A 122,335-nucleotide genomic window follows, 5' to 3' on the forward strand; every position below is an offset into this window, starting at 1 on the left:
TCTGTATTAACCTACGTAATAGTAAAGTGACACAAGGAAGGAGGGGCTATTGAGTTTCAGTCCAGTTCTTGATAGAGGCCTTGCCCTTGAAGAGGTGCTGCCAGTCAGACCATTGGTCTATTGGCAATGCTGGGTTAATTGACTCATAGTGTGGCAGCTTCCCATGTTCTTCAGGAGCTTTCTATCTAAGTAAGATCAATTTTTGCAAGGCACGTTCTACAGAGGTGTAAGGACTTCTTTAGCAAAAGAGAAAAGCATGGTTGCAGGGCCTTCAGCAGATTCTTTTAAGGAAATACAAGTTTGAACCCTTTCAGTGAAACAAAGTCCATATCCAAAAACTGAAGGAAATGTAGACAATACTTACAGTGGCTTTAATACTTGCCGAACCTCAGTACTTCCATGAGTTTGGCTTTTGTATTAAAAAAGGTCACTGCTTTTGTTTGGAGGAGTTGTTTTTTCAACTGTACTGACATTAGCTCCTCTGAGCTTCAAAAGCTCCATTTAACCTTAAACAGAAGAGGGGCTGCTGGAACAATGAAAACCTTGTTAGCTGAGTTCAGCAATGTGAGATCTTCAGGAAGGATTAACTTTGTCAAATGGCATCACATCAGAATGTGAAGGCAGGGCTTCCCAGGGATTCAAGAAGCTGCTCCTGGCAGGCCACAATACCAGCATCCTTTGTACTTTGTGTATTGGTGTTTTCTGTGTTAATCCCCCCTCCCAACTTTCTTTTTTCATAGCACCATTCTGCTTATCGTTATTTTTGGACTTGGTTAGGACACCTACTGGAGCTTTAATTTGGTCTTTCCTAAAGCCCATGCTGTTTGGGAGGATTTTGTATACACCAGACACTCCAGAAACAGAAGCAATCATGGAAAAGGTAATTCCATGCTCAATAAAATCAATAGTTCTCAGTGATTAGAAAACATTTGGCACTTGCAGCAGGCACCAATTAGAAGGCTGCTTCTCCAGAGCCTTGGGAAGCCATAGAACTCCTAAGGTTAATCTGCCTTCAGAATGTGTGAGCTGGTTGGAAGAGGCTTTGTACAAACAGCAGCTCACAGCACAGTTGTGCAGCAAGGCTCCCGCTCCCGCAGGTGGCTTTGCACTGGAGGATCTGCCTCTTGCCCAGTGGGGAGTAGCCACTTGGGAAAGAAACCCCAGAAACCAGTGGAAATGCCATTTCTGGACTGGGCTATTCTGGAAACAAGTGTTTCCACGTGTTGTGGGCTGCTTTAACTATTTACCTTTAATATAAACTATATTTAACCAGAATGCTTCAGCCATTTGCATCCTGTTGCACTTGCAGTTTGTCCCACTAGCAAGCAAGGATAATAGGATGCTGCCCAGAAATTACTATTCAGTGAAATAATAATGGTCTCAGACTGGAAACAATCCCAGGTTCTCCAACATATGTGTTCTCAACATTTGTGCGGGCATATTTGCCTTCAAAACAATGGCTGCCCTACTGGCATATGCCATTATGCTGCTATATCTGTTAGTATATCTTGCCCCAATATCCATATTCTGGCGCAGCAAGTAAAGACTGGATGTTAATGACTAAGATTGAAATTTCGTACTGAGAACTCTACTCCATGTATTCACTTATTTGGCTAGATGAACATTCTATTGACTATTTGGTTTGTTTTGATTCTTGAAGTCTAATTCAACATTGAAGCTGATGGCTGATTTAATACAAAAATCCCAGAAGTGGCTGGACAGTTCACCACTGCTTATGAACTCACAGAGCTTGTTAAAGGAGACTATTCCTGTACTGAAGGTATGACATGTTTACTCTCCTGCTTATTAACAGATGTTGTATTTTTGTATTTTCTCTCTGTTTTCATGATAACGGATGTGCGGGTCTGTATTCACAATTATGCAATGTACCCCACAGTGTGGAACACCAGCATATCTGGGTGCTCTCTGGTTAGGGAAATATGACTCCCTGTGCTGGTGACTTGAGCATACAAATGGAGACTGAGGAAAGTACCTGCTTCACACAGAAGGAGGACCATTCCCCAGACTTCTGCTTGCAAAAGCCTTTACTATGCCACTGTTCTATCCATGACAAAGAATCGACTCGCCTTGCTGTCCGCCTTGCGGCCGGCCGTTCTCCCATATGCCACAAATAGGAGGAAGATTGCCTTGAAGTGAGTGAGTGAGTGAATGAAGGAGTGCATGTGTGTGTGTTGTGTGCGCGCACATGGTTGAATGTCAAGGCAGAAGTCTGAGGCACCCGAATGATTGATGCCTCATGTCCTTTCATTTGACCATGTAAATTTCCTGCCCCTGAACCCAAACAATTAGGATTTATAGATCAGCCAACAATAATTTCTTAGTATAATCTTGACAGTGAGACACTAGAGATGTGGAAGTATATTCTGTTAATAGTAAAGCCATCAGCAGTGGTGCCTTCACTGTGGCACCAGTTGCCAGCCAAAGGTTGTTTGGCCCTGTTGCTGTTGGTTTTCTAATTAAGACAAAGACATGGCTTTTTAGAAACTGATTAAATGGCTGAGAGAGCTAGCATTCTGTTCCTTAGTGTTAAGTATATTTTTTCCTCTGGCTGTAGATTCGTTCTGTAAGGCTGTTGTGGGCTATTTATATTTTGTAGTAATTTTATTTTTGAAGTGCAACCACTTTACGGCCTTGTTCTATACTAATTTGAATCCAATTGTTGTGTGAGTGAGAATGAGTTTCAAATAATGTGTTTTCTCCTAAAATGAGGCCACCCTTTCTGTGTCTGTCCCTCAGCAGTAGAACTGCCTGCTCTCCAGGTGTGGACACACAAGGTGCTGGCTATGCTAGAAGGGGCAAGAGGATGGCAATGGTTCTGTAGCAGGGTGCTCAAACTTGGAAAACTGGATGTGGCTTGTTCTAGTCACTTCTGGTGCTCACTCCCTGGCTGCAATGACTTTCTTGCTTTTTGCTGCAAGGCTGCAACCGTCCTCTATCAAGCAATGTTTGTATTAACCTATAGCAGTGAATGAAATTGATGATAGAGTATTTGACATAACTAGATGTAGCACCAGAACTTATTAACTTGTGCAAGGCTCATAGGAAGCCTTAGGGGTGATTTACATTTTACTTTTTCCAACACGGAATTCATCTGGATGTCAGGAAAATGAATTTATCTCATTATGGTGAAGGGTGAGTGTTGTTTACCTCAGGTATGTCTATTTAAAACCTTCATATGAAGCATTCATATTAGAACTGTTAATTAAAGTGGTTTTCAGCTGGATTTGGAATGTGCTTCAGGTGATTCTTGTAACTACTCTGTGGCAAGATTTACCTGGACTCAAACCTGCTTGCCATTTATAGCTCACTACATTTTTTTTCCTTATCCTATATCCACCCTCACATACACACTCTCCTACAGCTCTCTCACTTCATATGAATACCATCCCCCCCCCCAGACCCTCAATATGCTTTTAGATTGACATGTGACTTAACATCAACACGGGTTCAAATAGAAAATTACTTTGAGTTAAGCAATATTACACAGGATACAGGAAGTGGACACAGTGTGTATGTGTGTGGGGCAGGCGGGGGGCTCATGTGAGGAAGGTTTTGCGGTGTCAGAGATACAGCCCTGAGGAATTTTTGTATGATGACAGCCAGTTTGACAAAGCGCAAGACCTTTTCTATGTCCTTGCTATATGATACATATGGCAAAATTATGTTATTCCTGGTGTGGCCCACATGTTAGAGAGCAATTTCACTGAGATCTCAGCCTCCAACCCCAGCTAAACTTCCTCCTCACTCCAGGTTCAGCTCCTGTAGTTTGGCCTCTTAATTTTGTGTCATAACACACACATTATGCTGAAGGCTGGAGAGCTCTTGCCTTCCCTGGGAACCATCCAAGCCTTTTTCTTCCCAGGGGACCTTCTTCTTGCTTTAATAACTGTAGGTCTAGTTTTGAAAAGTGACTGGATACACTTGAGTGTCATGGTTTAAACAAATGTATCCCACTGTTTCACAGAATACATTGCAGAACCCTTTTGTGCAAGTGTTCATCAAAGTCATGGTGCAGCTGGATGCTGGTGATCTTTTACTCCAACTTGATGAGCTGGGTAAGTTGTGATACACATTCATCCCATCCAAAAGTTATTGACGTGTGGCTACATAGTGAAGATTATGTGGATATGTGGGGGGGGTAAAAATTTGTATGCAGATATATGTAAAATATGGACACCTGCAAGACTAGCTTTGGTTTTGTCGTTATTATTACATTGTGCTTATATCCCAGCTTTTTTCCCCTTGTGAGGAACTCATTGCGGCTTACATACCTCCATTCTGCCTTCGCAACAACCCTATGAGGTAGGTTAGGTTGAGAGTGATTGATTGGCCCAAAGGGACCCAGTGAACTTTGTGACCGAGTGGGGTCTAGAACCTGGATCTCTCAGTTCCCCAGTCCAGCGTTCGCATGGCTCTGGCTTCACACTACACCAGGCAATAGACCTGGGAAAGGGCTGAAATGTGTTGCAAATGAAGTAGGGGGGTATCCGTGCTCCGTTTATGCCCCCAGTTCTTACAAACCTACTTTTAAAAGTCCCCCACTCCCACTCCTAGTGCATGGTTCTGTGACTCATACCCATATCACAGAGCTGGTTCTCGGCAGAAACATGAACAAAAGGAACACAATCTCCCCTGCGCCTTAGGTTGTTCGACTTGCAAAGATGTGCAAACCACAGTTGTAGAATGTGGACCTGTGAAGCCAAATGGTAGCCCTTTGAATAGCATTCAATGCTGTTATTGAATGGCAAATCACTCTTTTGGCCTCAGTTTCCTAATTCTGTATAATGGAAATAAAATGGTTATCTTGACAAAGCTTCAGTAAAGACAAAGGAGCAATTTCTTGTCCAAATCATTAATCCAATTCCCATTTTGAAATATTGGCACCTGACACCTCTTACAGGCAAAAACAGTACATTCAGTGGTATTTTTATAAGATGATAATGGAGACACAGATGCAGAAAACCTCTTTTTAGCAGAATTGATAGACATAATTACAAGCTGATATGAGATTCTGTTCAGTAAACACTTAGTGTTTATGTCGGAGTACAGCTCACCGACTCAGTCCACAGTGGAGCTGTGTTTTTAGGAGGGCAATTTGGATTCAGTTCATTCCATGTTCAGACATCTGTTTCTTGGGTGGGAGAGCAAAGCCCAGCCTCAGTGCCAAGATGTAAACAGGGTTTCCCTTCCCATTTAGGGAATAATTAGTGGCTCTGCCCATAAGGACCAATCATTCTGGGGACAAATCAAAATAATCCTGGATTACTTCTGCAGCACTTTTCACTGCACAGTCTTTACAAGGCTTTTGAGGATGTCTGGAAAAGTGTGATGCCTCTGGGACTCCCATCAAAGAACTGCTGCGGAATATGGTTATGCAAACTGTTCTGTCTGGCAGTAGACATTTGAAATACTGCTGTCAAAACCTGGCAGGGAGTACGTGGTCTGAATCTTATTTACGGTTTTTTCTTGCTCTTCACTTTGTTTCGTTGCTTGTCCTTTGCATGCACACTGCAGAAAGCAATGTTCTTGTGTATGTACATGCAGACAAAGGGGTGTGTGATATGCTTATGTGCTGACATAAATAAATCTTGGACTACATCCAGATTTCCATTCAGGCATCAGCTTTCCGGTACTCCTTTCCCTCCTTGCCCCTGAAACTGGGGCTGCAAGGGGGAGAAGGAATTCACTCTGCTGGTATATGCCATTCCTTCAGTGGATGGGAGCAACCAGATGACACTGGATTTTCTTTCCGACAACTTTGTATACCAGCATACCCTGAAACGTGTGCCTTAATTCAAAACAAATTGTGTATGTTTAGGCAAAAAATCTTAGCAAGCCAGGAATGTTGAGAATTGTAGGAGTCTTTTCAGTCTGAGCATGCACAGAATTATACCTTTAGCTGATTGTAGTGTATGCTTTTTAAAATTTTCTTCCACTCTTTTCTTATCTCATCAGTGTATTATTATTAATTACATTTCTATACCACCCATAGGCAGAGCATGTGTACTCAGATGAGCATTGTTCTCTGCCAGCTAATAGACATTAGAAAAATTATTCCATGCCTGCTGAATCTACAAAAAGTGCTTTTGATGGGTTGCTGGAAACTCTGCAGCTGGGATTTGTAAGCTTCTCTTCTGCTTCATACTCAGATAGGCCTGTGTTGCAGGAGGAGCAAGCAAACCCAAGTTGGAAGCAACTGACATCCACATGATTAGAAAAATAACTTTAGGTGCTATCTCTGTCACTTTAAATTAAGATATTCCTGGAATATATATCCATGTAGCAAGGAAACATCTGCCACATGCTGTCTTAATGACTTCTGGCCACTGGAGTATGCTGTTTGCTATAATAATGGAATATTTACTGAAGGTCTGCAAAATAAATAGATCAGCTCCTGGAAGGAAATTTAGTTTGAAAAGTCTTAGGTGCAGGCTCTGCTCCCTGAAGCTACTCTACAGTAATGCAGTAGTTATGCAGACAAGTTCAAAGAGAAAAGACAGATTAATCCTCCACATGGTTAGTTGCTTCTCCGCAGTGTTGCAATTTTACATATCAAAGCCTTGACTTGTCCGTTGTTGCCCCCCAACCTCCTACTCCTTTGCCATTATGCCTGAGTGTGACTAAGGAATGGAAGCCCATCTGGAACCAGGTAGTCATAAGGGTAGTAGCAGCGGCAGCAGCACTGGTCATCATGGCAGGAAACACTAGTCATACCAGCACTACCACTCACAGTACTTTCCAGAGCACCTGCATTAACTGGGTGCTGTACAAAAGTACAAATAAGGAGGTGGTGCTTGACTATGCAATGGCCAGTGACAAGAAGATAGTGTGATCTGCCCCATATCACTCCAGGAAGAGGGCTACAAGCAACTGGATCTGTTTCCTTTCCCATAAGGAACAGTAAAGCACACTCCCCCATAGCTGCTTCCTCTTTGGACAGAGCCTGGGGCAAGGCTAGTCTTCTTGGTGTGGTGCTCTTCCCAGGAGCCACTGAAAACTCTACTTTAAGTGGGTCCCATTAAGTGCTGTAGGACCAAGTAACTGAGGTGCATTTGTGAAAGAGGCCAAACCCGCTCCTGTTTGGAATCTGGGTACCCCAGGAGCAAAGGGCATCTTTGGCCTTCGCACTCACCGGGTTTCCTGATTATACTCTTTTATCTTTTCTCACGTAAAGGGATGGGTGCTCTTCACTCCTGTTGGAGACACTAATAGCCACACCTGGGGACTTCTGGGCCCAATACTATGGACATCTTTTCACACACTCCCCATTACATGACTGATATTATATTCCTTGTCCACGGCTCTTTGTTACTTGTGTAATTGGACAGAGATGGTTGATATCCAAAAATAATGATTTATGTCAATTTACTGTAATAAGAGGTATTGATTAGATCACAAATATGTGCATGCAGGTATGTGTAGTCAGAGAGAGAGAGAAACAGATTGTTCCCTAGGTACAAAAAATTGCATGGCTAAAACCCTCACATAGAAAGCTGTGAGCAGGTCTGTGAGAACAAGGCCATTCACAAATGCTAGATTTTTTTGAGCCTTAGGAGTCTCTCAACAGAATCTACTAAGCATAATTTCTTCTAAGTTTTAGGTTTTCCTGTGATATCTGAAGAAGGATCACATCTTGTATTTCATGGGTTAAGGCGTTCTTGCTTTGTGTTCCCCTCAGATGGCATACGTTTGGAACTGCAGAACAATGCTGACATCATAAATCAACTTAGCACCTTAGCAGAACTAGCCATTAATGTCTCCTCATGTGTGCTGCTTGATCGTATTAAGCCATTCAGGACTGTAGATGAACTGGAAATAGTGGCAAAGGATCTTTTTTTGAAAAATGAGCTTTTGGGAAGTAAGTAATATCAGCTGAACTTGGAGATGGTCACTGAAATGAAACAATTTTCAATCAAAGGTCAAGACATGGCATCGACATTGGTATTATATAGTGATCAGATCTTTGCAAAATTATTTATGTAGAAGAAGAATTAGGGTCTTAAATTCTTGTGTATTAACCTGCTGCATCTTTAGTATATTAGGCAGTGTATAAATGTTACTATTTTTCCATTAGGACTGAGCTCGAAATCCTCTAGTACCAACTTTCTGTTTCAAAAACACACTTACTTCACAGAAGTATTGCACTTATCAATATTACCCTGGTGATAAGCTCTTCTTGTGTCATTTCTTTACACTCTCCATCAATTATCCTGAACAGAATTAGTTTAGCAGTTTTTAATGGTTGACATAAAATTTTGCTGATTTAATTGCAAACTTGATTCCACAGTCTAAGTCACTGTCGCTCCACCACCTGTAGTAGAGGGAAACACATTGTGAAAGTTTTCCATGAGATTATACAATTTTGTAAGAGTCAGATGCTAGATGGTTGGATTTTCTTTCTCTGGTTGTTACTGAAAAAAATGTTTAATCCATAAACAAGCACAGTGTTTGGAAAAATTAAATGGTAGATAGTCTGGCTGAAGCAGCAGGTGGGTGGAGGAGAAAAAATGGATATCCTCCTTGGACCACAGGGAACCTCATGTCATTTGGGAAGCAAAAGTCAAGGATGGAGAGAGCAGGCCGTCCTTGCAGCAGGTAGAATTCTGTTGCAGTCTTCCTATGATGTGCATTTTCATTCTAATGTTTTTAAAGCATAAGCATCAGTCACCAGAGTTGGAAGATTTGGGAAATATAATTGTCTCTCTTTCTCATTTTCTAAAGGTGTCATTTTCAAGCTGCCCACAGATGGGAAGAGGGAGGAGAGAGGGATCCCAGGTGGTCTGTCCCTCCCACCACTAGTCAATTATACCATCCGAATGAGCAGCAAGATTTCCCAAACAACAAAAAGAATTAGAGAAAGAATCTGGACAGTGGGTCCACATAACTCAGCCTCACAGAGCCAAATCTACAGTCGAGCATTTGTCTACCTCCAGGATAGTATTGATAGAGCAATAATTGAATTGCAGACTGGGAAAGGTGCAGAAGAAATTGCTGTACAAATTCAAGCTATACCCTATCCTTGCTACAACAAAGACTTGTAAGTCTCTAACTAAATCATGGTTGCAGTTTCACTGGCTATTTTGGGTTTCACTAATATAATACTTCTGTTTGGATCAAACTGCAGTCATGCCTGATCTGGCAACTGTGGACAAGAGAGACCTCCAAACTGCGGCTTGCAAGTCTGGCTGGAGATCCCATTCAAATTGTATGGTTTAGATGTAATGGAAATTTGAGTGTGGATCCAAATCCATTGCAAAAACAATATTTAAATGCACCCAGTCACTCCACCACTGTATACTTTTCATAATCTATGTTAGGCTTTCCTAGACTGTTCCTGCAAAAGCCTGAAAAAATATACTATTTCTCCTATTCCAAACTCCATAATTCTTTGATTCATTGTGGCTGGACTGTATAGCATCCAGTTGGCTGTGCCTTAAATTTAAGAATAAAGACAGGTTTTACTCTCCATTATGTATCACTTCTTTATAAGATAGTCATTAATAATTGGCATAAGGTTTGATTTCTTTACTTCACTTACATGGTTTAGTTATTGCTATCATGTTCACAATAAATTGTTCAATTCAGGCACAACTGTTTTAAGTAACTCAAGAATATCAATAGCGGTTCTACAGCTAACCCATACTTTGTTGTATTAATTAAGGATTACAAAATAGTTCAGCTTCAGTGAAACTTAGTTCTAAGAAAATATGATTAGGTTTACATTCTTAGCAGCTCAATCATATACGTGCTTATTCAGAAGTAAAACTTAGGGTTGCAATCCTATGTGCATTTACCGGGAAATCAACCTTTTTGAGTATGTTGGGACTTGCCTTGGAGGCAACAAAGGTTACAGAGAGCCTGACTAATTTGTTCTTGTGACAGAAAAGTCCTTATTGATCATTCATTCTTCATCTACTGAAAAGGTCACAGCCCCTTTCCTGATGGTACAAGTAAAATGATATTTACTGTGAAATTATAGCTCATTTGTTTACAAGTGCAGTCATTCTCATCATTTAATGAGTATATGGCAATAGGAAAATATTAATACACTTCCTGTTGCTTTATTACAAGTCTAAAATTCCAAATTCAGTTTTCAGATTCTAAATTTCTTATGGACTTATAGATGAACTTTTGGAAGAATTACCCTTTTTGGCATAAATTATTCCAAACCTTCTTGTGCAGAGAGTTTATTAGGACTATCTCCCCCTGAAAGGGTACAGAGACATGCTGTGTAGGTCAATAGTTCTTGGGCAGAGCTTCGATTTCTTCTGACAATTCAGCTTTTCAAGACTTAATACATGTTTGAAATGCTAACATTGCATGGCATGGGTAGGTTAAACATGCCACCACTTGTGGACAGAGACCATGTACTGGGATGCCATGAACGTGGTGAAGCAGAGTGACTTGTGCACATGCTGTGCTGCAATGCAAGATAAGCTGACAGACACAGGAAGGGTACAGACCCCTGAGCACTGATGTGAGTGCATGCAGAGAAAGGAGGGTGAGGTTTCGATCAGAGAGGACTACCCAAAACATGGTTCAACACAAAGGTGGTAAGAGCTGCAGATTAACAGGTGCAGCTTTCTGCCTTAGCAAAATACCGTTCATGGAAAATATGTGCCAGTTCCTAGAATGTTCCAAGTCTTTTTCATTGCTCATGTTCCAGAGAAAACATGTTTGTCCTGTAGAAAGCCTTTTATTCTGAAAATCGTGACAATTATATTTCCCTAATATAATATTCTTTGCATTTAGCAAAATAATTGCTTTGCTTTTACAGGTTCCTAACTAGTGTGACCTACTCTCTTCCATTTGGACTGATGGCTGCTTGGATACTTTTCATTGCGGCTTTTGTGAAGAAACTCGTTCAAGAAAAGGACCTGAGGCTTTATGAGGTAATCAGAAGTTCTGTGTATTTACCACACCTGGCAGCTGCACCTGCTTATTAGCCTTATGAAATTAGATTGCTGGTGCGTGGGCAAGAGCCAGTCTGCAGTGTTCCCAGGCAGCAATAGCTCCTAGTTGGCTTGTTCGCAGAGGCTGACAGACAAAGCCTTTAAAAACGTGTACCCTGACCTCTTCTCTGAGCAATTCATGAAAGCTAATCCACTGGAAACTGCTACTGGAGAGGACTGGCTGATGCCCCAAGAGTGTGTTCTCCTCTTTGCAGACCTCCTTTCTCAAAATGAGGAATGGACTTTCAGCAAGGCTGCAGCCCTTGGGATGGCATCTCCAAGGATGCGGAGAAGCACACTTCTAGGTGGCTTCCCAGTAGCTGACCTCTAGGGCAGGCAGGCTTTGTAAGTCTCAGTTTGAACACATGTCTTATTGGCAAGTTATACATCCGCACACAACCTTTCTGAAACAACTATTTGGTATAATAGCACAGTATTTATTAGGCACCTCTGCCAAAACATAAGGTGTAGCTCATTACCCCAGCATAATGTACGGGAATAAACTGATAGCAAAGCACTGGAAGGAGCACAGGAATGCCAAAACAAAACAAAAAAGCAAAAAAAAAAAAAAATTAAATTATTAAGATCTCTCACAGTGTGAGGACTTTGTGGTGAATTTTACACAAACAAAAGCAAGTCATTCTTAATTTTTCCCACACAGGCATGTGTGTGTGCCCCTCTTCCCCAGATGTCATCAAACTGGCATTAGGGTCTTATTTTGTAGGCTATTGCTGTGTGTGGCATTCTGCAGAGCACTAACAAAAAGGACCTACTTCAAGAAGCTTAGAACTGACAATGCTTCTGAAACTGGCCTTCAGCACAGCATGAGCAGCTACATCCCCAAACCCTTCCGTAGTCTTAGGATTTTGTGGTCTTATGCTCCAAGCCTATAAGAAAACCACGGATCGCAGATGAAGACTGCAACACAGCAAACTTCACTAATCAAATCAGTGATTGGGAACTGTTTGTTCATATGCATCAAAAGATCGTTAGAAATTATTTGCTCAGTAATTGCTCCTTCTGAGTTGATTCTGTGACTGTGACCTCTTGCATACTCATTTTTGTGATTGTCTTGGTTGTGCTATGAGACATGTGACAGATTAGATTTCCTGTGAAAGTGTGATCAATGAAACATCTGTGCCATACCTTAAATCGGTTTAATTTTCAAGCTGAACCTGCAGCACGGAAGCAAAAGGGCTTTGTAATGCTTTGTCATGATAGCCAATGAACACTTACAGCATCCCCTCCCATAGAACCAATTGTTCTTTTAGCATGCTCTAATATTCTCAGATTAGAGCACACTTACTTTAAAAATGAACTGTTTCCGCTAAAAATGATCTTTTGTAGAGACCTACTGCTAACGCTCAATAATTTGTAAAAGGAATTTCAGCAGTTTCACTAACAATTTAATTTATTTATTTATTTATTCAAAGCTTTTCTAACCTGTCCACCACTGATGTCTCGGGATGGCTTACAATAAAAGAACAAATAAAATTAAGCAAAACAAGCACAGCATCCAGCAACTCAAGATAATAAAATTCTAGTTAAAACCAACTAGACATTAAAATAATGGGAAAATAAAAAGGGTTTTGCCTGACACCGAAAAGAATAAAGCGTAAACCAATTCCACAGGTTAAGGAGAAAAAAGTTTAACACACGCATGTGTGCGCACACGCATGCACGCGCAGGCTCCGACCACCCACTTTCCTTCCAAGGACAGCTGCAGGATGTGAGGACAGTAGCTGGTGTAAAGTGCCATGCTGTTGCACAGCTCTCGAACTGTGGAGCTTTAGAAGCAGTCCTTAAAGTCTATGTAGGGAAGGCGCAGAGCAGAAGGTGCTCCTTCGGAAGGCAACATCAGAAGCCTGTGGAAAGAGGAAATTGTGGGATCAGGAGGGGTGATGGCAGGATACACTTGCCCATAGTCTGAGGGCCCTCGAGTTCTTTTCATGCCATGGGAAGGTGTTCAGCCACAGTAGCGCTCCATGAGGACAGGGCAGCAGATTCTTGGTTTTGTTGAGCTATGACTAAAGGTGGGTGAATTTGCCAGTTTTGTCTTCTCCTGCTTCTTCAAAAAAAAAAAAAAAAAAAAAAACCTCAAATTCTAATCCCAAGTTTAAATCTCAGATTCTGTCCTGAGTACAAACCATTTTGCAAATATTGATACATTCATATAAAGAATGAACTGAAATAAAATTCTCATCCATCTGCCTGTACCCACCAAATTCAATAAGTACAGCCATTCCCAGCACGGAGACCTAGGATGTACCCACTTGCCATCTTGCCACTGAAGATGAGAAATCTGTTGGGAAAAAAAAGACCTGGGCCTGGGTGGATGAATTTCTCAGTTTTGTTTTCTCCCAGATTTTTTGAATGCCAAGTTCATTTTATTCCAAATCTGGAGAGCTTCATGAATTTAGGTGTATTCCTATCAAATCCAAGCTGGAATGAAATTCTCACCCATTTCCTTTTAGCTCAAAACTAGACATGGGGGGCGGGGGGATGGAACAAATATGTAACACTGAATCAGTAACATTCAAGTAGAGAGTATATATCTCAGCTTCAGAAAATCTGTCTCCTGATCTTAGAGAGTTATGAATGTCCACTTCCAGAACAAGGAGATGCCCTAGAAATGCTAAGCTATGTTTTAGGTTGACAGTCTTCATTTGTCTAGTGGGCTGAGCCACTGAGAGACTGCTGTAGTTTCTGGGCAGTTCTACATATTTGGGAGGGGAGTTCCACTCATGCAGCACACTATAATGCCATGTATTTATTGGATTTCTTTTCAGTTAAAGCCTATACACTTGAGACTCCAGATTTCCCATTGTTATATATTAAAGGTTTGGAGGGAGTAAACATGTCTGATATCAGTCAATAGTCTCTCCTGAGAAGACACATGCAAAATTAGGCCTGCGCTAGTTACAACTCAGCAAATCCAGAATAACTAGCTACCTATGTAAACAACCTGTTCAATGTGTGTTTGATCATTCTAGTTTTGCTGACGACCACAGGCAGACACAGCAAGACCCAAGGAAGGGGCAGGGTCATGCATCTGACAGCCCAGAGGGCAGGAAGGGTGGGCTGCGCTTGGCATACCTGGCTGCCACTTGAGTGTGCTTCATGCACATCCTCCTTCAGGGCTGTGAAAATGAACTCAGTTTTGCAAGCTACTCAACTACCCATTTTGTTTTAGAACAGGAAACTGGTCCATCTTAATAAGGCTGCAATACAGAATGAGAACACGGCAGTCTGTGAGATAATATTGCCATGACATTAAGTGGATATCCTTTCAATTTCTCCTCCACAGTATATGAAGATGATGGGTGTCAATTCCAGCAGCCACTTCTTTGCCTGGTTCATTGAGTGTGCCGCCTTTCTTTTAATTCCGATCACATTAATCGTTCTGATCCTCAAAGTTGGGAATGTCCTGCCCAGCACAAGTGTGGTGCTACTATTCCTGTACCTCGCAGACTATAGCTTCTCGGTCATAGCCATGTGCTACCTCATCAGTGTCTTCTTCAACAACACCAACATTGCAGCTCTGGTTGCATGTCTCATCTACATCCTGACCTTTTTCCCATTCATTGTTTTGCTTGTTGTCGAGAGTCACCTCAGCTTCACCATGAAGAGCCTGCTGGTGAGTCTCTCCTTCTGTTAAGGTGCTGGGGAAAGGAACCACTTCAGCTGAACATTTATATCTGGTCAGCCTAATGGCACATTTTGACTTGTTTCACAATCAGAAAATAGCAGGGCCGTTTTATTATATGGCACATATACTGTAGCCCTGCCACACAAGAACACGTGCAACTGGCTTGCTCTAAGGAAGATAATTGGTCCATCTAGCCCAGTATTGACTGTTCTGACTGGCAGAGGCTCTCCAGATTCCTTTTAACTGGGCGTGCCAGGGGCTCAGCCTGGGGGTTTGTGCATGCAGAGCATGTGCTCCATTACTAAGCTATGGCTCCTTCCCATGAAGAGCATCCCTTACCACATAACCCTTGTTCATGGGGCACGCTGTCAAGTGAGGTTTGAAGGAAGCAGCAGCAGCAGGGGCAAGTGAAGAGAGCAGTACACTAACAAACAATGCAAAAGGGTATGAAAAAGTTTATAGTTTTTATTAGAAATTAGGTATTATTTGACGGGTATCGCCAAGCATGGGTTGGTGGAGGGATGGAAAAACGTTCTGGCATCAACCTGCAAAGGCAAAGCACATATTGAACATGCAGATGGCCCATAATAAAAGGGTGACGATGTAACAAGGGATTGTGAGATGGGAATTTTGCTGCAAATGCACCTGAAATATTTGCCAGAACTGGCTGGTGGAATGAGAAGAAAGGAGAGCCAGGGCAAGCTACTGATTGTCTGTTGGACATTTCATGGGTCATTCTGCAAACAACCCACACTACGTTATTCACAGGATGCCTCAGTATGATTAGCAAAGCTGCCTATTGTCTTGAGTTTCTTGGAAAAAGCAGGGAGGGGGAGAATACAAAATAGCCCTCTAATTCCCTTTCTATTCTTTCAGGAATTATTTCTTCTTATTTTCCCCTTTACCCTTGTTTAGTTAAATTATGTTGATGCTTAGCTGAATTGTGCTGTACAATTTCAGTTCTATACTATATATTTCTTTGAAATCTGCATAGTTTATACATGCTAACATGGATTATTTGTATGCAGATATTTCAATAGGTTTTTGTTTTCCTGCTTCTTTTTCCCAGAGCCTGTTGTCTCCAACTGCGTTCAGCTATGCAAGCCAATATATTGCCCGCTATGAAGAACAAGGCGTTGGTATGTGCTCTTTTCATGGAACAGATCTCTGACTAACCTGATGCAATCTGTTCTATTATCTAATACAATAATTGTCCTTTGTCTTCTTTTTCATAGGCCTCCAGTGGGATAATATGTATATGTCACCCATGTCAGGAGACAACACTAATTTCGGTTGGATGTGTTGGCTAATGCTGATAGATTCTTTTGTTTATTTCATTCTTGGCTGGTACATTAGGAATGTTTTTCCAGGTAAGCAGAACAGGCTATTAATGCAAGAAATTAATCTATCTAGCCATCTATCTCTGGTGCCACATTCTTTGGCTACTAAACTTTGTTAGAAAGGACAGATTAGGAAGGGATGCCAATGCTGTGGTCATCACTGAAAGGCACCAAAACCATCCCCTCCATGACACTCCCTTTCTCTGTAAATTTGTAAGTAGTTGATGCAGCACATGCGCCTGTTGGTGAGTGTCTGAGTGCTCCCATTCGGTGACCATGGGGCTGTGGAGAGGAGGCTGCTGTACTGGAAGGTGCTACACCAGGGACTAGATCATGTGGGGAGTATTTACAAACGTTATTGGCAGGAAGGGGTTCATTCACCACAGGGAATTCATCTTTGCTGGTAACCTGGTAGGGACCATCGCACATGCTCCATTCTTAGGCCAAAGTTTCCATTTCCAAGTTAGGATGACCAATACACCACACATTTGCCTGGCAAATTTCCATAGGTGCCATTTCACATGCATGCAGAAATGTGTCTGTTAGAGTTTATACCATTATTTTGATGCCACAGTGGAATCCATCTGGTTAGGAAAAAACACACTGGAGTTGTGCCAGGTAGTGCTGCAGGGTTCCTTTTTATTCCCTATGCTATTTAACATCTACATGAAACCTCTGGGGGAGGCTATCCAGAGGTCATCCTGTGGTGCCGGTTGAAGTCCAGGTCCTATTCAAAGTGCTACCATGACCATTCAAAGCCCTAAGTGACTGGGGACCAGGTTATCTGTAGGATCACCTCCTCCCTTATATGCCTACACAGACTCTGAGGTCATCTTTGGAAGCCCTTCTTCAGGAGCCCCTTCCAAAGGAAGTGAGGCAGGTGAATTCCAGAAGGAAGGCCTTTTTGGTTGTGGCACCCCAGTTTTGGAATGAGCATCCTGAAGGGGTGTACCTGGTGCATACTTTGTATTCTTTTTGGCACCAGATGAAAACCTTTTTATTTTTCCCAGCATTTTAAACTTGGTTTTTATATATCCCATTTTATTCTGTACCCTTCTATGCTTCTGTGCTGAATAATGCAATTGCAATTATGGTTTTGTTCTTTTAAACTGATGTGTGTGTATGTATGCCTTTTTGACTTTTGCTTAATTCTAACTTGTGTTAACCACCCAGAGAGCATCTGCTATTGGACATGTAAAAATTAATAAAATAAATAAGTAAATATGTCAATAGCCTTCAGAAAACTTATCAGGCTTGATCAGAGTTGTGCACTTTGGGAACAAAATTGAAATTACATGCAACTCATTATCACTTTCTTTGAACCCTCAATCATATCGACAGGGGCTGCATTTGCATGTCACACTAAGCTCTCCTGTGAATATGCAAAATAGTGTAGACTGTTCATGGACAATTTGCAGTGTCTTCAGCAGACAGCTGGACTCACCATGGCTTCTTCTCCCTCTCCTTCCCTCCCAGTCTCCCAGCTGCATGCAAGTTAGCCTTCATGCAGACTGTTCTGTTCCATGGATGTTAGCAGCACCACTTTCCCCTTTCCCTAAGAAACATACAAGGAAATTGACCAGGAAAGACCACACATATTGGACTGCCATCAGAGTGCAGCTATGGAAGACAGTTTTTTAAAAATCAAAACAGTCTGCACTGTTTGTGTAATTTTCTAGGACAGAAAAATAATGGCAAAAAGCGTAGTGGACCAGTGAAGGTCATTCCAAAGAGCTGCTTGGGCATCAGCAGATGGGCTGTCACAGTAGCAGCAAGGGCAAGATCTTAAAGAGCTGTATGGGGTTTTGCTACTCTTGCCAATATTTTGCTAGCCAAAGCTGCAACCCCCAGTGAAATTACTTTCCTTGGTTCAGGTGACATGATAACCCCCTATGGACTGAACAAACCCTAGAACAAGCCATGGGTTGTTAGGGTGGCTTGTAGCTGAAAGCCAACCTGCATGACATAGTCTGGGTTTGATGACATAGCAGCTGCTACAGCTAGTTGTCATGTTGTGCGAACATTATTGCGAACTCTAAATTAGGAAAGAGTAACTTTTCAAATGTCCCAGCCTGGTGCCCATGATATCTCTGATGTCTTGTTTTATTACAGGAAAGTATGGTATATCAGCTCCATGGTATTTTCCACTCCTCCCTTCTTATTGGGCAGAGCGCTATGGTTACATCCCAGAGTGGAGTGAGAAGATTAAAGTTTATCTTTTCACCAATTTCTTCATCAGAAAACAGCCAACATTCCCTGAAAAGATGTGTATGTATTTCAGGTTTCTAAGTGTGGAGAATATGTCTTGATATATTCACTGACCTTAAACTATTAGACTTGTACTGAAAGGCAAAATGGATATTTGTCAGAATTCCTAATCTTCAGAGTGAAGTGTAAAGTATAATGGTGAATTGGCAATGCAGTTTATATTTCCCTCAAGATTCTGTAATTGAAGATATTTATGTTTCATATTTCACAAAAACAAGTATGAGGAAATTCATTGGTTAAACTTCATTGTGTACTCACAAGCTCACAAGGTCAGAAAATTGATGAGGAGCAGATTTCCTTACTGATAGGTATGTCTGGATTGTGCTTTCTTCTGACCTGTGGTTATAGCAATAAAACTTACTGCTGCTAATAGAAAGAACATTTTTCACCTTTAGGAACATGCAGTGGATCATTTCCATGCTTCAGTGTGATGCTTGCAGCTACTGAAAGGCCGCCCATTTTGAACCATGTCTTAAGGCAAAAATAATATCTGCTCATTAATTTACTGTTAAAACCAAAGTTGGTGCACTACACTATTTAAATTATATTGCATATATTTAAATAAATAGTATATATAAGTATACTTCTAATTCTGACAGGAAGTTTAGATTGCATTCAAACAGGTGTTTTGATACTGCCATTGATACCACCATTTGATGCAGATGATACTGCCATTTTTTATTGGCAGTATCATCTTCATTAAGCCAGCTGTATTTATTACTGTTTAAATTTCTGCAGTTGCAATCCAGAGGGGATACCCCAGGATTCCAAATTCAGAGCATGCAGGGTGGGGGAGTGCAAGGGTGATCTCTCTCTCCTCCCCGTGGTGGGCTGGAGCTCCCTCAGGGCATGCATATCCTATTGGTCCCAAATTCCTCCATTCTGCATCCCCTGGAAGGCCTTGCACCCCCTCCCTGAGGTCAGTCTTACAGCTTCGGAAAAGCAGATGGTGAAAGGGCAGGGGGGATCCATGTGCTGATGCTCAGTTCTGGAGTCAGTTCTTTTCCTGACCTTGAATCTGAGAGTCCAAAGAAAGCTCGTAAAGCCTTGAAACAGATCCAGGAGAACTTACTGCAAAATAATGACATACAGAAATTAGGGTAACTAAAACATTTCTCTATAACATTGTAAAATACAAGTGCCTCATAAAGCAGTTAAAAGTTCTGCAATATTCGTAGCCAAACAACACATTCAACAAACACATCAAAGCAGCCCATCACATGCAACAAAATGCCTGGGAATGGAATAGTCTTAACCTGATGCTGAAAAGATGGCACGGTTTCCCTATTGACATATCAGACAAATACAGTCCCACAGATCCGAAATCCCTGCTCTACAGGCAACCCAACTCCCATACCTGCATGAGTTCCTATGGGAGTTCCAACTCCCATATCTCACAAATATTTCAAATGTTTTATTTTTTGGAAGCTGTAGATATATTTCATATAGAAGTACCCACAGTCTCAATAGATTTTCCCCCTCTTGTTGTTTTATAGATGTCCAGAGTGCTTTGCCTTTTAACTTTGAACCTGAACCCACTAACTTAAAAGCTGGAGTTTCTCTTCGAGGAATAACAAAAATATATGAATCCAAAGCCGTTGTTCGGAATCTCAACCTGAACTTCTACGAAGGCAACATCACTGCATTGCTGGGTCACAATGGGGCTGGAAAGACAACCACAATGTAGGTTTCCTTTAAAGAGGAGTTGCATAGAACCCTCAGAAATTCAACTTTGTGGCCAGTAAAATAAGTTATAAAGTAGGTGGCATTTTTGATGTTATTGTAAGAACCAAACGTGGTCTTTGAGATCCACTTTTTGTAGCTCTCTTGTACAATGTACCTCCAGCATTCTTTATCTATCTCAGCAGGTCTCCCTCTCCTTCACAAATGAAAGCAGCTTTCTTGTTGTTATCAACAAGAACATTTGAAGGATTTTCCTGCTCCCAGGCCAACAAATGTATAAGTATCCACACTTGTGGATGCTAAAGTTTGTCCTTTCATTGACTTGCTGTTAAACTGTGTCCTACAGTAGCCAGGCCTGTCTTCTGATGCTCCTGGTGGGAGGATGGCCTGTGGCACCAGCTGGTAGCTGCCGTGTGCACTCACTCAGGGACTCAGCAAGTGGCAAGCTGAGCCTACTGAGCTTGGAGGGAGCAGTCTCCACTGGGGTTGCTTGCCACCTTGTCAGCTTCGCGAGTCTGGATGAAGATCCTGTTCTGCACAAAGATCAGGGCGTGATGTTAGAAAGGCAGTTCTGTGGTCAAACAAGTGGAATGCATTTCAGAATCTAAGCTATAGTTCATAAATCAGAAATACTTGTGCCCCCCTTTTATTATTTGGGAATCATGGGGAACATAACTCTGCAACATGTTCATAGTACTTCACAGGGCAGGCAAAACTCTCTGGGACAGAAAGGTTTTATAATCTCACTGGAGCTCAGTTTGGACTAACTCATCAACTCTTGATCAGAGGGAGACAGGGCATGTAAAATTGTATTTAAAGAAGGGGTGCAGGACCGCAGATGTGGGTGCCAAATATAGCCCTCCTGCGATCCCAGTCTAGCTCTCCGGAGTTCCCCAGAAGGCCATGCCTCTTTTCTAGACTGCCATCCCTTATCCTCCACCCATCAATTGTTTGGTGGTTTCGACAGTTTGGTGCAGGTTATTCCTCCCTGCCCTGCCCTGGTTGCTTCAGCAGAGGTTTAGGCCCTGGCAGGGAGAACTCTAAGCTGCAGCACGCTGGCATTTGGCCCCACCCGCGTTGCCTGCAGCCCTGCTCACTGTTGGAGCACTCCTGAGAGCTGCTCTGAAGGAGAACTTAGCCCACAGCCAGCCAAGTTGTGCTTCCTTGCTGTGGAGGAGAAAGGAAACTCTGTGGCCTCCTGAGCAACTGCCTCCCACAGGCGCAGGGCTGGGGTTGAGTGGGAAGGAATGGCTTGCCTAAGGGCACTAGGTGAGCGGGTGGCAGAGCCCGTATTTGAAGCAGGGTAGTCTCAGGCTCAAAACTCTCCCTCGTGGCCATTGTGCCAGGCCTTCTTCCCTGTGCAATAACACGCTGGCACTTTTGTCTAAGCTATTTCTTATGTTCCCCTCCAGATCTATTCTAACTGGTCTGTTTCCTGCTTCATCTGGGACGATATTTGTCTATGGTAAAGATATCAGAATGGATCAGGATACAATCAGGAAGAACATGGGGATTTGCATGCAGCACAACGTGTTATTTAGTTACCTCACCACAAAGGAGCACCTGTTTTTATATGGCTACATCAAAGTGCCTCACTGGAGCAGGCAGGAGTTACGTGAGGAAGTCCAAAGGTATGTCAACATGGCTATAAGCAGAAGAAGAGCCGTGGCATGGAGCAATATTCTTATTCCTGTGTTCCCTATATGTTTTGGTTTCACGTTTGTCTGTAAGGATCATGTGCAGGCTTCAAATAGGGTTGCTGTAGCACCTTCCAGGTGGACAATGAAGCTCTGCTGCTTATTTATGGATGTGAATGCACTGAAAGTGAGCACAGCTAAACTTGTACATTGCCTGGCTTGTTGTTATGCCTAAGGACTGAGGCTGCTTCTGGATGAATGTTTTATCCTGCAATCTCCTGCCTCATTCATGGAATTTTAAAAGGGGTCAAGACAATTGTGTTTTCCATTTGTAACCCTCTTGTGCTTTTCCACCTCTACCTCCATCTGTTTTCTAAGTTGAAAAAAAACCTGTTTCATTTCATTGATATACATTTCCATAGCTGGGATTTTCTCAGTGATTTTCAAAGATTAAAACCTTAAAACACATTCTCAAAACAATGTACATACAGACATTCAAGCAGACAGCACTCACAAAAATACATATATAGCTAATATAGTTTTAAGCAATCAACAATGAAAAGGATCCAGGACTGCATTAAAAACTCATCATATGCATTTTGAATTTACACTTTCTTCTGTCTATTATACATTTGACCTTTTTGTTTCTTAAAAATCTTTTTATTTCTCCACGATTTTACATTTTCTGAAACAAAGAAGTAATAATATTATGTGCTATTTTAATTACAAATGGCAACATTCAGAAGCTGAGAATAGAGTATATGTAATTGCAAGTGACAAAATCAGAATCAAGCAGTGCCCTTTTTGTTTTGTGCTATTTTGTTTTCACAGCATTAATTTTCACAGCTTTTCTTCCTCAAGACTGAGCTGACTACTCTAGTCACAGTGCCACAAAAAGAATGCATAGAGGAAAACTTACTCTTAACTTGCTGGGAGAATTGCTGAATGGGGTATAATTTCTTTAGCCGAAGCAAAATAGTAAACCCCACTGAAATATTGGTAATGACGTCGGGGTTTCATCATATTAATCCAAGACAAATTAATCCCCATTGCCAAGAACAGTAGTTCTTGTGCTGTTTTTCCTCATTGTAAATCTTGCTTGGTCCTCCTGGCCAATTTTCCCAAGACAGCTTTGTGCCACTTTAGAGACATAAATCAGCCTTCACTGTCCGATCAAAACAGGGTTGCAGCTGCTTTGTGTCACGGTTGCAGCAGGAAACAAGCCAGGCATAGACTCAAAGCTCCCATTGGTATTCCACGAAGCAGCTTTGAGCCCTTAACCTTGACTTCTTGGCCAGAACTTCTGAAAACCCTTAAAGGAAAATAAACAAAACCAACTTGAAAAACATGTAAAATCACAGTCCTGGATTATGCCAGTTATGCCAGTAAGAGGTTTTTCATTTGTGCTAATAGTGCTTTGATATGGATAGTATCCTTTCTTTTAGTAAATATGCAGCAGAACATACTTAGCATTTCTTTTTCTGGATGCTGCTTTGAAGGACTTTGAAGCAAACTGGATTATACAACCATCGTCACAAGCTGGCTGGCTCTTTATCAGGAGGGATGAAAAGAAAGCTGTCAATATCTATTGCTCTACTTGGAGGTTCAAAGGTTGTGATTTTGGATGAACCGACCACTGGGGTTGATCCGTGCTCCAGGAGAAGCATTTGGGAGATTATATCAAAAAATAAAAAAGGTAAAATTGGCAAAAAAAGCCCCCAAACCAACCACGAACAGCTCAAAGAGACATGCTACCCTTTACAAGTGATAGTATCAAGTGTAGTAACACTAGTGCTAAAAATCACTTGGGGATCTGAGTGAGTTTGACCCATGGTTTAAGCTCACAAATGGAGTGTGAGGTACCCTTACAATGAAGCTGTCATTCTTGTAGGTGCTAGAGACCACATATGGGGATTTCTGCTGGCCTCCTGCCTCACGGGCACCATGTCTGCCAAAAGAATTGCAGACTGAACTGTGATACATGGAGGTTACAGCATTACTGGCCCTACCAGCTCTCTGAGCCCCTAGGCAGGTGCCAGTGCAGCTCCATCTAGCCTTATAAAGCATCAGCCCAAGACCTGCTCTTCAATCTGAGCAGCTCATATCCCCAAGAAGATACCACACTGCCCCTCACACTTCCTACTATCTCCAGAACCTGCCCGAAGAAAATAAATATGCTGCCTTCTTTATATGTTTTCAGGGAGAACGATAATTCTCTCCACCCATCACTTGGATGAGGCAGAGGTCTTGAGTGACAGGGTGGCATTCTTGGAAAGTGGTGGGCTTCAGTGCTGTGGATCACCATTCTTCCTGAAGGAAACATTTGGTAGTGGATACCACCTAACACTCACTAAGAAAAAGGTTTGGGATTGTTTGAACAGAATGCATGTGGTTTTCATATAGGGCACGAAAATAGTTAACAGTTTTCAAGCCTGAAGTCATACCTGTTTCAGAAGGAGGGTTGAAGGAGGGCATTCAGAAGAAATTTCATCCAATGGCATTACGAGATATTAGGTGGGATACACATCTAATAAATAAATAAATTATTACTAAAATTTGTTCAAGTAGATATAATTAATGGACAAGGTTTAATGATAGGAAATGGTCAAAATGGGAGATGGGGAGCATAGCCATTTTTCCTCCCTGGGCTTTCCATCTTTGATCACCTTTTCCTCCAGAAACGGCCATCGGTTTGTTTAGTGAGGTTCCTATAGCTGGTCATGAAGACTCTAGCCTTCCTAGCTGAACTTGATTTGTCAGGACATGTTTTCTTGAGGTGCATAGTGTCTTCATTGCTGAGTGTCTGTAAGGACTCATTGTATCTGGACAAGGGCTGGAATGGAAAGTACATATGTGCCACTGGGTCAGATTTTTGACCCCGTAGCATATATAACAGAAAAGAGGAATTTATTTTTAATACCCCCAGTAACTCTCAGCATAACTTTAGGTTCCCAACCAATAATGCCAATGTTGGATTCTTCCTCCTTTGGCATAATTAAAATCAGATGTTTTAGTAACTGAAATCTCACACTCAATTGTTGTATTGTGCTGTTTCCCCTCCTCCCCATAGAGCTCAATCTTTAATGAAGCAGAAGACTGTGATACCTCTGCTGTGACAGCCATGATCCAGTCTCATCTACCAGATGCCTGTCTGAAAGAGGATATCGGTGGAGAGCTGGTCTACATGCTTCCCCCATTTAACAGTAAAGTCTCTTCAGCTTATCAGTCTCTGCTGAGAGGCCTGGACAATGGTTTGAGTAATCTCCATATTGGCTGCTATGGAATTTCAGACAGCACCATGGAAGAAGTGAGAATCTAACTATTTTTAACCCTTGGTGGATTTATTGTGCTATTTTACTTGCTGATTTATTGTTTGTTCCTTTACTGCATTTCTACTACTACTACTACCACTATTATCATCATCATTAAAATGTTAAAATCCACCCCTTTTTAATCTCGTTCCTGGGCCATGGCTTCTTGCTAGAGCAGCCATTGATGCATCCCCAAATAAATACAGGCAGTTTCCAAGTTACAAATGCCTGAGTTACAAACAACCTGTACTTACAAATGGCCATAAAGCCTATTATTTAAAAAAATACTGTGGGAAATTGTCATTACCATAAAGAGAAAAGAAAGAGGGGGAGAAGGAGGCCTCCAAAGCATGCCCTCCTGCCCCACCCATCCAGAGAGGGAAATCTCTCCAGCAAAGAAGAGGCACTGGTGTGTTGGGGGAAGGTGGTTGAGAAATTTGTGGTTTTTCCACTTTCAGGGGATCCTGCTCTCTCATTCCCCACAACCTTGCAAGGCCAACTATATGTGATCCAATGTATGTACAAATTTGACTTAAAGACAAATTTCTGTTTTCTCAGGAACAGAACTTGTTTGTAACCTGGGGACTGCATGTAAATAAATATAAAATGGGGATATGAAAGACTAAGAGGACATGGATTTGGCTAAAGTCTGCCTACACTAATATATATGTTGAAATTATTATGGCAGCTTAAAGAAAAATGCAAAACCCCTTCCACACTGAGGAAGAGTGCAACCAGGTGCTCTGCGTGTGTCTGTGTGCTCGGCCGCCCTGCTGGCAGGCAATGGCTCTCCTCTCATGTGGCACTTTGTCTAGGAACTGGACAATCCTTCAGGCCGAGGGTGCCCTCCTTTCCTCAGGCAGCCATTCAGAACTGTCCTCAGTAATGAAGGCCACCGTACATGTTGCATCTGACATATCACCAAAGCACAGTGGAAAGGAACTCCCGGAGAGGTTAGCTGTATTCATCCAGATAAAAGCAGAATGTCAGCAAACTGAAATGAAAGCATTTTTGTTGTCGTTGTGCAGGTGTTTCTCAATTTGACCAAAGGCATGGACAGAGATGGGCAACCTGAGGCAGCGCTGTCCCAGGAGGCGCCAAGCTGCACCCTCGAGAATGATGACCTGTCTGTGAGCTCTGTGAAGTTCACTGAAAGAGATGGTATGAATTTATCGATACTTAGGTCCCTGACAGATCAATGAACAGCTACCTTTTCATCTTGCACGGGCTGAAATTTTCAAAGAAGGAAGTTCCCCCAGTATCTCCTCTAGAGCCCCATCCCTGCCTCTTGGGGTGGGGATGAGGATAAAGGATGAGGATTTCCAGGATAACACAGAGGAAACTTTGCCCGAACTGCTTAGCAGGAATCACGACTGCACCAGTCAAATGACTTCTCTTTTCCGGCCTGCAACAGGGAATTCCAAATCTCTTCAGAAGAAAGGGGATCTGTATTACAGTTTCCCAAGTGAGAGTGTTACTAGGCTTTCAGCATATAAGACCACCTTTGCCTTGTACATGTGCTGGAGTGCAGCTCCCAGCGTGTTTTACGCGAACACCCAAGTATCCAGCTGCCACACCGCGTGCACCCACTAGTCATGCCAGGCGCCTGGTGTCCTGGGCATTTCCGACTGAATTGCCATAACAGAGGGCCTATGAGGCCCATGTTTATCCAGGCATAAATACCATTAATTTCAGTGTGACTTTCCAAGTAAATACACTTTATACGGAGAACATATCTGTCAGTCTTAACAAGAGCATGCAATAAACCCTCTCACTCTGCGCATAATCAACAGTTTTGGGTGAGGCCAAGTTACAACCTTTTGCTTTATTCATAAAACTTGCAATTCATGTTGCGAGCAGTAACCAGCTTGTAGGAGCCAGAAGGCATAAAATAAAAAGATTAATAGTTGATAGTTCATAGCTCTGAAGCTGTAACTTACTTAGGGAAGCTTTCCTGGTACACATGGCTGAAAAACCAGCTTGACTCTTAAGCTTAGATCTCACTAGGGTGGCAAACTTCTGTCTGAGTTATACTTCATCTGTGCAGTTAGGACCTCACATCATTGCATATTCCTGCATTCAAACATGATTCTCTCTGATGTACTAGTTTCCTAATTGTATAATTTTATTCTTTTTATAGAGAGAAATAAATTGTAAGAGCCTCTGTAGTTTGTAAAGGTGAAGCCCAAACGCCTCAGTAACAATTAAAACTAACTTAGAAAATTCCTTATGTAATTAGCAGGTTTCCATGAGTCAGTTCAGACACTCTTAAGTCAACATAGCTATTATTTTTGTGTAGTGTCTTGATTTAATAAATGTTTATTCTACATTTTGATCCCAAAGGGTTCCCAAAATGGCAAACAATATGGATCCACTTGTGAGAAGCAAGTAATGTCTGACCCAGATAAGTGCACTAAAATGCACTATTTCCTAGGGATTAATCATGTGAAAAAGTGGGTTCTCTACTTGGACGTGAATCCTTTCTGAGAAGTGGCCCATACATCTGGTTTTGCCAGATCAGGCAGTACCTTCTCTGCATGGCTGTATCCTTGGAGGTGTTCCATGTGGAACATTTTAGAGCACTGAACCAGCTTAATAAGTAGGTGAAATAATCATGCAGAAGTGGCATATATCGAGCGTCATAATCACGTATCTTTCAGACTGCTCAGAACAGAACTACACTTTCCATGTGGTAGTGTAGATAATCAAATGCACATAGGGAAGTGTCAACTCAAATGAGAAACATTTTTATACTGGCAGATATTATATATATATGGCAGATTTTATATATATATATATATTCATTCATTCATTCATTCATTCATTCATGCATTCATTCACAAGGAGACAATGTTCCCTTCCTTTTTTAGGAGTCCCGTGTGGATCAGATAGACAGCCATATCTTCTATGAGTAGCTGCCATTACTGTTATCTTGTAGTTGCAGCTTGCTTCATACAATTCATAACTTACATAGCACCATACCTTGGTTTTATTTCATTAGAAATGTTGGAAGGATGGCATATTAGTAATATAACTAATAGATGTTCAGCATCTTAGGAAAAACAAAAATGCCTGCAATTTTAAGGAGCCTGTGCAGATTAGAATTCTAAAGTCCACTTGGTCTTTTCTTTTATTTGACCTTTATTTTCCAATGAGCCTTCTTTTCCATTGTGCCTCTGAATATTAGCCCTTCAGTGAGTGGTGGAATTATACAATTCAGAGAATCCTGGGTATTTAGGCTGCTGCAACCTTCAGTACTGTGTGTGAGGGGTCGCAAAAGGACTTGGCAGGGGGCAGGGAGTTTGACTTGGGATTCTTAATCAGGCCAAAGAAAGGGAGCTAAGGCACACCCTTCTCCTCTTTGAGCTCACGTATTCAACCCAGCTCTGGAAGATGTCTCCTTGGTTAACTAGCCTCATGAAGTTCTATTTTCCCACCCAGCTGATGCCAACGTGTTGCTTTCTCCCAAATAACCTTGTGCTTTCTCCCAAATAACCTTGAGCTGCTGTAAGGCCGTTTCCTAAATGCCCTCTGGGCCGGCAATAGGGCCACCTCTGATGTCATGGGAAGGCTGCAACCCTGTTTCTATACTGGTGGCTCAATTGCTTCTTGCTGCATCAGCTCTCCTTCTTCGGGTGCTTTCCTCAGTCTTGTCTCTGGAACCCTTCCCAGACATGAGGACGGTTGAGTGCTGTGTTGGTACAGTTGGGAGTCTGGCTTTGTTTGGGCTTTGATGAGACTCTTGCTTTGTTTTGTGACACAAGAGTCCTTCTTCAATCAGTAATTATTGGTTGTAATTGCGTCCCTTCCCCTATTAATTGTAATTGCTTCCCTTTTCCTTGGCATCCTCCTCCTGAGGATGTCAAGTGTGCAGAAGGCATAGGGCTTCGGCTTTTCTCTGGGTGATGGGGATGATCAGAATCTTTATCCCATTCTTTCAGGGAGCTAAGCCACTCCAGCACATTACAAAGGTAAGCCCCTGCCACTTGTAGCTCACAAGCATGCAGTTAGCCATGGGAGTGAACGAACCAGTGGCAGAAATTATTGCAAAGCCCCCAGGGATGGCTTTCATGCCTGCTGCACTGTCTGACAGAGGTGGGGCATCACACTGCACATTTCACATCTTCCTAACCTGGTGCTTTGCCACAAACCCACCAGGATTAGAAACAGCATTGGGGGAAAGCAGTGGATGGATTTTGTGAGGCAAAACTCTGCTCTGAGTGGTGCTCAACACCCAAGGAGCCCTTTATTTATTTATTTAGAAAATTTATATGCCTCCCCATTCACCGAAGCCTCGGGGCGGCTTACAAATAAATCAATTAAAATACTATAAATTAACAATATAAAACAAGTGAACAGTATAAAATAAGTCGCCCTGGCCAACGAATAAAATAAATAAATACCATTAACAATTAAAATGACGTTTGAATAAAAAGGTCTTCGCCTGGCGCCAAAAAACAAATAACGACGGCACCAGGCGGACCTCTCTGGGGAGCGCATTCCATAGATTGGGCGCCACCACAGAGAAAGCCCTCCTCCGAGTACTTACCCTCCTAATTTTCTTCACGGAGGGTTCCTGGAGAAGGTCCTCTCCCGCTGATCTCAGGGGGCAGGTGGGCATGTATGGACGTAAGCGCTCCTTCAGGTAACCAGGACCCAAGCCGTTTAGGGCTTTATAGGTCATCACCAACACCTTGAATTGGGCAAGGACTTCAATGGGGAGCCAGTGAAGCTGACGGAGGACTGGAGTCATGTGAACATAACGCCCAGTCCCGTCAGCAGCCTGGCAGCTCTATTTTGAACCAATTGAAGTATCCAGACCGTCTTCAAGGGTAGCCCCATGTAGAGTGCGTTACAGAAGTCAAGGCGGGAAGTCACCAATGTGTGTGTCACTGTCACCAGGCAGTCGTACTCCAGGTAGGGGTGCAGCTGATGGATCAGCCAAAGCTGAAAGAAAGCGCTCCTCACCACCGCTGTCACCTGAGCTTCCAGTGAAAGCTCTGGGTCGAGGAGCACTCCCAAGCTGTGGACCTTGTCCCTAAGAGGGAGTGCAACCCCATTCAGGACTAGGTTCAATTCACCCTCACCGAAGCCCGATCTGCCAACCAACAGGACTCCTCCGTCTTGTCTGGATTGAGCTTCAGTTTATTGGCCCTCATCCAGCCCATTACCTTGGCCAGGCACCGGTTCAGCACAGCCACTGCCTCACCTGGATTGGTGGAAAACGAGAGGTAGAGCTGGATATCATCAGCGTACTGATGATTCCACAGCCCACACCTCCTGACTATCTCTCCCAGTGGTTTCATGTAGATGTTAAACAGCAAAGGGGACAAAATGGACCCCTGCGGTACTCCATGGCATAGCTGCCATGGCGCAGAGCCATAGTCCCCCAGCACCACCTTCTGAAAACGGTCATTGAGATAGGAGCGGAACCACTGCAAAGCAGTGCCTCCAACCCCCAATCCCGCTAGCCTATCCAGAAGGATACCATGGTCAATGGTGTCGAAAGCCACTGAGAGGTCCAGAAGAACAAACAGAGACACACTCCCTCTGTCCTTCTACCTGCACAGGTCATCATACAGGGCGACCAAGGCAGATTCAGTACCGTACCCGGGTCTGAAGCCGGACTGAAATGGGTCCAGATAATCAGTTTCATCCAAGAGTGCTTGGAGTTGTCCCACCACCACCCACTCCAACACCTTGCCCAGAAACGGGATGTTGGCCACTGGTCTATAATTAGTGGCCATCTCTGGATCCAGTGACGCTTTCTTCAGGACTGGTCGGACTACCGCCTCCTTTAAAGGGGCAGGTAGCCGACCCTCCCTCAGAGAAGTGTTAACCACTTCCAAGATCCAGATCCCAATCCCGTGCTTGGCGTTATTTATTAACCAAGATGGGCAAGGGTCCAATAGGCAAGTGGTGGGACGTACTCGTCCAAGCACCTTGTCCACATCATCAGGCCGCAATAACTGAAATTCATCCATTAATTTTGGACCAGACGGTGGCATTGGTATCTCCCCAGAGACCTCTGAGTCACTAGTAGAGTCTAGCTCGTGACGAATCTGAGCGATTTTCTCCCTGAAATGCTTGGCAAAGTCATCACAGCAGGCCTTCGAGGGTGGAACCAGATCTTTCTTAGGGCCGGGATGAACCAGGCCTTGCACCACTCAAAAAAGCTCCGCTGGATGGCATTTTGAGGAGGCAATGGAAACGGAAAAGAATTTCTTTTTCGCCACCCTCACCGCCACAGCATAGGCCCGATAATGGGCTCTTAAGTGTGTTTGGTCAGATTCATCCCGTGATCTCCTCCACCTATGCTCTAGCTGTCTCCCAGCCTGCTTCATCGCCCGCAATTCAGGTGTATACCAAGGGGAAGAGTGGGCTCTGCCCGGCAGGAGAGGACACTTAGGAGCGATCGTGTCAACAGCGCTGGTCATCTCCCCGTTCCACAGTTCGACTAGAGCCTCAACAGGAGCACCAGTCTTGTCAGCTGGAAACTCCCCCAGGGCCTTCAGGAATCCATCCGGATCCATCCGGCTCCGGGGGTGGACCCACACAATCGGGTCCGCACCCTTACAGAGGGAAAGGCCGCTCTCGAGCACAAACTTCACCAGGAAGTGATCTGACCATAACAGGGGTGTCAGACATAAATTCCTCACCCTCAGACCACCCTCTTCCTGCCCCGTCGAGAAACCAGGTCCAGAGTTTGTCCACGTTCATGGGTCGGGCCGGTGACATGTTGAGACAGCCCCATGGCCGTCATGGACGCCATGAAGTCCTGAGCCGTCCTGGTCAGACCAGTCTCGGCATGGAGATTGAAGTCCCCCAGGACCAACATCCTGGGGGTCCTCAACACCAGGTCCAAGACGATCTCCATCAGCTCAGGCAGGGAGACTGTTGGGCAGAAGGGTGCACGGTACACCAACAGAATCCCCAATCTGTCTCGGTCGCCCAACACCAAGTAGAGGCACTCCAGCCCTGGCCTTGAAGGGACAGAAAGTCCCGTGAGGGAGATGGAGGCTTGGTAAACCAAAGCGACCCCCCCTCCCCTCCTCTCCAGACGTGGACAGTGCTGAACCAGATACCTGGGCGGGCACATTTGAGAGAGGGCAACATCCCCCCCTCTCCCGCCCAGGTCTCCGTTATGCAAGCCAGGTCGGCCCCCTCATCCACAATCAAGTCATGGATGAGGGAAGATTTATTGTGGACTGACCTGGCATTGAGCAGCAGCACCGTCAGGCCCGAGGGGCGGTTGACAAGACTACCTGGAACCCTCTGGCTGGGGACAGAACCAGAAGGAGGGACAGGTGTCAGCCATCTGTCCCTCCTTCTTCTATGCAGACATGTTAAGCCCCCACCGCTGTAACGTCCATTGCCCATGACCACCCCAATGGTGGCACCCCCGCGCTCCCCAGGAAACTCAAGTGTGGACTTGGCCAGGGACGACTCCATAAAAACAGATTAAAATACAATAAAACTTTAAAACAATCAAAACCTCCCCATTTCCCCCCCCCATACAAAATTAAAAGTCCCCCCACCAACCTAGTCCCCCGCCAGCCCAGCCCCGCACGGCCACGAATGGCCACAAACAGCGGCACCACCCTTTGGCCATTGCCCTTCGGCCACCAGCCAGAGGCCGCCGGCCCCAGGCCGCGTCCGCCGGGTTAAGCCGGCACCTGCCCGCGCGCCCCGCCCCAATCTGGCGTTGCTCTCACCAACACTGGCGGGGGGGGTAGCAGGGAGGGGCACGGAAACCCGCCCGGTGGCAAGATGGCGGCGCCCTCCTCCACGCCGTCGACGGCGGGCCTGGCGTGGCTCTGGCGTCCTCCATGCCCAGGCTGGCCCAGCGGTGGCCGCAGGAGCGGCGTCAGCTGGCCCCCAGCTCGGCGGTGTGCCTCAGGTCTGGCGGCGGCAGCGATGACAGCGCGGTGCGGCAGGTGATCCGAGCCGCGGAGCGCGGTGGGTGTTGGCGGGGGAGGGAGCTCCAAGCCCGCCCAGCCCCAGGCCGCATCCGGCGGCTTAAGCTTGCATAATTCCATGCAAGTGCCAGTAGGGCCATGTGTTCTGCAGGTATCGGGCACTAACTGAATGAATTTGCAGCTCACTGAAATAAAATAAAAAATAAAAACCTTTAATGGACACACTCAGACATGAGCAGGCCAGTGATCTTGTGGGTCCAGCACAGATCTTTCCCAGGAAGGTTATAAGGATGTGACAGCCACCGGCATTCAGGATTTTCAAGGATTTGGGTGTTCATTTGTAAAAACAGGAACATTACCTTTACCACTGCTTGCTTGCATATTCTGGCAGGATAACCTGGGTGAACGTTAGGATCAGGAGGGAACAACACCTGATGTGTCATCATATCTCATTCCCTTTTTGATCAATAGACCAAGCTCTGGTTAAGCCACAGAAGCCAAGAGGCTGTTCTTCCTTGCTGAGGAAGGCCACAGCCTTGTTCCTTAAAAGGTTCCATCACACTCGGCGCAACGTGAAAGGGTTCATTGCCCAGGTTGTGCTTCCTGTGCTCTTTGTGACTGCTGCCATGGGCCTTGACACCTTGAGAACAAAGGTGGCAGAGTATCCGGCACTCCACCTCTCGCCGTCCCTGTATGGTTCCTCTGGCCAGGTGGACTTCTTTGGGTGAGTACTATTTTTATTCTTACTATTAGGATGTGGATCATGTTTGATTTGGATCCTGTGTAACCAAGGAAGTTGGTTATGAGACCAACATGACTGAACCTGGAGAAAAATAACATCCTTGCATGGCAGTACGTGCTAGGAAGAGGATGAGTGGGGAAGGGTGGGGCATAAGTGGGGATTTTTGAATGCAAAACTTTCCAGGCTCAGGAGAGCCTCTGGGAACCACAAACATACTGTGACAGCCTTCGCTAATTGGTGCTCTTCCAGTATAGCCAATGGCCAAGAACGCTGTGAGCTGTGGTCCAAAGCCTCTGAAAACCACTAGGTGGGAAAGGCTGGACCAGCAAAGGGCAGGTGTGTAGCTGCTGACAGCATCCTGTCCCCGTGCAGAGTGCAGCTGCACACTTGCGTGCTGTTGACCCTGCCTCAGCCTGTGCTGACATCCTGCTGTTGAGGACCTGACCTGGGTTCCCCTTTGCTACCGCTCAATGGCAGTGGCCAAGCTGCCGCTGAAGGAACCCGTGGTCTCTCTGGCAACCTCTGTGCCTGTATGGTAGCAGGTTCACTTTACAGATCTATAAGAATTATGTTCTGATTTGCTTTTAGCTGAGATTTTCCCTGTTTACAACCCTGGATGCAGGTACAAGTGGGAACACCATTTCTGGAGCAAAGTTGCACCGGGGGTGCATTTCCATGCTTTTGCCTTTGGGGGAAAACAGTGCATTTGGGCGTACACTTCCAAAAATGTATACTGAAATGTGCACACTTCTTCCATTTGAACAAAAAAGAAAACAGATGGAAAAAGGTGAGGTAACCTCAGTATCAACGTGGAGTCCAGAGAATGTCAACAAGCATAAAGTTTGGTGATTCTCTGATTCCAGTTCACTTGAACAATTTGACAGGGACTGCTAAGAAATTATGTCCAATTCTTTAATATCTGTCAGAGGTATAATACTGTCAATTGCCTGATTGAGCCTTCCTCATCTGGTGTCTCCAGATATGTGTGGACTACAATACCCATCATTCCCCAGCCCGCATTGGACTTGTAATTCATCATATCTGGATGACACATATCTGGAAGGCTGATCAGAGCTTTAAGCCACAAAGTATTACTGGTTTGATTCAGCAGTGCGTGAATGCAGAACATCAAAGTTATTTTAAGTATTTTTCCTACCAACAGCTCCCTTTAGCAAAATTTCAATTGCTACTTTATATTCTTCTGAGTTTCAAAAACAGTTTAGAGTTTTGGCACAAGACTTACTGATATGAAAAGTGATTCTACTCTGCGTGTACCTTCTCCTTCCCCTCTTCCCCCAGCCAGGGAATTTCCCCATCAACACAGCCGTTGTGTTGAATGCCAGGCTGCTTTTTCTGTACAAGCGGGATTGAATTCTAATCAGCAGTTTGGAGAGTTACCTCAGGGCACTGCTGAAGAAAAATATTAGAGCTTCACCCCAAGGCCCTTTGCACATTCTCTGGAGTGTGCACCCCAAGAGAGAAATGTCTACTATAGGAAAAGACGCAGGACAATATGGAAACTGGGTAATGAAATGAAAGCTCATGGTTCTTACTTGAAACTGGCCTTCTGCATAACACTGTGGACTTCACTGAAATTTCTTCTGGATAAACAATTGCATGATTGCTCCTTAAGTGCTTTAGAATCACAGCCTTTAAGTTTCATCGAGCAGAGCAGAGCACTGGCTTCATGTCTCGTTGCCTGAACAGAGGATAACTGTAAGCCTTTTATCCTGTTTTTGTGCTAAAACCAAGTAAAGCTGGTGATTCCTGTGTCAGTGGGGCCACTTAATCCATTGTAGCTTTTATTCTGAGTTTTATAGGAGCTATTCATGGTGCTCTGTGGTAGTGAACCTGTTTGGGGTATAGTTCAGCACAGGAGTCACCAGTCTCCCCTGCTTAAAATGTCACATCTATACCACATTTCACTGCACTGGGACAAAAAGTAATGTTTGATTCTCACTATGAAAATTTTATTTAGTTTATCATCTATTCTTTCTCTCATGAAAGTACAGCTAACTCCTTTTGTGTTGTTGTTTTTAAACCCTAGAAATTATAATGAAACTACCAGTGCTTTGGTTGCTTCATTGCTTTCCTTCCCTGGAGCAGATAACACATGCCTGAATAGAAGTAATTTGTAAGTGGCTTACCCCTCCTCTTTTACATTCCTAATGTGGGAAGAGACATTACCAAATTTCAACAATCATCAGTCACTGAGGACATCTTTCAATCATTTGTTAAGCTACAATGCCCAGGTTGCACACTGAAACAGGTCTCAGCAATAGCTGTTTTGTGAGACAATAGCTGATTATGCCATTTTTGTCTTGCATTTGCTAATTTCCAGGGGGGTAACCATTCATCCTGAGGCTGATGCATTTCCATAAGACTAAATCTGGTGCATTCCATTGTAATGATTTGGAACAAGTTCGAGAATTTATTAAGGCATTTGTCTAAAAGGCACTTACTTGGAAATGTCTCTCCAATTCACTTCCAACTAAGTGTGTTCAACACCTGGGTGCAAGACAGATGCCTTGTATCAAAACTTGGGCTGCAGTACAGTCCCATCCATGGAGCTCTGTGCATTTTCTTCACAAGGAAGTGTGCATGAGATCTCAGCCATGCAGTCTAATTTGATGCATCTGTCCTTACATTTCACAGATTGCTTACCTTATAGAACTACCTATACCTTTCGACTCAGAGGTTAACTCCCACTGAGCTCAATGTGACCTACTCCCAGCAAAGTGTGCATTAGATTTTAGCCTAAGTTACCCAAGCCATGATTACTTGTAGGTGATGAGGATTGGAATGGGGAGGAAATCTGTGTCCACAGCCATTGCAGCACATGTCTCAGTCAAAGTGGTGGAGCTGTATGCGGGAATATGCGGTGCGCTTTCACCTAAAAGCTGGGATAGGTCCATGGCAGTAGTTGCTGATTATCCCTAAACTAACTTAACACTATTCAGTTGCTTGGAGAAGTTTTTGTGTAGACTGTCCCTGTTTAGTCAAGTATCCTAGGACCATCTAATTAATGCTTTACCACTGCAGTACCTGGGGGCATGGAGCTCCCTTCTGTTTTCAAGGTAATTTTGTTATTGTTAATGTTAATTTTTTGAGTTTCTAGCTAAGGAATTTGAAACAAGTTTCATTAGACATTTCTAATCAATAGCACAGTTCAACAACTAAAAAGAGATTGACAGAGCAATAGGCAGAGCCATTAAGAACCAAGTAGGGTGGTGTGAATGTAGCTCCCCTGACGTAAGTGGGATTTGTTAGGAGCTCTTGGGAGAATCAATAAACAAAGGTAGTCTTCTGCCAAGTGCCCTGCCTTCATATTGCTGTGTGTCGTCTGCATACCTGCCTAGAGGAAATGTCAGTGTTAAAACTGCTTACTTTCAGAGCATGCTTCAAGGAGGACGTGCCTGGCGAGTGGGTGCTCAGTGGGAACCAGAGTGCTCAATATTCCGTCTGCAACTGCACAGGCAACAGACAGGTAATGTTAAATTAGAGCTCAGTGAGAGGAGATAAATATGAAACAAACATTAGGGACTTCAGAATATGTTCCATAAGGGAATTAATGGCTTCAGGGGTGGCAAATCTGAACATGGGCTGCATCCTGCTGAATGGTGCTGGCAAGTCAGCTTGGATATATGGGTAAGGAGAATGGCTGCCTTCTATAGGCCACAGATCGTGGCGTGGAAAATAGCCCCAGTCTTTCCGTCCTTTTCATCAGCCATGTAAGGAAATATATATTTACTTGCATCATTTTTGTGTCTGCAGAACCCAAGGAGTCCAGCTGTGCCATATGCATCTCTCCCACAAGCAGATTTGATTATATTCAGTGGGACATATTTCAAAGGAACTGTGCATTGGACTGCAGCCACAGGCTTCAATCCTATTGCACAGCTGAGCTGCTTAAATTCTATTGAAATCAAGAATTGCAACCTTACAGCTTGATCAGTTATTAGTATTTCCAATAGTAATTTGTCTAGAGTAAATATGTATGCGACACAGCCGTTACCAAACAATCCTTATAGAGCAGTAATAGGATGCTGAAGATCTCCTAGGATATTTTCCAGCCTCAGAGGAGCAGATTCCATCATGGCTCTCCCCACAAATTCACCCTGCCCCTTCCACCAACCAGGGAAAGACTTTGATGGCTTCCCTCCAGAGGTCAGTGCTGTAACCTCAGGAAGAGGATGGTGAAGAGGAGAAAAGGGAAAAGAGAAGCCATTGACTCATGGATGCACAAGCCTCTTGCACGAGCAGTGTAGCATGGCTGAATTGGCTTAAAGGCGCACCTAGCAAAAATGGCTTTAAAGGCTTTTAAAAAAACCTCTGCTACAGCTTCTTCCCTACCAGCAATCGCCTCGCAGGGCACTGGATTCTTGGAGGCCTTGGAGATCAGAGGCTTCCCTCTAGCAGGCAGTAATCCTGTAGAGTTGCACCCTTGGTATCATGGGAAGCATCATTGTAAATGGATAGTGTACTCCAGGCTTCTCCAACATGATGCCCTCCAGAAGTTCCACAGCTCCCATTATGGCCAGCCAATGGTCAGGAATTATAAGAATGGTAGTCCAAAACATCTGGCAGGAACCATGTTGAGGAAGGCTAGAATGCTCCTTACCTAGTGTACTCATTGCAGGTAAAATTATGAGCCCCATATTATTAAATTGCATGGCCAGTGAAGATTTCATGAACTGAACTTTGGATCTCTGTGCCTTGGCTAGTCTTCAACCTTAGTAAAAAGAATAATGCATGTAGCTTGACTTCCAAGAGATCTTCTACAGAAGTTATTTGACCCAGGTGCTACTCTTATCCTTAGTAGTGTGCATAGCAGTATAAAACTGACACAGTTCTGGCAGGTGGGGAGTGCAATCATCCTTATTCACATGTTTTCAAACATCTAGGCTATATCCAGATCCTGTGCATGCAAGTGGGCAGCTTTGGGGCAGACATAGTTATGATGATAATTGCATGCCTACAGTTAAGGTCAGTTTGGCCCATGCTAAGCATGACTTTCTACATGTCTTGCTGAGTAAAAGTGCAAATACAAAGGAGGATGTAAAGTCACCTATGTGCTCCAAACCTGTTGCAGTTCCTGTGATTAGGAAGGCAACTTATGTAAACAGAACTTACTCGTGTGGTCCTCATGCTCAGGCTGGCTTATTAAGCCTGCAAGAATGTGGGTAACGAAATACCTTAGGGTACAATCCTATGGCTGGTAGATGCTGTCTGGCTGGGCTGAGGAAAAGCTGGAGACCCCATCACAATCTCATGAAAGCCCTCTGAGCTAGCAGCGGGGCCTCTGTTCTTTGGAGGGGCCTCTCAGTGCCCTCTCGGCTGGTGCAGTTCTCCCTGTGCCAGCTGCAGCTTCAAAGGCGGAAGGCTATCTGCACTGCAGGAGCTGGTAGTGCAGGGGAGAGGGGTGAGCACCGCCCTTCCCTGACCACTCCAGAAGGTTCCTCAACCCTTTCAGCCCTCCTTGTGAGGGAGGGCTGAAATCAGCTGCGTACTTTGCAGGTGGGGAAAGTATGGAGGCAATCCTTGCTTCCATTTTCTTCCTGTGCTTGATGGGATGCCTGTAACCTTCTGAGTTCCGATGGTTACAGGCTGCCCCACTGAATGAGGCCCTTAATGTTAATCACCCGTGTGTAATTGCAGGCACATTAGAAACAGGTGTATGCACATGAGTAAATTTAAAAGTAAATAAATACTCACTGAAAATGTAATGCTATTTTTTCTTCAGTATTCTCTAAATACCTGTTAAGCTGGCAACAAAGTGAATTTTATATCTGTAGGATTTGTCTGCTAAAGCAACTTACATTTTCAAACTTTTTCATTCTAGCTTTGTCCAAAGATTAATTTATCTCCACCCCACAAGAAGACTTTTTCATCCCGGACAATTTATAACCTTACTGAGCATGATGTAGAGACCTACCTGTTAGCCACTGCCAAAGACTTTGTGCAGAAGAGGTACCACTTTTATTCTCTTACCCTCTCTTTCTTGTCTGTTCTTGCCCTCAAGTGTTCAGCCTTCCCCCATGCGATTAGGATTAGGATTGAATACATAGGAGAGCTGGACTCTGCTTGCTGGCTGTGCCTCTGTTTTCTTCTCGTCACTCAGCTCATTGTTCTCCACATGCTGGAGGAGGTGGCAGAGGCCCTCCATGCCAGGCAATCGCGTGGTGTGGTTCTAAACTGCACAGGGAGCCTCAGGGTAGCAGTCCACTGCATGGAGGCAGAGGGTCCCACAGCCCACCTCCCCTCTTCACCCATTTGTATTTAATCACAGGTGTTTTGACCTCTCAAACAGGGCTTATTCTCACTAACCAAGAACTTCTTTAGCATTTAATTCTCATTTTGCGCATCCTTGGTATAATATGACTGCAGTTGTCATGCAAAGGCCAGTGTGGTGTGGTGGTGAGAGCACTGACTGGGCGCCTGGGAGTACCAGGTTCTAGTCCTCACTTGGCTGTGAAGTTCCCTGGGTGAGTTTGGAACAGTCCTTCACCCTCAGCTTAACTCACCTCACAGGGCTGTTGTTGTGAGGATAAACTGGAGATGAGGAGAGCCTTGCCAGCTGCCTGGAGTTCCTTACTAAAGGAACAAAGGCTGGGAATAAATAGTATGTAATACTAGAAATAATCATTCAAGTTAAAAGTGCAGTGTTTTTACATATTTTGGTAGAGCAAACTTCTAAAAATGCACTATTGGAACAAGACTATGTGTGTTCTGTTACGTATGCATAATTTCATGGTTACCATTTAAATTAAATGAGGGCACTGAAAACTACCTGAATGCAGCTATGAAACTAGCACAGACTGTGGTGTCTAATAAAGCTTCCAAGAGTGCTCATGGGAAACAGAAGTGGGTTTTTCTTCTTCTTCTAAATAAACAATTTTTTAGTGTATAACTTCATGGAGAACACCCTGTACCTCCTGTGCTGATTAACATTCAAGAGGCTATAGGTGTTAGACAACACAAACTGATTTTTTCATAAGGCATATGGAGTCTTAGGTGCCCTGTTTTTCTGACTGGGCACATCTGGCATGGTCTTGTCAAACTCCCCATCCCCAGCCCAGCACTGTCACAGAGCAAAACCACCTGACACACTGACATGCTTTGTGTGGCCCAAAGGCACCAGGCCTAATGCTAAAAGATTTTAGGACTCCCAATAGATCTATTTCAAGAAGCAGCAGGCATTTTTCCAAGTGCGTGATAATAAACAGTACAACTGAAAATAAAATCGGGGAAACTGCTTAAAGAGTTCCAATGTTATTGTCTGATTTATGATAGTTACAGATAATAGGAAGGCAAAATCAGAATTTTTCCAGTTCTCTTTCATATATATCGAAGATTATTAACCCTGAACACATGGCAAACTCTCTCACTTTCTGTATTTGTCAAGATTTTTAAAGTTGTGCCAGCTTGGGTGTAGGAATGGCTCTGATACCGACATTTCTACATCACTGTTGTACATTTTATAACTGGGGTGTTAATGCACCTAATTCCGCCTCTTGCCATAGATTGAGTCCATTGTATCAGGTCTAGCATGTGTGTTTAGAGCTGTGTTGTGTTTTATTTTTCTCACCTAGATATGGTGGCTGGAGTTTTGGGCTGCCTTTGACTAGTGACCTCCAATTTGATATACTTCCAGTGCCTGCTAACAGAACAGTAACTAAGGTAATTTCATCACATGGGCAATGCATTTTTGGGATCATGAAAATAAGGATATAAGACATGGAACATATGGCAAAGTGGTTTGTGATATTTAACTTTATATGTGTCTGTAATCCAGTACTGAGGATTAGGCTCAGGATGTTCCTGCCACAGCTGAGCCTGGTTTGCATAATCCCTGCCTGGCCTTGGCTACTTCTGTTGTCCAGATTGAGGTGGTATGGCTTGTTGCAGGGTGAAACTACCTTCAAATAAAATACCCCTGCTGTGGTCTAGGACTTTTAATGCTTCAACAAACCATGTTGCCCCACAACATGTCACGCTGCTGCACAAATCACACAGTGCACGCCCAGCACAAACCCAGCATGCATGGTGACTCACAACAAGCCACTCATTTGAAGCAGGCAGACTGGCTCACAGGCTTGCTGAAGGCCACCTGGTAAGCTAATGGCTTTCCTGGGATTCCAGCTGGGGACGTGCTGATTCACAGCTCAGTAGCATCGCTGCTACACTGTGCCACATGCAAGCCCATCTTTGCTGCAAGTGTGTGTGAAGGCAACACTGTTATTTGTAGAAAACACTGTCCCTTCCCTCCTAGCCTAGGAGATGGTGGCACACTGGGGGCCCAGGCTGTTCCGAGACCTTTGCCTTTTCTGCCGTCACTTTTGCTTGCCCCCCAGAGTGTCCCACTGCTCAGATCTAAGGGGTGAACACAGCAATATAGTCCTAATTCCTTCCAAGGGTAGGGTGGCCTCTTTCAGGCAGAGTGAGGCATTTGCAGAAGATGGTGTGGAGCTGGACTGTAGCAACCTTCCCAGTTATTCCTCCTGAGCACGCCTGTCCCCAGCTGTCCCCATTCTCTTGAGCCAGGGCCATGGTGGGCTGCCTGGCTGTTTCCTGCTCCCAGCATGTCCTAGTGAGTGCCACTGGATGAGGGCCTGCCTGAGTGGCCAGGGAGAGGGCCAGGCCATGCACCCCACTACATGAACACATCCCTTACTCTGCGCATGTGACTCACACTGGAGGCATCACTGCTGCGTCTGTTGCAGAATTTGCTTAGCTTACCAGTAAGTACAGTGGTACCTCGGCTCACAAACTTAATCCGTTCAAAGACTCTGGTCATGACCCAAATTGGCCATGAGCCAAGTCAAATTTCCCCATAAGGTTCAGTGTAAATAAGGTTAATCCATTCTGTAACCATTTTTAACTCATCAAAAATTGAAATAAAGTGACAAATAACAACAAAGATTGTGGCCATCCCCCCCCCCCCCCCCCGAATGACCGCAGTCATCCCCACCTCCCAAATGACCGCAATCACGCCTGTCTTCCCTGCACGAGTGCAATCGCGGCCATAGATGGGCTCAATCGTGGGCACGCTTGGGTGGGGGGGGGGAGACAAGCGCCCCCACAATCATCACCCGATGTGGAGTTTGCAACCTGAGGCAAAATTTTTATGGAATTTTTGTTCATGACCCGATTTGGTCATGAACTGAGGCGTTTGTGAGCGAAGGTACCACTGTACCAGGCTGAGCAGCAATGCGATGTTGGAAGATAGAGCTCTGTGTGTGCTGTGCAGTCTGTTAGGAGCCCCCTAAGCTGGGCTGCTGCCTTCAAATGTGGTGAAGATGCTGGTCCATCACTGCCTGTCCTGTTCATGGAATGGGGCACATGGGGATGACAGACATGTACCACCTTGTCTCTGTTCCAGGCAGCAAAATATCTTGGGTCAGCCCTGGTGTAGATAACCAGCACTTAAATATCAAATATTCAAGGAGCTTGAAATAAACTAATGCATAAGACGTTGTCTTTTTTGATTTAGTGTGGCAGTAAGAATCTACTGAATGGCATTTCCGAAAATATGACAAACTCCTAGCATTACATGTAGCTAAGAAAGCTGTGATTTTGCATGGGACATTGAATTGCAATTCATCTCAATTTCTTCCTTTTGTTTCTATTTTTCTTTTTCCTTTCTCTCGCCTGCTGGTTCTTTCCTTGATGTTAGAACAAGCTGGAATTTATTTAGTCTTTCTTTTTATGCAGAAGCAAGTGACCAGAAACAGCAGCTTCCTTTGTATGAAGTAAAGTAGGCTACCCTTGCAACTACAATTGACTTGTTCTTGCGGAACAGTCTCTTGTATCTGTCATTTTCCCCCTTGTATCAATAAAATTTTTATAACAAATAAAAATCATTGTGTAAAGCTGCACTCTGTAATGTAAGAAGCGTAGGAGGGGAGGAAAGCCTGTCAAGATACTGGAAATTTATTTTAAGAAAGAACAGCCACCACCAAGTGCAGGTCTGTTTTGAAAGCAGCATCATAAAAACCGGTATTTCATGTTTATAGTCTTTTTGTACATTTGAGTGCATTTTTAAGTGGATTCTACTCACTACTCTCAAGCTTATAGCAGCACCAGATTATGGCTGCAACCACACACAGTGGAAACACGTCTCACTGAAAGCAGTGGGATTTACTCTTGAGGAGAACTTTACAGGAGTCTGACTTTTCTGTCTCGGCCCAAGGCAGACAACTTGTGGCCCTCCAAGTGGTTTGAACTCAATTTCAGCCCTAGCCAGCACAGCCATTGGTGAAAAGTCATGGGAACCATAGGCCAAAATATTTGGAGCGTCTGGTCCAGTCCATATTATAGTTTGGATCCAGACTTAGTCGTACTTAGAACAAGCCACTGAAACTAATGGGATTTAAGTTTATTATGACTTAGTTAATTCCCACTGATTTCAGTGGGTTTAATCTAAGTATGATTAAGGCCATATCTAATTCTTGGTTTCCAAAAATGGAGCACTTGGCTCTCTCAGGAGATGGGGAGATAGGAGGGTTGGGCACTGTTTGGTGTAATTTTACTTACTGCAAAATGGTATCACATGTCAGCTGGTCTTTCCCTATCTGTCCCAATTCCAATAAAAATCTCATTTTTGAAACTTGCATTTGCATTTCAGTGAATGTGATGATTTGCACCAGTGGGAGCTTCCCCTGAAATTTAAACAGCAGCATCACAAAAGTGATTTTTGTTGGCAAGAAGTGTTAAAGTGACCCTCCCAACCATCAAGGTTGGGGGGGGGGCGCAGGGGGGCAGGTTGTAGCCTGTGCTTTAAACTTCAGAATATTATCTCTTGGAGGAAATTGCTTGATGTTTTGTAGGATGGAGCTTTCCACCACTTCAGTGCATGCAGCATCACAATGGTATCTGCATTTCTGGAAAGGGCCCTTGGCACGCAGACCAGATACTGCATGAACCTCGGTGGGGTGAGAGTACCACCTGTATGAAAATATGCAGGCCAGATACATGCATGCAGACCGAGGAGTCTGGGGAAGCACACTTTCCTATTAGCATTATCAGCGAATAGTAACAGCAATAACACTAAATCTTAGTTACTGTCTTCTCTCAAATGGAAATGCAGGTCTGGTACAATCCAGAGGGTTATCACAGCCTCCCGGCCTACCTGAACAGTCTGAATAACTTCATACTCCGTGCCAACTTGCCAAAGGAAAACTCCTCTGGATACGGTAGGTGCTCAGTAGTTGCTGTTGAGGGTTGAGATGGTTTGTTTTTGATCTATGCCTAATATATTGTGACGTGGTGAAGCATAACTCTTCTATTTCTTCCCATTAAGAATGATCAGCATAAAGCAGCCACACTGCTTATCTACTTAGACTTTACAGGACATCGGTTACAAATTTTATTTTTGTTCCCTATCATATTCTGATGGAGACGCAAGTCATTAGCAGGATGGTTTTATGCCTCAAATCTCACCATCTAGCAAGGATGATTATCAGTTATTTTTGTCTTAAGCACAACTACTCAGGACTGGCAAATGCAATGAACTTGTAACTCCAGTTGGACAGATTTATTGTAACCTGGGTGGAGACAGAAATGATGGAATTTTTTGCACTGTACCTTTCAGGCATCCAAAGCCATTTGTTGCTTTGACAAATAAATGACAGCTTAAGAACCATTGAAATGGCCAGATAAAAGTTCACTGTCATTTTAGCAATTTGAAATAGGTGGCAATTCCGCTTTTGAGGTTTGACTTAGGCTTTGAGTATTTAAAAAGGCACATAAAAAGAGCTTTTTACACTGCCACTAAGCAAATCATAATGGCTTTCGACTTATGTATATTGTGCTTCTTGTCTTCCAAGCCTTGCAAAATATGTATTGAAATGGAAATTTTGACTTCTAGCCTAAGCTGCAGTAAAGAGAAAATGGCTTTGCAGTGAAGGAGCATTAACAGCTTAGTCAAACTGTGTCTCCTTTATTTTTGACAGAAGGGGAAAAAATGTTTTCTAGTTGTTCGCACTTCATTGATGTGAACTGGGGGGATGTCAGTCATCAATGGGGGAAAACTACACTAAAGGGGAAAATGAGTTAGATGAGCTTTTGTTTTTTACAATCAGCTGTGCAGGGCAACATCTTACTCTTCTGCACGTTTCAACGTCATTCTTCCCATATTTTTATTATGACTGAGTAAGAGATTGGCAACCTATTTGAAAGGCTTCACAGGAACAGAGAACAAAAAGTGCACATGGGGGTAGGATGGGATGCGAAAGGAGCCCAGGCCAGCCAGTGCCCCAGGGAGTAGGAAAAGAACACCAGCACCATAGTGATGTCAAAATATTTTAAGTGATTTTTTGAGCCATTTTCAGTACACTCGTTCAACAAAATGTATGCTCTGAAACGTTGATTTTTACACACGAGCCCTTTTCAGGTCTTCTGCCCCAAAAGACGGAATGGGCAAGTGTGCAGTGAGAGCGATTACTCCAGCACAGCTGCTCTCCTTGGCCGCACCTTTCACCCTCTGCCCTGCGGAGGGTGTCTGCCTCCATCGGTGGAGCCCCTCAGCGTCAGGCAGAGTGCTTGGATTGCACGGAGTCTAAGCTTTCATCCTATTCTAGCCTCACAACAATGGTGTGAGACAGGCTGTGCTCAGAGCTGGCCACTGGCTGAAGGGCACCCAATGCGCTTTACAGCTGAGGGGGATTTGAATCCAGCCCTCCCCATTTCAAGTCCAGGATTCTTCACTGCTTTACTACTCTATCTTTTAAAAGTTCCTTCCAACGGGCAAGTACCTAAAATAATATTATTAGCTCAACTCCGTGCAAAGACCAGGACTTGTAGGTAGCAGCATCTCCTCAAATGTAGGTAGCAGCCTTTCCATGGCTGCTTGCTCTGCAAATGCTTTTAATTTTCTTTGCATCAATAGCTTTCTCCTGCTCAGCTGCCTTTCATCTGGACATTATAATCCTGTGCAAACATTGTGTGAAATACCATGGTGGGTGCTGGCAGCACATGCAGACAAGTGGCAGAGCATCTCTTTGCAGAAGCAGGGAAGGACAGTAGCATGCAAAGGGACAGTACTCTTGACCTGCACAAGTGAGCTGCATTGCCCATGTCTTCTGCCTACACATGGCCCCATACCTTTGGTTCATGCCACAGTGACATATTTTCTCTTTTCCAATCTAGACCATCGCTGAGTGGCTCCAAAAATAGTCTCTGCCTCCTGCACCTGCCTGCATCTTGCCTTCCCAGTATGCTGCCCCACACCCAGCCCCAGCACTTTTCATTCTTCCCAGATACTCTGCTCTTCTAGCTCGCCAAGTTCAGTCTCTGTCCTTCCTTATCACTTAACTTCATTTCTGCCCACTCACTCTCTCCCTTCAACTCTGAAGACTGGAAGCTGTTAAAGTTATTCAGCCAACCTTGCTGTATTGCTTTCTCTCAAAGAATGCCTCCCACTGTGCAGATTTCTGAGAAGCAGGGCTTGGATGTCTCAAGGAAACTCCAGTTATTCTACCTGAGTCCCGCTTCCCATTTGCAAAGCTCAGAATGGCTTGCACGGGGCTCCCAGTGGACTTCCATCCAGGCACTGAATCTGTGTGCCCTTCTTCAGAGCTAGACTCCACATGAGACTGGCGTTTGGAGTCTGCCTGTGAATTCTAGTCATGCGAGTGCATGCTAGGATGGATAAGAGTGCAACTGAAGCAGCAGCATGGATGGACAAGAGCGAAGAATTCAGCCCAGGGAAAAACAGCCACTGCATGCAGCTGCTTTTCCCAAAGTGTAACCCCAAAGCTGGAAGTAATCCCTGCCAATAGTAAAACTGCCAAGGGGGAGTACTTTCTGGAAGTCCCCTCCTCCTGCCTACCCATGCTTTACATCAGGACTCGGTTAACTCAGCCACCATCACATCTAGCTTGATTCTAAACCAGTGATACAGAACTGCGAGGTCATTCATTGGGCAAATTAGTATAGCTAATGCCATATGCATGCTGAATTTTATGTCTTGCTCAGGATGAAGTACCACAGTCTCTAGAGGGAGTGGCAATAGATTGCTAACCTCTCTGTTCATCAACTTACCCTGTTTCAATGGTGCAGCCTTAAATGAGTGTCATTCTTGTTTTTCTAGGCATTGCGGTTGTTGCTCATCCTTATCCTGGTGGAGAGAGTCAAGAACAAGTCATGTAAGATGTAGACCTTAAAATTTCTCATTTTACAAAATGGTAAGAGGAGCACCAGTATTCAGCTACCTCTTCGAGATCATCCTAGATGATGTGACGTGCTAGCCAACTGGGTTAGCCACTGGACTATAGCCAACAGGGAGATGCTAATGTCTCAGAGGAGCGGCACAGAGCAGCTCAGGAGTTTCAGGCTTCAGGGTCTGCTTTCCATTTCATGAAATATTCCATTGGATAAAAGAATTTGGGAACTTGCCAAATTGCTTAGTTTCCCTGAGCTCCATCCACGTGTAGCTTCTGTGATACCAGGAATCTGGCCCAGTGGCTCTACATGTCTGATCTGGCCTTGATGACAACAAGTCACGTCTTAACTACATCAGGCTTAGATCACTGCAGCATGTACTGGGTGGGCCTGCCTTGGAAAACTGTCCTGGAACTGGTTGTACCAGAGTGCTGCAGCCCTGCTGTTGACTGGGGTAAGCCATAAGGTGCATGCACCAGCAGGTATCCTGGCTGCCCTTTCTGGTGGCTATGCCCAGACCTCACAAGGAAGCCCTGCCTGACTGCTGCTTCTTACCATGCAAAAAGCTTCTTATTTAAACAAGCATTTGGAGCTGATTTAGCTTCTGTGCTGCTCTGTGTCTTAAGCTGCCAGTCTTAGCAGTTTCCACATGCTTCTGAATGCACCGTTCTGTTTGTAACATGCCCTTACTTGATTTTTAGAGGTTTTACATGGTGTGCTGTGTCGCTGTTTTTGAATTGCCCAGTTTTCTGTTATTAGCTGTTTGGGGCATATTTCATGGAAGGGCAAAGCATAGATATAACTGAAGAAAGACACGCCTGCTGGCACCCTGCATAAGCCCCTTCTTTTGTGTCACCTGGTAACACTGCAGGATAAGACTCCACAGAAATCCAACAGGCATAGTTTCCCCTGGGACCTTATGTTGGTGAAGAGGGAGCTGCGGCCTGATTCAGGCGAGTCTCTCTCTGTGAGGTCATAACCAGTGTCAGACAGCCTCACGACACGACATGAAGGATAATTTGTGGTATGGAATCTTACTGCTAGTCCTCCCTGAGATGTGAGAGAGCAATCCGATGGACACTGCATGGTGTGTGAGCGGCCATGCATGCTGTGGATTCCCAGCTCCAGCGTCAGAGGCAGCACGACCTAAGAGCTGGGGAGTAGAGCTCTGACGCCCTCATAGCCAGCGTGCACAAAGTAGGGAGGCATTTTGGTGGGCAGGTTGAGGAGGAAACTGGAGAGGCCCAGACAGAAGCTGTTCTGATGCCTCCACAGCTTCCCTCACACCCCATCCGATGCGCCTCCACCAGACAGGCAAAGAAGCCTGACTAGCAAAGGCACAGAGTGGCGGGAGCAGGGAGGGGAAGATGTGCTCCTCTGCTCCTCCTGCTGCACAAATGATGAGCAGTCATTCAGGGGTTGGTGAATTCAGAGGCTTATGCTTGTTCTCATAGGAATGTGACCCTAAATTTGTTTCCAGGATGTACCACTTCAGACTAGGTAACTGATGTGGCTGAATGCTTCTCAGTACAAAATATATTCCTACACCCAGCAGAAAATTATCCTTGGACCCGAACACCATTGTAAACTTTACAAATAATGTCTCTGAAATGAAATAGCTCTGTCCGAGGGCCCCTTGGGCCCTCCCAACTCCACTGTTCTATGATTCTATGATACATGCAATGCCAGCTCCAGCACCTGGCACACTAGGGCATGTCCCAGAGCCCCCTTTACTTTTTTTCTGGTCCTATACTGCACCAGGCAGTGCAGTTTCATTGTCCATCACGCTCTAAAGCTAGCAGCACTGAGATGCATTGTGGGAAATTGAAGGGATGACAAGCTGCCTGAGGCCAGTGCTGCTTGGAGCGCTGCCACAGTAGCCGGAAGGCTTACCAGGGCACATGGATGGGGTGTGACAGAAGACAGGGTGGCCTGCCAGAGTCATTCTGCGCTGCCTCCTCTGTCACCTAGGACTGGTCCTGTCTGCATCTGCAATGGGAAAATGCTTTCATTTGCCTTTTTCCTCTTCAGGCTTAGTAGTTTGCTGGATATCATAGTCTGCATGTGTATCCTGATTGGCTACTCCATCACAATGGCTAGCTTTGTGCTTTATGTGGTAAAAGAACATCAAACCAAAGCAAAACAACTACAGCATATCTCAGGCATTGGTGTGAGAAGCTATTGGGTGACGAACTTCATTTATGACCTGGTAAGTAGCTGGTCTCTTAAATATAACATGAGAAATGCTGTGTGATGAAGAACAAAGTAGAAAGTGCATGACATGCAATGCACAGTTACACCGTGAGCTTGATGATGGTGATGGTTTTGACCCACCTAAGCTTCTCTCAACTTTGGTCAAGGACATTTAAACCTATTTAGAATTAGAACTTATCACACCATATATATGCTAAGACATGGCATTTTTGTTGGACTGTACTGTATGCATAAAGCTCAGCACATTTGTAAAAGATCAGTGTGCTATTAAGGTCAGGACTTCAATTTATTTTTAACTTGTAGGCAGAAAAATTGCCTTTAGGTTAAATTGCAAAGACACAGAGGCAAAAAAGCAGGTCTAAAAGTCATCTTCTGGTATGTATTTTGTTAAGAACTATGAGTAATGGCTACCCATGAAAGGGCTGCTGTGTGTGACCTTGGCTTCTGTACTCTGCCATAGAAAACTTTTCCTCATATTAGGGGAAATGTTCGTAGTTAGGCATAAAATTTACTCTGAACCATATTTGCCTTTCTTTATTAGCACCAATTCTGAAACAAAAATGTTTTGGAAGCTTTCATTCACTGCTCCATTTGGTTCCTTGCTTTTACATTTGCTGAACCTCAAAACATAGATATATTTGTAAGGACTAGAAACATTGCACAGATTCACAAAACTGCCTTGGGTTAGCATTTGCAGGAACACTGATTAAGTTGGGGTATAGCAAACTAAAACACCGCTAGATCAGCATTGGCTTGGTTTAGTCATCCTACAAAGATACTTTTCTTGCCCTCAGAAAAAAGAACCCACAGGCAGGGATCTGTTCAGAATGACTGGATGGGAAAGCACCTGGAGGGCAGGATTTTGACTGGAAATTATGCTGCAGCTTAGATCTAACTTGACTGAATTTCAGCTACAAAGACACCCAAAGCATCAGCTACCTGCTACTCATTGGCTTACATCATGCCTATGCCTTCTTTGTCCCTCAGCTTTTGATTCATTAGGGACTGCAAGCACTGGTCATTCTGACAATGAGACAGTATGGAAACAAAGCAAAGCCTATTATCAGTTATTAACTGAGTCTTGCTCTAGTACAAGTCAGATTCAGGAGCATTTCTGGTGAAACCATAGAAACTATTCTGTAGCATCGAATCCTCTTTTTACTGATTTTTGAAAAGCTCCCTTGGCTTTGTGTAATATTAAAATATTTAAAACAGGAGCAAAAGAAGCCGTCAATGTTCCTTACTCTCACCTGCCCCAGAGAAATCTATATAAAAAGAACACCTAAGGGGTGAGATATCTCTCAGTGGCACAGCCCCCCGCCCCTCTTTGGGGGAATCAAATGGGAACCCTTCCCTTTATAAGGGAAGGCTGAGGCAGTACTATGCAAGACCCACTGAGCAATGTTAGAGCATCAATACAGCTCAGTTTCCACTGTGATCTTGTGTCACCCACAAATACAATTGCTGGTGCAGGAGGAAGAGTTGAAAAGGAGAGGTGTGCAGAGAAAAGACTCTTTAAATGCAATTTTTAGCTGTTTGCAAGTGCAAAGGAGTGGAGATTTTTTAATGGGGAAAAGTGTTGACAGCTTCTCCTGTTCTCAAAGAATCATGGGAAAGGAGATGGGAAGAGAAAAGGGGAACAGCGTGGCTCTGCTTGTGCTCTCCTCCTGCCTCTTGTGGGGCGAAGCCAGTAGTGATTCCCAAGTGCAAGGCACAGCAAGTCTCCTGTGCTGACTCAGTTTTGTGCATCCCGGTAGGACAACCGCTCCAGGGTCAATTCCTGGGGTCTCCAGGTAGGTCTGGCAAAGATTCCTGTTTGAAACCTAAGGAGCTGGTGCCATATCAATAACTCTAATTTAGATAAACCATTCAACTCTGGCTTATAAATTTTCCTAATTAAAATGATATAAAGTCACAGAAAACTAAGGGTGAATTAATACAAGAAAATCATAGCGTACTTACTCAGTGCATAATACCACTTACTGGTGCTTCAGTAAAATAAAAGAAGCTGCACAAGATGAGGGCAGTGGCAACGACAACAATGGCAACAGTGAGGATAACAATCCACTAGGTTAGCCTGATTCACTGGTGCTGAGTTGTTTATTTTATTTCATTTTATTTTGCCACCCCCAGTAGTTAAGATATGCCAGGCCCTTAACAGCTGCTGCTTTTTACCATCAAAGGAACTGCTTTTCAGCTTCTTGTTTTGACAGTTCCAGCTCAGGATCCAACTGGCTCCTCCATCAGTTCTGCACAGCCTGCAGCAGACCCTGCATCCCACACTGCATGCTAGTGCCTGAGGCCTGCACAATCTGTCACAGGCACCTTCCTATGGATATTTAGGCAGAAAGAGGCCTTCCAGCTCTCAGCATGCTGCAGCCAGCCATGCTGCTTGGGGAACGCTGGGAGCTGTGGACCTTTTGGATTTATCTAAACAGTCAGGCATCGAATTGCACCCTGATGTGCTTTTCAGAGTTCTTAGGAAGTCTCAGCAGACCGTAGATGTACCTGGAAAGTGGTCTAGGAAAGGCCAGGTAGGCACTAGTTTCCCAACCATAAAGATGGCTGGAACAAACGAAACTGTGGTCCAACACAGCTGGAGAGCACCAGTTAAGGAGGAGGAAAGGGAGTCATGAGAGCTCAGCAGTGCATTGATGTGGACTATATCCTTGTCCTGGCCTTACACTGCAGACATGTTATTAACTAAGACTGTATCATTTTCTCACGGGTATTCACATGCATGCAACTAATGAAGCACAAAGCGTTTGCTGGAGCTGCACTCTTCTTGCAGCGTAGTGGGCCTGCCTCGTTCACACTCTAGATGCTTGCTGTGAAATGGGGTATTTATAAGCCATCCAGTTGAAAGTGTCCTGGTAACAGTAGACAGGCCAGCTCCTTTCACACTCTGAATGCCTGCTGTGAGATGGAGTATTTATAAATCATCCAGTCCCACTGAAATCCATATTCAGCAGCCTGAAACTAATGCTGTGATACGCTGCAACTTGATACTTCCCAGAGCATCCCTGCTGGCAAACAATCCTCATTCCAGCTAAGGGAAAAAAGCAAATATTCTTGGGGCTGCTCCCAATTCAAACTGGGTTGGTGTTCGAGGCATTTTACTTTGCCCAATAAGAAAAAATTAGAAATCATAAGGGGAAAACTTTTAGAAATCTGTGATTTGCATTCCAGGATATAAACATAATATTTCAAGAAGACAAAGGAATATAGGACTTTGGTTCTTGTCTGGAAGTGGCAGGGAGAGTGCCCCCTCTTCTTTAGATGGCTTCCAGATAGAGGCCAACCTCCCACAACTGATGGAAAAGGGAGTGGAATGAGAAATACCAAGTATAGTGGGCAGTGTTTCTGAGAGGACAGCCTATTCCAGTTCTCATGGTTACACATTTGACCCTTTGGATTGGCAACCTTAGATGGTTTGCAGAAAACAAAGCTCCAAAAGTTGTGAAACACTGTTGCATGACTACATATTCATGCAATGTATGGGTATGCATCTATTTTATTTCTATACTGTCCAATAGCCTATGCTCTCTGGGTAGTTCACAACCATCAAATAGAAAAAATCAGTAAAATAAGAATGCAATGCAACACAGCATTCATTCCAAGGGGCAAACATAAAACAACTAAAATTTCAATAAACACAAAGATAGAATAGAAGCCCCATCGGTGAGGATATTCAAGAACAGGCTGGACATGCACATGGTGGGCATGTCATGAGTGGAGCCTGCTGGAGCCGGGGGTCAGACTAGATGGCCCGGGAGGCCCCTTCTGACTCGCTCTGTTGCTATGATTCTAACATCTGAAAGAATTCCTTTTAGTACATCCCAGTGCTGATTCAAAGCATATGTTAGGAGGAATACTCATAACCTATGTTAATAAGAAAATAATACCTACCTGCCCCCCTGAGATCTGGGCATGACGTCCTTCTGAAAGTGACCTCCCTACCTAAAGGAAGTGAGAGGAATGGCAAATAGAAAGGGCCTTCTCGGTGGTTGCTCCCCACCATTGGAATGGGCTTCCTGCCAGGCATTGTCACTACTTTCATTTTGGCGCCAGGCAAAGACTGTCCTTCTTTGTCGGCATTTTAAAATTTTAGCAACTGGTTGTTTTAAGATCTCTAGCACTACCAGCAGTTGTATTTAAAAAAAAAATAGTAGTAACAGTAATGTTTTGTCTTGTATTTTATTGTTGTGTGCTGCTTAGAGAGCCCTGTCAGGTATTCAGTGGCCTACAAAATTAAAAATAAATAAAAACTATACACATTTTCAGGGACAGGGGTGGCGCAGTGGGTTAAATCACTGAGCTGCTGGGCTGTTGATCAGAAGTTCAGCTGTTTGAGTCTGTGCAACAGGGTGATCCCCAGCCGCTTTGTGCCAGCTCTTGTCGACCTAGCAATTCGAAAGCAGACAAATGCGAGTAGATAAATAAGTAGCACTTTGGTGGGAAGGTAACAGCATTCCGTGGGCCTTGGTGTTTAGTCATGTTGGCCACATGACCATGGAATTGTCTTCAAACAATGCTGGCTCTTTGGCTTACAAACGGGGATAAGCACCAGGCTGAGTTGGACATGACTAGCGCTTATATGCAGGGGAACCTTTACCTTTTCCTGTACACATTTTCAGGCAGTCTTTTCTATGTTAATGATGCAAACTGATGTGAAAGTGGGATGGAACAATCTAAGGACTGGGAAAACAAGAAACTGAGTAACCCTGTGTGAAAATGGATTGATGTGTGTGTCCATCCCTACTTCTTACTCACATGTCTCTTTTTATGTTAAACACAGATCCCCACCACCCCCTTTTTATGCAATATGGCTAGTTCAGTTTTTAAGCTCACAGGTATACTCGTGGCATGTCCAGGCAATTCCTAGGATGCTTTGCAGAATGCATTAGAGTGGATACTGTGCTAAATTGGACAGTGCCTTTTATATTTCTGACAGGTGACACAGCTTCTCTATCCCAACCCATTTTGTGATATTTTAATTATTTTTGTGTTCTGCTGTCATGTGGAAGCAGGCATGCTTTAATTAAAAACAGCAACAACCAGTAAACACCAAACTGACACCAGTAAGTCTGGAGAGAGGCAGTATAAAGATGGTTTAAAGAGGGAAACGCTGCTCATGATAGCCCATACACTCAACTTGCCTTCACTTCTGATTGACTGGTTTTGGTGGTTTTGGCCTGTTTCAAATAGTTGTGCTACCAGCAGGACAGAGGGACACTGTGTGTGGGCAGCAATGCCTCTCTCACACCTCTTTTCTCTCTCTTGAAAACTGTCTGACTGCAGATGAAGGCTAATGGAACTTTTAACAGATGTGAGCTTCCCACTGAGACTGAAGTGCATATTTGTGACAGTCCTAAGAGAAAAGTCCAGTGGTTTTATTTGTCTGGACAACCCTACATCCAGTGGTGATCCAAAAACATGCTAGTGACTTTAAGTAAACAGTGTGAAGGGGTAATTAATACAGAATTAAACAATTTGGGTTCTGTGTGCATGCCCTAAGAAAGCATAGTATTTGGCATGCAATAGAAGCTAAATTCATTGCATGCATAATCTGCAAGTATTATTCGAATATACGGGCTTAGTGTTCAGTTTACAATAATGAGTTTTAATTACAATCATTTCACAGGTTTACTTTCTGGTACCTGTTACACTGTCAGTGGGAATAATTTCAGCTTTTCAGATACCGGCTTTCGCTACCAACAACAATATTTTGGCTGTATTCCTGCTTCTTTTCCTGTTTGGGTAAGGATTTGGTTCAGTTTAACTCAATTAGGATTTTACTCCCCTTCCAAGCTCTAGATTCAGGATTGCTTATCCTGCGTGTTCCTAACCCTATGGAATTATGTTATCCCTGGGTTTCACAAAGAAGTTGAAGGACATAAGCAGACTTCTCCTAGTTCAAGTCTCTATTTATGCCAGCAATCTGTCCTCAGCAGTGGCCAGCCAGGTGATTCTAGAAAGTCCGCAAGATGGTGTGAAGAGGACCCTCCAGCAACTGTGAAGTATTTCAGATGCAGTCTTGCCATCAGTCATGATAACTGTCATTTTATATTCAGCCCCTTTTCTGATCATCCCTGACATGAAGATAGCCTTCTGTTTGCCCCAGTGAACATGGATCTTGTAGGCCAGGGGTCTCAAACTCAACTTACCTGGGGGCCACTGGAAGTAGAGTCTGGGTGAGGCTGGGCCGCCTCAAGTATCCCACCACCGCGGCGGTGGTGGGCCGCTCATCCGGAGGCCGGCCCGGGCGCCGCCGGCGCTTTGAAGGCCGCAGGGCCCCTCCCCCGTGCCCCGCCCGTCCCGGCACGCAGCTTGGAGGGAACATTGCGCCCAGGGTAATGACTCACGCAGGTGCGTGTGAGAAAAACGCGCAGGCTGCACTATCACTAAACTTTGATATCAAGTGGGGGCCACAAAATATCATCCCACGGGCCACAATTGGCCCGCGAGCCGCGAGTTTGAGACCCCTGTTGTAGGCCAATGGCTATGCTGGCCAGGATTCATTGAATTTGCAATCCAGTACATCTGGAGAGCACTAGGTTGGGAAAAAGCTGATGTCCTCCCAGGCCCACAATGCCCAATTCACCTTCCTGTTTGTCACTGGAGCTCCTGAATGCGAGACGAGCATCTGGGAGGGTGGCCTGCTTGCAGGTTTAGCCTGGGCTTGGTAAAAGGCCTGTTCCTTGGCATTGCTGTGTGGCGCCTCTCAACATGCAACACACCATCCTCCTCTTCCCCCTCTGCCAGCTCTCCTGATGGTACGCAGCTGGAATGCAGGGACAGGGGATAGGCTTTCAAGAACTGGATGGGTGGGGTGCCGTGTTTCCTGCTGGCTTCCTTCAGTTTTTCTTCTATGGCTCCATGCTTCAAAACCCTTGGGACCTGTGCAGCTCTCATCTCAAATCAGATCATAATATGGACTCATGCTGAGTCATGGTTGCCTGCTTTGCCAGCTGAGCAAACGGTGGGTGAATTCGCATGGCACAATGCAGTGAGACAAATTGTATCTCTACCTATGTATAAAATAGAAGTTGCTTCTCTGTCTCCAACTCCCTTTTTATTAAAGTATTTTTGATATTCTTATTCTTATTTTCTGATTGAATCCTATTAACTACTCATTAATTAAAATTAAATGACCCTCCTTTCCATAAAACCCTCCTTTTCATAAAAGCTGGACTAGGGGGTTAGTCATGTAAATGGAGTGCTTTGCTGGTCTGGAGGAACATTTGCTTTACTGTATTTTCTGTTCTTCTTAATGCTCTGCAGGTATGCCACGTTTTCATGGATGTACTTGCTCGCAGGAATGTTCACGGAAACTGGAATGGCTTTTATCGTTTATGTCAGCATCAACTTATTCTTTGGCATCAACACAATCATGTCTCATTCAGTTCTGCTTCTTCTTTCCCAAGAAAGGCCCACAGAGGTGGTAAGAATCCTGGGAACATTCCTTCACTTTCAGGGTGCAAATCCGGTCCATTTCCAGCATTCGGAGAGAATCATTCTCTTGTTCTAAGGGAGTTTGGAGTCAATATGTTTTATCTTTGAAGCAGCTCAGGCAGGGACTTGGAACCTTGCATATACTGGATGGTTCAGCCTGACATTCAGGTGTCTGCATACATACAGTCAAGCCAGCCAGCCTCTTGACAGGGCCCTCTATTTACATATAAAGATGGATGGCAGAAGACATTAGAGAGCTCTTAGTGGTGACTCCCATCTGACAGCAACAACCTGGCTTCTTCATTGGTCACCAATCGAGCTAGGGCAGACATGCATTATCAAAAGGTCTGAGAGCAAGAGGCTGTAGGTAGGTATCTCAATGTGGTTTCCCAGGTTTAGTCTTCTGCTCCTTGGAGTTCTGTGGCAGCAGCATGGTGCAAGGGCCTTCAGAATTGAAGCAACAGGTTTCTATAGGAGCTCAGGTAGTCTTCACAAGGTAACAAGCTCCAGAACAATTTTGCCATTTCTGGAATTAAAATGCGTTCCTGTCTTTCCTCCAAAGATGAAAGAGACAGATGAGAGCGGCTGTGGTAGGGGCAATTTCACTTTTGTTCATGTTCCTTCTCCATCCATGCATAAAAGGAGGGCGGGCTGTACTTTTTACATCAAAGGCACACTTGGCTGAGAGCAGCTGAGCCCTGCCCTGCCTTATCTCCTCATGTCATGCCACTTCAAGTACTTTTCTACACAACCAGGAACATAACATGGGAGGCGAGCTGCAGTGTGAGGGGAGCAGGATGGGCCGTTCACTTCCCCTCAGCTGCACACCACTTTTAGTAAAGAGGTAGATGGTTCTCTGTATGGAGCTGCTTTATAGATCTAACTGAACCCTCTAAAGGTTAAATAAGATTTATCCTTCTAATACATTTAGGATTTAGATATGAAAATGCTGGATGAGCAGATTTGTATCCAGTCTTGAGATTATGTTCAAATAAATTGGTGTCAAGTGACACAAATTTGGTAGCATATAATAGTGGTAAGGTTGAGGTATGGCTCTTGACAATCCTAAGTATTTGGAACATTGAATTTATGCTTCAGGGAAGGTTGTGCACAGGATCCTTTGGCTGCTCAAACCACTGCCCTGTCTGATAGCTGGAATTTGCCATCAATACCACCCCAACAGCATGCCTGCAGGGGGCCTTTGACACTGTAAACAAAGACAAATTGACCTCGGACACTGTAAACAAAGACACATTGACCTCCGTATGCTGCAAAGGTGAAATAGTTTTCAAGGACAGCTTACCCTTGCACTGCAATGGCAATCTTTCTGTAGTTTGTGGAATTAATACTTTGAACCATAAACACAAAATCCTTATAGACATGCTGCCTGCTTTTTTAAAAAGTGAAATCATATTGTAATGACTGGTGGAGTAATTTCTTTATGTGTAAATATAACAGGATTATTCCCACTGTAGTAAAACTCTGGCTTAACAAGGAGGTAAGGGAGTCTCTTCTGCTTAGGGGTACCATGTTTCATAATAGATCTGCTTGTCTACTTTCATTATGGACATATGTCTTCCTGAATATGCATTCAGCATTTTCCTTAATGGCACTCAATCAAGGAAAAAATGAAAGGAGGTTAAAAGATCTTTATAGTCAAAAGCAGACAGCCCTGGTTGATTGACGTTGATCTGTCCCTTGCAGGTGTCTGGCTACAACTCCTGATGATAATTTGTGGCGTATCTGACTTGCCCAATACAAATGTCAGCTGCATTACTCATTCTTCATGACAAGAAGTCTAGGTGTTAGGCACGAAGACCAGATTTTTGCTACTTGTCAGATGGCATTTTCACACATCGCCTTCTTGGAACAGCTGCACAGAGTCTGGGGCAGGCCGCAGCCTGACACAATTCACTGCACCAGATTGCTGCCTGCTAGCTGACCTGCAGCAGACCCTTCCTAGACAAACCTGTGCTGAAAAGCAGCTGCGGGGCTGGGGGGCACAAGCTACACACAGCGGTAGCTAGGCAGTGCTGTCTGAACCGTTCCACTGGACAGCAACCCAGATTAACCTGGCCCAGGCATCAGCCCGGATTACCTTGACCCAAGCCACCCCTCTATGAAATAGATGCATGTCTAGTCATTAGGGTCTGCTATGGCAAACAGTGCAGTTGTATTCGTAGGTGCAGTTGAAGAAACGGTGCAGTTTATTCATAAGTCCTGTTATGTGCAGTGGAGCTTACTTGTATGTCAACAGCGGCACTCCTAAGCACACTTACTAGGGAGCAATGGCTAGTAATAGCAGTGAGATTTACACTTGAGTAAACATAGAATGGAGTATACTGGAAGTTATGCGAATAACAAACTGGCTCTGCAGTTAAGGTTAGGCTCAATTTGGGTTGCCTCCAGGAGAGTGTGGCTACTTATTAAATTTTCTGTGTGAAAAACAGCCATGCCTAAGTCAGGTGTGTAAGAACTCTGACAGTGAAAACCAGAGGGAATGATAAAGTCACTGTCTACCTTTCTCCATCTGTTGTTTACCTTCTATCTCCTTAGTAGTCAATTTTCCCTTCTCTTCCCCCTCCCAACACCTGTAGAAATAAAGCTGCTAAATTTACTGTTGCTGTTGCTGCTACATTGTAATTATAACCCACCTTTTCTCCTCTTGAGAGGAATCCAGGGCAGCTTGCATAACTCCATTTTATCCTCACAACAGCAACCCTGTGAGGTAGGTTAGGCTGGGAGTGACAGGCTGGCCCAAAGTCACCCAAGAAGATTCATGGCATCTGGGGGGGGGGGGGACTAGAACCCAGACCTCCCAGGTCCCCAACCCAACACTTGAACCACCACACCACACCACACCAGCTGTTTAGAGGAGAGCTCACATAAGCAGGAGGGAGGGAGACAAGCAAGAGCTCTGCTGGCCTCTGGAATAGCCTCAGGTGGCCTAGCCCATGTGTGTCTCCCTTTCCAATGGTGGGTATAAGTTCCAGATTCTGTGAGCCAGGAGTGCTGCAGTGGCAGCAGGCAAGCCAGAGCCTAGTGACCCTGGCCCCAGACCTGGCCCAGCGTGCCTCAAACGGCCTCCACTGCTAGAGTGTGCTGTAGGGGGGCGGGGGGTCATGTACACATCTCTACACATGGTGGAGGTGGTGACATGCCCTGTGCACATGGACGCGTGAGGGCCATCTCCCCTGTATGCCCAGCAGCCTGAGGGCAAAGCTGCATGGAGCACGTGGCACAGGGACCCAGGGCTGTTTGGTATAGCCTCATCCCCTCTCATGCATTGTTTCCTACTTTTGCTAAACCTGAGCTAGGCTAGAGTGAGCAGCCTTTCCCAGCCTGGTACTCTCCAGGGTTGCTGAAGTACGAAGCGCAGTATCTCCAGCCAGCATGGCCAGCATGTCGGCTGGAGTCAACAGGAAATCTATTTGAATGTACCTGGAGGTCATCAAGTTGAGGAACGCTGGAGAGAAGCATGTACATTGGGGATGATCAAGCGTGTTCCAAAAGGGGCAGAAAGTTTCCCCTCTGAGACGGGCTGCAGATTAGACCCTGAACCTAACAAGAGCTGAATGTGGTTGCTTTACCTTTCCTTAGCTAAGTGAATGGCTGCTGTTGACTTAGTAGGCATCACTGTGGTGGGTGGGGGACATGAGCTCTCTGCTGCTGATTCTGGCTAGTGGGACCCCCTCGGGAAGGGTCTCTTGAGGAGCAGGGGCCACGGTGGCTCTGAGTGCAATGCTTCTCTCTACCTACCTATTCACCTGCCTAGCAGGAGGCTTTAGCAATGGGCTTTAGCTCCTCCACCATTCTCTCTTTTTTAACATAACTTTTATTTTTCCAACATACACAATTACATACAAAAGAAAGACAGAACAAAGGAAAAACTAACATAAACAAGACAGAGTAAAGTGAACAAAATAAACAGTTGCCAAGGGAATTACAAACAACATAGTCCATATATTGCAGCCCTGAGATATATTGCAGCCCCAGAACCTACTCTCCTCCACCATCCTCTACCAGCTCCACAAACCCCATTGTCATGATGAATCTCTTTATGATACTTGGCATCTTTGTAGTCAGAGAGTAAATGAATAAATGTTCAATGACCAAACATGATTTATTTCTTTCAGGCCTTGCATGAACTTGCTGAAACCCTGAAGCATGTTTTCCTGTTGTTTCCACAATTCTGTTTTGGATATGGGTTGCTTGAACTGTCACAGCACCAGGCCCTGATGGGCTTCTTAGAAGCCTACGGAGTGGTTTACCCTGACAAAACCTTTGACTTGGACAGGATCGGTTCTAAGCTGATTGCAATGCTCATCCAGGGGACTGTATTTTTTTCAGTCCGGCTCTTGGTCGATGATAGGACGTTCCAGAAAGTCTGGTCCCACATATTAGAGTAAGTAATTTCCAGGCAGGGCGTTTTTATTTGTTTGCTTTGCTTCCTCAAAAGCACAAACCGATGAGTTAACAAGGAGACATGTGTAGCATATCTAATAGCTGCAATTTGTTTTCTTGCATGAATGCCAGGGATGGGTAAAATACGTTGGCAACATTGCCGAATAGGGCAATTCATGATGGAATTAGGACTGTGGTAACCCACAGATGAAGGTTGCCCCACTTGGTCATTCCTCCATCACTGTCCACTTTTTATGCATCATATGCGTAGGATCAGAAACCTGTCTTGCCCTTACACTGCTTTACAACCTAACAGGGAGAGTGCCAACATTGAGAGAACTTCAAAAACAAGAGGGAGCAGGCCTCTGTCCTTACGAGATGCCCTTGTGAATGACTTTGATCCACACAAACCAGTTCAGGAAGGTACTCCTTGAATGTGTCCAAACCCTATTTAGGCTGGGATCCATTCCTCACATACCTGTGAATAAGGCCGATGACATGAAATGGGTCTTACTGAGGAAACAGGTATAGGACTGCACCATTAATGCAGTCCTCTAACTGGAGGAAGACATCACTCCACTGACATCAGTCAAGGCTGTGCATGTCTAGCTAAAGTATGCCTGTTCAGTTCAAGCAGGCATAATCCCTGGTCAGTGTGCACAGGGCGGCAGCCTTAATTGGGTTAATCAAATTCCCTGCTGAAAGTGCTTTGTGTGACAGCACATGTGACTATTCCGCAAGAGGTAAGGTGGCCCCTTCCTTTGCAGTCTTTGAAATACAAAACTCCTTTCCCCAGGGAGAATGGAAATTTTCTACTGCAGCTGTACAACCTGTTCACATAAAGCTATATCCACGTGTGTGAAAGGTATGAGCTGCAGGTGCAATACCAGTCCTTTCCCCCACTACCTTGCCCAGTATTCAGAGAATGTGTGAACAGGCTCTATGTCAGGGCATGTCTTAGCTCAAAGTGAAGCATTGTTAAGTTAGCTTTCAGGAGTAGAATTAAACACATGCTTACATTTTTCCCACTGGAAAATGTTGCCCTACTCTGATTGGCTCAGTCTTTTAAAGTTTTGATGGAAATATTAGTAGACATCTTAGGAAGACAGCAGGCCAGCCACAGAGAAGCCAGCACTTCAAAAACACATTGCTTTTTAAAATATATATCAGTGAGCCATTGTTCATGCCAGAAGCAAATCTGCGTCCAGATGGCTCAGCAGAGAAGCACCCAAGGGTTTCACTGCAGCCCTGCTTATGCCCCTGACAACTTTCAATTCTGATTTTTTAAAATATTTCTGCAAGAGACTGCTTTTGATAATTGTACAAATCTACTGAAAAATATATTTTCATAACAGGCAAGATTTAACAATTAGGTGAACATTTCAGTCCTCCAAGTGCTGTTCCAGCACACAGTGATTAGTGAAGTGCGTGTAGTCTTGTCTCGCCCAGCATCCTGTGCCACAGAAGCCGGATGGAGGCTTCCAGGACGCGGGGCACGAGGGCACCTGGCCTCCTGCTTTGTGTCCCCAACATGGAGTACAGAGAGATACTCTGACTCTGACACTGGAAGGGCTGTTTATTCCTCACAGCTGATAACCATTGATAGACTTGCAATATACTTGTGTCTCTTTGTCTGTTGCTCCGTTAAAGCTGTCAAAGTGACCATCACAGCATGTTTGGCAGGGAGTAATAGGCTGTGTGAAGAAGCCTTGTGACAGAGCTCCAGGGATCATTTTGAGGATTAGAGTCCAAACAGCATAACCATCTTTCATTCCTAAATTCTACTCTGAAGGGGCAAGAGCAGATGCCTTCAGTAAGCAGCTGTGTCTCTTTCCTCACAGCATTTTATGTATTTATCTAGGGGTTTCACACCATCCCAGGGCAGATTTCAAAGGAGACTAAAACTAAGGAGATAGAACTGAGAGCACTTCTGCTCTGTTCTGCTTTGCTAGGTGCCTGTTTAACAAAGTACATGGGAAGCCACCGCTTGATCTAGATGGCTCTGAAGAGGAGGAAGACAAGGATGTTCAAGCAGAAGGAGAGCGTGTGACCCTGGGCCTTGCAGATTATGACATGCTGCAGCTGCAGAATCTCACCAGAATCTACCACCTTCCCCACCGACAGATCATGGCCGTGAAAAATGTCACTGTTGGAATCCCAGCAGGGGAGGTAAAATGCAAACATGGCTGCTGTGATGGCGGGGCGCTTTCAGGGCCGGCAGGCTGGAGCCCACCCTTCTCTTCACTTGGAGAGCCATCTGCTCAGAGCATCTACCAACCAGGGTTCTTTTCTGTAGTTGCCGGGAGCAGTATCAAAAGTGGGTGTTCCTCATACCAGATGAACACAATGTAACACCAGTATCTAAGCTCAGAGCCTACTCTAATGTTGGGGGGGACACATGATATGCTCCCCACATTAAAGACCCCCCCCCCCAAAATCCCAAAACAGCATGTGCAGTGAAGCATTCAGCAGAAGGATTTTATCTTTTTTGTCTTCACATTTTAGTACTGATTTTTGTACTACTGTTTGAATATTGATACATACAAACCCACACACATCCTTTTGTTGGCCCAATAAATCATGTCAAATTTCAGTGTTCTTTAATTTTCTCATTTGAGTTAAAAACAGTGCAAATAAGAAACCAGATTGACCACTTCAAATCCATTTTAATGGAAGCAGTTTGGTTTCTTTAAGGAAATTATGTTGTTTTAACCAACTGTTGTCCTTTCCCCCTCATAATCCAGTGCTTCGGCTTGCTTGGTGTGAATGGAGCTGGGAAAACCACCATCTTCAAAATGCTGACAGGAGATATTGTGCCATCTAGTGGAAGGCTGCTGGTGCGAGATGAAACTGGGTAGGGAGGCTTGATTTCTCCCTGCAATGAAAGATAAACATGTTGGCTGAAGAAATGTGGTATTAACTTGGATCAAAGCCAGTTTAATTGTGGAAACAAGTCTTAGCAAAAGCCCAAATGATATGACTTTCAATTACTTAGGTGTATTGCTTATCTCTAGGTATTAATGGGAGACTGCAGGAATGCTACAAGCCTCCAAAGAAACATTCATGCCGTCAGTCTGTAGGTTTGTGCCAAATCATTTGCAGAGAAAAGGAGGTACAACCCACTGCCCGAATCAGCAGCCAGTCATTCTTAATCCTTGAACACCTGCATGTTTCTTAACAGTGTCTTGTGATGGTTGCAGTAGGTCTTACTGCCATGTGGATATGCATGGAATTGCAGATCTGATCTGTGAACCTCAACATATCCACAAAACAGAAGTTAAGAGTTTGCCGTCAGAAAGTACCAAGGACACTGCCTTCAAAAAGTGCTTTATAGCAATGAGAAGGAGAATCAAGTTCCCACTGAGCTTTAATGCCACTTAATATCCCACAAGAAGAATGCTGTACAAAAACACTGGATTTAGCCTCCATGTTCTGATGCCTCTGCTTCTGGCCAAGAGCTGGATACTTCTCATGGATGTTATCTGGCACCAAGAAAATTAAGCCCTAAACTTAGAAGACATACTCAGCCCAAATGATGCAGGTCCAAGGAGTCCTCCAGCTTCCTTGTTGTGTTACCAGTCAGGAAGAGAAGTTGCCTGGGCCCCGTCAGTTCTGACCCCAAAGCCCTCAAGGCAAGGCCCTGTGCCTGTTTGCCAGCAGCATGTCCATCAGTGAGCTCTACTGCATATACCCTTTGTTTCCGAGGGACGGGACGTGCTCAAGCTTTATTAGCCCGAGCAGAATGGGTTTTCTGACTGGGGGCCTATATGCAGATGCAACCTTGGGCATGGCAAAGTCAGGGGTAACGAGTAGGTTGAGGCAGTGGGCATGGCTTCTCCTTCACCACTACCCATGCAGGCGTTTCTTCACAGAGCCTTGTTTGCTTTAATTAAACTTACCCTTGAAGAATGGAACAGAAACCTTACAAACAAACAAACCCTTTTATTTTAAAATGCAGCTCTTTGAATGATGTTGATGATGCACACTGGTCACTGTTTGGGTACTGCCCTCAAGAAGATGCCCTTGATGATTTGCTGACAGTAGAAGAACACATGTACTATTACGCTCGATTACATGGCATCCCAGAAAAACATATTAAAGGGGTAAGTAACCTTCACATGCATAATGTTAGTAAGAGTGTACTGTGGAAATGCACTCACTGTGCTTTGGGTTAGGATGAATGAAAACTATAGAAATGTCAGGAATTTAAATGATGAGCTTATTTTGGTATCAGTTTGTAATAAACCACACTATGGTTCGTATAAACATTCCTAAGGGAACGTTGAGAGCAAAAAGGTCCCCCTTGTCCACTGTCTGACCATGAGAGGAACATGCAACACCAGCAAGTAGTTTTATAAAAAAAACCCATTCTTTATCGTAGGTGCATATTAGCAATAGAGAGTGAGTCCATCTCTAGTCAGGACCAGGTGCCAGAGTCATCATACACAGCAAATTTATACATTTACCTTTTTGTAATAATTAGTAATAGAAAACATCATAGCAGGAAACATTTGGTTACTTTTTTTGCACATGGTTATCTTGACCTATACTTCCTTTTAGGGTATCAGGTGTCAAAACCTCTGACCTTCTTGACAGAGGTTTATTTTATATTTTTGAACCACTTGTGTCCCTCTGATAGAACCCTAAGTAACTGACCCTCGTTGTTTGGTCATCAAGAAAAAAATATTCTTCAGGAAAGATGCTGTGGACCTAGGCATGCTCTGAAGTCGGTGTCTGTGCATTGAGTTGGAGCTGGGAGGAGGTGAGGTACCCTGAGGCATCTCACCCCTTTCTGAGATGCCATTGCTTGGAGCAGTGGCCATGCAGTGTGAGGGGAGGGAGGAGAGTGCGAGGAGAGGAGTTGCAGAGATCCTCCTTCCCTGTACTGGATGAGCATGACCCCTGAATGCAGAGGCTCAGTCATGCTTATAAGTAGGATGGAGCCCTGAATGAGTAGTATCCACAATTTCTCTTAAAATTCTGTTTAAAAGCTGTAGTTTTAAAAGAGTTTCCTGAACCTTCCACTAACCTACAAAGCATAATCTTACAGATCAAAATGAAGCAGCCCAGACTGATTTACTGGGAAGACTGTGAAATGAAATTCAGATTGCCACACTTGTTTTGACCTGAATATCTTATTCGGTGGTTTACATACAGTGAATAGTGATCTGACTCTTCCAGAGATCAATCAAAGACTTTCGGTTTGCAGTCATACACAACTTTTCCCTTCAAGAGAAAAAAATGCTAATTTTCAGTTCTCCTGCATAAAGATAATGTCTAGCAGTGATCTCTGAATGCACCTGCAAAATCTGACTGTTGTGAGGAGAAAAGAGTTTTCTAAAAGGCAAATGTGAATTCTTGAACAGCCAATCTGCTCACTCAACTCTCAGTAATCTGGATCTGTAAGGCTGCATACAGTTAAGTACAAGGCTGAAGATATAAATAAGCACAGCACGAATTATACATGGAATAACTGATGCCACATTTGACTTTGCTCTCACTTCTGGAATAGCTATCTGATTTAAGCTAAATTGGAATACCTGGCCACATCAGATTTGCAAGTGCTCAGTTCCAGGCATACCGCTGTCAGATGTCCAGCCTTCTCACCTGGATTGAGATTGGAAGAAATGTGTTAATCATGTTTGTGGCAGAACATTTTCCAATAAAGACTTCAGTATAACTTGGGTGGAAATAGAACATCCTGGATAAAATTGTTTAAATCATTTCTTTTTGCCCAGTGATAGTATAAATATAGCTGCATTACACAATCCTTTTTCAGAATTCACTTTGGAATAAATGGGGCATATATTTAAATTTCACCACTTACACCAGGGGGTCCTCAAACTTTTTCAACAGGGGGCCAGTTGAAAGGTGACGGGCACAGGCCAGTGAGGCGGCAGGCGCGCACAAGGCTGCGGCGGCTCGCTTGCTCGGAGATCTCCCGGCAAGTCCAAAACCACCTCTGAGAGAGCAAGCTGCCGCCTCGCTGCCCGTGCGGTGGTGGTGAGCACATGCACGCGTGGTGAGGCAGGCGGCAGCAGTCGTGGCGGTGGGTGCGGGCGTGGGGAGTCCAAAACCTCTGAGGTGGGCCAGATAAATGGGCATGGCGGGCTGGATCCAGCCCACGGGCCATCGTTTGAGGACCCATGACTTACACCTTTTCTGAGACATCCTTTGTTTTTCCATTCAGATAAAATAGCTCAATTTGCTGGTTGAAAGTTGTTATATTACATAATATAAGTTGTCATATTTCTTTTCAAAGGGCTTGTGTTTAACAGGACAACAAATTAGAGACAGTATTTCTAATAACTCTAAAACATGGCTCCAAGTCGACCAAGGACTTTTTTAAAAGTTCCATTGGTTGTACAGCAAGCCACAAGGCAGCTTATACAATTTGAAAATTACCTCCTTAGCTATACCCTGGGCTCTAAATAAATTGTCTCAAAAATCTATAAATGCCTCCCTTGATATTGCTAATTATAATCTAAAAGCTTTAAAGACAGCCTGGGAGCAAGATCTAGGGAATGAAATAAATGTAAAAATTGGTCTGCCCATCTACTGATATCAGTCTCAGCACATACTAAGGAAAGTTCAGTCAAGGTGATCAATAGATGGCATTTCATTCCAGTGAAGCTTGCAAGAATTACTAAAAGTCACTCTGTATTACGTTGGAGGGGCGTGGAGCCTTAAGTATGTACTTTCACCATTGGTGGGCATGCCTGTTTGCTCAGTGCTTTGGGGAGAGATTGAAAATGAAATTAATAAAAACATTAACCAATCAATCACTTTATATCTGGTTATGCCTTACTTAATTTAACTAATGAATTCAACATTAAATATTTGCAGAAAGATTTGAGTTCTTTTATTTTGGCTGTTAGACAAGCTTTTGTCCAAAGTTGGAAAGGTGATAGAATTCCTAATTTGAGTGACTGGTATGGAGAAGTGTGCAGTTTGGCTCTGTTGGAGAAACTGATCCAACAAGTTAGGCATCTAAAAGACCATCTGGACACACAGACAGTTTTGAGCATACTTGGTTACCTTGATCAATGTCATTCATCAAGAAGGTGATGGACTCCACTCTCTTCCAGCAAAAACATGGCAAGATATGGAAAATTTTTACTTTGCTCTAGGACAGGGCTCCTCAAACTTTTTCTAAAGGGGACCAATTGGCAGATGCCAGTGGTGGACACAGACTGCCAAGGCGGTGCCGGCGGGGGGCATGGGCCAGTGATGGGGCGGGGTGTGCACACACGCGTGTGCACATGAGGTGAGGCGGGGGCGGGGGTGGCATGCAGGGCAAGGCACCAGCTTGCTCACGGGAGATCATTTTTTCTGATTGAGTCCAAAATGCTCTTCTGATGAGCAAGCTGCCACCAGGAGCTGGCTTGCTCATGAGGAGATTGTTTTCTCCGAGCTAGTCCAAAACAACCTCTTCGCAAGCAAGCCACACACCCTCGTGCACCTGTGTGCGCACCCGACAAGTGCAAAACCTGTGGGGTGAGCCAGTTAAATGGTCATGGAGGGGCGCATCTGGCCTATGGGCTGTAGTTTGAGGACCCATGCTCTAGGCTATTCGACAGTAAGTTTCTCCAAGAGCTTTTTCACGGTGAGATTTCTCTCTCTCTTTGGGAAAAAACCTTCATAATCCTGTTGTATTTGGTAGTAATGATATATGTACTTGTGAATCTGCTTTATATTTGTTTATTTTAAACTAGTTGATTGCTATTTTAATTTTTAAAATTCCAAATTTGTGGGGGAAAGCATGTTTGTGGCAGAGGCTGTTATCCATGGTGTTGTCTGGCTGGGAACTGGGCGGGTCACTAGCCAAGTTGCTACTTCACCCAAGAAGCAATTTTCCAAATTGACAATCATAGAAACATAGAAACAGAGCAAGTCAGAAGGGGTCTCCCTGGCCATCTAGTCTGACCTCCAGCACCAGCTGGCTCCACTCACAACATGCCCACCATGTGCATGTCTAGCCTATCTTTGAACACCTGCACAGATGGGGACTCAACAACCTCCCGTGAAAGCCCATTCCACACCCTCGGGGTCCTGACTGTCAGGAAGTGCTTCCTGGCATCCAAAAGGAACATTGGCTCCTTGAGCTTTGCTCCGTTGGAGCGCGTCCTGTCTTCCTCTGCAGGGGAGAACAGGTCTCTACCCATCTCCATGTGACATCCCCTCACATACCTGTATGTCGCCAACACATCCCCTCTGAGTCTCCTCTTCTCTAGGCTGAAGAGACCCAGTTCCCTCAGTCTCGCCTCATACGGCATCCCCTGCAAACCGGCCACCAACCTTGTGACCCTACGCTGCACTGACTCCAACCTGGCTATATCCTTTCTGTAATGAGGGGCCCAAAACTGAACACAATACTCCAATCATACATATTTTCATATCACACACAATTATTCTGCTTCTAGAAATGTAAAGGGGAAGAGGGGATGAATATATATTTGCTCAAATAAACAGTCATACAGCACTTTAAATTTTTAAAGCTTGCCTGAATCATGATGGGGAGGGGCAAAAGGGCCTGGAACGGGCCAGGACCTCTGGCACATGGATTGCAAATATTTGGTGGGGAGGCTGGGATGAGAGCCCATCTTAAGCTGCAGCATAGAAACCCCCAAAAAGACAGCAGAGCATAACAGGAGCATTTTGTTAACTGAGCCCGGCAGTTATCTGCTGCTAGCCTTCCTTGCTAACTCCCAAGCTGCTGGAGAAGCTAATCAACGGCATACACTGCTTTTGCACAAGGTGGTTGTAAATTTGTCACCACTTTTGTAGCTCAAGACTTACTGCTTAATTTCGCATGGCAGTGCAAGCAAAAACAAGAGAGTTGTTATTTCTGTTTGCTATAAATTTAGCAAAGTTTGATTTAAATGTGTGCAAGTTTAACATTGCTGATTAGCTAGCACTGAGTTGGTACTAAACAAAAAAAAAGGCAGATAGCTGAGAGTCAAAAGAATTAAACTCTTTCACCTGCCAAAGAAACTCATTTGCCTTCATGTCAGGTGCCAATAGTTACATCGTCCTCTCTTCATCATTGGAAATAACACTGATATATGAGGGGGGACCCAAAAAACCAAGAATTTAGTTATAAAATGTGTATTTATTTTTACACATTCAAACTTCAATCACCTTCAAAGTACTCTCTGATGCAATGTGCCTATTGAGACTTCTCCACTGCTCAAAACAGGTTTTGAACTTGCCAATTTTGATGCCTTTTAGTGCTTCTGCTGTTTTTTGTTTCATCTCTTCCACATCAGCAAAATGTTCCCCTCTGAGGACTTTTTTCATCCAGGGAAACAAAAAAAAAGTCACAAGGGGATAGAGCAGGTGAGTAGGGAGGGTGGGGCAAATGCCTTGGTCACAAACTGCTGAACACTCAGCTGAACAAAGGTTCACTGTGGCACATTGTTCATGTAAATCAGCCATCACAAAATAGGCAAATGCATTGAAAGAGTCTCCAAAAAAGGCTCACTGAAGTGGAATGCAGCCTCTTACAACAACCCTGCTGCGTACATGGATCCAGATGGACCCCTAGGATACCCGCCTCACCGGGGAAGCCTGGATTCTACAAGGGGCCCGCCCTCCAGACCATTCCTGGTTATGTTAGGTCCCTTGTCATATGGAGTAACAACATTAAGTTCTCTCTCTCTCTCTCTCTCTCTCTCTCTCTCTCTGTGTGTGTGTTTTTCCCAATATTGTTTCCATAGGTGGTACTTCAACTTCTTTATCGACTTAATCTGATGCCCTACAAACATAAAGTCACCTCGATGTGCAGCTATGGCACAAACAGAAAGTTATCAACTGCTTTGGCCCTTCTTGGGAAACCATCTATTTTACTGCTGGTAAGAAATTACAGCTTTACGGTGGCAGGGCTGGTAAGGGGGCGGGAGAGACTTACGACTCTGCATTGTCTCTGAAGCCCTGCAGTGGCAATAGCAGCAAGCAGGGAGGCAGGACATTTTGTTGAAGCCAGAGGGTGGGCTCACCATGCTTAGCTGCAGAATTTATGTTCTGGGCAGAAAAGAGCAGTGGGACAGACTAATTGGAGCGAAACCAAAAAAAAAAAAAGATTCACCCTCAAGAAAGCTAGAAGCATTCTATGCTTGCTTGTTTTAAAATCACTTTCTGTATAGGAAAGAAATCTGTATTCTTTTTTTATCTGTTCAGTGTGTAAAAAAAACCCTGACTTGGTTGAGTGGCAAGATGTTCCTGGGGCAGGTTAGGATTTTATTTCCTTTAGATGAGAGGACACAGGAAATGTGTGTCATTTTTGCAACAGGCCTTCCATTTGGAAACGCAGAGGCAGTCCTTAATGGATACAAATAAAACTCCTGCTCTGGGAAAGTACAGCACCAGCCCTGCATCAGATTTCACAAATAGAGCACCTGCACCAAGGTTGCCTCACCTTCCACCAACTTTCTCTCTCTTCTCTCATTTACATTATAAATTGATTCCAAACATTCCTCTGCTCCTCCCTCTAACTCTGAGCTATCAGCACCTGATGTTGATGACAGAAATCACACTTCTCTTCATCCCCCTGTGAAGAATCATTAAGGCTTTTCTGTTAAATTCTGGGTTGTACACTGAGGACAGGTCAAGCCAAAATCACCTGCTGCAGTTGCAAACGCAGCTAGCCAGTGCTGACAGGGCTATGGGCAGAGCAGGACCAAGCAGCAACAAGAAGGATGCATCAGCAGGCTTAGAGTAACCCATCGAATCACAAAGGGAATATGAGACATGGGCCTGGGATTAGAATGAAATGGGCTGTCCTGGGAAGAGGGGCATGGCTGGCGGAACTGTGAAGAGGAACAGAGGGACATTTCATTGCAGGCCCCAACTTGTCCTTGACCATTAGCACTGAGAAGCCTAGCAAAGGATTGCCTGCCAGTATCTGTAGCAGAGGCCAAGCCAGGTGCAGTATTCAGAGTTAGAACAGAGACCCCTATCTGAAAATAACAGCATGTTTTTCTTCTAACATTTTCGTATTATTGTATTGTCATCTAACTTTACATAGGTTATATTCTGATCTCTCCCTCTCTGATCTCTCTGTAACATTAAACAAAAGCAAGAAAAGAAAAGCTGTATGTTCAAAATAAAACAGTTCCGTTAACAGTGTGATTTTACTTGCTTTACTTGTATTTGCATTCGTATAGCACAGCATAGGTAGGTTTTAAATCAGGGTCTATAGAAACTACCGTGCATTACAGAGGATTACTCAGCATTTTTATTGACGTGGCAGTTAAGGAGTCGAATGCTACCCTAGGATGCATAGCCAGAAGCGTGGCTTCTAGATCAAGAGAGGTATTACACTATATGACTCTGATGCGTCCACAAGTGCTCCTTATTACAAGAGGGATGTAGCAAGGTTGAAATCAGTGCAGTGAAGGGCCACTAGGATGGTGGCCGGTTTGCAGGGCAAGCCATACGAGGAAGGACTGAGGGAGCTGGGTCTTTTCAGCCTGGAGAGGATGAGACTCAGAGGAGACCTGTTAGCATGGCACCCCCTCACATACAGGTATGTGAGGGGGTGCCATGAAGAGGTGAGTCATGACCTTTTTTTCCCCTGCAGAGGAGGGCAGGACACATTCCCTGAGCAAAGCTCAGGGAACCAAGGTTCAAAGTAGAGGCCAGGAAGTACTGCCTGATGGTTAGGATCCCTAGCGTATGGAATGGGCTTCCACGGGAGGTGGTTGAAGTTGCAGCGGTGAGGGTGTTTAAGGATAGGCTGGGCATACACATAGTAGGTATGTCATGAGCAGAGTTGGCTGGAGCCAGGGTTCAGACTAGATGGCTCGAGAGGCCCCTTCTGACTCACTCTGTTTCTATGTTTCGATTATTAGCACTGCAGGCCTAATTTCCCCATAGAAATAATGTTGCTTCCCTTTGCCTACATCTTTATTCCTTCAGCTGTTCTCCCATTATTGAGTCATCTTTTACTCAAGCCTCTTCTTTCAAACTAGGTTCTCCCTTCTCCCCACCTTGTATTTCCTGTATTATTTTTCCTACAAACCCTTTTTGTTGTATTGCCATTCCACCTCATACCATATTCCCTTTCTACCTTGTTGGAAGGATGCACAATTAAATGTCTCTTACTGTATTTATGTAAGTGCATACTATACTCCATCCATTTTGTGCCACATTGTTCTGCGAACTGCCCTTTCTATTAGCATCCACCCACTTGGAGCATCAGTCCTCTTGCCACAGTACCACAAGGGTAGAGCCAGAAATGCCTTAAAGCCACAGTTGCAGTCAACGTGTAGCACCTATGTGCCACAGCACCTGTATGAAGGCCCCAGAGAGCAAGGGCTTGGAAGGATTCAAGCCAAATTCACCCAAGCTTTGTTATTTGTTCATTGCAATTATCCATGGATTGCTACCATAAATAATGATCTTCCCATAACTGCCAATTATGGATTGAAAAATTGGAAGTCACCAGTGTAGGATCAGTGGGTCACTAGTATAAACTCTCCCTCTGTTTGGATCGCCAGACCTTCCCTTTCTAGTAAGAGCAGTACAAAAAGCGGTGTGCTTCACCTGATGCTCATGGTCAGCACAGCGCTTGATTCCTTGCACTCTTTTCATTTCCTTATGAACCTCCAGCTGAAGAAGCAGCAGCTTTCCCTGATGCAATTCTGCTGAGGTTCCATGGGTTCCTTCTGCCCCTGTTCTGCTTTGCATGCCTTTTCAGTTTAATGTGAAGATTTCAAAATGCCAGGTTCAAAATTGGGAAATGTAAAGTTTGTCAGTCCTCAGAGTGGCCCTTTTTCCTTCTTCCCTGTGGCTGATGTGCAGTACCACACTGAATAACAGCACAAAAGGGAATATCGATGTGCTTTGGGATTCCATTTCGTCCATTGCCCACAGTCAAGAAAAGCTCCACCACGCACTCCCAGTGGATCGTGGCCATTCTTGTGTGACTGGAGAAGCAGTTCTGAAAGACCCTTACTCCTAATAAAGGACCAGGAATTTCCATGGGGGAAGGGGTCAGGGGGAGGAGTTATGCTCAGGAGAGCAGCAAACGCAGCCTGGGTTTTGACCACCAAGCTGCGCTGTTTCTGTTTGGAGTAACATGTTATCCAGAAACGACCCGCAGTGCAAACAATTTTGCTGATGATGCCTCCTGCTTCAGGACAATGGCGTACCGTAGCTCATCTGTGCTCTATTGTCTATGAGTGAAATGCTCAAAGCAGAAGCCTTATTTCATCAGCCAGTGAAGCAGATATAGCTCCAAGCACAAGCATGCGTGCAGCGTGAGCTTCATTGCTCGTATTTCTCCCTCAACTGACTTTATATAAAACCATTTTCCATGACTGGCTTCCAGTCCTGTGTATCTGCACTGCTGTATCTGCCTTCAGCATCACCCTATCTCACCAGTACTGCTTTATAACACTGTGCACCTGTGCTCATTGCTAAGCATTTCTGCCATGTACATTTGCATTTGGCTTTTACTTTCTCATTAATAATCATTATGGGTTACAGAGCTATGCATGTTCAGATGGAGGGGGGTGGGTGGGGGGGAATCTTCTATTCCAAAAATGCCCAGCCTTCCTGACTGGCTAGGAGTTGTAGGATTTTTATTTTGGTAAACATGCATATGATCACACTCTTGGTCATCTTAGGGTGCAGTTGAATGCCTCTGCTGCAGATGCACATAAATGGAGTGAGGCACAGCATGCCCCCACTTCCTCCTTTCCAAGGCCCAGTCATGCCCCCTGGCCCCATCCTCCTTGCAGCCTGCCTAGAAAAGAATTTTCTGTCATATTTTTTTTCCTTTGAAAATGAACCAGACAACACTGGGAGGCCATAGCATTGCACCCTTCGTATATGTAACCTGCCCAGGCAGTCATGAGGCTAATGGGGCAGGATAGGAATCAAATAAGTACAGCATTTTGACTTCCAGGGCCTTTCCTGTGTTTTCCAAGCATTTATAGGGCTTTTTTAGATCAAGGAAAGTAGTAATCTGAAAATGGTGGAAGGAAAAGCTTGTGTATTTTCACAATTCACTCTACTACAGCACTATATGTTCAGCAAAACATATAAAAAGGCAGACAATCCTTGGGGAAAACATGCAAAAAGGAACTAATCTTAATTTTGCAGAGAATCTGGGAAGGTTTTGAAAAATGGCAGGGTTAAATGCCCCATGTAGAGAAGACCCTTTTGACCATATGAGCATATCTGTGGAAGTTCAGTGAGGTCTGGCATCTGGGACTTCCATGCCGGTGCGTAAGAGGATTCAGAAAAGAAAACAAAGATCAAGTATAACTAGACTTTAACTCATCTCTAATTACTCTTAGGTCCCAAGGTAAGCTTTCGTAAGCCAACAATGTTCGTGTGTATGCATACGTGTATAGGAGAGTACCTAGCTATTCTAGGTATTTTACAGTGCAATCGTGCACATTTTTGCTCAGCTGTAAGTCCTGTAGAACGTGGTGGGGTCGTCATGATCATCTTCTGAGAAGAACTCTACAATAAAGGCTGAAATAACTGGTGCGAAGGCAAGAATCGGCACTTTTGAAGAAGAGATGAGAAAGCAATCTCCTTTTCTTTACTCTTTGTCCAATAACTGTTGCTGCAGCACTCATGCTTGATCTATTGTGCAGGTCAGACCCACCACTGGCACAATGGAACACAACCATTCATAAAGCAACCTGGAAACAAGCAGAAAGAAGTGTATGTTTCTGCACTGGGAAAAGTCAGCAGTGCTTCCTTCTGCAGCCTCCACTCAACCACCCTGTTCAAAACATGGGTAGTTTCCACCTGTTCCTGGAACCACTGTTGTGCTCAGGAAGGCTTGGATGCTGCCTTTATCTGTATGCATTTCTTTGATTTTAGGATGAACCAAGCTCTGGAATGGATCCAAATGCTAAGAGGCATCTGTGGAAAATCATTACTGAGGAAGTACAGAACCAATGCTCAGTGATCCTTACTTCTCACAGGTAGAGTGCCCCAGGATGATGGGTACCTTCTAATGGTGGGGAGGGGAATCCCTGCTTCTTTCTAAGTTTAAAATCTGTGTTCAAGCTTCTCTCAGGTAGAGTCACCATCTCAAGTAATATCACTATGCACTCCTCTGAGCTAAATGCTGACAAGAAAAACAGAGTCCTAGCTTGCCTCACACAATGACGTGTTATTCTTGCTAAGCTGTTCACAACATGGGCCACATGTTTCAGCTCTGCTTGCAGGACATTGCTGCCCCCTGCTTTGATGTTTAATTCCCTTAATTTTATGCTCAACTTTGATATTAAAATACTAATCTTACAATAAAGCACAGAAATACAAAATTAAAAAGGAACCAAAACTATATGATCAGTGTAACAATATCAAGAGCAACTCTAGTATTAGTTCCAGCTACCGTTTCTGTTGTCATCTTCAGCTGAGCAAAATTGATCTGCAAAGGTTGCCTCTTCCTCAGTGCTGCTGCTTTGGCAGGTGTGTTCACTATCACTGACGTAATGCATGACACATAAAAGCACTAGCAAAGTAACAGCAGTAAACCAAGTTCAAATCTAATTATAAAAATATCCATAACAAGCTGCAGGTCAGGTCAGCCTGAGCCAGGGCGGGCTCTTTCCTCATTGAATGCCTTCCTGACCTGGCTGCCATCCCAGCTGGGCCTCCCCAGCCCTCGTGGAACTGTGTTTCCCCTTCAAATTGGGGTGCAAATAGGAGAAGTTGGTGTAAAATCCCATGAACAAAAACTTCTCCATGCCTGTGTAACATTCATTCATAGGCTCTGCATGACATGACATAGCATGTCATAAGATAACGGCAGCACATACCAAGAGCTAAAGTGATTAGTGATAAATATGGTTAGTATTAATGAGTCAATCAACTGGTCTGTGTGATTAGTCACTTCCCATTCTTTTCACTTTCCATTCAAGAGTGGGGAAAGCCATTGTTCAAGCCATTGTCTAGCAAATTGCCCCATTATCCCAAAAATAAGAGGTGATGTCTTTTCCCCTCCACATTATCCAAGCTTGTGAGGGCTGATATTTAAGCCCTAGTGTACCCTAAATTAAATGTGTTCTTCATATACAAACACAGATCCAAGTCTGCAGGCTCCATGTGGAGCATGGGAAATCAGAAGTAAACCTCTCCTGAAGTCCAGATTAGAGTCTGATTAGCATCAGCAGTGATTCTGTCTGATTAGTTTGCTTCTAAATTGTGAAGCCTACACTTCTGCCTGGCAACTCTTAGCATATCCTGACTAAGGGAATGCTTTCCTCCAGATAGTCTGATTAACCTGGCAACTGCAACCCTTCTCCACCCCAGCCTTTTCAGATGTGGTTTCCCCTATGTCTTCCTTTGAAAGGAAAGCCTGTAAGATAGGGATGGAGAATCAGTGGCCCTCCAGATATTATAGTTCCCCTCCTCTTCCACTGGTGATGCTGGGTGAATAGTTGGCATCCAACAACATCTAGAGGACCACACATCCTTCAGCCCAGCTCTGGAAGAAGTAGCCGTGCTGCTGATCACTGCCCAGAGTCCAGGGAAGATTCCTCATTTGTATCAAACCATTAGAAGCTTGCACAGTGGAAGCTTGTTTTGCTTGGAATGGATTGATGTGCAAATTTGGTGCATTTTCCAAGTAGGCTGTGGAAAACCACCCACAGCCCCACCATAACTGATGATGTTTCTTGCTCTCTCTTGCTGATAATGTTCTCTTTTCTTTACTTGCAGCATGGAAGAATGTGAGGCTCTCTGCACACGTCTGGCTATCATGGTCAACGGCCGTTTCCGGTGCATGGGTTCACTGCAGCATATAAAGAACAGGTTGGCAACCTGACTGCCATGTGACAGTCCTTACAGGTTAACTCTGCTGACCAAGTAGGGAGTCATATCACCAGCAGCTTTTTACATGCTTTGAAACAGAAACAAGAAGGGAAAAATATAAGTAAAATAAAGAAACTGTGTTTTCAGTCCTATCAATAAGAACTCCTATGGCTCACTTCACATACTGGTGTCACTTTTTTGTATCTCATCCCTATGTACATAAAGAATAGGTACTTGGAGCGTGCTCTGTCCTAGCTTGAGTGAAGTGCTCAGACCCATCCGCTGAGGGATTCTCAAAGGCTCAGCTGAGCTCCTCCTCACCTCTGTTGCAGCACTCAGGCCAAAATTAGAACAAGGTGTCTCTTCTATATCCCGTTCTTTCTCTAAACATGAGTGTAAGGTACTTTTGCACAAGCTCACCCCTGATAATGGCCCAGATCATGGGTCCTCAAACTACAGCCCGCAGGACGGATCCGGCCCGCCACGGCCATCCATTTGGCCCACGCCACCATTCGCCGCCTGTGCGCACACTTGCTCACTCGGAGATGGTCTCTGAGTGAGCAAGGCGCTGCCTGTCTCCTGTACGCATGCACTTGCTGCTGCCTCACAGCACGGGGTGGGGGGAGGTGGCGGCTTGCTTGCTTGGAGATGGTTTTGGACTCACTGGGAGATCTCCGAGCGAGCGAGCGAGCCACCACCTCGCACGTGCCCGATGGCACCTCACCGGCCCGTGCCGCCAGGCACCCCCACCTCACCGGCCCACGACGATCACCACATCCTTTCAACTGGCCCCCTATTGAAAAAGTTTGTGGACTGCTGGCCTAGATTTTGAGGTGTGTGTGGACTTGTGTGTCAGATGGAGGAAGGTGCTTAATATTAATCTGCTGACAAAGGTACTGTCATAACACTGGGGTGCATTGTATGCTTGCTTTTTCTTTAAGTGAAAGTTGGGAGCCAAAGTAGAGTTGCATAAGTAGGCCTTATTTGAACTACTGTGATTTGGTGATTGATCCCTGATGTTCACTAGGAATATGACTTTCATGGGGTTTTCTTGAAGGACTATTTGAATCTAGTATGGATTCTTTTAAAAAATATTTTATATTCCATAAAATATGTCTTTCATATCCTCCACTAGATTTGGAAAAGGATTTACTGTGAAGATGCATTTGAATAATGATGAAGACAGCATAGAGAAGCTGACAGAATTTTTGCAGTCAAACTTTCCAGATACCTATCTAAAGGTAAATATAAAAGAATACAATTTGGAAGGGTTCAGATTATGTCTGGAATCCTGGAGAGAGCAGTCCTATAGCCCCTAGAGATGAACTGATGGGCCACAGAATACTGGAGATCTCCACCCCACCAAAGTTGGAGGCAGTGGCAAGGAAAGGAGGCTGCAAAGGCCTCGGTGTAGCTCTCCAGTCCCTCCTCTCCTCATCCATCAGAATGCCCCCTTTTCTGTCTCTCCAAGGTGGGGTTGCACACAATGCAGTGTTAGTGTCTTGAATTAGTTCACAATCCCATCATCAAAGTGGGGCACTCCTGTCAGAAGCAGCACTAGCCAAGTTCTCTGATCACACACAGCATTGTTAGTTGTGCAGTGCATACAGAAGACTACAATCTTTTTTCCTTCACCTTAAGACTGTGAAGTAGATGTCCAACAGTAATTGTATAGACTGGGGTACTGAGGCTTGGAGTGTAAGTTCATGTTAAGCAGTGTTGCATCAGTCTTCAGTGCCCTGAGAAAATGAGAGAGCTGATGGTTGAGCCAACTTCCCAGTCCATAGCAGCTAGTAACACTGGATGAAATGGATCCTGGATTGCATTACTGACATGGGGAGACCCAGGATGAATTCTGCTGGTCCTGGGAGTCTTACAAAGAAGTTGGTGCATTCTTGCAGAAAAGCCAAGCAGGAGAGGACAGGGTGGTATCGGCAGCAAACATTCCAAAGCAAATTCCCACTCTTCTCAATCTGACATTCATTTGCAGTAAATCTTCTTGTTCATATAGGACCATCAGTTCAATATGGTAGAATATCACGTCCCGATGTCTGCAGGAGGCGTAGCAAACATATTTCAACTGCTAGAATTGAACAAAGCAGTCTTCAAAATCAGGCACTTCTCAGTGAGTCAAACAACTCTAGAAGAGGTATGAAATTATACTTGTCCATTCCAAACATGAACAGTAAATTTTATTTATGATAGCAAAGTTGTTCTTTTACATATAAGGGACTAATGTGTAAGAAATATAGAATTTGGAAAAGCGCTTCTCAAGATAGGTATATTGTCTCTGTTCTGAAACAGGTTATCCTGTAATTAAAGCATTTCTGACTTACGCCAATCATTTCCTGTCCATGAAAATATACAAGGAAGAAGGGCCTTTCTGGGCCTTCAAGGCAGCTATTGGTTTTCAAAACAATCTAAAATATAGCACCACCTATAGCACTACAACCTACACACTGAAGCACATAAAACATCAGACAGGGAAGCCCCAGGTTGGATGTCTGACCATCCACGAGCACTTGGATGGGACACCAAGCCCAGGTGCTGCATGAGGCCTCCTTCACCATTTTTGTGACCCCTGCTCCTTGTGCACCACCGCTGCCACTGCTCCTGGCATAGCATCAAAAAGGGTGCCACTGCCCCAATTTTCAGGAGAATAAGCCATGGTCTGCAAAGAAAAATCTGACCATTACTGTTGCCGGACTGCGAAATTGTCGTGGCAAAAGGGTGGCACAGCTGCAGAGGAAGGTATGTGATGGGTTCTCAGGGTGAGAATTGTCACCCAGACCTTGGAAATGCTCCACCATGTCCTAGGATGTAGTGTTGCTGCCGTGGGGAGGGATTTCCACAGCCAGGGCACCATCACAGAGAAGGTGTGCTCCTGGCAAATGTTCTCCTAACTTACACAGGAGGGGTCAGTCTGAAAAAAACATGAGGTGTACAGATTTATAGAAGAGGTGGTGTCCTTTAGACACATTAAATCCCTTTCTATATTAGTCAGTTCCTGAACTTATTTAAAAACAATTTAACAGATTGTATGGGACTAGAGTGAATATGCAACTGTTCCACATATTTGTAGCCTGCACTGGTCAGATGCTTATCTTACGTCTCTGATAAAACCCGTTTTTATACATCTGTGAAAAGCAGGATGTGTATCAGCTATGAGCCAGATATCTCATCTGTATTTGCTGATTACTTTGCCGTCAATAAGCGACTGTTTTATACTGGCCAAGCTCTGGTTCAACATAAGCCCTTATAAAAAAGAGCTTGCGTTTCATATACAGTTACAACAAAAGGGGGGCTTATATAATGCATAACATTGCAGAAGGTTATGTAGGAAGGAGATCCCCTAACGTATATGCATGCATGTTTTGAGGACCAGTCTGTTTAAATTGTCATGAATATCCAGCCTGGTGGGTTCCTCCTCAATGCTAATTGTTACTGGGATTGGGAATGTTTGCTGAGCCTGCCCCTGGGAAAAGCAGGCTTAAGCTGCACTCCCCTGCACCCCAACCCCCTCATCCCACCTCTACACGCAATGCTCTGAAGCACAGCGACGTGCTTGCCGATCACATGGTTTGTATCACATACGTATACTTGGGGTGGAAGGAACGTGTAGGTAAGCTTTTTGTAAAACAGGATCTATTTGATTTCATGTGTTTTGTTTCATTTCAGGTCTTCATCAACTTTGCGAGGGCTCAAGGTGACCCTGATATTGCAGATGCAAGTTCAGATATAGGCTCAGACAGCTCTGATTCAAGCAGCCAAGCTTCTAGCAGGGGAGTTGTCTAGGAGGCCTTACGGCAAGCTTCCCTGCTGCTACGCTAAGGCTTGCTTTTGCGCCAATATGAGAACCCTGAGGGGAAGCACCTAACCTTGTATCAGAGGGACCTATGACTTCTTAACATCCAGTTTACATGCTCATGAATTATATACAGGCATAGTGCAGAGATATGGCAGGTTTGGTTCCAGACCACCGCAATAAGCAAATATCACAATGAAGCATGTTTCCCAGTGAAAGTTACATTACACTATACTGCAGTCTGTTAAGTGTGCAATGGCATTATGTCTAAAAAAAAACCAAAGTGCACACCTTAATTAAGAAACACTTTATCGCTTAAAAATGCTAATAATTTGAGCCTTCAGCAAGTCGAGTTCTTTTTGCTGGCAGAGGGTCCTGCCTTGATGTGAAAAGCTGCTGACCAATCAGGGTGATACTTGCTGATTCCCAGTGGGAATCTGGTACCCAAAGTCTTGGGAGACATCCTCCTCCCTTTTTGATGCATTTTGGAGGATATCAGAATTCATGGTCTCAGGGACACTGGAGATAACAGCAATGACTGGTTAAGGACCGACACCTGGAGTGGACAGTTGTCCAGCTGACTGGCAGTGGGTGGAGGAGAACAGCTGGGGAACAGAGAAGCTCTTTGTTCCTCTTTGGGAAATCCATGCAAGTGAGCAAATTGCCACAGGCCACCTATTTGTAAACAAAACACACACACACAATATCTACAAAGTGCAATAAAGTGAAGTGCAATGCAAAGGAAAAGTTCCTGGAGGAAATTAGAAGTGAACACACTGTAATGGAAAGCTCTCATGGATTCCCTCTCCCCCCCCCCCCCCCCCCCCGGCCAACTGGGCAAAATCCTGCAATAGAATGAGGTATGCCTGTATGCTAACGAGTGTAATAGACACAGTTCCATGTGCCCTTATTGGCTTGGGAACTTTACATCCTGATAAAGTCCCCATAACTGTTCATTAGAAGAAACCCCTGCTCTGTATTCAAGGTTGTATGCTAAAACTCGACTGGGTGTATGTTGTATGTCAGTATTAAATAAATATTTACAACCTTAAGTAGTTACAAATCTGTTCAATTCTAGGATCCTTTTTAGTCCCAGATAAAACCACTGTTCCTTAACAGTGGCCCCAACTCTGGTTCCTAGAAGAAAAGCAGCATGGAATTTTCTGGAATAACATGAAAATCATAGTCAGTTGGTTGTTGTTAGGCACCATCAAGTCATCTTTGACCTATGGCGACCCTATGAATGAAAACCTTCCAAAATGTCTTGGCCATAATGGCTCATTCAGCTCTTCCAAGTTCAAAGCTGTGGGTTCCTTTATGGATTCAATCTATTTCATATGATCCTCCCTTTTGTCATCTTCTTTTGACTTTTCCTAGTGAGTAGTAGCCAGGATACCAAGGTTCAAAACTTCTGGAATTCTATGACAGGGTTTTGAGGTGGCTAGACTGAAGGGATGCGGTGGATGTGGGTTACGTGGGTTTCAGCAAGGCCCTTGACAAAGTGCCCCATGATATCCTGGTTGAGAAACCGGAGTTTTCAGATAGACCGAGCACTGTCTGATGGATTAGGGCAAGGTTGACAGACCAAAAGCAGAGGGGTAACCATTAGTGGGGAATCATCGGGATGGCAGATGGTGATGAGCGGGTCCCCCAGGGCTAAGTCCTTGGACCGGTCCTGTTCAATTTTTTCATCAATGACCTGGAGGAGTGGGTAAGAAGTCTGCTGCTCACATTTGTAGATGATACTAAAACTGGGGCAATGGCCACAACTGAGGAGCAGGTACTCTGGATCCAGAAGGATCTGGACGGACTATGGAAGTCGGTGGGGGACAACAGGATGGCGTTCAATGTGGATAAGTGCAAGGTCTTGCACTTGGGGCATAGGAATGGATGCCACAAGTACAGTTTAGGGGAAAAGTGGCTGGAGAGCAGCACTTGTGAAAGGGACCTCGGGGAACTGGTTGACTGCAGGCTAAACATGAGTCAGCAGTGTGACGTGGTGGTCAAGAGGGCGAATGCCACCCTTGGTTGCATAGCCAGAAGTGTGGCTTCTAGATCAAGAGAGGTATTACTACCACTCTGTATGACTCTGATGTGCCCCCAACTGGAGTATTGTGTTCAGTTCTGGGCTCCACATTACAGGAAAGATATAGCCAGGCTGGAATCTGCGCAGCAAAGGGCCACAAGGATGGTGGCCAGATTGCAGGGAAAGCCGTATGAGGAGAGACGGAGGGAACTGGATCTTTTCAGTCTGCAGATGAGGAGACTCTGAGGGGATATGTTGGCAACATATAGGTACATGAGAGGGTGTCATGTGGAGATGGGTCATGACCTGTTTTCCCCTGCAGTGGAGGGCAGGAAATGTTCCAGTGGAGCAAAGATCAGGGAACCAAGGTTCGATTTAGATGCCAGGGAGTACTTCCTGACAGAATCTCGAGGGTATGGAATGGGCTTCCATGGGAGGTGGTTGAAGCCCCAGCAGTGAGGGTGTTCAAGGATAGGCTGGACATACATATGGTAGGCATGTCATGAGTGGAGCCAGCTAGAGCCGGGATTCAGACTAGATGGCCCAGGAGGCCCCTTCTGACTCACTCTGTTTCCATGTTTGTATGGATATGGAGCACCTTGTTCCTGTAGTCCTATTAGAGCTGCAGAAAATCACATTGGAAGAGAGATGTCTTAGCTGTCCATCAAAAGCTGAACATCAATGGGGCCATGTGGATTTTCTTGTGGCACTGTGGCAGGGCGCTCCACTGTTGCAGTGTACCACAGAAGAGGGTCTGTCCCTCATGCCCACCTGTGATGCTTGAGAAAGTGGGCAAGCATGGACCCCGGCTCAGTAAGCAGTCTTCAAGTTTCAGCAGATTCATTTGTGTGGAGGCCACTCTTAAGATAACCTGGGACCAGGCCAGGTCTGATAATACACTCTTCAATTACGATAGCATTACATAAAGAAGAGAGGCAAATTTTGCTGTAGAATTTTAATATCAGCCTCTGTGGAACTGGGATAAACACCATCCTGGAATCTGATATATTAAGGCAGAGTCTGTGTGTAACCTTTCTGGGAATCTATATGGCTCAGTTTCCCAAGGGAACCTGTGCCGAAATGTCCAAACAGGCACTTCTGTTATAGGCGGGAAAGAATCCCTGCAGCATCTATTAAAGCTGTTTTTGTCAGTTCTATGCAGCAAAAAGATCTATTCATGAGGTGGGATTCCCTTCCCTGTTTCTGCGGTAAAAAAATAGATGCAGTCATATTGTTTAAATAGAAGAGAATTAAAGATTCTCACTCAGCATTTACATAATAAGAACAAAGGACTGTTTTGTGGGGTTTCTTGCCCCCCTGCCCTGCCCCACCAGGGGTTTTTCTAGAGAAGGTTTGGTGCAAATATTTGCATTTCCCAAAGTCTGTCATTGTCTCTCTCTTGTCCATGGGCACTGCTACATGATGGCAGGTGCTCTCCTCTGAAGTTCAGCAATAGAATATGAATGGTAGGAAAACATGTTGTGCCAAGAATATCTTTACCTCCATGAAAGAGCAAATTAAGGGAAAATCAGATTCATTAAACTGCAGCGGAATTTTGCATGTGGAAGCAGCAGCAGTGAAATACTTCAGGACTCAAGTTAACATGATCAGAATCAGAAGCAGCTGCTTGTGGAGAAAAAGGTAAATGGTGAAGGCCCACTTAAATGCTTCCTAGCTCTCCTCTCTACTTTTCATTTTTATCATCATTCCTATTTGTACATTAGTTTTTTCATATTATGTTGCAGAATACTGCACAGGCTTTAGAGCATGAATACCAATGATTTAAATGTAATATCCTATTCCAGGCAGCACATTTGTTGCATTATGTCAGTCATTTTGAACTGCTGCTGGAAGATGAGTCTTCATCTGTGGTGTCCAGGATTGCTTTGCATTTGAGTGAGAGGTATGGCGAGAAACCCAGCTCTTTCTTCCCTTTAGATTTAATTAAGGAGACCCAAGAATATAATTCCAGTTAAGTTGTAAGTTATAATTTAAACACTGGGTTAAGCTGCCACTTATCTGGGAATAAGCCCCACTGAACCCACTTAGTTAGCAGGAAACATCATTTTGAACTCAGAAAGACTTCCTTCTAAGTAGAAATGCACAGGATTTCACTGTTAAAAGGTTAGCACTGTCTTTCATTAAAACACCATATATTTACGTGTGTGATGGATGTTTCTGGAAATCAACAGGAAAAGCAGTCTACCTTAGAAGACTATACCCTTCTCTGGAAGCACATAACTCTTCACCTGTATTGAAAAGAACAACATTGTGTCCTCCATCTTTTAAACTACCTAAGTGTTTTTCAAGGAGATAATCGTCAAAGAACCAGATTGTCAAAACAGCTCTAGGTCCTCCATGTTCTTAAGACATTAGGGCTAAAATCACCATCCCAAGAAGTTCTGTCTAGGGTATCAGTGGGAACACATGGCTAATTTGCAAATCTGGTCAGCTTGAGAATGTATGATTACATAAGCATCAATGGATTTGGCTAATGGGACTAATTTAGCCAAAAATCGAACATTCCTTCTCAAGTGAGTTGTGGGTTGGGCCAACCAGCCAGGCTAAAACTGAAAGCTCAAGCTAGCTATCAAATATTTATATGTATTGAACATTTGGTGCTAGCTTTTGTATTTGGAATTACACTTGGTATATATGACGGCATGTCCCACAAAATAAGTGTCTCTTAGTAATTCCCTCAAAGGCCAGTTTATTATGGGATCTCATTCCTTGGACAGGTAGGTAAGTATGTGTGATATCAGAAGAGTCATACTCAACATTTTCAGAACCAGGTCCTTCCTTTAAGCAAGGCCCCTATTACATGGGATCCATTGTAATGTTGTACTGTAAAAGTACATCTTCTTCACTGCCTCACATGCTTTTGGGTTTTTCCCCTTTCCTCTTAAAGCGAGCAAAAATGGTGGCGATAGCATTAACATGACCTGCTTAAAGGTGGGATGCAATAACTTATTTATAAGTAGTGGCCCACCAGTTGAAAACCAAAGTGAATTCACAAGTTCTCGGATAAGTTGTGAAGCATTCATGGCATAGCTGTTGATTCTGTGTTATCCTTGGGCAGATGTCCTGAGCAAACATGTCTTTCACTTGAATGCAGCAGGAGAACTCATTCTTTGCTGACTGTAATTTATCATTCACTCTTCTCCCACCACCCCAAATCGCTGCAATCTGAAGTCCTTGTTTCTTTTCAATCAATAAGCTTTTGATCTCTGCTCCCTTCCGCATAATCTAACTTCAGGGCTTCACAATATTAAAACATTTTTCAGGGAGTAAGAGAAAAATGAGTGTCAACTGGATGAATCATGTGTCCTCTAAATGTTAATTAGAAGAGGATAATGCTCACTGTGCTTGATTGAAGGACACTCTTGTAAATCACATATGCAAGTGAGTAACATTCATACCTTGTGCAAAAGGTAGAGAAGTCCAGGGCAAGGATGTCAAGTAGGCATTTAGTAGAAGACTTGCAATGTTGAGCTGAACTGATTGAAGTTGCTTTTCTTCTTCCGGTTAATTTGGTACTTCAGATGGCATCTACCATGTGCTGCCTGTTAAGTGCATCTTCACAGAAAAAGAGGTTGCCACTGTACGGTTGCCAGTCTTCTGAGTCTTCCTTTCAATAAGGAATGTTTACAAGACCTATAAAATAAAACGAACAGATTAATTCTGGGACATGCTGCAACTCATATGTTGACAAAGCAAGTTTTTCCTCCCTCAGTCCCACCCTCTCTCTCTCTGGCCTAGTTTTCACTAAGATGGCAATCTAGGGCTGTGCTGTTTCAAACTGCCGAGAAGACTTACATGTGGGCCTGTAACTCCATTAAAAAAAATCCTTTCACACTGAAAATGTGGGTGTCAAGATAGACCATCCAAAGCAAGGTTCTAGCTTAGATCTCTACTTGATTAGTAGTTTTTTATACGCAGATCCTTTTTGTATCTAGAAACACGTAGCATCTGAAGTGGTACAGCCCACGACGCAAGGTGGGCACTCCTGGTCTTACCAAATAAAAAACATTGTGTAACTGAGAGATGTTTTCCTGTTAAGAAAAAAAACAGAAGCAGCAGTGTGGCAAAACAGGAGAGGGTTACAACTTTATTTAATTAATTAATTTCTATACTGCCCAGAGAGCTTTGCTCTGTGCCTGTGTACATGGCTCTTGAACCCCTCTGCTGAAGCTCGGTTGTTCAAAACACACACTGGCACAGCCGCTGATCTGCTCAACAAGCTTCCTGCAGGCTCTCATGTTACACTGCTGAAAAGATTCTCTTTGTCCCAATGTAATCTCCTTCATCTGAATCATCTGAATGTTAAAAGCTGCGCTTGGGACCTGTCACAATTCACAGCACTTGACTGTTTATCTGTTAATCAGTCACTAAACACACCTATATCTCTGGCACAGCCACTGCGGATCCGGATCCGTGCTAATTTACTGAGCTCCCCCCGCCCCCCCAGGCCAACCATGGATACATCGAAGAAAAGAAAAATTTCTGAAGAAAACCAAACGTGTAATGATACGTGGGTAGATTCATTTGCTTTTACTGCTGATGAACTTATGGGGTTTGCTGTTTAATGCATGCAGCCCTTTAGCACTGACTTTGACTCTTCAGGAAGCGCTTCTCCTGTTCAAAATATATGAAAGGAGTCCTACTAGTTTATAATGTAAGATTAAAAATAACAGTTTTTAGTAACTGAACAAGAGCTGCAGCTAAATCATAATAAAGGTATACATAGCATTAAGGTAAAAAAACGATATATGCAGTGTTATCTTCATTTTAAATGTCAAAAGGGTTTTGAGGCTCCCGGTGTTTTCTTTTGCGTGGGAAATGGGTCCAAATGGCTCTTTGAGTGTTAAAGGTTGCCGACCCCTGCCCTAGGGTATGGAATGGGCTTCCATGGGAGGTGGCTGAAGCCGTTCAAGAATAGGCTGGACATGCACATGGCAGGCATGTCATGAGCAGAGCTGGCTGGAGCCGGGGGTCAGACTAGATAGCCTGGGAGACCCCTTCTGCTCCGTACTACATTTCTAAGTTTATGTGCATTGCTTAGTGTTTATGTGGATTTATGTGCATCCACCATCACCAAACAAAACAAAAGCAAAATTTAGGTTGAATTTTATGGGTAACACCAAACAAGTTATAAACACACAGACCTCTGGAGTTTTGGAAGCAGGTCAGGCAGAACTGACTGCTGATCTTGATCCCTCTCTATTTATAAGGAGAAGTTAAAGGAAAGTATACATGTAGTCCTCAGATTATGAACATACGGGTTACAAACAATATGTACTTAGACTGTCGCAAAAAGTTGTGAATATCTCTACAACACTAGGCAACTTGTTGGGTGATGCATCATCAGCGGCAGCATAGTTCATAGAGATATTCACAGCTTTTTGTAGAGATAGCTGTGACTAGCAAATTTCTATCTCTACTAACTATGTGACTTATCTCTTGGAACTATGCAATGCATTTGGCAAAGTGTAGTCAGTGGCAGCCTAGTTCTCTGGATTGGCTCGAGTATACCCAGGCCAGTGTGTGTTGGGGCACATGTAGGGTGCGTAGTTCCCTTCAGTTTTCCTTTAGCCAGGCCCTCAGCTGCTGCAAGGCCATTTATGGCGAGAAAAAAGAAAGAAAATGGCTGCACAAGCAACCCTTGAGGCTGACTTCAAGGAAGCCACTCCAGCAACCGCCCCACCCACCCCCTCCAGCATCATCAATTAATGGAGGCTTAATGTTGCCTCAAGAATGTTCTAAATTCCTTAAGAACTGTTTCTTTGTTTTTTACAATACTGCATACCTGCACACATACATACAGATTCTTTCTCTTCAGCACCTGTAGTTACTTTATGATTATCATGTTATTATCGCTATTACTATACTGTATTGAGTTTAAGATGCTTTAGTGAATATCGAAGTGTTTCTTAAGCATTTTATGTGCTTATGTCAGAAAAATCCTGGAATTTCAATTTGCGAGGAAGAAATAAAACTCAGGTTCATGAGAAAGATCAAGCGTCCAGACCATCTGTGGCTTTATTGTTTGGCCCAGGTTCCCCGCAGGTCCATACTCACAATAATGCATTACTGGGCAGGCAGAGGTGAACTCGCTGCAAAGCCTCGATACAACTACAGGGTATTTTATACCCTCCCAGTCACGTACACAGGCACAGAGCAATCAATGACAGAATGTAGGGATTACGATAAAATTCTAAGGTCATCATATACAGAACAGATAAAGGAATGTCAGTGAATCATACAGTGACAATGAGATTACAACACCTCCAACTGCAGTGTATTGACACTTCAGCCTAGTAACTTGAACCTATTTCCAGGTCTGCTTAGACATGTAAATTCAAGCTGCTGAGAAACTATTCATGAACTCATAAGCTCATCTAGACTCAGACCCTAAGTAATGCACCATTCTGAACGACCAGGGCACATGAAGCCCTCTGGCCTATCAAAAGATACTTCCTGGTAAACTGTGAATTCCAATGCCATTTTAAACAGTGACTTAACTTGGTTCGAGGAGTAGTACAGGATTGACTCCACAATGCAAAAGCACACAGAAGCAATGTTTTTCTGACAGGATTTATCCAAATTTTCCCAACACGTACTCATGTAAACTTACTTACATACAAAATTGATTTAAGGATGTTCTCAGGAATGGCACTCATTGGTAACCCAGGGCTACCTGTATTCTGGGCAACTCCTGAAACAGGGAAATAGCATATAAATGTAAGTTGCCTGTGGCTAAATGCGAGTGTCCTGGATGTGTTAGGCACCTACTAAGGAGAGGGAGGGGAAGGGACTGCCCATGCCCACCACCCACAACAGCTCAGAAAGTAGCAGGGAGAAGTACTACACAGAAGGACTGCCTCATACGATGGCCTGCCAGTATTTCTATGAGGAGCAGGGGAAGAGTGCAGTTTGATATCATATGAAAAAGGTGAGAAGAAAGCAGAGATGAACCGTAGCTGGCCATCCACATGTGCTCTCCAAAAGCCCTTTGCTGAACATCTAGCACCCGCTAAAACACAACTGCCAGTTCAGATTGAGCTTATGACCAGATTTGTTTGTTTCTTTCCACCCTGCTTGAATCACTTTCAAAGCAGAAGATTTATTTAGGGACTAAAGGCGAGTAAGTCTATTGACATCTGATCTGGAGTTCATTTAAACAGGATTGTCTTTGGTGTGTCTGAAAGCTTAAGCTAGCCTTTGCTGTCAAAATTAAGCTACAGTTCAACAACCTTCAAACTGTGCAGATAAGTGGACTGTCATTTCAGCTTTCTGAAAGCACTTTTTCCCCCTACCAATTTTGGACTCCGTATCAAATTAGAGTTCTTTATTATAGTGCTAGGAAAGCCATCAATAATGCAGCATTTATCTATAATGTGAGTCTCCTATCCCTCTATGATCCTAGATCATTTAAGCTGTGGGATGGGGGGGATACTGACTTGGGTCACTGTAATGGGAGACCCAAACCTACAATGTATGAACTGGGGCACAGCTTGGCAGGTTACTTCATCCCTTCCCTTATAACAAGAAATGACTACATATTTCCATCTCCCTTCATAGCTTCTGAATACCAAGTAAGCACTACTGTGGTGCCCTACAGCCTACTCCAGGGGCTCAGCCAAAAGTTTTCATTCAAGGACAAAGGATTCAAGCCTAATCTACACGTGGAAAGTATGCCCCAGGCCCTGTCCCAGGATGACATCTCATTCACGGAGCAGGCCTTCACAGGGCTCGGCATGCCATTCCCTAATACGTTGGTCTCTTATGCCAGTGGTTTTCAACCTTTCGACAGCTGGAGACCATCAGAAGCAGGAAAGCTCACCTTACTGAAGCAGGAACAAAAAGCACCGTACACATAATGCAGTACTCTGTGTATTAATTTCCAAACACAATACCAGAAAAATGCAAATTCTCCAATACAGCCAGAAACCGAGCAACAAAAAATGCCAACAAAAGAACAAAATACTGATTGGTGTGGAGTGGCTCCCAACCAACTCCCACTGAGCTGTCTCTCCCCTCCCTGGCCCCCCAGTGCGTCCCCCCATGATCACGATGCCAACCGAGGAAGAGGTGATAGAGCACAGCCAGCTCCCATGCCAGTCCGTGGTGAGTGGGATGCAGCCCTTCCCATGGACCGGAAGGAAATCACCGCGGACCGGTGGTGGTCCCTGGATCGGTGGTTGAAAACCTCTGTCTTATGCTACTGAGACTACAGCCATCTGCATTATTATACTGCCCGTGTGCCAAGCAGCATTAGGACTTGAGTCACACTGCAGCCGCTCTAAGAAGTGTGTGTGTTATATAAGCAACACCACAGGGCATTATAATTTTGAAGGGATGGGGAATGTGTGCAATAGGAAAATCTTCGTACAAGACATAAAAAAATACATTCTTTTTACCCATTCTCAATGATATTTCCATTTCCTGGCTTATATAAATATGTCCTCAGTGACTCTTTCATCAGAACAGAAAACACATTCACTATTTTCAGTTTCAGCCACACCAGTCATTCTGGACTAAACTGGTGCACCATTTTTATTTTGTTGCATCTGTAGTATCACTTATGCTCATGCAATAATGTCTTCACATCAGAGGGACTTGGCTTGCCTTTATACATTTGGTCATGTGCATTGCAAACTGCACTCAAAATAACTTGATGTAGAAGGAAAAACATCCGAGAATAGTGTTAATCAATCCTTATCCAATTTAACTTGGTGGGTATAAGTCAAACATGGAGGTGGGCCTCAACAGGTGGAGTCAGAGGAGGCACGAAGAGGAGATTTTGCACAAAACAGAAGCATTAGCTGCTAACAGCAACTGTTTAGCAGGCTAACCAGAGAGGCGGTGGATAGTCAAGGGATAAGTGGGCACTTTTGATGCTGCTCTTCCTGCCTGCTTCCTTCATCAGCTGGTTTTAAAGGAGAGGTGCTGTAGGGCCCTTCCAGGGCCAGCTCTGCACAAGTGTCCAGCTTCCCAGATCTTTATGCACACAGTGGAAACCTGCAAATGTAAATGTCTCTTTCTTTCCTCAAGATTCAAAGCAGAAAGACTAGCAAGGCAATTCAGTCAAGTGAAACAATAGATTTTTCCATCAGGATGGCAGGTGGATTTAGAGCATAATATAGGAACATACAAGAGGAGAAATGCAATGGACATCACAAGTAACAGTATCTATAGACTTAACATTTCCAAAGGTCCCAGTATTCAGGCTTAAGCCAGACATTAAATTCAGAGGCAGAGCTTGGGCACTGCTAACTTTTCCATACACTGGTGTAAGTGTGTTAGTCCTGACCCAGACTTGGAGAGGGTTATAACTTCCCACCTAGTCACTCCCCTGCTGAATTCACCCTCTGCAGGTCCACCAGAGCTTGCCCTCTTCCTTTAGCCCCTGTGCTGCAGCATGGAGAATTTAGAGGGCAAAGTGCTTAGGGAGAAAATACAATCCCGCCTCTACTTGCTCATGCTGTACCTCATCCAGACTGCACCCTGTGACCTTACATAAGCAGGAAAAAAACTAGGCTCACCGTGATGCTCCCTGTTTAATGGGAGTGTAACAGAAAAAGCATCACTCAATTTAGTCTGAGTGGGTTGATCCTCCAGGTAGGAAAGAGGAAGGGGCTGCTGGCAACAGGTCCAGGTTCTGGCCCGAGGAGAGCTTAGCCCGAGGCTCTGTCTAAAGAAAACTGTTTGTTAGGCAAGCCGGGTCTGCATGAGCCTGTGGAGAGACATACCCTCTGAAATAGCAGGGCACAGCTTAGGCCTCAGTTATTCTTCCCATTTCCATACCAAGAGCAAGGTATGTTTCTTGTGGTTACTGTCCAAAGGGCATTTCTATCTGTATATTCCCTATTATTTATTTATTTAAGCCATAAAGCAGTGGGACAAATAAAAGGACAGAAAAATCCCATGCCAAACTACTCAGGTATGAGTTGCAGATGACACCCAGAAGAACTTTAAACAGACAAGCCTCGCTTGCACTGTAATGTGCAGTTCCCTTCTGTGGGTGCCTCTAATTTATTGTGCACTCGTAATTCCTCACTTGTGATAGTTATGCGTGGTTTACAGGCACTTATCCTTCATGGCAACCTTTTCCTGTTTTTAGTTTTTAGATTCAGGTAAGTGCAATTAATTGGACATGTTGAAATAAACAGGAATGAGAAAGCCCTGTGTTGTTTAAAGGAACATAAGAGGTATGTCCAGAAAGTAATGAGAATGAAGTCCCTACACTTGAGAAGGGCTCTGTGAAGGGAGAAACTGGCCAAGGTCACTTGGGGTGGGGTGCCAGGTATATGTTGGAACACCGATCAGGTGCATTCCAGCCCTGTCAGAGTTGAGGCACTCTTTTTTGTGACATCCTGTTCAAGTGCCTCGTATTAAGAAAAATGCAAGCGAGTTTGGAACAGCAGTACACAAAATTGTGTGAAATTGGGTAAAAGTGCATCAGAAACTTTGGAAATTGTGGAGAAAGCTTATGGAGAAGCTGTGCTATCATCTGCACAAGTGTACCAATGACACAGGTTGAGATCAGCTCAACTTGGATCCTTCATCACAAAAACACTGAGTCACAGTGTCAAAGAATTGTTGGCTGAAAAACACATCACAGTGCTTCCCCATCCACCCTACAGGCCCAGCTTGGCTCCTTGGGTTTTTTCCATTTTCCCAGAGATGAAGAATGGTTTGAAAGGACACCATTTTGGTAGTGTGGATAATGTTCAAAGAGCCACTACACAGGCTCTGAATGCCATCCCACTTGAAGACTTCCAGGGATGCTGTGAAGAATGGAAAAAATCACTGGGAGCATTTTGTACATTCACAAGGTAAATACTTTGAAGGAGGCAATGTTCAGTTGTAAAATGTTTCAATAAAAGAATTTTTAAAATATCATTACCTTCCAGACACACCTCGTACAAAAAGGCAGAGAAAGAGGCACACGCCCTTGCTGGGGGAAAAACATAATGTAAAGGAGCCAGTCTTAATTATGCAAAGATTCTGGAAACAGGTGTTGGGAAAGTGGTAGATTAAAAACTGCAAATAGGGAAGCTGTAGAGTTAAAGGGCCGTACTCCAGGGAGTCATATGCACACCTGCAGCTGTGTATGAAGATTTGATGTGTTCAGCTGCCAAAGAGGCAGCTTCCAGTGGCTTGGAGGATCTTCAAGGGAAGAACAAGTTGGGAGAACTTTTAATCAACTCTGAGAAACACCTGAGAGTGGGCTTGCGGAGCAGAGCTGGCAGATACCCCACTGTTACTGGTTGCTGCTATGGAGCCTGAATCACTTTCTGCTACCAAGATCAGTCAGAAAACAACTAACAGATGTTAAGTAACTGCATGGTCTTTAAACCTTCTAGACTGGTGAATATGTCAGGGGTTGCTCTCTCGCTCCAGCTTCAAGCAGAGAGAGGCAGGAGCAGTGCCAGCTGCAGAGATGTTGGCCCTAGTCAGTGATCCTTGCCTTGAACCTAAGAGCTAGGACGCCCTGGTGAGTTAGGCCTTCTAACCATGTCCCTCAGAGAGGGTGCCTCCTGCACTAAATTTCCCTGCAGGTGTTGTGCCACCATACCTGTGAGCTCTCACTTGGTATCTCAGGTACCACAGCAGGCAAGAATGAATGATGAACAGAGTCATGTGTCCTCCAGGGCTAAGGTTCTCCAGGCCTCAGCAGAGTCAGAGTCTTGGGATGACCACATGTCCTCCTTTGCAGAGGAAAATCCACTGTTTGAAGGGCTGCTGGAGAACCCTTGTATATCTGAAGCATGGTTTCATCTGGTTCCAGTTTAAAGATGATGAACCCAAAGGATTGCTGCCCAGTGCCAGTGGGACCCTCACAGAGACTGAGCAGGGGCACATACAGGTCCCCTTGGCACAGTCATGCACCTGATCCTGAGAGGTACTGTGTTTTGATTGAAACAACAGTAATTATTTCTAAATGTGAAGGAACTAGAAAATACCAAGTGTGAGGACATTTCACCAGAGACCGGGCCATGATCATCCACACTATCACATTCTGAACCACAGTGTATGGGTGTTAAAGCTACAGTGAAAAAACCTGACCCTCACTCTTCACAAAACCTTCCAAGGGTCTGCCTTACTGGATTCTGAAGGAGAATCAGAGGAGGAGGTGATGGGAAGGCAGGAGGATCAGGGGGGCTGGGAGGGGGCAGAAGCATTTGAATCCCCATCAAGGTTGCTGCCTGCAGCTTCCCAGGCTGCCCGTGTGAGCCAAGAGGGGCCCCAGGAGAGGAGGGAGAGCTGTTGCCTTGCCTGGTCCTTGACCCTGTGATGAGGCATCAGGAGAGATGAGGTACCCAGCTAGAAGACTTGTGTAGGTCTTGCCAGCTGGCTCTCCATCAACAGGAGCTGCCTTGAGGATGGAGCTCGCGGTGATACTGAAATGGAAGGACTGGGGGAGAAGTTTCCAGTTTGGGTTCAACACCCTAAGTGCACAGAAGCTTCTCGTTCAGCTTGCTAGAGGGCCCTTCGACTTGCATTGTCTTGTTTGCTATGAAGTGCCAATACAAATCTGCATTGTGCACAATGCCTGGAGTTTTGGAAGAGACAGGATGGTCTGGCTGCTCTCTGGTAGCTCAAGCCCTGTATTGGACTGAGAATCAGTTCCTCTCTTCATCATCCACCTCAGGCCGCAAGCTGGACCTTATGTTTTGCTTTCTGTCTGGCTGTTCCACTTCCCACAAGGCCGGACAGTCACAACTTCCTCTCCCCTGCTGTGTCCTTGTAGCTGTAATTCCTTTCTAGTTTGGGTTTTAGATGTTTGTTTATTGAGAAAAGGCCTCAGTAGCAGGAGAAGGTAAGTCATATGATGGGGGGAAAGTGGTGCAAAGAGGAGAACTAAGAAAAACATTGTAGGAAAGGGAGAACAACAGAGGAAAATCCTTGTTTTTATTTAAGCATTCTTGCCAGGAGCAACACAGAAAATCTCTCTTCCTACCATCAAATCAACCTGAGGCTCTGGGATTCACTAGGTGCCATAGGGAAAAGGTGCATTGCACATTTGCTCATGCCATTTTAAAATTGTACCATTAATTAGGATTGTGGGTGGGAATGAAAAGTGGTGGCAAGGCAACAATAGCTCTCCATAAATATAGCCAGAAGTGTCTTGGAAGTAGAGAGGTCCAGGGGAAAGTGGGCTGGGCTGGCCTCTGCACATCTGAAGAAAAGAGATGGGGCTTGCATAGTTTGCGGGATCCACGTGCATATATTTGCCTTACACAGAACTCAGGTACTGATCCAGGTTCCAATCCTGCATACTCCATTTGCTAGAGGCTCCCCTGGTCCTTTCATCTGAAGCCTTTTTTAAGCAAAGCTAATGTGGGACACACCTGACCAGCAGACAGGATCACCAAGCAGGCTGGTCACTCACACTTGAAGCGAATGCTAATGAGACCTGTGCGAATTGCATACACCATTCACGTGTAATTAGCTAGGACCCTTCCTTAATCTCTGTCTTCCAATGCATACCCTGTAGTGATGCCTGCTCTCTGATGTATGTACATGGAAGCAATTTGAACCACTGGGAACTGTGCTGGGAATCTTCACCAACTCCTTTTGTAAGAATATAAAAAGGGGAATTGCCATTGGGCACTATTGTCTTTTGCTGTGCAATTTTGTTCTCAAGAATAAAGAACTGCATCTCTCACTCTTGTGCTAGCATGCCAGTCTAGGTGCCCTACACGAAGAAGGACTGAATGAACATGCTATCTGTAAACAAACTTAGATTTTTAAACTTTTGAGTCAGAAAAGCAAGGGTTCGACTAGGATTTGGTTGTACATTGATTTGTTTCAGCTGTAGTGTATGCCGTCGGGGTGCCCCACTCGCCCTGTCCCACTGGGCTTTGCTTCCAGATCCTAAAGCCCCCAAACCTGTGCTTTTAAGAGCTGCCAGTGCAACCGCCAAGCTATCCAGTTTTTCCCCATTCATCCTTCCACTATATTTTAAGAGGTAACATTTTCAGGACTGCATCCTTTCACCTGACCTTCTCAGTACAGATTTTTTTTAAAAAAATACAGGAGTTTCCCTGAATACTGAATCTCACTTTAGTTGTATTGGACTCAGTAAATCTACATTTGGCTTTACACTGGGAAATCCAAACTGATATATTGAAGGAACTCTGTAGAAAAATATCAAGTGGTGAATGAAATATTGGAAACCATTATTATTAGTTGACCTTTGGGTAGGATATGAAAAAAATATTTTTAGGAAGTAACATATGAAATAAATTCTGTGTGACTAACTCAAGAGCCTTTTTCCCTGCTCTGAATTTCTGCTCATTTCAGAGTATGTTTTCCCCCATCCATTCTCCACTCTATTAGTCAGAGCTCTTTGGGCAAAAATTAGAACTCTAAAAATAATTTATTTACGTATTACAACACTACATGCAATGGTGAATTGCAGTAGAGGCTATCTTCAAACCAGAGATGGCAGCACACACAGGGGTACATCGGGAGCTGTCTTCGTATGGTCAGAGGTTCTCATGAGAACTGTAAGAGGGAGGCTGCTGTGTGGATTATTTTGAGTTTCATGTACATTGTCTTGTAATCCTAGTAAGAACTTTGGCAGGTCAGTCATTACTATTATTATCCCCCACGTTACCGGGGACTTGGGGAAAGAGGCTGATGCTAAGTGGTTTACTTACAGGAATTCATGGCAAAGGTAACATTCGAACTGGGGCGTTCTGGATGCATAGTTCTGCATCATTCAGTCACTCAGCCCTATATTTCAACAACTGTCAATAATAACATTGGGAATTACATTTATTCATTATAATACGATACATCAGCAGATAAGACAACCCTTGGAACTGGAAATAGCAAGGCAAAAATCTGGGGGTCGTCTTATATGCCAGGTGAAAAAAATTCATCACATTATATTCATTTAAAAATGGATAGATAAGAAAGACAATTGTATTTACAAGCTTATTGTTATTAATAATCATTTTAAAAACTTCTCACTGGTGCTGGAAGAACTTGTCCTTCCTCTTTCCCACCCCATGCGCGGATCCATAATTCCTATATATACTGGTGTATAAGAGCCCCTTAAACTGAAAATAGCAAAGCAAACATTGGAGTAGTGTGATACGCCTGACATATGACAAACTCCAGAAAAACAGACAAAATTATTGACCTCATCTTATATAAGTTGCCTCATATACTGGTATATGTAGTAATTGCCTATGACTAAGTATCATAGTAAGTATAAATTAGTGATTTAAACTTTTAGATGAATTTGAAAACCAAAGTTACTCCTTAAGGTATCTGATTTCTTGGAACATTGTCTTTTCAAGTATCCCTTGCAGTTTTTGAGGCTCTAAGCATTAATACTCAGGCTATGCCTGAGCAGTACAGGTGATAGATTTACTTGTCTACCTTTCCTGGCAGTCTATTTATCTCCTAACCAGCTGCATCACAGTTGTCTTTGTTTTATAGTTATGAATAATGTCTATGATAAGGGAACTTCAAAAGTCAGGCAAGTTTGTTTTTCTTGCTCTAGACCAGTTCTTTCTCATATTTCAGTAGAATGAGTTATCCTCATTGGCTTATTGCTTCTGCCCTGACACCAAAGCTTGTGAGTTAATTAGTAAAGGAAATTAGATCCGGGTGAAGCATCCACAACGCATTTCAATTGCTGTCAGCACAAGGTACAACATACCCAAGTGTTGCATTTCACCAATATTTTGCAGCAACATAGATTCAAAGTTATGGCAGACATTATACATGACCCCACATCTAAATGCATAATAAAAGGTCATTGGACATTTACAAATTATTATATGAAACCATGGTATAGAAGCCTACAAGTTATGTTCAGAGCCCTTGCAGAAACTGATACCTGCATGACATTCAGAGAAGTTATGTGCACATGTCTCACTGTCACATCACCAAGTTTTCCCTTAGTTGTTAGGCAGATTTCATTTCTGGCGCAGGGATCTGCCCTGCATCTTCCGAGGTGTAGGCAGATGCAAAATAATCATTCAGCTTCTCTGCAGTCCCATTCATTACCAGTCTTTAACACCCTTGTCATCCAGTAGTCCAGCCACCCCTTTAGATGGTTGCCTCCTTCCAGTGTATTTTTCAAACCTTTTGTATTGTTGATCTTTGTGTTTGTATTGCTGACTGGCCCATATTCACCCAGGGAGCTTCATGGGGATTGAGGACCAGCACCCAGATATCCTGAGACCCAGGGCAGCCTAACAACAACATGCATGTGTCCAGTTTATGTGTTTGTAACTGGACGCACCCCCTACTAAAATGATGCTTTCTCTTCAGATGCCTCCCTGACTGAGCATTTTGGTCAGGGGCAGGAACACACCATCAGTGCCAGATCACTGAGGGCTTAGAACTGTCATGCAGAGTGATTTTCCAAAAGAGTCTGCCCCCTTTAAGGTCTCCACTTCGTTGTTGATGAACTGAATGACAGCAGTACACTTTCCCTGTGGAATTCATGTCCAGACACATCAGTATCCCACCAGTTCCCCTCATTTTACTACATATCTGTGGCATCCATGATGTATGTACTCTCTTTGTTATACCAGGCACTCTACCCCCGCTTCTTAACTTGGTGGTATCAAGGAGTACCATAGAAACACCTAGTCCAGGGGTCGGCAACCCACAGCTCTGGAGCTGCATGTGGCTCTTGAATCCCTGTGCTGAGGCTCCATCGCTCAAAATACATGTCACAGCCCCCAATCTGCAACCCATGCCGGCACAGCACAGCCCCTGATCTGTTTCATAAATGCAACACACTATAGTTTTTTTATAAATAGCATAAAGGTAAAAAACGATATATGCAGTGTCATTTTCATTTTAGAGGTCAAAAGAGTTTTGCGGCTCCCGGTGTTTTCTTTTCTGTGGGAAACGGGTCCAAATGGCTCTTTGAGTGTTAAAGGTTGCTGACCTCTGACCTAGTCATAGTATCCCTTTCCAGACGTTTCTAGCATGTGCATTTTCTCCTTTATCACTTTGATTGACAATCATGTTTGCTGCATGGTCATGGCCTATTTCTGTTTGGACAACCAAAAACATTGAGCTACATTGCTTAGGTATAATTCAACCTGAACTGGAAGCTCCTGTTGAAATGATCTCCAGATCTGAACCCCTCCTCCTTATGCCACTGTTGCACCCATGCCATTAGACACCCGAGTTTCTTCTGTCTAGCTGGCATACCGGTGGCATTTCAGAGAAAGCTATGTTGGAGGTCCCGGCTTTCAACCTCCTACCTAATAACCCAAGTTGGGCTTCCAGAAGCTCACAGTTAATTTTCACAAGTAATTGGGTTCAGAAAGAAACTCAACTGGCTTACAGCATAAATTAGCATCTGTTTACAGCAATAGCTTTAATCATGCCAGAGATAAAGCATGCAACGGGAATCTGAATGCAACAAAAATTGAGAAAAAACAGTAACAAAGTCTTACACTTGTTTCATCCAGCCGGTTCTTAGGTTTCGTACATTTATTAATCTTTATCATGTATTTCTCTGAGAGTCAACCTTTCTTCTGTGATGATGCTCAAGGCAGCAAACACGAGGTTCCCAGCCAGGCACTGAACAGAAGCAGGCTATTTCAGAGAAGAGACCAGGTCAGAGTGGAGACCAACTGCCCTGTTGCCAAGGGCAGGCTAGAACAGCAGCATAGCTGACTGGGCACAGTGCCACCTATAGTCAGAATAGTAATATAACACTGAAACGCCCTATCATACCAGTTCTGCTTGGCTTCAGCTAGACCTCTACAATATGCTCCTTCAAACCTCAATTCCATAATGTCAGCTAAATATACATATGATGAATCCTGTGATGCAAGAAAGGCCACAACATAATGTAACAAATAAATGAGTAAGCTGTAATGCAAAGGAAGATATATGTCTACAGTGTGGTAATCTGTGCTCATGCAAGAAGGTAGCACATGGCAAAACAGATCAGCATGGATTAACTGACTGGCAGCGGCATATATGCACCCAGGATCTATGAATCAGATCTCTAGCATTTGTTGTTCACCTTAATTCCCTTAGATGCTTCTGGTCATCAGCAGCGCAACTGACAGGGTCCTGGCCTTATTCTAGCAGTGAGTACTTCTTTCAGATGCAGTCCTATGCGCATTTGGGAGTTGTGGAACTTTACTTTCCCATCATGCATAGGATTGCATCCTCAGAGGATCAGTACTTCTTCATGGTGCTAAGCAGCCGTCTAGACTTTTTTTCAACATTGTAAGCATTAGTAAGGCCGTGCCGTGTTCTTTTGTGCACACCCCAATTATTTATTTATATAATTAAGCCGCCCCCCAAAAAAGACCCCCCCCAGCAACCAAGTTCACCCTCTTTCCATTATAAGGGACTGATACATGGTATTACTGATGTAAGGTCGGCACTCAGACTAGTATGGCACTAAGTGGGGGGAAACATTTCGGTTTTAGATACTTCCACTGTGTGAGGTTGCTAGAAAGAAGTCACAGTTCATGGTTTGACAGTGGAAGACACACAAGCAGAAATAGCTTGTTTTGAAAGTGGGGAACTGTACACCTGCAGAATTAAACTAAAAATAGGTAAATAAGTCTCATTAATCATACACAAAGCAGTATGTGGTTGCTGTTATTTGTTATACCAACATAAACCACAAGGTACTGTATTTAATTTGGATTTACCATATAATTCTAAAGAGAAGAAACTGCGTCCTTGTTTGTAAATGAATCTCAATTGTTTCCCATTCCAATTTTATCCTAAGATTTGCTGGACCAGCAAATAAGTAGTCTGTTTGTAGGATGGCAGAATCACATATTAGGAGATAAATGTGGCCCGCAGCAAACTGTTGCAGTGTGTGGTGCCCCCCAGCCATCCAGCTATGCCTACTTTCAAAATAACTCCTGTTATTGTGCTCCTTCTACACCTGTTTTGTTTTGTTTTGCAACAGTCAGGAAGCATTTCTTGCAGACATCCCCCCCCCCCCCGAGTATACCCAGTCCTCCTTCCCACATCCCATAAAGGTCTTTTTAAAACTTCTTTTGTAGGTGCACTTCTACATACCTTGGGGTTCCCCCAACCTATTTATTCATTCCTCTTATTTTGAGTACATAAGGATCCATACTGAAAGAATGAATTTTCTTAACATGCTGGATTACAGGAAGGTTGCTAGAAAAACGGTGTATTGGTCAATTAGAACCTTCAGGGAGATGTGGATTGTGAAGAAATAAGGACCTGAAACTAAGCTGAGGATGTGTAGGAAAGGGGTATGAGGAGTTCAGGTGATACTTTATAGAAAGACTTCAAAAAAGTGTAGGGTTTATAAGTACTTTTCCCAGAGTCAGTTTGACCAGTTGGTGCTGCTAAAGACTGGAGTGTATTGAGATTCCTGAGTCTCAGTTGTGAAGGCAAAATGTGTCCCATTAAAAAGAGTTTTGGCGGCCCTTCAGCTATGATGGAACAAAGATAGAAGTGGCATATTGCAAAATAAGCAACAGGCGAGTGACAGAACTGAGGTCCTTGAGAAAGAGCTCTTTTTTAAGGCAGTCCTACCTGGAATTGTCTGAGGGTTGAGGAAAATTGGTCTCTCCAGCTTGAAAGATTGATTTGGAGTTGCTGCCAAAGGCAGTTGCTGATGGAACTGATCAAAAGTTTTGTGTAGACCATGGGTCCTCAGACTAAAGCCCAGGGGCCGGATCTGGCCCACCATGGCCATTTATCCGGCCCGCCATGCCCATTTGGACCCGCCGCGGTTTGCTTGCTCAGAGAGAACGATCTCCAAGCGAGCAAGCTGCTGCCTCATGCGCCTGTCTCCCCTCCCCTCCCCTCCCCTCGCCCGCCCCCACCTCAGCGCACGCACCCACACACACTGCCCCCGCCCCCTCACTGGCCCGCGTGCACCGCCAGCACCACCTTTCCGGCCCACGGCTAGCACCGGCACCTTTCAACTGGCCCCCTGCGGAAAAGGTTTGAGGACCCCTGGTGTAGACTGTGTGCACAAACCTTGAGGTCTCAACCAGCTCATACAATCGATTCCACATCATGGTTATCGCAACAAACACGAAAGTTCCAGGAAGATTCTCAAGTACTGAGAATTGCAGTTCTTGAGTGAGAACAGGGAGGTTAGTAGCCCTTCTAGCAGGACCACCAGTATATATGAAAGAGGGGTTCTCAAATTGGGCATGGAATTGGGCACAGGGAGCTCTTAAAACATTTACAGACTTGGTAGTTTGTCTGAAGAGCATTTCCTCTGACCAGGAGACAGAAATTAGTTCAGGACTGGATTCTTACACCGTTGCTTCATTTCAACCCTTACCTACCTTCTAGCCCTTTAAATATGTACAGCTTTAATTCCTTTGGTGATGCCAGATTTTACTGCCAGACCTGAGCACATGGTGCTCTTTTGTGATGCCAAAGTCTCCTGCCAAATTTGGTTCCAGCTCAATTTTCTGAAAGGCACCATGTGGCCCAGGGAGGGTGCAGGGCCCTCCTTGCTGCTAATGCTGTTGCATGGCAGGGCCAGGCCTGATGGAACCCCAATAAGAGGATCAAGGCTACTGCACAGTCAGCAATAATGAGGGGAACGAACTGAGTTTTTGTCCCCTCCTCCTGGACACTGCTTTTTAAAAAGCTCTTTCTTTCTCATTGAACCTCATGGATCAGAAGGACCCTCCCCACAAGGAAAACAGCCAGAAAGAAAGATTTCATGTGAACAATTAAGAAGATGGAGGAGAGGGATGATAGCATCCTTCAAGCACTTAAGAGGCTGTCTCACAGAGGAAGGGCAGGATCTCTTCTTGAGCATCCCAGAGTACAGGACACAGACTAATGGGCTCAAGTTCCAGGAAGCCAGATTCCAGCTGGACATCAGGAAAAAATTCCTGACTGATATAGCAATACAGCAGTGGAACCAAGGACCACAGGAGGTTGTGGCTTTCCCACACTAGAGGCTTTCAAGAGGCAGCTGGACACCCATCTGAGAGGGATGCTTTAACTGGACTCCTGCACTGAGCAGAGGTTGGACCTGAAGGTTTTGTGCCCCTTCCAACTCAACTACTGTATGATGCTGTGATCATAACCTAACCCTAACTGAGCAGGTGGAGCTTCAGGTCCCTCCTTCTCCTTGCCTACAGTACACTTTAAATCAGCCCCAGCTTGCCTTATACGAAAACTGCAGGAACCTGGCCCCAAAACATTCTGGATTTTTCAATTGGATAAGTGCATTTATCAATCAATCAGATAAGTGCACTTATCCATATTGTTCAATCCACATTGTTCATTGTTCAATGTGGATAAGTGCAAGATCATGCACTTGGGGCATAGGAATCGGTATCATAACTACAGGTTAGGGGACAAGTGGCTGGAGAGCAGCATTTGTGAAAGGGACCTTGGGGTGCTGGTTGACTGCAGGCTAAACATGAGTCAGCAGTGTGATGCGGTGGTCAAGAGGGTGAACGCCACCCTTGGTTGCATAGCCAGAAGTGTGGTTTCTAGATCGAGAGAGGTATTACTACCACTCTACACGACTCTGGTGCCCCCGCAACTGGAGTATTGTGCTCAGTTTTGGGCTCCTCATTACAGAAAGGATATAGCCAGGTTAGAGTCAGTGCAGTGTAGGGTCACAAGGTTGGTGGCTGGTTTGCAGGGGATGCCGTATGAGGCGAGACTGAGGGAACTGGGTCTCTTCAGCCTGCAGAAGAGGAGACTCAGAGGGGATCTGTTGGCAATATACAGGTATGTGAGGGGGTGTCACACGGAGATGGGTAGAGACCTGTTCTCCCCTGCAGAGGAGGGTAGGATGCGTTCCAACGGAGCCAGGCTCAAGGAACCAAGGTTCAATTTTGATGCCAGGAAGTATTTCCAGACAGTTAAGACACCAAGGGTACTGAATGGGGTTCCCCAGCAGGTGGTTGAAGTTGGGTGAGTGTTCAAGGATAGGCTGGACATGCATATGGTATGCATGTCGTGAGTGGATCCGGCTGGAGCCAGGGTCAAACTAGATGACCTGGGAGGCCTCTTCTGGCTCACTTTGTTTCTAATGGCTGCCTGAGACAAGCTACTCAAAGCTGGCCTGATCATTTTGAGACCTCTGCCTTCCTATCAGCAACACACAGAAATAAATTACATAACTAACAAAGTATTGCCATTTTATACCACCAGAAATGTGGTGCTTGAGGCACTCCCTCATTTCCCTTAAAGGTCTGTGGAATCTGTGCTCCTCCAGATAATGTTGGACTACAACTCCCATTTTCCCACACCACTGGCTTTGCTACTTAAGACTGGTGGGAACTATAGTTTAACAATATCTGGAGAGCTACAAGTTGCCCATCCGTGGCCTAACAGTAGAGCTGGTTGTGATGTTTGCATCTAGTTGCATCCTAATTCCACAGAAGAGGCCCCATTCTTTTGCTCTCAAATTCAAAAGGTTTTGGATTTTTTATATCCACTTGCCACATTTACTCCTCTTTATCTTATCTCAACACACAAAACACCTGCCACCACTGAAAAGTGAGAAGTATGAGCCTTGCAAAGTCCTCCAAAGTTTCAAATTAGCCTGAAACTCTCTCGTTTCTGCATGGAACAGTTTCAATGAGAAATTGATCCACTGGGTTGCAGATGCAAAATAATCCATCAATTTAGCCACTTTTTAGTCCTTGCCATTTTTCTGCTTCAATTTCCAGCAAGCACGTCTTGATTCACTCTTTTGCAGGAGTGCCCTTTGGATTTAGCAATTCATAGGGTGAAAGCAGAACTGATGAACCACAAGTTCCTTGTGCTGCTGACTTTAATTAAAAATGCCATGTCTAACTCTAGCAGATGTTCCTGTGGTTGAGAGTAGACTAATAATTTCATGCTGTATAATGTGGTGCTGAGTCTGCTGCTTAGGCTAAGAATGCAGTGGAACTTTTTTTTTAAAGAATCCTTTTGGGATCAAATCCCTCACCACTCAGAATCTTAAAGTTTGCTGTTCTAATAGAGCTGAACCAATTATAGACTAAACTGAGTTTTGTAAAAAGCAGCTTTTTCAGGCAAGTGCATGAACTTGAAACTAGGGATGGGAGAATGAACAATGTTCAAGATTGCCACGATTCTCCAAAAGTTGTCTTGTCACGCATGTCTGATTCCTGTTCATCTTTGGGATCAATGCTCACTCTGTGCAAACAGGAAAATTGCACAATTCAGGCTGCAAACAGAATATTTCTGCAAGTTTCTCCAAATTGTGCAGCTTTTCTCCTCAGACTAAAGTGATTCAGTCTATAAGGGGAATTGAATTGATAATCAGTAATGAGATGAACATGAGCACATATGCAACAATTTATGAATATTTCCAGTAGCTATGTACTTCTCTTTGCTTTCAGAGCTTCAAACAGGGCATGCACATATGATTGACAAGAAAAAATTAAATTTTTATACATTCCTGATTGAAATCACCAAATTGAAAGAGACCAAGATCATGAAGTTGACCCTAAACTCTGTTACAAATTGGGTTAGAAGCTATCAGGTTGCAACTTGGAAATGCTGCATTTAAATTTTTAAAGTACAGAGTGAGCAGGTGACAAAGCATGCAAAGGTTTGCCTCACCTCCTTGTGCCCCTTTGTCCTAGCTCTGCTTTTTCTTCCTTAGTAGCCTAGCTTGCTATAGCAGATGATGGAAGAAAGTAGATATGGTAGCACTGCCTCAGTCTTCATACCTTTGAAAGTACAGGTAGTCCCCAGGTTACTTATGAATGCTCAGACTGCCATAAACCCTATATGAATATCTCTCACAAAAAGTCATGAATATCTCTAGGAAACTACACAACGTGTTTGCTGATGCATCACTAGTGGCTGCATAGTTCTCCTAGAGATATTCATGGCTTTTTGCTTGAGACAGGGATTAGCTAGAAATAGTCATGGCTATCTTTAGAGAACCACACAACACGTATCTCTAGACAACTATGTGACACATCATCAATGGCAGCCCAGTTTATTTATCAATTTATATCCTGCCTTTTTCCTACAAAGGACTCAGGGCAGCTTACATCATTCTCCTCCTCCATCTTATGCCCACAACAACAATCCTGTGAGGTAGGTTGGACTGAGAGTCTGTGACTGGCCCAAAATCACCCAGTTGGCTCCATGGCTGAGCGGGGACTAGAACCCAGATTGTCTGAGTCCCAGTCCCATGCGCTTAACCACTACACCACACTGGCTCTCATACCACACTGGCTCTCATAACCCAGTTTCCTAGAGATACAGTATGAAGGCTTTTTGTTCTGGACATTGGCTTGAGTGTACCCAAGCCAGTATCACTGCCTTGTCGTGGCAAAGGAGCTTGTGTAGCTCAATGAAGCTATGAGCAATGATGTGCAGGGCAACCCAAGATGAACAGGTCATAGCAGAGAGCTCTGACAAAATGTGATCCACTGGAGAAGAAAATGGCAACCCACTCCAGTATCTTTGCCATGAAAACCCCATGGACAGTACCAAAAGGCAAAAAGATATGACGCCGGAAGATGAGCCCCTCAGGTCGGAAAGTGTCCAATATGCTACTGGGGAAGAGCGGAGGGCTAGTACTAGTAGCGCCAGAAAGAATGAAGCGACTGGGTCAAAGCCAAAAGGACACTCAGTTGCGGATGTATCTGGTGGTGAAAGGAGAGTCTGATGCTGCAAAGATCTATACTCCATAGGAACCTGGAAGGTAAGATCCATGAATCAAGGCAAGCTGGATGTGGTCAAACAAGAGATGACAAGAATGAACATCGACATCTTAGGAATGAGTGAACTAAAATGGACAGGAATGGGTGAGTTTAATTCAGATGGCCATCAGGTATACTACTGCCAGCAAGAATCCCTCAGAAGAAATGGAGTAGCCTTCATAGTCAATAAAAGAGTAGGAAAAGCAGTACTGGGATACAATCTCCAAAATGACAGAATGATCTCAGTTCAAATCCAAGGCAAACCATTCAACATCACAGTAGTCCAAGTCTATGCCCCAACCACTGGTGCTGAAGAGGCTGAAGTTGACCGGTTCTATGAAGGCCTACAACACCTTCTAGAATTAACACCAAAAACTGATGTCCTTATCATCATGGGGGATTGGAATGCTAAAGTAGGAAGCCAAAAGATAACCGGAATAACAGGCAAGTTTGGCCTTGGAGTACAAAATGAAGCAGGGCACAGGCTGGTAGAACTTTGTCAAGAGAATACGATGGTCATAGCAAACACTCTTTTCCAACAACTCAAGAGACGACTCTACACATGGATATCACCAGACAGTCAACACAGAAATCAGATTGACTATGTGCTCTGTAGCCAAAGATGGAGAAGCTCTATACAGTCAGTAAAAACTAGACCAGGAGCTGACTGTGGCTCAGATCATGAGCTTCTGGTTGCAAAATTTAGGCTTAAATTAGGGAAAAAGTAGGGAAAAGCACTAGGCCACTCAGGTATGACCCAAATCATATCCCTGATGAATATACAGTAGAGGTGACAAATAGATTTAAGGAATTAGATATGATAGACAGAATGCCTGAAGAAATATGGACAGAGGTTCACAACATTGTACAAGAGGTAGCAACTATTATTTATTTATTTATTTATTTATTAAGATATTTTTATGCTGCTCCATTCGCCGAAGCCTCGGGGCAGCTTACAACATTAAGTTAAAATACAAACACATTAAGTTAAAATACAAATATTAAGTTATAACCTTAAATTAAAATGTTTGTAAAGTGCAAACATAAAATTAAAACACAAAAATAACAATATAAAATAAGTCGCCCTGGCCAGATAAAATCCAATAATATTAACAATTAAAATGATGCTTAAATAAAAAGGTCTTCGCCTGGCGCCGAAAAACAAATAACGACGGCGCCAGGCGGACCTCTCTGGGGAGCGCATTCCATAGATTAGGCGCCACCGCAGAGAAAGCCCTCCTCCGAGTCCCCACCCTCCTGATTTCTTTCACGGAGGGTTCCCGGAGAAGGGCCTCTCCCGCAGATCTCAAGGGGCGGGTGGGCATATATGGATGTAAGCGCTCCTTCAGGTAACAAGGACCCAAGCCATTTAGGGCTTTATAGGTGATTACCAACACCTTGAATTGGGCCAGGACTTCAATGGGAAGCCAGTGAAGCTGATGGAGAACTGGAGTCATGTGAACATAACGCCCAGTCCCCGTCAGCAGCCTGGCAGCTCTATTTTGAACCAATTGAAGTATCCGGACCGTCTTCAAGGGTAGCCCCACGTAGAGCACGTTACAGAAGTCAAGGCGGGAAGTCACCAGCGCATGTGTCACTGTCGCCAGGCAGTCGTACTCCAGGTAGGGGTGCAGCTGATGAATCAGCCGAAGCTGAAGGAAAGCGCTCCTCGCCACTGCTGTTACCTGAGCTTCCAGTGAAAGCTCCGGGTCGAGGAGCACTCCCAGGCTGTGGACCTTGTCCCTAAGAGGGAGTGCAACCCCATTCAGGACTAGGTTCAATTCACCCTCTCCAAAGCCTGATCCGCCAACCAACAGGACCTCCGTCTTGTCTGGATTGAGCTTCAGTTTATTGGCCCTCATCCAGCCCATTACCTCGGCCAGGCAGCGGTTCAGTACAGCCACTGCCTCACCTGGATTGGTGGAAAACAAGAGGTAGAGCTGGGTATCATCAGCGTACTGATGATTCCGCAGCCCACACCTCCTGATGACCACTCCCAGCGGTTTCATGTAGATGTTGAACAGCAAAGGGGACAAAATGGACCCCTGCGGTACTCCATGGCATAGCTGCCATGGTGCAGAGCCATAGTCCCCCAGCACCACCTTCTGGAACTGGCCATTGAGATAGGAGCGGAACCACTGCAAAGCAGTGCCTCCAACCCCCAATCCCGCTAGCCTATCCAGAAGGATACCATGGTCAATGGTATTGAAAGCCGCTGAGAGGTCCAGAAGAACCAACAGGGACACACTCCCCCTGTCCTTCTCCCTGCACAGGTCATCGTACAGGGCGACCAAGGCAGATTCAGTACCGTACCCGGGTCTGAAGCCGGACTGAAATGGGTCCAGATAATCAGTTTCTTCCAAGAGTGCTTGGAGTTGTCCCGCCACCACCCGCTCTAACACCTTGCCCAGAAATGGGATGTTGGCCACTGGTCTATAGTTAGTGGCCATCTCTGGATCCAGTGACACCTTCTTCAGGACCGGTCGGACTAGCGCCTCCTTTAAAGGGGCAGGCACCCAACCCTCCCTCAGAGAAGCGTTAACCACTTCCAAGATCCAGATCCCAATCCCGTGCTTGGAATTATTTATTAACCAAGACGGGCAAGGGTCCAATAGGCAAGTGGTGGGACGTACTCGTCCAAGCACCTTGTCCACATCATCGGGCCACAGTAACTGAAATTCATCCAATAATTCTGGACCAGATGGCAGCATTGGTGTCTCCCTAAAAACCTCTGATTCACTAGTGGTGTCCAGCTCGTGACGAATCTGAGCTATTTTCTCTCTCAAATGCCTGGCAAAGTCGTCACAGCAGGCCTTTGAAGGTGGAACCAGATCTTCCTTAGGACCTGGACGAACCAGGCCTTGCACCACTCGAAAAAGCTCCGCCGGACAGCATTGTGAGGAGGCAATGGAAGCGGAAAAAAACCTCTTTTTCGCCGCCCTCACCGCCATAGCATAGGCCCGATAGTGGGCTCTCAAGTGTGTTCAGTCAGATTCATCCCATGATTTCCTCCACCTACGCTCTAGCCATCTCCCAACCTGCTTCATCGTCCTCAATTCAGGTGTATACCAAGGGGAAGAGCGGGCTCTGCCCGGTGGGAGAGGATGCTTAGGAGCGATTGTGTCCACAGCCCTGGTCATCTCCCCGTTCCACAGTTCGACCAGAGCCTCGACAGGAGCACCCGTCTTGTCAGCCGGAAACTCCCCCAGGGCCTTCAGGAATCCATCCGGATCCATCTGGCTCCGGGGGCGGACCCACACAATCGGGTTCACACCCTTGCAGAGGGAGAGGTCGCTCTCAAGCACAAACCTCACCAGGAAGTGATCTGACCATGACAGGGGAGTTAAACGTAAATTCCTCACCCTCAGATCCCTCTCTTCCTGCCCCGTCGAGAAAACCAGGTCCAGAGTGTGTCCACGTTCATGGGTCGGGCCGATGACATGTTGAGACAGCCCCATGGCCTTCATGGAGGCCATGAAGTCCTGAGCCGCCCCGGTCAGACCAGTCTCGGCATGGAGATTGAAGTCCCCCGGGACCAACACCCTGGGGGTCCTCAACACCAGGTCCGAGACGGTCTCCGTCAGCTCAGGCAGGGAGACTGTTGGGCAGAAGGGTGCACGGTACACCAACAGAATCCCCAATCTGTCTCGTTCGCCCAACACCAAGTAGAGGCACTCCAGCCCTGGTCTCGAAGGGACAGGAAGTCCCGTGAGAGAGATGGAGGCTCAGTAAACCAAAGCGACACCACCTCCCCTCCCCTCCAGGCGTGAACAGTGCTGAACCAGATACCCAGGCGGGCACAGCTTGGAGAGGGCAACATCCCCACCTTCTCCCGCCCAGGTTTCTGTGATGCAAGCCAGGTCAGCCCCCTCATATACAATCAAGTCATGGATGAGGGAAGATTTATTATTGACCGACCTGGCATTGAGCAACAGCACCGTCAGGCCTGAGGGGTGGTTGACAAGACTACCTGGCACCCTCTGCTGGGAGCAAAACCAGAAGGAGGGACAGGTGTCAACCATCTGTCCCTCCTTCTTCTACGCAGACATGTTAAGCCCCCACCGCTGTTATGTCCATTGCCCAAAACCACACCAATGGCGGTGCCCACGCGCTCCCCAGGAAACACAAGCGTCAACATGGCCAGGGATGACTCTATAAAAACAGATTAAAATACAATAAAATTATAAAAAACAGTTAAAAACTCCCCCTTCCCTCGGCTATATGCCCCAGTTCAGCGGCGGCAGCAGCCACAATATCACCGTGGCACAGCCTCCAGCAGGAGGGCCAATTACAACACCCAACCAAAGCCCCTGGCCAGCCCAGCCCCCCGCTCTGCCCCTGAATGGCTCCCAAATGGTGGCGACCGCCCTTTGGCCATCACCCTTCGGCCGCCGGCCTGGGGCCACCAGCCCCGGCCGCCGCCAGCGCTTTCAGGATGCAGGGCCCTCCTGATGCCCCCCTGTCCCGCACGCCTCTCACCCATGCGGGGGGGCGGGCCGAGCCGGAACCGGTCCTGCGTCCTGGCCGGTGCTCCTGGCCGGTGGTGCTGGCCTCCGTCAGGCGGCGCGGCGCAGCGCGTGCAGCCGGTGGCGCATGAAGTTCCTTCCTGCAGTGCGGGGGAAGTGTGCCCCATCTGGCGGGGGAGGTGTGCCCCGTCTGGTGCGCTAACTAAAACCATCCCAAAGAAAAAGAAATGCAAGAAAGCAAAATGGCTGTCTGAGGAAGCTTTACAAATAGCTGAGGAAAGAAGGGAAGTGAAAGGCAAGGGAGAAAAGGAAAGATACACCCAACTGAATGCAGAATTCCAGAGAATAGTTAGAAGAGATAAGAATGCCTTCTTAAATGAACAGTGCAAAGAAATAGAAGAAAACAATAGAAAAGGGAGGACCAGAGATCTCTTCAAGAAAATTGGAGATATGAAGGGAACGTTTCATGCAAAGATGGGCATGGTAAAGGACCAAAATGGCAGGGACCGACCAGAGGCAGAAGAGATTAAGAAGAGGTGGCAAGGTTACACAGAGGAACTATACAAGAAAGAGCTCAACATCCCTGATAACCACGATGGGGTGGTCATTGACCTCGAGCCAGACATCCTGGAATGTGAGGTCAAATGGGCCTTAGGAAGTCTAAGCAACAACAAAGCTAGTGGAGGTGACAGTATTCTAGCTGAGCTATTCAAAATCTTAAAAGACGATGTGCAGTAAAAGTGCTACACTCAATATGCCAGCAAATTTGGAAAACTCAACAGTGGCGACAGGATTGGAGAAGGTCAGTTTACATTCCCATCCCAAAGAAGGGCAATGCCAAAGAATGTTCAAACTACCACACCATTGCACTCATTTCACATGCTAGCAAAGTTAAGCTTAAAATCCTACATAGCTAGGCTCTAGCAATATATGGACTGAGAACTACCAAAAGTACAGGCAGGATTTCGAAGAGGGAGAGGAACTAGAGATCAAATTGCCAACATACACTGGATCATGGAGAAAGCTAGGGAGTTCCAGAAAAACATCTACTTTTGCTTCATTGACTATGCTAAAGCCTTTGATTGTGTGGATCACAACAAATTGTGGCAAGTTCTTAAAGAGATGGGAGTACCAGACCATTTTATTTGTCTCTTGAGAAACCTATATGTGGGTCAAGAAGCAACAATGAGAACTGGACACAGAACTACTGATTGGTTCAAAATTGAGAAAGGAGCTCAGCAAGGCTATATACTGTTGCCCTGCCTATTTAACTTATATGCAGAGCACATCATGAGAAAAGCGGGGCTAGATGAATCACCAGTTGGAATTAAGATTGCTGGGAGAAATATCAGCAACCTCAGATATGCAGACGATACCACTCTCATGGCAGAAAGTGAAGAGGCACTAAAGAGCCTCTTGATGCGGGTGAAGGAGGAGAGCGCAAAAGTTGGCTTGAAACTAACCCATCATGACCCCATGGACAACATTCCTCCAGGCCTTCCTGTCCTCCACCATCTCCCGGAGTCCACTTAAGCTCATGCCAACTGCTTCAGTGACACCATCTAGCCACCTCATTCTTTGCAGTCCTCTTCTTCTTTTGCCATCTATTGTTCCCAGCATTAGGCTCTTCTCCAGGGAGTCCTTCCTTCTCAATGGGTGGCCAAAGTATTTGAGTTTCATCTTCAGGATATGGCCTTCTAAAGAGCATTGAGGGTTGAGCTCTTCTAGGACTGACCGGTTTGATCGCCTTGCAGTCCAAGGGACCCACAGGAGTCTCCTCCTGCACAATTCAAAGGCCTCAATTTTTCAGCACTCAACCTTCCTTATGGCCCAACTTTCACAGCCATACATTGCAACTGGGAAAACCATAGCCTTGACTATACACACTTTTGTTGGCACGGTGATGTCTCTGCTTTTTAGTATGCTGTCTAGATTTGCCATAGTTTTCCTCCCCAGGAGCAAGTGTCCTTTAATTTCTTGGCTGCAGTCCCTGTCCGCGGTGAACTTGGAGCCCAGGAAAAGAAAATCTGTCACTACCTCCATTTCTTCCCCATCTATTTGCCAGGAAATGAGAGGACCAGATGCTGTGACCTTAGTTTACTTGATGTTGAGGTTCAAGCCATCTTTCGCACTCTCCTCTTTCACCCGCATCAAGAAGCTCCTTAGTTCCTCCTCACTTTCTGCCATTAGAGTGGTATCATCTGCATACCTGAGGTTGTTGATATTTTTCCTGGCAATCTTGATTCAAACATGTGATAAAATCTGCTTTGCATAGGAAAGACTCAGTCCTCAGCATCTCATGTTTCCTATCTTAGGCTCTGGAAACCAGCTGAGCCAGATGGACCAATGCTGTGACTCTCTTCCTAGGTTCTGAATGCACTGTCCTGACACTGAGGAACCTGTGTAACCATAGTGGGCTGGAAAAACAGATGTATTAAGTGCCTGTGCCTAATTAGCCCCAAGTGACTCAAGGAAGTGAAATGCACCATGCAAGGTGCTTGATGCCAAGATGCCTTCCTTCCACAGGAACTTTGGCCAAACTGACACTGGAATAAATTCTTTCCAGACCTTATGCATTAACTCCCAGCATTTCAGTCAGTGTTCCTTCCAAGTCAATACATTGCTTGATAATAATGCTTTGCATGTGTTATTTCAGTAATATTTACAATAACCTTGTGATATACGCCATATTTTCATTCCTATATCATAGATCATGATCTGAGGCCAGAGATAGTGGCTGCATTCTGGTGCAAGGATAAGCCCGAGGTCTGACTTGCCAGCGTGCTCTGTGTGAACACAACTGGTGATTTACCTACAGCCATCCAGCAGGCTCAGAGCTGAAGTATGCATTCCCAAGCAGATGGATCTTTTGACCTTAGGAAGGGTTACCACAGTGTTTACCAATGTGTTTACTAGCAGCTAGTCTTGGGCTTATAAGAGGCAGAAGTTTAGAAAACACAGGTGAAGCATTTTAGGTCATGGAAATAAGCATTGATCACCTGCAAACCTCGTTAAAAGCTTTGCGTACTGCATGAGCAGGTGACTTGTGAACTCTCTAGATGCTTTGGTCTACAACTGCCATAATCCTTCACCATGCTGGCTAGAGCTAATAGGAGTTGCAGTCAAACAATATCTGGAATGTCAGATGTTGCCTACTTATTACTGTACACTCCCTAGATTGGCTAAGGGAAATCAACTGTTCAAAGCCCAAGAGTAGGCAAGGCCATTTTTCTCTTGGTCCTTGGACCACTGCAGCCTTAGTCCGCTTTTCTGCTTTCTTCCCAGCTAGGGCACCATCTTGTTTACTGACCCATGTCCCATGCTTTTACTAGCAGGCCAACATAAAGAAATCAGTTTGGTAAAGCTTTCTTTTCCTCCCTACTAGGAAAAGTTTCATCTGCTTAATGGGCTTGTACTGACAGCATAGAAACAAGGACAGTAAACATTTGGAAACTCTAGTGGTAGTGATGGCCAAAAAATGTAATCAGGCAGCCTGATTGTAGGTATTGGTATTATTTACCAAGAAATAAGTCCCACTGTGTTCCACAGGGCTTACCCCCTGGCAAGTATGCATAGGATTGTACTTTGTTCCTCCAAATGTTAAATGAGGCTTCACCCACTCTGCTGTGGTGATTCAACATCATTCCCATTGCGTAATGTAAGGAGGGAAGTAGGTATATCTTTGGTCTTGCAACTTCAACCATCTGGAACCCCTTTTCAGCCACAGGTATATTCGCAGAGGCTGACAGGCAGGTAAGGTGCATGTTGACACCACTGGCAAAAAACAGTACAAGTCAGCTTTTTGCACACTACTGCAAGTATCGTTTTTCAGTCATTCACTATCATCTGCAAAAGCGTGTAGCACAAGCATTCACGTGCCCTTCCCAATATCTGGAATTCATAGTTAGAATCTGACCAAAGCCACAAAATAAGAGGATTGCCGTGACTGTACCTTAGAGGCTTTGTTGAGCCCTAAAGTGGAAATATGGAGGTTTGCTATAGAAAGAAAGATAGCGTTGTTCTACAAAGCTTTGGGTTGCTTTTGTTTCTGTTGAATTAACAGAAGTTTTGTCATGAGGTCAATGATTATATTCACTAGGAATGTAGTCATTTTATTTGTCCTCTGAGATATTACACTCAGCAGAGGTATCAGTGTTGTCAGTTGATTCATAATGTGAAAAGATGTTGCTCTTAAGATGTTGTTCAGTATCTGATTTAACAGAAAATCCTTTCCCTGCTTCACACGCTCAGGAAGGGGAAAGCAATTGACTTGTCAAACACAAAGCACTAGCCTCTGTTTATCACCATCTTTCTTACAGTACCCTGTGCTGAGATATGATAAATAGAGTAATAACTGTAACTTTATGGAACAGTGGGAACTTTCAGCAATGACTGAGAATTACACTTGATTGCTGTTTATACTAAAAGGGCATGCAGAGTTTGATGGATGGTCAGTGCATGTTCAAATGCACTGAAACCTATCACTGGCTGAGCAGGTAAGGACAGTAGGAAATACTTCTTTATGAGAGGGTGTGCTCTCACCATGCCTGAAAAAGGTGGTGGTGGAGACCTCAGTTTAAGTTCCTGCACAGAGTTTCAGCCTTTTCCTGTTGGTGGGTACATTCAGAGTGCTGAAAGCGCCACAAGTGCTTTCACAAAACGTCTGCTCATAAAATGGCTGCCATAGTGGGCACAAAACACAAATGAACTTAAGACTTTTTATTAGTGGGAATTTTGCGTGGAACCAGAGGCTTTTTTGTTTTTTGTTTTGCATTAGGGCTCCACATTTAATTGCACAGCATCCTATTTTATATTTATTCTGTGCATTAATTTGATATGGGAGTTCCTGGGGGGAGTGGAGGGCACCCCATGGGGTGGTTATGGGCAGGGGAAGGTATGGCACTGGGACTTTAACAGGTCATTGAAGAAGAAGGGGAGGGAGATGGTTAGTATCTGACCTCTCTTCTGGTTTTTCCCTCAGCCATTCAGAGAAGAGACTGAAACTATCTAAGTCCTCCATTTTAGGTCCATACATCACTCTGATCAGTCTTTCAAAGTTGTAGAATCACATTTGAAATGTGTCATGGCTGAGAAGAGCACTTCACAATTTTCACTAGTGATTTTTTGAATACTAATCCTCCCTTACTTGGGAGAAGGCTAAAGTAGGAAGTGAGCGTTTTCAGAATTCATTTTCCCATATCATCAAATCACTATAAACAGTCCTCTTCACTGGGGACAGGTTACCTTCTTAGAGCTTAAAAGAAACATTTCTTTTTCCTGTTAGATTAAAAAAGCAAAACAAAACCTGGCTCCATTGAGAAAGCGATTTCTTGGTTCATGCATCCATAGAACATGTTTATCACACTATATCACACTAGTAGCTAAACTCTTTTACTGGCTTTCTGTCACATAACAAATGGATTTTAAAGTACTCAGGTCTTGTAAAGGCCAAAATTGCTTTGCCTGTGCTCTAAATACTGCAGAAAGCAAAACTGAGTTATTTGCTTATTTTTTACTCACTCCTTGTCTCCATTGCTTCCGCTTCTGGCTGTACAGCTGTCTGAGGTAATTCACTAAGAAGACATTCACCAAGATATTTGCAATATCTGCAGCCTTTTAACCTTATAAAATTAGGGACAATGAATCACCAGAGCTTTTTATATCCTACGTGTTTGTTACCGCTCAGTTGCCCTGAGCTACAGTTTATCTTTCATTTAGCTTCCCTTGTACATGTATTTGTTGCTAAACATTTGTGCACAGTGGCAATTACTCACATATGTACTTTACTGAGAATGCCCCCAAATATATTTCCTCTGGCAAATGGAAGCAGTGATGTTGTCATCTGCTTTATGAGCTCATCCGGCACGCCACATGTCATGTTTGTCAATGTCATGTCCATTGAGGAGCTCCATGAATCTTCTCTGGGGTCTTCCTGTAGCCTCTGCTTTACATTCCAAACTGGGAAGAGTTGCTGGCAAATCCCTGCAGCATGAAGTGCAGGAGCCATACAGAACAACTGGAGCTCCTCTCCATGATAAGCCAAGATCTGTCCCTCTCTCTGGTATGGAATTGGCCCTTGGTAGCTCCTGGCCGTCACTACTACGCCTGGTCATTTAGCAGGAAGATCAGCCTGTTTGTCTTTACCTTTGCAGCTCATTAAAGTAAGAGTTGAAATGGCTCTTGAAATAAAACTCAGCAATGATTGGATGAAAAAGCAGGTCAGTTACAAATCTTGAGTGAAAAGAAATCTTGGTGTAACTCCAAAGGTGCAAACAGGAAAAGAATGGTGGGCCAAATGAGCCATGAATAGGGTGGTTGTATTTGTTATTCAGTGGTTGCCCCATTTACCTTAAAAGTGGAATGATTGGGTTAGCAGGTGTGAGTCAAATATTTTAAAAAAATGAAAGTGAGGGGAGCTGGAGTCTTACCAACTTGTCCTCCTGAAAATGCATCCTTAACACTTTCCTCTTCAGCCTAGCTCAGATTGTGCAGATGAGCCAAGCTGGAGGAAAATTATTGAGGCAAGGAACCACAGGGTGGAAAACAGCCAATCCTTTCTACCTTTGATGTTGTAATTGTAATTAATCTCACCTCAGTTTGAATATGAGCAGGGCAGACACACAAGTAACAAATATGGCTGCTCTCCTGACATCTTGTCAAGCCCTGAGCACGGAATTTGTCATCAGTACTGCCCAGGCATCAGGGCAGGCTGGTGAAACCTGCATCCGTAGAGCACCTAATCCACTGCTCCATTTTGGTTTCATGGTGCTATGATGCTTCTCTGCTGGCAAACCTAGTTTGGAGATGGAGCTCGGCACTCTGGAGAGCTCCTACACAGCTGGAGAGAAAAGCTGGAAAGGCGGAAGAGCTGCCCTGACAGGTACCTTGTATTAAGTAGGTCTCATTTCTGCATTAAGCTGCCATGGAAGATGGTTATTTCTTGTATCCCTACAATAAGCAGAAGCAATTGTGCTTCAACTGAAATGAGTGACTCAAGTATTGATGTGTCCTGCCAGACCGGCACAGCCATTTCCACAGGATGAGGGAAAGTGTGGTTGTCCATAGTGCAATATTGACACTTTGGGGCCTTCGAGAATTACCCTTGAGTTGTACACAATTAGAAGAAAATTCCTCAGTATTTTTTTTCAGAAGGCAAGAAGCCTAATTGGCAAACTAAATGACAAACTATTATATTATGCCTGGTATAGCTTATTATGGCTGTGAAAGCTGGACCATAAGGAAGGCTGAGCGCTGAAGAATTGAGTCCTTTGAATTGTGGTGCTGGAGGAGACTCCTGGGAGTCCCTTGGACCACAAGGCGATCAAGCCGGTCAGTCCTAGAAGAGATCAACCCTGACTGCTCTTTAGAAGGGCAGATCCTGAAGATGAAACTCAAATTCTTTGGCCACCTAATGAGAAGGAAGGACTCGCTGGAGAAGAACCTAATGCTGGGAACAATAGATGGCAAAAGAGGAGGGGACAGCAGAGAATGAGGTGGCTAGATGGAGTCACTGAAGCAGTTGGTGTGAGCTTAAGTGAACTCCGGGGGATGGTGGAGGACAGGAAGGCCTGGAGGAATGTTGTCCGTGGTGTCGCGATGGGTCAGACACAACTTTGCGACTAGCGACACGGAGCTCATTAAGTAAACCAGTAAAAGTAATGTAAAGGATTATATAATAGCTAACTTTCTCCTCACACGGAGCAAATGTCAGGACCAAAACAGGCAAAAAATTAAGAGTAGATACATTGCTATTTTATTGGGCAGTCAGATTATATAGGTGAAATCTGAATAACATAGGAGAAAAATTTGCACTAAGCTAGTAGCTGAAGAAAAATAGTTCAAACTTTTAGAAATTAAGTTCCATACTAACCACAAAAACATGACCAGAGTGGTTAGAGAAAAAATATCTGGCATATCATTGCAATGAAGAAATGTATTCATGAATAGAATAAGCTGGAAGGGCAATGCATCTGTGCACATCTGATGCAATGTTGTGGTCAATGCCACAATCCTGTATTTCTTCTCAGGTATAAGTTCCACTGATTTCAAAGGGAATTATTCCCCTGTAGAACAGCGGTAATCAGAATGGCCCTAAATTGAATCTTGCCTCTGCCACAACCTGCTAGGGCTAGAGGGAAAACCCGTGTGGGCCACACCAGGCCATGGGATGGGGGCTCCTCAGCCTTTCATGAAGTGATTGGAGTCAACCTTAAACTGACATCTGCATTATGGCAAGAATAACATGACCGCCCTTTTAACAGGGTTGCTAATCTATGTAAAGTGCTGTGAACATTCAAAGGCTAAAGCTAAGTATTCCTGTTCACTCACAATTGGATGAAATTCATGTAATATTTTGATAATAGACTAGCCACAGAATACATAATTTCAATTTTATGACTGTTCTGTACTATATACTTTGTGTTTCCTTTCTTTTTTATTGAAATGATTAAAAAATGCCAAAGTTATTACACTGCTAAAATCAGGAGCAGCAGGAAACTTAACACAACTAATAATAAATCTGTAGTGTCTAAAACATGAATAAGTTTAGTTAGATTGTAAGGCTGCAGGCAGGGCTCCTTTATTGTTTTATAACTATATTTTACTTTTAAAATTGATTTCAACTACTGTAGAGTGCCTAGTATATATTAGGCACAGGCACCATAAAGGTTTAAAGATTATTCTGGAACATGTTACAATGATAGAACCAGGGCTTTTTTTTGTCATAGAACGCACCGGAACAGTGTTCTGGCACCTTTTTTTGACAGATTTTTCCATGTGATTGTGAATCGCCCTGTTGGGCGTAGCAGGTTGGCAGCAAAAAGCATTAAAATAA

General features: G+C 44.4%; 1 protein-coding gene and 1 long non-coding RNA gene across 3 annotated transcripts; one reads left to right on the forward strand and one right to left on the reverse strand.

Annotated features, from left to right (window-relative positions):
- Nucleotides 1-8,733: 8,733 nt before the first annotated feature.
- On the forward strand, nt 8,734-83,046 carry ABCA12 (ATP binding cassette subfamily A member 12). Its single transcript, XM_044432027.1, has 32 exons — nt 8,734-9,058; nt 10,799-10,913; nt 14,281-14,610; nt 15,692-15,761; nt 15,858-15,992; nt 18,075-18,230; nt 19,727-19,913; nt 21,326-21,544; nt 23,050-23,246; nt 23,751-23,911; nt 24,621-24,857; nt 25,890-26,022; nt 33,252-33,504; nt 35,570-35,656; nt 36,916-37,009; nt 39,365-39,492; nt 41,115-41,202; nt 44,612-44,717; nt 47,615-47,669; nt 49,717-49,894; nt 55,544-55,659; nt 57,184-57,343; nt 61,491-61,759; nt 63,711-63,927; nt 64,503-64,612; nt 65,717-65,861; nt 71,478-71,612; nt 76,603-76,706; nt 78,451-78,543; nt 79,679-79,784; nt 80,555-80,692; nt 82,222-83,046. The coding sequence occupies exons 1-32, from the start codon at nt 8,838-8,840 to the stop codon at nt 82,336-82,338; spliced, it is 4,860 nt and encodes a 1,619-aa protein (XP_044287962.1). The 5' UTR covers nt 8,734-8,837; the 3' UTR covers nt 82,339-83,046.
- LOC123024379 lies at nt 18,392-22,797 on the reverse strand. 2 transcript variants are annotated; one of them, XR_006414912.1, is made up of 3 exons: nt 22,470-22,797; nt 20,337-20,446; nt 18,392-19,301 (listed from the first exon to the last, which is right to left on the reverse strand). It is a non-coding gene; the product is annotated as an uncharacterized LOC123024379 (long non-coding RNA). The 2 variants fall into 2 exon arrangements; XR_006414911.1 differs by having other exon boundaries at nt 20,071-20,446.
- Nucleotides 83,047-122,335: the final 39,289 nt, after the last annotated feature.

This window comes from Varanus komodoensis, unplaced genomic scaffold, assembly GCF_004798865.1.
Source record: "Varanus komodoensis strain SLA01 unplaced genomic scaffold, ASM479886v1 scaffold23, whole genome shotgun sequence".
Lineage (NCBI taxonomy): Eukaryota > Metazoa > Chordata > Lepidosauria > Squamata > Varanidae > Varanus > Varanus komodoensis.

Excerpts from the sequence above, each read along its gene's own strand:
- ABCA12 (XM_044432027.1), top strand. The coding sequence starts at position 8,838 with ATGAGCAGCAAGATTTCCCAAACAACAAAAAGAATTAGAGAAAGAATC. Across the intron at positions 23,912-24,620 it reads TAACACTCACTAAGAAAAAG|AGCTCAATCTTTAATGAAGC; the intron begins GTTTGGGATTGT and ends TCCTCCCCATAG. Across the intron at positions 61,760-63,710 it reads GTCTGGTCCCACATATTAGA|GTGCCTGTTTAACAAAGTAC; the intron begins GTAAGTAATTTC and ends CTGCTTTGCTAG.